Raw genomic sequence first — 144179 nt, 5'->3', positions numbered from 1 at the left:
GCCCCGCCATTAATAGGTTCCTCCATTAAAATTAAATTATCTGCATTTTTGTTTGGTCTAATATTGCTCATAACTTGTCTTTCATCTCATTTTCACCCGCACCTGTACTTCTCCTGATGGGGTAGCGTCAATAAAATCATGCTGTACAGATGTGGGGAGTCTTGATCCCTGGGCACGTCCTTCTGGTATTAATTCTGCTTCTGGAGTTAGCATGTGGTCAGATTTATCTGTGCCTGTCCAGTCCAGTGTACTATCTTTTTCTGCCATGATCAGTTATACTTACTGTTGGGTCCGTTAAGATAGCTTCTTTTATATTGAAACTATCCCACCGCTGCCACCAGAAATGTAACGGGCCGGGGGAGGGGTGTAGAGTATATTTTCTGTCTGTAAATATTACAGATTTCTGATTAGATACTGCTACACTGCTTTTCAGCTGGATAATATAGTTTAATATAACTGGATAGCTGCTATACACTGGAACTACTGTCTAGGATACTGTCAGCAGATGATATCTTGTTTTAGTTTGTGTTCATAATTCGTTTGACAAATATAGATTTGGGAGAGGGGTTGTAAATCTTATCTTTTAACGACTACAGAATAACCCAAGCGAACTCATGAAAACGTAATGCAAATATAGAATTAATAACTCTTTTAATTTAGCAATAAATAATATTGCCAATAACAATCAGATGTAAACAATTATATTAACAAATATATTAATATTTAAAACATCTTTCTACTCCAGCTGCCTATGCCTATATAGAAATAATAGTGATTAAACAAAATACTTCTCTGGAATCTATTGTAGCTAAAACAGGGAAAACGGGGAAAGCTCTGGTTAGGAACAAATAAATATGGACATAAGACACATTCAAATATAATACAGACAATAATATAGACAACTTGAACCTCGAAAATATATACCCAAGAATATTATACTCAATAATTCAGCGGAAACTAAAACTACAACTATTTCTTTATACTTTTCTGACCAAAAGATGAAACAACTCAGCTTTACTAACAACGATATAAAAATCAGGAAAAAGCGTCAAACTGACTGACAACAATAATTATCTCGAATTTCAGCTTTAACTCTGCTTAACTATTTCTCTTTAAAATTAATCAGGAAACGTTTTCAGGAAATTCAGCAAAAATAAACTCTGATTCTAACCTTTCTCTATCTAAATATAAACTTTCCGGAACTTTAATAACTGCTATAGGTCGTGCCCAGATGAAACAAGACTAAACTGGAACACTAGCTGTGCTTGCTTTTATAGTTTTGAAACGACACAATTTTGACTAAAGACACAAAAACGACAACAGTTTTGACGTTTAGACAACAGTTTGAGTGACGTCATGACACAGTTTGCACTTAACGTTCAACATACGGGTATTTGAAATTCCAACGTTATGTAAACAAAAACAACAACATGGCGACGTCCATCTACGGAAAAGACCAGAGCTATATTTTAGCAAGATTACTTTCCTAATTAAAGTTTGTACATTCGGACATATTTAGTAACTACAATAGGATACCAGAGAATCACGTTAAATGTTTTCTCAACTGACATATCATATCAAACAAAGTAAATTTCACAACGTAGTTTTAACAAGAGAAATGGGGGTTCACTTTCACACAAATAAGTTACATTCAGTTACATAATTCTCACTATTCTATCACACAAGTTACAAATTCATTTATCAGCAATCATTCATACTTCTTCAGATACGTTCAAATCATGAAAACCCCATTCCGTAACATTACCCCCTTCTAAAAAAAATATGTTCGTCCTCGAACAAAGTATTTTCATAAAATATCCTATTCTACTTACTTATAATAATTTTATAAATGAATTAGGCAGCTGGTTAGAACATTAAAATATTAAATTTAAAAACAATTAAAAAGCTCTTTCAAAATGTCACATTGGATCCCTGTATCTTCTGTTTGTACATCTGTTTGCGTTTCCTTTGCTTCCGTGGACAACTCTACCAATTCAAACTCTCCTATTTCAGATGCCATGTCTTTATCTGTCTGTATTCCCATATTTCTCCTTTTCACAATTTCTGGATCAGGGATCCATGTTGAAGTAAGTAGATATATGGTCCCATCAGGCAAAATCACTTTCTCTTCTTTCTTTACTCCCAAGTAGCCGTCTGGTACTACTTTTATCTCTGTGTTGAATTCTCTTGCTTTATTCCTTATTTTTCTTACCCATGTTGCATCTTCATTTTTAATGTAGCTAGATGGGGGGCAACTTAGTTGTAGTCTTGGGTCATCTCTGCATTCTTCACTGGGGAGCTGAAGGTGTGACCAGTCATAGGTTCTTCCATACCTGCTATTAAGATCAATTTTTCTGGGTGGGTAGAACGGTATCTCTTCCTTGAAGATTACCTCACGCCTGTCCATCCCTGGTTTCTCTGGATCGTAAGGTTCAACTTTGGGACTAGCAGGTGTGGCTGGTGGATTGATCTTCAAAGGTGACTCATCTAGTACAATGATCTCCGTGCATTTCTTAGGGTTATAGAATTCATCAATTGGAACTACTGTAAAAATTGGTTCAATCGGTGGAGATTTCAGGGGTGTAATTGGAGCTGGTAACTGAGATGAGTTGCTGTGGTTGTAATCATTGAGAAGACTCAACAGAGAGACTGGACTCCCTGTCTGTCTTGGCATCTGAGGAAACAAGTTTGGCTGGTGTGTATTTTCTATTACAAGGTCATCTGGTATCCCTAAGTATATTGGAGTAGGACTGGCAATTGGTGTAAGTTGGAAGTTCTGAACTGCGGGGGTTTCTATTTTGGCTTTTGGATTCTTCTTTTTGTGGTCTACCTCTTTCCTTTTACTGTCATGCATCTTTTCTGGGTGTTTTCCCTCTACATGGCCTTTCATCCTGTATTTAACATTTGTTGGGATTTCATAGGGACAATACCTGCACTTTTCGAATGTGCTACTATGCGCATACCTAGTATGTCTCTTTAAAAGTTCCTCATCTTTATAGTTCTTCAAACATATATCACATGTATGCATCTGAAGAAAAAAATATTAGACTCATAAGTTCTTTATATCAAGATTATAAATTTGGAGATTTGAAACTGCCTAACCAGAGCTATATTGGACGTTACAGGGGTCTGTAACAGTTAGAAAATTGTGTTAATACATCAGTATTCTGGAACAATGCTGTGAAATCTGTAGTGCAAGAAAGGGCCCAACACGTCATCCTAGAGGCCCTATGTTTGTACATTCGGACATATTTAGTAACTACAATAGGATACCAGAGAATCACGTTAAATGTTTTCTCAACTGACATATCATATCAAACAAAGTAAATTTCACAACGTAGTTTTAACAAGAGAAATGGGGGTTCACTTTCACACAAATAAGTTACATTCAGTTACATAATTCTCACTATTCTATCACACAAGTTACAAATTCATTTATCAGCAATCATTCATACTTCTTCAGATACGTTCAAATCATGAAAACCCCATTCCGTAACATTACCCCCTTCTAAAAAAAATATGTTCGTCCTCGAACAAAGTATTTTCATAAAATATCCTATTCTACTTACTTATAATAATTTTATAAATGAATTAGGCAGCTGGTTAGAACATTAAAATATTAAATTTAAAAACAATTAAAAAGCTCTTTCAAAATGTCACATTGGATCCCTGTATCTTCTGTTTGTACATCTGTTTGCGTTTCCTTTGCTTCCGTGGACAACTCTACCAATTCAAACTCTCCTATTTCAGATGCCATGTCTTTATCTGTCTGTATTCCCATATTTCTCCTTTTCACAATTTCTGGATCAGGGATCCATGTTGAAGTAAGTAGATATATGGTCCCATCAGGCAAAATCACTTTCTCTTCTTTCTTTACTCCCAAGTAGCCGTCTGGTACTACTTTTATCTCTGTGTTGAATTCTCTTGCTTTATTCCTTATTTTTCTTACCCATGTTGCATCTTCATTTTTAATGTAGCTAGATGGGGGGCAACTTAGTTGTAGTCTTGGGTCATCTCTGCATTCTTCACTGGGGAGCTGAAGGTGTGACCAGTCATAGGTTCTTCCATACCTGCTATTAAGATCAATTTTTCTGGGTGGGTAGAACGGTATCTCTTCCTTGAAGATTACCTCACGCCTGTCCATCCCTGGTTTCTCTGGATCGTAAGGTTCAACTTTGGGACTAGCAGGTGTGGCTGGTGTATTGATCTTCAAAGGTGACTCATCTAGTACAATGATCTCCGTGCATTTCTTAGGGTTATAGAATTCATCAATTGGAACTACTGTAAAAATTGGTTCAATCGGTGGAGATTTCAGGGGTGTAATTGGAGCTGGTAACTGAGATGAGTTGCTGTGGTTGTAATCATTGAGAAGACTCAACAGAGAGACTGGACTCCCTGTCTGTCTTGGCATCTGAGGAAACAAGTTTGGCTGGTGTGTATTTTCTATTACAAGGTCATCTGGTATCCCTAAGTATATTGGAGTAGGACTGGCAATTGGTGTAAGTTGGAAGTTCTGAACTGCGGGGGTTTCTATTTTGGCTTTTGGATTCTTCTTTTTGTGGTCAACCTCTTTCCTTTTACTGTCATGCATCTTTTCTGGGTGTTTTCTCTCTACATGGCCTTTCATCCTGTATTTAACATTTGTTGGGATTTCATAGGGACAATACCTGCACTTTTCGAATGTGCTACTCTGCGCATACCTAGTATGTCTCTTTAAAAGTTCCTCATCTTTATAGTTCTTCAAACATATATCACATGTATGCATCTGAAGAAAATATTAGACTCATAAGTTCTTTATATCAAGATTATAAATTTGGAGATTTGAAACTGCCTAACCAGAGCTATATTGGACGTTACAGGGGTCTGTAACAGTTAGAAAATTGTGTTAATACATCAGTATTCTGGAACAATACTTAAAATCTGTATATCAGGAAAACAAACAAGTTTATATCACCCATAACTATCAGGTACTGCATACTACAACTGCCTAATAAAGCAATAATATCTATATTATTCTTTCAGCATGAAAGCTAAAATAAAGTATTAATATACATAAAGATATAAATATACAATTTAAGAAAACAATTCAGACAGCTGGCGACTATTTTATACATCTAAAACGGATGGGATTGCTATGAACTAAATCGATCGGGAGGTTTAGAATGCCTATTACTTCTTCGGGGCATTTTGACATGATCTGCATTTTCTTTTTCAGGTTCTTCAGTATAAAGACTTTCATCTGCAGTCTCGAAGATTGAAACTGATGACTTATTATTACTTTTCAGAAGCCAGTTGTCAAAGCTACCAATAAATGGTTTCATCCTATCATGATGTATTATTATTTCTCTTGAAAATTCAGACTTCTGAATTTTGTAGATTAGATCTGTGAACACTGCTATAATCAAATATGGGCCAGTCCATTTGCACTGCAGTTTTGGACTTTTCCCCTTTGCTTTAGATGGATTATAAACCCATACTACATCGCCAACTTTGTATTGATGGGCATATATTTTGTGATCGTACTGCTGTTTTTGTCGGTTACTTGCAGCAGCCATTTTTTCTCGTGCAATATTATGGATTCGCCATAAGTTTGGGATTAATTTGGCAAGGTACTGGTGAGTAATGTTGTCTGAAATTTGAGGGGGTTGCCCATACAACAAATCGACTGGTAACTCTATTTCCCTTCCAAACATCAACATGCTTGGGGAATATCCTGTACTTTCATGTATAGAACTCCTATAAGCCATCATAGCTAATGGTAAGTGCAAATCCCAATCTCGTTGGTCTTTTGCAATAAATTTACTTAATATGTCTTCTATTGTTCTATTCAACCTTTCCACCATGCCGTCACTTTGAGGGTGGAGTGCGGTTGTTCTTGTTTTGTCCATTTTAAATGTTTGACATAATGAACGAAATAGATGAGACTCAAACTGTCTCCCTTGATCTGTGTGTACTTGTCTTGGTAGACCGAAACGGGCTATGAATTCACCAACAAAAATTCTTGTGACAGTTTCTGCTTCTTGGTCGGGCATTGGATACGATTCTGCCCATCGACTGAAATAATCGGTTATAACTAAAATATATTTATTTTTGTTCTTTGTTTCTGGTACTGGACCGAGAATGTCTATGGCAACACGCTCTAGTGGGGCTCCAACTAAATACTGTTTCATAGGGCCTCTAGGATGACGTGTTGGGCCCTTTCTTGCACTACAGATTTCACAGCATTTACACCAAATTTCTATGGTTTCTTTATAACCTGCCCAGTAAAACCTGCTCGAAACTCTCGCTAGCGTCCTATGTATACCAAAATGACCTGCCACAGGATCGTCGTGTAACATTTTTAATACTTGATCATGCAAGCACAAGGGTAAAATTAATTGTTGGACATTTCCATGAACGTTTGAAACCCATTCTCTATATAGGAGACCATTTATAACTTTTAACCTATCCCATTGAGCCCAATATGTTTTAACCTGTTTACTCTCAAAAGAAATGTCTTCCCACTTTGGTTTTGGTTGATTTTCTAATTTCAATTTCAAGATAACTGCAATTGTATCGTCTTGTTGCTGGGCGGCTAATATTTCTTCTGTTGTCTTACTTTGCATCCAATTTGCTCCTTGCTCTGTACTTTCGATTTCAATTTCTTCTCTGATTTTAGAATCAAATTTTGCCGTTTTAACTGCGCGCAAGTAACAACTCGGATCTTCTTCTGCATTAGACTCTTTTGTCTCTTGTCGTGTACAATGGGTGCATTGTGTACATGGACGACGCGAAAGTCCATCTGCATTCCCATGTTGTCTACCTGCCCTATGTTGGATTTCAAAATTATAAGACGACAAAAACTCTAACCATCGGGCAGTTTGGCCTTCTGGATTTTTAAAGTTTAGAAGCCATCGCAGCGCACCGTGGTCTGTTCTAACAAGAAAACTTGTACCATACACATAGTGATGGAAGTGTTTGATTGATGCTACGATAGCTAACAATTCACGTCTTGTCACACAGTATTGCCGTTCTGTTTTACTAAAACTTTTACTGTAATAAGCTACTACCCTTTCGCCATTTTCATGGACCTGGGATAACACAGCTCCTAGACCAAATCCGCTAGCGTCAGTATCTAAAATAAATTTCTTATTCATATCTGGGTAACTAAGTATGGGAGCTGAAATGAGAAATTGTTTTAATTTTTCAAAAGATTCCTGGCAATCACTAGTCCATTTAAATTCTCGACCTTTTTCTGTCAATTTATGCAAGGGCCTAGCTGTATCAGAAAATTTTAAAATAAACTTTCTGTAGTAGGAACAGGTACCCAGGAAACTGCGAATGTCGTGAACAGAAGTAGGTGTTGGCCAGTCTTTTATCGCACTTATTTTTACAGGATCAGTTGCTATTCCTTCTCGAGAGACTATATGACCTAAGAAATGTACTTTTTCTTGAAATAAGGCACACTTTTTAGGAGATATTTTTAGCCCTGCTTCTCTAATTTTAGATATGACCAACTCTAATCTTTCGATGTGATTTTCAAAAGTATCTGAAAATATTATAACATCGTCTAGATAAAGAAGACATATCTGCCAATTTAAACCTGCAAGTACACATTCCATTAATCGCTCAAAGCAAGCCCCAGCATTGCATAGACCAAATGGCATACAACGAAACTGGAATAAGCCTCTTTTGGTAACAAATGCAGTCTTTTCTTTGTCTGCAGGGTCCATCTGAACCTGCCAGTAACCACTCTGAAGGTCAATAGTGGAATAAAATTTCGCGCCTCGTAGCGCATCTAGACAATCTTCTATGCGGGGCAAAGGAAAACAATCTTTTTTCGTCAAATTATTAAGCCTTCTGTAATCTATACAGAATCTAACGGAAGTAGGGTCATTTTTCTTTGGCACGAGTACTATCGGTGATGACCAGGGACTTATAGACGGTTCTATAACTCCAATATCCAACATTCGTTGAACTTCGCGATCTGCAACTTCTTGTTTGGCCAATGGTAGTCTCCTCGGATTCTGCTTAATAGGAGTAGCATCCCCTGTATTTATCTTGTGTTTTATTAGGTCTGTACTACCTAATTCATTCTTGGAGTTTGCAAACGCATCTGCTTGTCTTTTTAAAACTCCTTTCATTTGTAATCCTTGTTCTTCTGTCAAATTAGAAATACTGTTTTCGAATAAGGTAACTAATGTTCTGGAACCTCGTCTGCTTTGCTCTCTTTTATTTTAAAAACTTTACGATTCGTTCGTTCAGTATTTTCCATTTCAAAAATGTAGTCACAAAGATGACATTCTGCTAAACATGTGCTTTTGTATAAGGTTCTCTCGAAACTAGTCAAATTTGCTATACGCAATGGAATACGACCACTACTAGGGTCCACCAAAGCTCTAGCTACTAAAATTTCGTTGTCCTGTTTCATTACAGGTTCTATCATTGCATCCATTAGATGACTAGAATCTCCAAGTACTTTACTCATTATAATAGTTTCTGAGTTAGGGGGGAGTATTACATTCTGTTCTGAAGCTATTTTAAAAATACTAGACATTTGACTTTCTTTTTGACATTCTATTTCAAAATCTTCAATAGTTAACTTACTATGTCTAATATCAAGCTTACAATTTTTAGAATATAGAAAATTATAACCAATTATTGCAGGGGCATCAATTTCGGCGATCACAAACCGCTGTTTCCATATTTTGCCATTAATTTTAATATCGAAATCTGCTTGGCCCATAGTTTTAATAATTTTACCATTAGCAAGTTTTAATTGAATGCCTTCATAAATTTTATCTGGTCTCTGTGATTTTGGGATTGATAAAAATTTTCTTATATGGATCACCGATAAAGTTGATCCTGTATCAATTAAACAATTAACGGACATCCCATTAATTTTTAACTTAAAATATAAACTATCGTTTAAATCATCATTTAATTTGAAAGATTTAAGCGGTCCTTCGTTAAATTCAATATTGGCTAAAGGTAGACCGTCAGCTTTAGCCTCTAAAAGTTTCCCGATTTAGTCTGGCCTCTGGTATCAGTTTGTGTTCCTTGTGACCATTTATTTCCCGTTCTATTATTTGGCACGTATTTGCCACTGTTTCTCATTTCTTGGAACTTTCTGCAATCTCTTTTATAATGTCCTTTAATTCCACAAAAATAACAGGTAGCTTCTGATTTAAAACTGGGTTTCTGTTGGGACTGACTATTTTCAATTTTTGCTAATCTGTCAATTATACTATTCATGTGTATTTCAGGACCCTCTTCATCGTCTGATATACTTGACTGCATTCGTAATGCAGCTCGGCTATTAAACTTCCTCCTATGTCCTGAATTAAACGCTTCAAATTCTAGGCCCATTCTTACACTGTCGTCTATAGAATTTGGCTTACCCTGAAATATTGCCCATTCTAAATCTGCGTCATTCAAAGAATCTATAAAACAGTCTCTGGCTAACTGTTCTCTTACCTCTATCGGAGCAGTTGGATAAGCTAACCTAGTTACTCTCTTAATGTCCTGGGCAAGTTCGGGCAATGACTGATCTTTATTTCTACTTTTACCTTTCATTTGGGCTCTATACAATTCTGCTTGATTGCTCGGTTGAAACCGTGAGGTTAGTGCTGCAACTAAATGTGCGTAGCTTCGTCTTAAATCTGGCCTTAAATCACTCAAAATAGCTTGTGCCGACCCTCTGAGGCATGTAGCCAACTCTAAGGCTTTTGTATTTTCGTCCCACCCATTAATTTCAGCGATCATTTCAAAATGTACAATGTAATCTTGCCAACTACCCAAACCATCGTAAGTTGCCGCTGCTTTCTTATTACCCCGTGCATATGCACTATTACTGTTATGAGCAAAATTAATCAAAGGATGTGTCCTTAAATTATTTTCATATCTATTATTTGTTACATTAGAACCCTGGCTAAACCCTTGATTATCGCGATAACCAAGTACGTCCTCGTACCCTGATACTATCCTGGAAGACTCCCGTGCATGGCCATTGCACTCTATGGGATCTTCCGTACCAGTGCGGACCTTCCATGGATTAACCCGCATGCCTCCGGATGGCATTGCATTGGTCCATTGGGGACCTTGGGAGATACCCTGCAAAATACTTGCACCCTCTACATCCATAGGGACTTGACCCTTAGTGAAAACTGGACTCGAGAAATTTTCACGCTGATGGGAAAAACGCTGATCACCAAAACGACCTTGTACGGATGAGTCAGCAAAATAACCTGAAAATTTATCTCCCCTTCCATGGGATACCTGCTGATTGACAGTGCACTCGCGAGTCACTGAACCAGCGGCGGTTACATCTCCTGAAGCCGCCCCGCCATTAATAGGTTCCTCCATTAAAATTAAATTATCTGCATTTTTGTTTGGTCTAATATTGCTCATAACTTGTCTTTCATCTCTCATTTTCACCCGCACCTGTACTTCTCCTGATGGGGTAGCGTCAATAAAATCATGCTGTACAGATGTGGGGAGTCTTGATCCCTGGGCACGTCCTTCTGGTATTAATTCTGCTTCTGGAGTTAGCATGTGGTCAGATTTATCTGTGCCTGTCCAGTCCAGTGTACTATCTTTTTCTGCCATGATCAGTTATACTTACTGTTGGGTCCGTTAAGATAGCTTCTTTTATATTGAAACTATCCCACCGCTGCCACCAGAAATGTAACGGGCCGGGGGAGGGGTGTAGTGTATATTTTCTGTCTGTAAATATTACAGATTTCTGATTAGATACTGCTACACTGCTTTTCAGCTGGATAATATAGTTTAATATAACTGGATAGCTGCTATACACTGGAACTACTGTCTAGGATACTGTCAGCAGATGATATCTTGTTTTAGTTTGTGTTCATAATTCGTTTGACAAATATAGATTTGGGAGAGGGGTTGTAAATCTTATCTTTTAACGACTACAGAATAACCCAAGCGAACTCATGAAAACGTAATGCAAATATAGAATTAATAACTCTTTTAATTTAGCAATAAATAATATTGCCAATAACAATCAGATGTAAACAATTATATTAACAAATATATTAATATTTAAAACATCTTTCTACTCCAGCTGCCTATGCCTATATAGAAATAATAGTGATTAAACAAAATACTTCTCTGGAATCTATTAGAGCTAAAACAGGGAAAACGGGGAAAGCTCTGGTTAGGAACAAATAAATATGGACATAAGACACATTCAAATATAATACAGACAATAATATAGACAACTTGAACCTCGAAAATATATACCCAAGAATATTATACTCAATAATTCAGCGGAAACTAAAACTACAACTATTTCTTTATACTTTTCTGACCAAAAGATGAAACAACTCAGCTTTACTAACAACGATATAAAAATCAGGAAAAAGCGTCAAACTGACTGACAACAATAATTATCTCGAATTTCAGCTTTAACTCTGCTTAACTATTTCTCTTTAAAATTAATCAGGAAACGTTTTCAGGAAATTCAGCAAAAATAAACTCTGATTCTAACCTTTCTCTATCTAAATATAAACTTTCCGGAACTTTAATAACTGCTACAGGTCGTGCCCAGATGAAACAAGACTAAACTGGAACACTAGCTGTGCTTGCTTTTATAGTTTTGAAACGACACAATTTTGACTAAAGACACAAAAACGACAACAGTTTTGACGTTTAGACAACAGTTTGAGTGACGTCATGACACAGTTTGCACTTAACGTTCAACATACGGGTATTTGAAATTCCAACGTTATGTAAACAAAAACAACAACATGGCGACGTCCATCTACGGAAAAGACCAGAGCTATATTTTAGCAAGATTACTTTCCTAATTAAAGTTTGTACATTCGGACATATTTAGTAACTACAATAGGATACCAGAGAATCACGTTAAATGTTTTCTTAACTGACATATCATATCAAACAAAGTAAATTTCACAACGTAGTTTTAACAAGAGAAATGGGGGTTCACTTTCACACAAATAAGTTACATTCAGTTACATAATTCTCACTATTCTATCACACAAGTTACAAATTCATTTATCAGCAATCATTCATACTTCTTCAGATACGTTCAAATCATGAAAACCCCATTCCGTAACAATACTATCAAGAGCATCGATAGAAAGACAATCCGAAACATGTTTTACTACTTTATGCAAGATCGTCCCTCTGAAAAATACTAAAAAATCAACGTCCGCTGTCTTGCTTTCTAAAATTGTCTTTAATATTTTCCATGCAGTTTCTTTGTATTCCTGCAATTTTTTGTTATACGTGTCATTTATCCGTATAAAATGAACCACTGCATAACATGAAACATGAGCTAAAACCATTGCACGAAATGGCGAAAGCAGGTAAAATTTGTAATCCTTTTCCTTCCTCTTGTTATGATTGTCAATATATGTGTTAACAAAATGCAAAAGTTCATCAAGATATGATACGTTAAACTCTTCGTAGTTTGCATTCAGTTCCGTCAATTTTGTATAGACCTTTCGAAGAATTATATTTGTTATATCGAATGTTTGTCTTTTACAATTTTCAAAATGATCTCTGTCCCAAACTTTGAAAAGTTCATGAATCTGTATAAAATCGTCTGAAATCTTATCAATGGAAATAGTGTCTTCCAGCTTTGTTAGTTTTTCATAGTATTGCTCATCATATACATGATATATAGTTTGTTCGAAAATTGAATCTTTTTCACGAAGCATACATTCTATTTGACATTTTATAGATACATCTTTAGTTGCAATTCTGTCTATAATAAATATCCATTCGATATCGAACATTTGTTTCAAGATTTCTTCTTTTATCATCTTTAGGGATTTACATCGCCATTGCTTTGCTAACTTTCTGACCTTTCTGTTTATTTCTATTTCACGCTCGGTTTGCATAGTGACAGGTACATGCACTTTAAATCTGCTCGGTGTACTAAGCCTAAATGTTTTATGTTTTTTATCCACTTCACCTCTCTTTTTGTTTGGTTTTCCTTGTTATAGAAGCAAAATAATAAGTAAAAACATTGCCACAGCAGTGCTATAAAACAAGCAGTGCTATAAACAGCAATCAGTATACCAAAGTAATGAAGAAAGTTAAATGATCAATTTCGGTTATACGAATGTATCAATTGTAAGTTGATATATAGTACATTGTTTTAAATATGTTAGAACATTTTTAAATTCATGTAAATCAATATCGAAAGCTTCATATTTTTGATTATCATATTATATAATAATTTGTAATAAAACAAAAATACCGAACATCGACGGCAAAAACATCAGTTCAAAATAGATTACAACTGGTCACTGAATATGCTATATGTTAACGATCATTGAGCGTAAATACCATGACTCTAATTATCATACAAGCATCAATATGTTTGTTAAAACTTATATTTATTCGTTGATTTTACAACTTTACGACAGTTTGCAAGGGATAGTTTATTGTATGTTGAAACCCACATCATGAATACTTGTTTAATGTCAGTCGTCATCTTTACTAAAAACCATGCTTTACTTGTATATGAATGTGTTATTTTCACAAAACGTTCAAATCCATGAAATGTGTTTCATTTACGGAAGCGTAACAGGGCCATCATTTCTTCAAATAGTCGACTTTAATCTTCGAATTATCAATATAAATCTTCACCACCTGGATTGATGTTTTCAATGAAAAGAAAATTGCGTCGTCTATTCAGTTTAAACTTAATATACGATATGTTTTACTCTACTTGGTAAATGTTTGACTTTATTGTATTAAAGCTACAAACGTATCAGGTTTCTGGAAGATCAGAATAGCAAGATACAATAAAGGTTTTGCAATTTTTGGCTCGAAACTAGATTATATCATTTATATATTTGATATATCTTGAACTTGTGAATTAGAAATTATCTGGCATTGATATCGTCGTTTAATGAATGACCCATGTCATGGACGTATTATCAATGCTTATATAACTGAATAGCGCACATGAAAAATATCTATACTCACCGAACATGATTATTATGATGAAAATAGGTATTAAGAATGAAACTGTAAAATAAATATTTTCATTTATAAAGGAATATCCAGATTGGTGCTTCATATTCGTAGCAATTCTTCAAGTGCTGTTTTCCAATTTTTATGAGGAAGAAAACAAAAAGAAATTAGAGTATTCAGCTAGAACTACAATGGATTATAAAACACTTTTGTAAAGTATGTCGTCTGTTTCAAAATGTACATTTGAGAAACGGTGTTATCAGTATTGCTATGATGATTACCATTTAACACAATATGAAACCTTACTTTATTCAATTGGCAGTTTATCGTTTTTCCTTTCTTTAGCATGAAATGAAATTGAAACGAGCCAATTTATTTAGAACTGTTATAAAAAGGTGTCGTTCAGCTGTTTATTTCTCTTTGGTCGGTTTGTTTTTGACATATTAACCATTTCCATTCTCAATTTTTGTACTTATAATAATCCAAACCGATACATTATATACTGTTCAAAGTTCGTATGATAATATTTAAAATGCAAAATAAGTATTTAATCTAAACTGCCAAAGCTGTTGCGTCAAAGATTCAATACCGTACGTGAATTACTCGGATTAAAAGATCTTGTCCAGGAGTCGTCAGGAGAGGTCGTCCATTCCGGGGGTGGGGGGGGGGGGGTCCTCAGTACTAAGCATCCTTCGACATGATTGCATCTGAAAATTGTAAATTTAAAAGATCTGCCATTATTATATTCATTTATAAGATGGATTACACAAAGCATTTTGCAAGGAATTAATCCACAATGAGTTATACTTATATAAAACATTTAGCTTGGATAGAGGTATACCACATTTGTTAAGCGAATTGACAATATAATGGCTTAGAATGGAAGGCAAAGTAAATAAACATTCAACAAGATATGAATCAATCAATTTTATGTAATACAAGTAAAAACATTTCAATACGCATCACAAACAATATACTTATAAGCTTACATTTCATATTCATTACATTGACAAAGATAACCACATTTTCTTCCATAGAATCTTTTTCTACATGGTAGACAAGGTTCTCCCATATCCGAGATATACCCAATTTCACATCCTGTTGAAAATTATTAAATATATTCAATTGCATTTTTTTTAAGTTTATTTCAGAACACATATGAAAAAGTACGATTTAATTTTTTTAATTATAACTTGTAAATAGTTATCAAAGATACCAGGATTATAATCTTTAGTTTTTTCGAAAAATTCACAGTTTTGTAAACAGGAAATTTATAAAAATGACCACATTATTGATATTCATGTCAACACCGAAATGTTGACTACCGGGCTGGTGATACCCTCGGGGACGAAACGTCCACCAGCAGTGGCATCGACCCAATGGTGTAAATAGTTATCAAAGATACCAGGATTATAATTTAGTATGCCAGACGCGCGTTTCGTCTACATAAGACTCATAAGTGACGCTCATATCAAAATATTAATAACGCCAAACAAGTACAAAGATGAAGAGCATTGAGGATCCAAAATTCCAAATAGTTGTGCCAAATACGGCTCAGGTAATCTATGCATGTAAAACCAATTAAGTAAATTCAAATGTGATTGGAAAGGCCTGATCTTCGCTGTGTTTAGAAGCAATTATTTTGACTTGCTAGCCGAGGTTCTCCCGAATTCGATATATTTCAAACTGCAAATTATGTTGTAAAGATTATATTATATCATTTATAACATATTGAGTTTTTATTAGATATTTTTACTGCACTTGATGTGTACATACGTTTTTTTTTTTTTGTTTTTTTTTTATTTATTTTTCCCTTAAAAAATCTGAAAACAGTTCTGAACGTATCTTTGGTATCTTAATGCTATGTGCAGCTAAAGATTTACCCAATGGAAATATATAGACAAAATGCTTATCACCACTTCTCCAGGTTAGGGGTAGGTTTGAGCGTTCACAAACATATTTAATCCCGCGACATTTTTCATGTGCCTGTGGTTCAGTGGTTGTCGTTGGTTCATGTTTGTCAAAGTTGTTTGTTCAGCATTAGGCAGTAACCTTTCTCTGTTGAATTTGTTCAAATTTTTAATGCCAGGGCCTTTTTATAGCCGACCATACGGTTTGGATTCTCATTATTGGAAGCTGTACGGTTGCCTATAATTGCTGACATCCACTTCATTTGAACTATAGTGGATAGTTGCCTCATAACCAATCATGCTACATATCATATTTCTACATTAGCTCTACATTCTTCCTTAAGGAAGACCATTAGTACATTTAGAACTGCCAATGTAATGCTTTCGTCATCTACTAGAAATAGGTGCTGAAATGTACAAATCGTTCAAAGGTTTCTCGGACATGAGTATCTTTGTGCTGCCTTATAAGAAAATCCACTGTTGCAGAATTGGCGTTTTGACAACCCTGACAGGACATTACATCATATCATTGATGTTTGTGACAGAACCATTCCTCAGAATGTCTAGTGACCAAAATTCGTGACTATATTGTAGGTTTTCATAAACAATCCAGTCCAAGTAGGTGTCATAATGTATTACTTTATTTGAGTGCTTTGTGGTCCATTGATACAATTAGACATCAAATATGTATTACGTTAGTTGCTTATTACCCAAAATCAATCTATGACAAGTACACGAAAAAAAAACAATTTAAGTGTGTAAAAACAAATGTCAGAAAAATCGAGATGAGAGAGTCAATATACTATTATACTTGTTTTTCTGCTACTATAGGACATATACGCTTATTTTTTTTTAGCAAATGGTCGGCTTTTCGCAGCTTGTTAAATTTGTTAGCAGAACAATACATGTATTACGTTTAAGGACTGTGTTTCTGGCTTGATAAACAAATGTCTGTTATTTAAACTATTTAGTTTGACAATACGTGGATCGTTAGTAGTGCCAATTTGAGTGTGCCAATCTGTAATTACTCTTTTGAAATAGAGCGATAAGAAATGTTATTGATAAAGGCAAGGTAAAGACATAAATTTGTTTTAATTGAAACGGACATCTAAAGAAATGTCCAAGAAGATCATTGAACTGACTATCAATCTTTTGATAATTGAACTATCTGTACATTGAAATATGATCTGATTTACTTTTCGACTAATATGAGATAAACATCGAAAATTTGACTAACAAACTTTGATACGTAAAATTTTTGAAAAAGTGGAATGATTAGGTCATTTGTACTTGTCACTATAAAAAATAATCTGCACCAACCATCATCTTTATGTTTGTTTGCTATACGTTTAATTCTCGTACATTCGTTTTTAAAATGTGTCGCACATTGGCATATCAATACATAACGTTCCAAACTACATGAACTGACAAATTGGCCACAAAAGATGCAGTCGTTATTATGTTAATTAACAGGGAAACGAGAGGTTTTAAAATTGGTCAAGAAATTATACTTCCCAATGGTTTAATTCGAACACAACTTGTAAGTCCTTTTAAGACGAACAACGGATCTAGCTTACTATTATCACTTGGTATATCTGATGAATTTCCATTATTTCGAGGTATTTTTCCATGCGAACATATATATCTGCATTATTTATGCGTATTACGAATTCATTGTTGTAGAAATGATAATACTGATCCTGTTTTATTTATCATGTGTATTAAGGAAAACTAACTGCTGATTTCTTTTTTCGGAAACTTAAGTGTCTTACTTATGATCTGATGAAAAACTCACTATAAGAAGATCCATGAGTTCTGGGAACTCATTTTGTAAACGTTTAAAGAAATACACATTTAAGCGATGAGCTTACGTGGAATATAAAAAATAAGATGTAGTATAATTGCCAATTATAAAAAATGTTGACCACTCTACACAAGAAACCAAATGACACAGAAATAAACAAATATAGGTCACCGTACGGCCTTCAACCATGAGCAAAGCCCATACTGCATAGTGATCTATAAAAAGCCCCAAAATGAAAAATCAAAACAATTTAAACGGCAATACTAACGACCTATTTTATGTAAAAAAAAAAGACAAATATGAAGTCAATTTGCGTTGATTTGAGAAAATTAATTTCGGAATTATTGGTTACTAGAATAACATATATCGACCATAAAAGATTATAGAAAATATAGACTTTGTTGAATTTTAAACACGATTTAACTTTACCAACTTTTAGTCATGTTAAATTGTACTATACTACAACGGTAGATAACATCATTGATTACCCGTTCAAGTTTCGGACGGTTCAAAATTAGTTTCCGACGATTGGTATTTTACATCTGCATTTCATGGGTTTCTGGAAACCATATTCATTTGTATAGGTTAACTTGTCAACAATAGTAACAACTGTAACGCCATTCAAAACAAATTGTAGAAGATATCTTTTTTTTCCTGAGTGATCCTACATAATTTACATAAACGAGAAAATGACAAATAAAAATGTAAAATGAACTGTTATGAATGTCGGTAATATAGAAAAATAAAAGTAATAAGTTTCATCATGTTGACAACAACAAAGCTGTGACTATATTAGATATATTACAATTGATTTAAATGACATGTTATATGTTAATTGCTATCTATATGGGACTTTCCGTTTAGAATTTTCCCTGTTTTTTTTTTTACATTTTAGATTATAAATATTTGGTAATGTAGTACTTTTCTACATTGCATTGAAATATTCCTAACAACTAACTAGAATAAACGTCATTGTTCGGATTGAAATTTACTTGGTAGACACCTTGTACCTTTATGTTGCCTTTAAACAATTAAAGAGTAATAAAGCTCTATTTTTTATAAAGTACACGCGTAATGAAATATAAGGAAACAATTATCGTATTAATGAACATTGCATTCACAAATGAACGAAATTTTTTGTCCACAAAGAGTTTCCCGGAAGTTTTAATTTTCTGTTGGTTTTGATAAATCAAGACAATTCATAATTGTTAAACGTACCTATACATAAACCATTTCTTTCTTCGTGATTATCACAGCAGTGAAGTTTAATCGTTCCATTCCTGAAATGTAAAATTTCTTAAATATATAAGATGTCGATTTGTTTTTCAAAAGACGAATAATTAATCAGATGCCTTCAGAAGACACACGATTTTGAATGACTAAAACAAGAAATATTACCAAAGTTGAGTTTCACATCTTTTGTATGTTGTATTGGTTCCTTTCAGTCGACAAAAAATCACAGATAATGCAATCAGAAACATTAGAAAAGTCCACATTATTTATCATAAAAAAAGCATGCGGAAATAATGTTGAAAGCGTGTTACAGGAAATGTTATCGAAAACAATATAATATATTGGCGGTATTCATTTATTTTTATCCGTTTTGATTTTCTGACCATATTTGGTAAAAAAAAAGATTTATTGTCAATTGATTAATCAAAAAATATATATATATAGTTATAACAGCTGATCAGTATTTTCATTTTATATAAAGCTATCGATATTATAGTAAGTTTTATTATAAAGTAAAAATTTGTTTACTTTTAAACATCTTATGAATGCTTAAATGAGAATTAGCTGACCTTTTTCGATATTTTGTTCATAAAATTTGATTTATTTGATTTTTTACTCGTCTGATACATGTACGAGCATTAATACACGTAAACTTAATAAAAAAAATTCCGACTTTATATTACTATAAAGCTCAATAAAAGATAACACTGTCTCTTATACCGCATATCACAATACTGTATCTTTTGTGTATCTGCAAACTAAGTTAAAATTATTTTCACATTTATCATGTTTATATAAGTCTTTGCATGAAATAAACTAAATGAAAAGTAATTTGTTTTTTCGTGAAATTTTTTATGACACTTAAAGCTAAAATTATTTTTAGTCCATACCCACTGTCAATACGGCTTTGAAAAACGACCAGGTTTATCATTGAGATTCTTGCAAATGAAGTTTTATTTTGATAGACATATTTATTTAACATGAGGAACACGGTTGCACATGTTGAGCAATATCTGCTTATCCTTCCTGAACACCTGAGATCATCCGCATGTTTTGGTAAGGATCGAATTGCTCAGTCTTTTATTTTCCTTGTTGTGTTTGTGTACTGTTGTTTGTCTGTGTGTCTATTTCTTTTTTTAACCCAATACGTTGTCAATTGCTTTTAACTTCCGACTCGATTTGAACGTCCGTTTGGTATCTTTCGCCACTCTTTTGCTATTAAAGATTATTTACCGTAATTATATGTATAGGACTTTTTTCAATTGAAAATATTATCTTAATTGCGGTTAGGGGAGAATGTTTAAAGGATAAGAATACCAACTAAAAAAATTTATTGTAATATTTCGTACATGGGTGATTTAAAAATGTTAGATCGATCGTAATAGGTTCGTGCTGGAAAAGTTCTAAGGAGCTGTTAGTGCGACTTTTCTTTGGCCAAGATGCAAACAGAGTGTGCCCTCTCTGTGACTCGATGGATATGGGTGTAAATACCACTATATTATGTCATGTAGCTACTTTAATAATGCCAGAACAAAGTCTGATTCTTCCTTTTTGTCACGAAAATTTTCACATATAAGTCTGAACAGCTTTATTCTTATACGCTTGTAAATGATAATGTAAATGTGTATGTGCTCACTGTTACAGTTGTTTATTAAGAGAATAAAGTATTCATTCACTATTTTTTTTGTGTCCTATTTACCATGTCTAAATTTTAGTATTGTAAAAAAAAAACAATATCTGAATATCAGTATGAATACAAATTAATGGTTTATCATTAACCTTAGTAGCCAATAACAAACTTTACCTCCATATGGAATAAAATCCCAAACTGATTAAGTATTCAAGAGCTTGTAGCTGCTACCCGGACTTTGTAAAACGTCATCATTGTTATTGCCCAGACAGTTTCTGAACCAGGATTATGTTAAAAAAAAACGTCTCGTCATTTTTCTACGAAAAGGTTCATCGGAGGATACCACAACCATAAACATATATATTGGAGTATAGATTCCTGGTACTGAGGTTGAGTCTTTTCTACCTCAGGCATAGATTACCTTAGCTGAAGTTGGCAACACTTTTAGGAATTTTGGTCCTCAATGCTCTTCAAACTCGTACTTTATTTGACCTTTTCAACTTTTTTGGATTCGAGCGTCACTGATGAGTCTTTAGTAGACGAAACGCGCGTCTGGCGTATATACAAAATTTAGTTCTGGTATATATGATGAGTTTATTGTCATCTTAATAACGTGTTATGTTGTTTTTAATACATTGTTATATGTCTTTGTAAATAATTACTTTTATTGTTTAGTCTATTTTTGGTAGTAATCATTGACATGGTTTGGTCCTTAAACATGCCACCATAATGTTATTGTGCTATGAAACATTCATGTATTATTGTCTTCCGTGTTGGTAAATGTGCTCTAGATCTGTCTATATGATTGTTTTCTCTCTGTTGGTAGATATATTTGATTTTATGATAATAAAGATTATAACACAATGTCGACTACTGTGTCCCTATTTGTAATATTTTTACTTATTATTGGTGTTATACTAAATAGTGCAACGATTTGTGTTCGTTATTTAAACCCACATTCTTTGTTGTTATGCCTCAATACAAAAGTACAATGCATAACCAACATTTTTGTTAGTGAACTTGTAGTGTTAATCAATATAGCCTTAACTTATAAATAACACAAAATGAAATTTGAAGTCAGATGATGTATATCAAATTCTGTAGATTTAGAAGTTATTGCATACAGGAAGATAATCAATTAATGCGATTTCATAAAAATATACATATATAGATATTTGTATTAGATATCAAATTACGTGTTGTTTATGCCCGCGTCACACTGTCCCGATTTTTATATACGATGGACACCCGAATGTTGTAAGTTCGTACGAAGTTGGTCCCGATTTCGTTAAAATACCAAAAAGTGACCGAAGCAAGTACGATGAATAACGAAGTCTATACGATGATGCCGAAATTATATACGATAGCAAAAGATGGACATACGAAGGTTAACCGAAGACGGATATTTACGCTTCATATCTCAGCCGAAGCCTACACAATGGATCACGAAGGATACACGATGGATTACGATGATAGCGCGATGGCCATACGATGTCTGAAAGACGTCGTGTACAGCTTACGATGCATTTAAATCATATGCCGAAGGCATCACGCGTTTTAAATTGTTTGATCAATATTGAATATATATTATATTGTACATGTAATTTCTGGTTTAATCATAAGACGGAAGACCGTGGGCTTGAAGGGTAAAACTTGACTCTGAGTCTCTGCAAATAATGCCACCAACATCAGGGAGAGGGAGAGGAAGAGGACATTTTTACGTTCAAGGCCAAATGTCAAGGTCATGCAGATGGACTTGTTTTTTCTCCTTGAAATAGCATAATACACAGGAAATTAGTTGCTCATTTTTTTACCTGCTGGTTCTAAAGACAATGTTAAAGGTATTTCCAGTCACTGAATGTTTTGGTTGATTTCTAAAAAAAAAATAGTTTATGTATCAAATATGCATATTTAATTTACCATTTTCTGCATGTGTCATATACAAATAAAGTGTCCATATTTGTCCCCAATAAGTTACATACGAGGGGATGCCACGCTCGGCATTGCCTTGTTTGAACTGTAAAATGTGTGCACTAGTCTGAATAATCACCCATAATTATGCCAATGTTAACTGATCTGTCTTAAAGGTAAGGTTATGGGTTCGTTGATCCCTTTTATTCAAAAAGAGCTCTTTCCAGGAGAATATCAAAATAATATAGACAAAAGGAAAGATGTGGGGAAAGCAACAAATGCGGCAAAATATGACATATACAAAACAAAATGGTTATGGATTAAACATTCGTGAGACGATACATAAAAAATCAGAATAATGAAGAAAAAGTTGGTTTCCCTTTATACGTGTACCTGCAGTGTTGGTGTAAGAGGCGCGTTTATGATTTTCATTATGTTACTTGATATGAAAAATTGACAAAAAATAATATTTACTTGTAAAAGTAAATCCTGAGCCTGTAATAGCTGCTCTTCTTGTTCCATTTGAATTAATAGAAACAACGCTGTCGCCTTTCTTGTTCTCATAGAATCATATGATATGAGCTCCATGTTTTGTGAACGTCTTTCTTAACTGTCGTATTAGACTGACTAGTGCATATCGCGCATTGCACTTTAAATGTATTTTAGCGCAAAAATTAACTTACATTTAGCTGGATTTATTGCCGTCGTAGTTCCATCTTGTCGCCTTCGTACTTTTATTCGATGGAAACACGGCGGGGTTACGAGGTCTTCACGAAGTCGTGTTGCCATCGTTAGACCTTCGGGTAGCTTCGTGATTCATTCGTGCAGACATCGTTATGTCAAAACTTCCCGATGGAAACGATGGAAACACGAATGCAATACGATGTTCAAAGATGCATTCCCGGTGACATTACGATGGTGAGGATGGTGATACAAACTCAATACGAACACTAAACATCGGACGCACCTTCGGGGATTTTTTAACATGTTAAAAAAATTAGAAGCCTTCCCGAAGTTGTCCCCGAAGGCTAGAAAAAAATGGCCGATGGTTCTACGATGGTTAAAGATGGCACTACGAATAGCCCGATCTGGATACGATCAGTCCCGATTTTGAACATTTCCATAATCGTGTTGCCATCGGCGTAAAAAATCGGGACAGTGTGACGCGGGCATTATAATATTATCATTACCGAGGAGAAATATTCTTATAAATAAAAACCTCGCAATATTATCTGTATCTACGGTATTATTGATTTTAAGTTTTCGCGACAAAACAGTCAACTAAAACACGCACGCACGATAAAAGCTTTATCCAAGATGTAATGGTCGCCCATTTTTAGGAATTTTAAGACACTGTTGATGTTAGAAAATTAACGCTTTAAATAAATAGATATTTTATCTCTCTTTGTAAAGGTTTTAATGGATGTTATGCTAATACATCTTCAAGATCAATAAATTAAATGGTATCTGCTCTCTGTTCGGGTTGGTGTCTCTTTTACAATTCATCCAATTTTCATCCTCATTTTTATCAACTGAAATCAGATTATTTTATTTTTTTAAGATGGTTAAGAAATATCTCGTATATATAAGATGCATTCATTCTTAATGTAAGTTTCAAATGCTTTACTATATTTTGTTAAAATAACACATAGCTGAGAGGGTTATTATGTAGATTTTAACCCCGTTAAAACATTGTCAACTGAGGCCTGGTTTGCAAATCTGCTTTATCAACCTTTCAGCTATGTTATGTAATTATATATGTCATGTAATTTTAAATGAAATTGTACTGAATGTTTTATCAACATTGGCTTTAGATTAAACAAATAGAAATATAAAATACGTTACGTTAATGCCTAAGTCACACATTCAAGGATTTGACGCCGAAGTTGTAGTATTTGTATATCCATGACAATTTTTCAACATGCTCAAAATTTGACCAAGGATCAACGTACCGTAGTAAATATTACTTAACCGAATAAGAACGTACACATCCGTTTTCGTCCCTATAAAACTCTATTAACCCGATCGTGTTCATAGTCCGGAATGATTTCTACGACTAGTTCCAGAGAACTAAGTAAGAGTACGGTGACATCACGAATTTGTTAAGGATACAATACGAGTTGTTGCGAGTTTGTCACGGAACGGCACGATTTCATTACGTTCAATTTAGATAGTTAGGGATCACCCAGGGTTCTGACAGACTGTTTACTACGTTACAACAGGACATACACATACGGAATATTACGGTTCATAACAAACCTACATATGGCTTCTATATAAATACTCCACACTTATAGGTAAAGGTCCAACGTATTCTGGGTCTTGCCATTGAGGTAAACATAACATTATCCAACATGAATGATCAACAACTGCTGCGTGCAATTGGTAGGCTGGTATAGGATATTGGTATGGCACAAAAGGCCAAATCAGTGGTCGAGCTACGTGATGACAGACGTAGATGTGACCAGAGGAAGGGAGGATGTTGGCTAGAGACTGACTACCTATCCATGGCTAGTAAGAGCCCCTCTTGATTGAATTGCGTGTGGAAAACTCAGTAACTGTTATGAACTTTATAAGAATAGTCCTAAATATGTTTCAAGAATTGCTACATGTCGTTTGTCCGAAGGTTACGAAGACCACAACATTGTACAGACAGACAGATACAAAAATTAATTAACGAAACAAAACAAAAATCTATGATTCACTGCCATAAAGAAATGATAAATCATAAGCTCAATTATAGAAATGATTAATGGATTTTGGAAAATGTGGTGGTTCGTACTATTCCGTTTCAGACCTCGTGCTAACCCTTATTTTACAGTAGCAAACCGCTGTTTATCCGCAGTATATACACCCTGACACGTGTCGTTGCATACTAAACCGTGTCCTTTCTGTATAAAACCGTTTGTCACCGTAAGAAATCTGTATCACTCATATCGCCAAATGATACATGTCCTTCATCATTTGTGGTAGTAAAATCAAACCCCGTAGTAATACCGTTGTGCATCCGTATCTTATCCGTATAGGACTACGAAATCTGCTTTTCTGAGATCATCCGTGAAATTTAATCCATAGAGGATCCGGCAAGTTTTCAAAATATGAAACTTGGTTATTTGTTATATGAGCAAATACATTGTTTGGCGCAATCGTCACCTCTTACAACTTCTCGTTTTCTGACGCCTCTCATTTGTCGTGTTGTGTTGATTCTTCGGATTGTTATAATGTTTTATGAAATACCTGGTTCAAAAGAAAAGACCGAACTCTTTCTACCAGTGAATGTAAACAGTTTTAAATGGGTTATAATTCCATGTGACATAATATGAACGGAATATCCGTTGGCATTTACAACGGGTTTATATTGCATTGTACTTTCGCTCTTTGTCAACACACTGACAATCAAAAGCACTAACATAACAACATGTTAAAAATCATCGCTTTAAATCTCGTCACGTTTAATTCTTGGACTTACCAGAACAATGTATTGAACACATTAGTATAATACAACCGAATTATAAATCAGTTGCAACGAAGTAAATATATAGGTCAAACTTTGATACTGAATAATGCTTAAAGTACAACTAAATAGTATGAAAGTTTTTTCCAAATGAAATAAGTATTGTCCATACGAGGTTTGAATATCTAAAATTGTAAGTCTGGACATCGAGTATTGATCCCGTATTTACAGTTTGTTGACAATTTCCATATAGACTATTTTTTGCCTGATTAAATCAAATATGTAATAAAAAATATACCTTCATGTGCTACTTTTTGAGTTAAATGTAGTCGAAATTTTGTATATTTGCTCAAAATTCGGATTTGTGGTCGTATTTTCCCTTTTGAAAGAAAGCCATAACTTATTAGTTTTAAAAGATAAACAAAAATTATTTTTTGTTAAATAATTTTTAATTCCTTTATTTTATAAGTATCCTAAAAACTTGTGCATTTTTTTATTCAGAAATAACTCATATTTAATTATCAAATGGTCATGAATTAAGAAAATAACGAAATTTTTGGCTGTATATTTATCAACATTAAATAAATTATCAGTTTGAATGATAAAAAAAATCAGTCGAAAAATACATCTTCTACCGGTATTACACAGTTTGACGTCGCGAAAATAACATTTTACGTTAGCAACGTCATTACCTCCCCTGTAACTGTATCGTAAGCCCTTAAATTGTCTTTCTGTTAATATTTAATGAGATAAGGAGAAATGGTGTTTAATTACCACAATTAAAAAAAACAAAAAAAAGGCATCCATCAACAACCAAATGACGATCCTAATGCATAAATAAAGACGAAATCCACTCGATTACAAAATCTTTACTTCGGAAAAAACACAGTAAAGATGTTGCTGTTATACACATGTGTCACAACTCAATACCCCTTTCCTGAGGCAATGTAACACTGCAACAAAAAAGGCTACAAAAATCAGTAACAACTCATTTATAAGCACACATAAAATAATAAATTGACAAAACATACTTTGTTTTTTGGTTGGGTTGTTGTATCTTTGACATATTTCCCATGTTCATTCTCAATTTTATTTGACAAAGGTTTAAGAAATTGAAACAAGCTAACAAAAGTGTTGTCTATTTTATCTAGGACAGAAATATGTGCTTGGAATCTTTCGAAAGAACACTGGTTGTGATATTTTGCGGTATCAACCTTTTAGATTTTGGTCACATAAACTCAGTCAATGCGTGTTTGTTAAATCACGTTGTAATGAACTTGGGCAGATTATGTATGATCACGGTGAGGTGTTTGATGATAGTGTGTGTCGATGTGATCACACCCAAGGATATGCTCATGTATATCCAACTAGAGAAAAGTGTCACTGCAAACCATCAGTGGAAGACTGTACGTGTTATAAAAAGACGTGTCCATCGAATCATATTTTAACTTTAGGTAAGATAGATAGTGATGAAGATAAACGAATAAGCAATACATTCTGTTGATTGAAAAAATTAATTACATTTTTGTAAAACTCCAGATAACGTGCTTGTATTTTTTAATAATTAGTAGCTGACTTCCTTTCCTCAGTCGTTTCGTTAATCGTTAGAATTCATTAAATCTAATATTATCAGCACCTGCATAATATTGCAGAACGATACTATGTTAAAGTTGATGAATCCATTGTTGGATATTTTATTGATTTGTTGATCTGGCATAAGCAAATGTGACGCTATTTGTAAAATACCGGCAAGCGTTTGTAATGACCTTGGCCCGTATGCTTCAAGCTACTTAACGTAAGATTTGTTCCGAACAGACGAATTTTTCTACATGTCCTTCGATAATTAAATGCGATTGAATTGATTAGCTCATGGGGCTTTATGCATACGGGCTCTGGCTATAAAGTTGTGTTAATATCAACTGGGCAATGTGATCAAAATTGGAAATGAATAAAACATTTAAATTAACGCTTTATACATTTGGTGCATTTTCAGACCACATTTTGATTAACTGTCAACAGTAGCCAAAAATAATATTTCGATCTGATCTTTTATAGCATACTAGATCATCTTATACATAGATAGAATATACAAAATTTAGCCATACAAGAAATGCGAAGAGCATTCTCTGACATTACATTAGATCTGGGGATGAGTTCTCTCTCTCTCTCTATCCTTGAAATATACTTATGGAAGTGAATTTGACAGACATTTGAGCTAATGCAGAATGAATACCCACTACTTTCACATAATTTCATAAGCATTGCCTAAGATATAAAATCTGACGTCTTGTTTTTTTCTTGACCTTTTCTTATCGTAAGTATTACTAAGGAAATGAATGATCTGTTTTAATTATTTTTTATCATTTTCAACTCTTCCAGATTATGAATGCAAGACTTCACTATCGCGAAACTCGTCTTGTAACTATATTAAACCCCCTCCGTAAGTATGAATATGCTAACAATTTGTAAAAATTAATGATAAATCGCATGTTACAACTGCAAATAAGACTGAAACAATATCCGAGTAGATTTCCGTCAACCTGGAACGCTCAAAGTCTTTTAAAGCTACGATGTGTAATCTCTTTCAAATGTTATCCAGAAAACTAAGGAAATGATACCACAAGAATATTCCCTTCCTATATTTGTTATGCGCCTGTCCCAAGTCAGGAGCCTCTGGCCTTTGTTAGTCTTGAATGATTTTTAATTTTAGTTTCTTGTGTATAATTCGGAGTTTAGAATGACGTCCATTATCACTGTACTAGTATACATATTTGTTAAGGGGCAAGCTGAAGGACGCCTACGGGTGCGGGAGTTTCTCGCTACATTGAAGACCAATTGGTGGCCCTCGGCTCTATGGTCGGGTTGTTGTCGCTTTCGTTCTCAATTTAATTTAGTTACTTATTTAGTCTGACACTGTAACAAAACTGAATTAAAGACAAGAAAATCCACTGAAAAAGGATTATAATCAATTGACAGAAAATTAATGTTTCCTGATTTACACGAATTTTGTACAATCTGTTCTTTCTTAAGTCTGAATTAATACATGATTTCCACACCAACTCAACAGTCCAGTTTTGATTGCTGATGAAAAAATATGTGGGTTTTTTTTTATTTTGAAAAAAGAATTAATTGCAGCATGATGCGGATCAATTGTATTTTCAACATTTTCTGAGAAAAAAAACCAGTTGTGTCTAGATATACAATGTCATTGCAATATCCTTCCAAAATAACATGCCAACCATTTTTAGAACGTTAAATAAGGTACGTTTTGTTCGAGTGTAGTCTTCCTGTTCTTGGTCTTGAAAGGTAATTTAGTAATTGTCGTCATTTTTGTCTGTCGAATTTTATTTCCAGCTTTGTCATAATTCAAGCCGTTATGTTGGTTTTTTTATTGAATTGTTTTACATTTTGTAAAAGTGGAGCATTGTATAATAGAATATACAGTATTGTGTTCAATATTTATGAAAGCCGTATGGTGACCTATATTTCATTGAATCCATATTCTCATGGTAGTTGTCTCAATGTTAATCATACTGAATATCCATATTTTGTGTACTAAGTATTCTCTATTAAGCTGCCAATTTCTAAGGAAGTTTTGTTTAAGTGGTAAAACATATTCAGAAAACTAAGGAAATGATACCAAAAGGAATATTACCTTCCTATATTTGTTAAATGACATATAATATAATTATGGGTTTTTTTTGTATCCATTACTGAGTTATCTCAGAAACACTCCGACGTTCAGGGTTACTACAACAGATTTTTAGATAAGAACGTCCAATCATGAAAAGAATTAGCATAGGGTTGATATTGAGTTCAAATTGAGTATTGCTTGGTATATATTCGAACTATCCAATTTATATATGATAATAAACAAGTCGTTTGTTATTCTATTAGTTTTAACGAAGTTTAACAACGAAAACTGATATCAAGCGGTATCTTATTATCGAGAGAAATTTAACCTGTCTCTTTCAAAGTAAATTATTTTCGTGTTAAAGAAAATGACTCCGCGTTGCTGTTGCACTTTATGTTTGACGTAAAAGGTCCTATTCCGTTGTCATGCTTTTGATAGGTAACTTAAAAGAACGCATTTTTATCATTAATAATGCATACCACTCCCTATACAGTACGATTTCAGATATAAATAACAGGCTACAGTCATAGAATAACATAAATTGCCATACCATGTTTTAGAACTGAAGCCAACAAAAAACATTGAAAAAAGCATTGACTGTTGCTTATGTTTTCAAAGGAACGATAACAGCATAGAACATCCAGTCGGGATTCTACTTCGTCAAAATTATCTCCCAATTACGCCAGTTCATTTTCACAATCGTAGAAATGTAAAGATGACGCGCTGCCAATTTTGCTCTTGAAAACCGATAGATTTATCCGCATAGCACCATTACAATCCTTATATGTCAGTTGTATTTTAAAAGACAAGTGTTTCTACAAGATGATGAGCATCAGGTAATAATCTTGTGTACATTGATTCAACTTAAAACTATTGTCTGATGTGGAATTTTCGAAAATTCTTCAACATTTAAAGAATTCAAAATAAATATTTCGTGGAAGAGCAGACTAAAAATGTTCAGTGGTTGAAGATTAAAAACCCTAATTATCACACACAAAAAATATATTTTTTTGAAGATTTTCATCATTCAACTTGAAAGACTATCGTCAAGTACTTTTAGTAAACAGATAGCTATTCCAACAAACTTACTCTGTTTTTGTGATTCATTAGAAAGGTATTTCACTTGACCCATATATTTTATCTTTTCGTACTGAGATTTTCTTATGTTATAAAGTCAACCTGTAGCTTTGATATTTAGAAATGATAGATTCTAAAGCGAGATGATAAATCAAATACTCTTGCTTTGTACGTTTTAAAAACAAAATAAACACATCAAACACGCCCTAAAATAAAAAGGTGCACTCGATTTTCTCTTTTCGATACAACTATTACCCATTTTGTGGATTTTTTTCTTGAGTCACGTAATGGAAGGGCATAAACAAAAATTACTGAACTAATATATTGATATGTTCTTTGTCCGTGGTAGTTTATTTTTTAATCGGAGGTTATGCATTTTCTACATCCAACTTGATAGATACCCATGTCGTCGACTTGATATCTAATTGTTCTGCATTACTATGTAAAAGAAAAACTGAAAACTTATGCAAATGGTGTTTTTTAAATAAAACACTTCGTAATTTAGAAGAAAATTGTCGTTTTATTTTTTTCTATTAACTTTTAAAAAAATTTGTTACTATCATAGTAAATATTACAGTTAGCATTTATCGCCGTCTCTAACAAGGAGCTTCGATTCTATTGTTCTATTTCAACGGGGTTTCCGCCTGATCATAGTCTTGTGAATCAACATCTAATTTAACAAAGAACTTCTGAATCGGTGCCCACTATGTTAACACTTCAGAATTTCAAAAATGAAGCATGAATTTGTTTACAAGCAATACAACTAACTTATTAAAAAAAAACGGTTTTGTTTTGATATAAAGTAAGTCAGATAACATGTATTCAAATTTATCAGTAAATGTATTACGAAAATGTAAATAGTCGGAATTTTCTCAGACTCGTTTGAAAAAAACGAGAAAGTGATTCGTTTGTTAAATGTGTATTATGGTAGAAAATAAATGAATAAATAATAATCATTATTATACAATTGATCTTATGCTGTTATTCTTCACAGATACAGAAAGAAATCTACTACTGGATTATTGAATGGAAAAGGTATTTGACAGTATTATAGGTTTTATTTGTAAGGCATATTGTCTTAATTTTATGTGTTATAGTGGGGTCTCGATTTCTAAGTATCTAGTGTATCACAAGCAAGTCAACACAGAGGTTATAAGTCCGAAACAATGCAATCACCTACCGTGCACACCAGCTTCGTCGACCATAAACAAATGTCCGCCACAAAATAGCACTATACTACTGAAAGTTGCGTAAAACACAATTTTATCAACCAATCAATACATCCTCGCTTCTCATATATATATAAAGGATGTATACAGTTTTAACGTAAATATCTTTAAAGACACACATATTTTGCTTCAAAATTTGTAGTAGAAATTACATTAAAAACGGGATATCACTTCATAACTTTTACCGAGTATATTAAGGGTTCATCAAGGAAGATATTATCATTTGTGATATGATTGCTACTTTGAGATTTTTAAAATAAACTTATCGGTGCAAACATTGATTCTATTCTCAATGTTTAATACATTATTACATTCTAAATGTTAAATGATACCTTTAATTTTTTTCAATTAAGTTGATTCTGCAATGTGTTGTTTTCACAAAGATAATTCTATCTCAAACATTGTTTTGAACAATTGAATTATTTTTTGGTTTCTAAAAGAATGATCGGTATTTGATATCAATAGTACGTTTTTAGTTGTTTCGTGCTCTTTATGTCAAACTGGTGAGTTCAGATTTTCAAATTTAAATAAACAGTTCTTACTTTTGTTCCGGCTTTAAACAATTATACAAGGTGTATCTAGTGTTATTTCATAATTCTTCAATATATATATAGATATTTGAACTTAGCTTTAGCTGATTACTTAGTGATCAACCAACGATTTAAAGCGTACTTTAAAGTTCCGCTGTTCCTAAATTGATCCAGCTTCGAGAATTTTGTAACGGCTCAATGATTTGTTTGTAATTGTTTTAAAGCAAGGGGTCTTTAGTCTATTTTGATACGGTCATAGCCGTTAGTTGACGTTTGGCATGCCTGTTTAATAAGGCTTAGAATTGAAGCCATTATTTCCCAAATACTTTTATTTGGAATGAGTCGTGCTCCATGTTAAATTATGTTCATTGATGTGTTTAGATTATTTAGTAGACACTTGTATTGTTGTTTCACCAATGTTCATGCTCCCAGCAATAATGTATAATTGTTGTTTTAAACCAAACATTGCATCAACTAGCCAGTCAACCAAGAATGAGATCACCTTTGCCGAAAAAAAGATTGTTATGTTTACAACAAATAATTGATCAATAGAACTAGTAATATGTGTCACTGATAATCAACTTTCAATATGTATAATATTCTATTACCAAGAACTAGATTTAAACAGATAATTGATTAAATATAACTGAAATAATATATACATTTTACATAATTAACATTGAAAATTAAAACGAACAAAAAAGTCAGATATTTTACCACAGCTAGATTATCGTCCATTGTCGATTGTGTAATTGAACAATTTAATGTCAAATGCCTCTTTATGTTTTAAAAATAATATTTTAATCGTTTGATCAATAATGTTTTCTTTTTCGATTCAGATACGAACCATTTTACAACAACTAGAGCAGCATATAAATTTAAAATTCTGTGTACCATTTTCATTATGTTAGGTAAGAAAGTAGATATCTATATGTTCTATTCTATACAACACTGACATGTTTTATTGTTTCGTCTTTTATCAGATGATTTTTTTCCCTCGAATTATGCTTAAACAGTTCAAATAAGATATGAATATGTGTCTCATATAGTTTACTAGTTAAATTGTTCAATTATTAATAAAGATATTCGCTCAAACGTATTATATTGAAAAGAGAACAGCTAATTCCTTCGATGTTGTTGAATAAAAGTCAATTTAGCTCATTTAAAGTTAGTGCCGTGTACGACCAACTCTCGACCCAAATACTGCTACGCATCTCGTCGGAATGGATTCTATCAATGCCTTTCTGTTGTTGTTTTGATATGATAGTCTGTCCTGTTGCAACATTTGTATGTGCTGATGAAGGGTCTGAGGCGGGGTTGACGCTAGCGCACTCGTTTATGCAATTGGTCCAGTAGTTGCTCAATAGGATTCAAGTTCGGTTATTTGGAAGACCATGGATTCAAAGCACACATTGATGTTATTCTGCTTAAGTTAGTTCAATGTGTAACTCACTGTATAAGGCCTAGCATTTTCCTGCTGGAATAATTTCGTCCATCTGTCATTAGCATGCATAATGTGAGGTTGAGTAATTTCGTCTATGTACATTTAGGCCGTTAAGTTATTCAGAACATGCAGCAACTCCGTTTTACGGTTCACGAGAGATAGCTGCATTATGACACTTCGAAGCTGTCAACTTTTTGGACACTAGAGAAAGCCAAACATACCTGTACGCACCGGTAGACAAGGATTCTTCTATCCCGGTATTGAAGCTTGATACGGGATTCATCACTGAACCAGATTCTGCGCCGGTAGCAAAATGTCCATCCCCTAATCTGTTGCGCAATCGTACTCTATTACGTCTGTGAAGCAGCCGCAGTACGGGTCCAAAAACGACCTCCATGGTTTAATGTCATGCTTTTCCAGTTGACGGACTGTTTGTAAGCTGATTTTTTTTCTCAATACAAAAAAAAAAAATCAGCTTACAAACAGTCCGTCAACTGGAAAAGCATGACATTAAACCATGGAGGTCGTTTTTGGACCCGTACTGCGGCTGCTTCACAGACGTAATAGAGTACGATTGCGCAACAGATTAGGGGATGGACATTTTGCTACCGGCGCAGAATCTGGTTCAGTGATGAATCCCGTATCAAGCTTCAATACCGGGATAGAAGAATCCTTGTCTACCGGTGCGTACAGGTATGTTTGGCTTTCTCTAGTGTCCAAAAAGTTGACAGCTTCGAAGTGTCATAATGCAGCTATCTCTCGTGAACCGTAAAACGGAGTTGCTGCATGTTCTGAATAACTTAACGGCCTAAATGTACATAGACGAAATTACTCAACCTCACATTATGCATGCTAATGACAGATGGACGAAATTATTCCAGCAGGAAAATGCTAGGCCTCATACAGTGAGTTACACATTGAACTAACTTAAGCAGAATAACATCAATGTGTGCTTTGAATCCATGGTCTTCCAAATAACCGAACTTGAATCCTATTGAGCAACTACTGGACCAATTGCATAAACGAGTGCGCTAGCGTCAACCCCGCCTCAGACCCTTCATCAGCACATACAAATGTTGCAACAGGACAGACTAGCATATCAAAACAACAACAGAAAGGCATTGATAGAATCCATTCCGACGAGATGCGTAGCAGTATTTGGGTCGAGAGTTGGTCGTACACGGCACTAACTTTAAATGAGCTAAATTGACTTTTATTCAACAACATCGAAGGAATTAGCTGTTCTTTTTTCAATATAATACGTTTGAGCGAATATCTTTATTAATAATTGAACAATTTAACTAGTAAACTATATGAGACACATATTCATATCTTATTTGAACTGTTTAAGCATAATTCGAGGGAAAAAAATCATCTGATAAAAGACGAAACAATAAAACATGTCAGTGTTGTATAGAATAGAACATATAGATATCTACTTTCTTACCTAACATAATGAAAATGGTACACAGAATTTTAAATTTATATGCTGCTCTAGTTGTTGTAAAATGGTTCGTATCTGAATCGAAAAAGAAAACATTATTGATCAAACGATTAAAATATCATTTTTAAAACATAAAGAGGCATTTGACATTAAATTGTTCAATTACACAATCGACAATGGACGATAATCTAGCTGTGGTAAAATATCTGACTTTTTTGTTCGTTTTAATTTTCAATGTTAATTATGTAAAATGTATATATTATTTCAGTTATATTTAATCAATTATCTGTTTAAATCTAGTTCTTGGTAATAGAATATTATACATATTGAAAGTTGATTATCAGTGACACATATTACTAGTTCTATTGATCAATTATTTGTTGTAAACATAACAATCTTTTTTCGGCAAAGGTGATCTCATTCTTGGTTGACTGGCTAGTTGATGCAATGTTTGGTTTAAAACAACAATTATACATTATTGCTGGGAGCATGAACATTGGTGAGACAACAATACAATTGAATATGGCTTAATTGAACAATTTAAATTTCAATTTTAAATTTTCATGTTTTATTAAGAACCTGAAGATAAAGAAAATGAAAGAACATCATCAAAGGAATCTTCCATAACCGGTAAATATTTTTACTTTCCATATTTTTAGTTTCAAAATAAATCTTATTATAATAATGATAATGTTATGCAATGCTCACTCGTCATGCCAATTATTCGGACAATATCTTAAGGTAGGAAAGATTACACAATTGGTAAATCTTCAGATAAGACGACTTATTGGTATCTTAATATTTCAAATTCGAAAACATGTTCTTTCTTTTTTGAGAATCGTTGTGACGGTCAACCAATTCATGGTGGTGATCTTACTTAAATCTGATGGGAAGTGTACCATAGATTTCAGTCGTTCTTTCTTATAATACTGTTTTTCTTCTTCAAAATTTTATGAAATCTACCTGTATATATATATATAAGTATTCGACAGACCAACTGAACCATTGATCTCTATCTGACATTTGATTTGTTCAAATACAACCTCATAATTATTTTCTATATATTCGAAGCATATTTTTTTGCAGGATCTATGCAAACGGAAACCGTTGTTTACATAATATGTTCAAGTGCCGTTACTTTCGTGCTAACCTTGTGTTTGGTTGCCCTTAATCGGTATAGAAGAAAACATAATAGAAATTTAAATAAACAACACGTTGTGGTAGTAGACAACATCGAAAATATATCAGTAAGCAGCCACCAAGAGCAGGATCAATATGAAAGAGTCTATGACACAATTGATGAATCTAAAATGATTGATTTGCCAGGTCAAGACCAAATCCCAGCTGCAGAAAGTTCAAATGTATCATCAGTTAAAGATGACTGCATTCCTTATGATGGTTATCTCAATCCTTATCAACCCATTGTACCTGATCCTGATATTCATGATTACCTCACAGCAAAATGTTTTGATGAACATGACATGCATGATACACTGAAACATTCCGATCAAAATCAAGATCAAGATAATCTCTGTAGACCACCGAGTACTAACGAACAAGAACTGCACGAAATGTCTACCTCAGAAAAAATATCACCGCCATCACTGTTCCCGGACATGTAAATCAAAATAAAAAGTTTTGATTAAATCAGCAGAATTTTATAAAAACGACCAGTAAAATCAAGTAATTCTTGAGGGGCGGTAAAACGATAAGCAACAAATCTCTACTTTTTGCTTAATTATAACTAGAACACTGTATACTATGAACATACATATACTAAAAATAAAGTGTACTTGCTATTTACTATACTAACTATCCACGGTAGTCACTGACATACTATATAGAGAGACTCTCTATATAATAAATCAGTGACCGCCGTGGATAAACTTGGATCTGATTGTAAATAGCAAATACACTTATGATCAAAGGATACAGAAAAAACGTGAAAATAATTTTCCTGTCCCCAAGTGGTAAGAACATTTTTAAACAGCCCTAAACAGAAGTTGACTTAAAGTTCGTCCAATGACAAACATAATTTTCGGTTTCCCCGAAAATAACCCAAACTGATTAATTATAAGCAGGGATGACAAATGAGACTTTGCATGGTACATATAGGACACAGAGTCATAAGGATTAGTTGATTTTTGGAGGAAGAGAAGCGACACACAAAATGAGGTCTTCTCGTTTTAAAGTATAGATGCATAATGAAATATGAATAATTCAAATTTGCTTACAACCAAGAACTCCGAATAATTTATTACACTAGAAACACTAGTATAAGCATAGCCTGCCGGGTTATATAGATTAAAATTTAATTGAAAGTTTTCAAACTGAAGGACTATGTGTTTAACATGTATAGTGGAATATTTTGCTGTATTTTTCAGAATTGTATTGTTTATATATTCCATTAGGATTAGTTCTGACTTATTTGTTGTTCAATAGTTTTTTTAATCTGTTATATGTTTTCTAAATTTTCTAAAGATCTGATTGCACATGATTTTACTGAATCAATGAACACTACACGTCATAAATTTTCATGCGTCCGAATCTTTGTTTTTCACTTCAGGTAAATTCATGTTATACCGCCATCTTGCATTGCACAATCGCATTACACAATCGGTCTAATTATTTGCCCAAATCTTCAAATTTGGAGGCAGATTTGCAATTTATTGGTTAAACTGATAATTGACATAAAAATAAAAAACAAAGGGATTAATTGCATAATCCTAAATGTTAAAAAAAGATACCAAATATTTTTGTTTTTCAAAATAAATGATTTCAAACTTAGCCATAGGGATAACTCTTTTATTAAAAATGTATACTGGACTGTTAGGGAATTTTTCAAATTTTACAGGTATCAAGAAAAGTTCGGTGACAATGTTTTTTTATTTTAATTTTCTTAAAACATATAAAACCTGTGTATTCATATTTAATTTGATAAAATTCTATCTCATAGATTCTTTTTATGCAAAACAATTTTTTTATGAACAATCTAAGCAAATTTACGCAATTTTTAAGAAATTTTGAGAAATTATATCTGAGGAAATGTATACCGATAATCTACCTTAACCCTCGTCAGGATTTACTTTTTAGCCATGGCGTTGTCAGTTTATTTTCGATTTATGAGTTTGAATGTTCCTCTGGTACCTTTCGTTCCTCTTTTAGATCTGATTTAAAAGAGCCTATGATGTACAAGAACCACAACACTTGAAGAACTAAAATATGACCATAAATTACCTTAAAATAGCTAAATCCATCAAAGATCAACTTGACTGGGGAAGTTGAAATCTTTAATTCGTTATATTTTGAAATTTATCAACGGACTTTTATCGTAGGTAGATATAGGAAGCTGTGGTATGAATGCCAATGAGACAATTCTCCATTCAAGTCACAATTATAAATTCAAGTAAACCATCATAAATCTAGGTACAGTCTTCAACACGGAGCTCACACCAAACTTCAAGCTGTAAAGAGCCTAAGAAAGTACTAGACTTTAGCGTTAATCCATTCAAACGGGAATACCAACAGTCTAATCTATATAAAAAAAACGTTAAACTGACTTAGGACAAGTGCAAACAATTATAGCGGGATTAAACGTTTTAATGGTACCAAACCTTCTCCTTCATCTGAAACAATAGTGTAACATCACAACATAGAAAGACACACTATAAAACATATTATAAATCATGTCAGTACCGAAGTACTGATTACATAAACGTATACTGAACTAATGATACCCTCCGGACTGAAAGTTCAACAGCAAATGTATCGACCCAGCAGTTTAAAAAATGAAAACACCACGCTAGAAAATGCCTGGGTCCGCAGTGCTTAAGTGGTTTCTGTTGGTTAAATCAAATGCAGCTTTGTCAATTTTTAAGAAAATGGCTATTGTTAATTGACAAAGGCTTTTAGACATTATCAAATGCAATTTCATTCATTTCTTAAATAAAAACAAAGAAATAGAATACATACTTTAGTATCAGGGACACTGGTGAAAAGTTTGACATGATCATAAACAGATCATTTATATGTTGAGGAGTTAAGTACGACCTCCATTACACGCCTTCTGGTGCTGGATTTTATCGCTGAGTTGAAGACCTATTGGTGTCATTCGGTTGGTCTTTTTTTTTGCTTTTTGGTCGGGTTGTTGTCTTTTTGGCACATGTCTCATCTCTATTCTCAATTTTTTTTTTATTAAGTTAAATTGGTCAAACAATCTTGATTCTTTTGATTCTTTTCAAACAGAGAGTTATAGTGTGCATCACACTTAGCTATTACTGATTTTACATTGTAATATGTTGTTATATACGCAAACCATGTACATTGCATATAACTCATAGTAGAATTTACGTAGTGTTTACAATATTTTAAGTTACAGTTTAGTTATCTAGCTAATGAAAAAGTAAATTAGCAAAATTAATGATCTTCAAGTCCCTCATCAAATGACAAAAAAGAAAAGCTCAAATACATCCAAAAAAGGAAAACAAATGTGATATTCCTGACTTGGTATTGCCATTTCCTGTACATATAGCTCTTCAAATATACTTCAGTGTTCCTTCTCAGATATATTGGTTGATCGTTCTTTTCTTAACGTCTAAGGGCAAGTATGTCATAAGTATTCAAGACGATGAGAATGAATCAGATCCTGCAATTAGAGGTCGACCGGAATAACGAATAGGAGAGTACGGTATAGACAAATTTAGCCTTGTAACTTACAAATAGGGTTGCTACAATAGTTGTTAACATGATGAGATCATGGTACACTATTTAGAAGAGATGAAATTGAGAATGGAAATGGGGAATGTGTCAGAGACAACGACCCGATCATAGAGCAGACAACGGCCGAAGACCACTAATGGGTCTTCAATGCAGCGTGAAACTCCCACACCTGTAGGAGTCCTTTAGCTGGCCCCTAAACAAATATGTATACTAGTTCAGTGATATCGGACGTCATACTGAACTCCCAATTATACACAATAAACTAAAATAAAAAATCATACAAGGCATTTATTCTTATTCCTAATTATGAACGGACGTTGCAGCTCATCCTGAAATGCTGCAGGCCATAAGAACGCCTTTATCTGGCTAGGGTTTAACTGACGGTCATATTTAAAAAACAAAACGGTCAAACAAATGGTTATTTGTGGCGTTCTTATCAAAACAGATGCAATACCACATCAGAAACTAAGTCTACGGGAGTCAAATGCAGAACAGGGTTTGTTTAAGTTATCGTTAACACTTGATAACAACTAATGTCTTAATGGGTTAGTGTTATTTAATGTTCAGTTTCTATTTAAAGATTCGTTATTAATGTTTTTCCTTTCATCGTTTTCGGAATTGGCTCGTCTTATAAAAACATATATTTTCGATAGTGTCCCTTTTGTACCCTTTTCTTTTTTCTTGACGAGCCCACGTTATTCAAAATCTGGTCAAATAAAGATTCCAACTCATGTTTTATTTAAACGTTTTTTTTTAAAACAAATATTTTATACCATTCTTCATACTATTTTAAAATTTTGTAAAACAAAAGTAATCCCATCACCTTCGAAGATGTCTCAAGAATCCCTTGTAGTCTAATACTTTTCAATCCAATAATTAATAGAGTAAAAGGATATGCGAAAGAATTCCACAGACATTTTCATTTATAAGTCGAAAAATAAAAACCATGACAAATAACAAAAAGAGACAAATCACTGTATACAAAACACAATACGGCAAACTAAAGGCTGAGAAACGTGAATCCCACATAAACCGGAGGTCCTCAGAATTGTAAAAAGATCCTGCTCTTCACAAAGCAACCGTTGTGTTGATTATGTGAGTAGAAATCCCGTCATTAGTTATTTGAGTTAAAAAACGTCCGAGAACAAGTGGACGTTATTAGGATTATGACAATTGGAGCACATGCGTTGTCATCTGGGAAAGTGATATTCCGTTAACAAACATGCGATAGTGTATGCAAAATTTCGGAAAGGATAATTCACTTTCACCACTTGGAACTCTTGTATCACCTACTTTATTCATAGATAAATGTTGTTGTTTAATTATCCTCTGCTAAAGTGTTCATATACCAGAACTGTTGTTTAACATAACATGCATACTGCTGTGATATTTCTTGGTGAGTTTTGCAAGTTGAAAACTAAAGAGAGAATGATAAACTTGTATCTTCCATTATTTAAATACGTTTACGTATATAATTAAAATATCAGGAAAATCAATCGCTGCAAAGTCAGCTTAAAATTGTTAAACATGAAATAAAGTATTTAGAGAAATTAGTTAGTTTACATTTTTTTGGTATATTGGTTGCATCTATTTACAAAAAGCAGATAAACTGTTCTGTTTTATCACAATGTTCACATATCAGGTCTGATTTACATGATTACAAAAGCCCCTGATTTGAACTCAGTACCATTACATTTGCGCGCATTACCATTACCATTATATTTGCGCGCAGCTCTTGGTTACATTTGCGCACATTTATTTGACAGGTACACTCAGGTAGATATATGTAATATTTATTTTTCAATGTATTCATTTATTTAAAAGTACAAGTATATAATTAAATATAGATAATATATAAATTATGAGAATTTAAAATTCAATATGAACATTGCCGATGTGTCATATACAATTCAATTAAAAGATTAAAATTATATATTCATAATCGTTCAATGTATATGTACAATAATAAGAACATATAAAACTGTCACAAATTGCATATATTAGATATATATTATATATAAATCAAAATCATACATTCTAAACAAGTAATAGGTGCAATAATTCCAAGAGTATTGGTACCGTCTTAAGTATCGTTTTATAATTTGTTTAAAAGAAAAACTGTTTTGCACTTTACGCATTTCGTATGGTAGTCCGTTCAATAAAACTGATCCAGAATAAGCAAAAGATTTTGTAAACAGTTCTGATTTCGGCTTAGGAACTATCAAATTACCATCAGTAACAACCTTAAAGCATAAGGATTATTTAAAACTATAAATTTAAACATTTGAAGTGGGTACTGTGGCGCTTCTTTCCGCGTACATTTATATAGCAGTACATATTTATGGTATTTTTTTCTGTTTTCTAGTGTCATTCATCCAAGTTCCTAAAATAAGGGAACTGATTGGGAATAATTTTGAGCTCTTTTTTGAAGTTTTAATATTCTTATCATCCCTTCATTTTTACATTTTCCCTAAACAATACAGCAGTAATCGATTAGCGGCAGAATATACCCATTTTAATATGCTTTACTGGCTTTAATTTTGAACGCATGTATATTCCTGATGAAATTCTAGCACAAATTTGATCAATTTGATTTGTCCAGCTCAGTGTGCTGTCAATTTTAACATCTAATAATTTTTCAAATGATGAATTTTGTAGTTTATCTGAACTTATTTGTAAATTAGGTGGAAAAACCTTCTGACTAGATCCAGACACCAAACATTTTTTTTTCAATATTGATGATCATATTTCTTTTTTTGTACCATTCTTCAACTCTGCATAAATCTTTCTGTACATAAGCATGTAATTTATTATGTTTTCCTCGAATTTTTGAAGAGTAGAATCATCAGCATACAAGTCTGTTTTACAATTTTTAATGCAAAGGGGAAGGCCATTTAAATAAGACAGGTAATAGAGGACCTAGTATGATCATTGGGGGACACCAAATTTCACATTTTTTTTTATCAGAATTAACATTAAAAATCTTTACTTGCTGTGTTCTATTACTTATTGTTTGACTTAAACAATCCTACTGCAGACTCACTGAATCCATATATAGAAAGCTTAAGGTAAATTATGTCATGATCGACAAGATCAAATGTTTTTTAAAAGTCCAACAGTATTGCTAGGTTAAAATTACCATCATGTATGTCTTGCAGTCATTTCTAAATGATATCAGTAAGTTCAGTTGGACAAGAATGATGTGACCTGAAACCTGATTGTGTAGGATGTAAAAGTTTAAATTTAAACAATTACTTGTACATGTTATTTGAGACATGCCTTTTAAATACTTTGAACACAAGTTGCGATTGCAGTCAATTCGTCTCATTTTTCATTCGGTCGACTGAATTTACAGATCCTATCGGACTAAATAGTTTCAAATCTGTTTCTGCATATGCTTTGAATATTCGTCAATGAGCTTTAAACAAACCATCTACAAATTAATTAATCCAAATTGTAACAATAAATACTTGATTGACATCATATGTTTTGTGCATTCTCACACTAGCTTTACAGAAAGCAGAAATGTACTGAACAACAGGAACAGTAAAACAAAATTTCATTATCAAGATGCTATATTTATTACCAAAACTTATAAATCTTAAGGGGGCTCGCTCGATGGCCGAGTGGTCAAAGTAGTTACTACTGTAATGACTAGTCTGTCAACACTCGGTTTGTGAGTTCGAACCCCGCTTATGCGGGTGCAATCGACTCCAAACTTAATTGACTTGATTGTCAGTTTTCCTATCGAAGTGCGGTGGTTTTCTCCCGGCACTACGGCTCCCCCACCAATAAAACTGACCGCCACGCAATAGCACAAATGCGGTGCTTTAAAGTGGCGTTAAAACAAATCAAATCTAAATCTTTAGTATTTTGTTTAAGAAAATTTCAGAATCTGCTGTCTTTTATTTCAATCAATCAAGTGAATAGGATTACTTATTTTCCTATGTAGTGGTTTTGAGGATGTTGGTTTTGTTTGTTCTCTCTTTTTAAGGTTATAAATGTTCTTCCTTCTACAAGTTGGTTTATGAGAACAACTCTATTTTCATTTATGTTCATTTATATAATGTTTTGTCATTTTTACAAGTTTTGTATATTCTCAGTGACAACTAACTTAAGAGTAAATGTTTACATTTTTAAATTGTGATCAAAGCGCTTCAACATCAGCTGTGTGTTTTATTTTCTTTATTTTATGATTATGAGTTTATATCTACGGCAGTTATAAAGCAACTTAATTCTCTGCAGAGGTAATTACACTGTCTGTAACCGAGGACGTCAGAAGTGATTTTCCACCGATTACAGTACTGATATTTTCCGTTTTCCCCATGTAGAGAACTTCAAAAGGTTAGTTATATATGAATTAAAGAAAATCTTTGTCAATAATTATGCAACCTCCCTTTTCATTCATGCATTCTTATCATAGTCCGGCCGATTGGTGAAAAAATTGCTCAAATGATGAGGAAAGCACCAAATTTTGCATGATGGTTCATTTTTATGTACTGAGCAATATTAGCTATGGACCCACTCTCAAAATTCAATATGGCGTCTTTTTTCAAGATGGCCGACATGCGTCCCAAAAAAAAATCCAGTATAGCACAAACCGCAGTATATTTGATGCTGCAAGCACACAATTTAACATATTTGAACTACTTGGAGTACTAAGCAAAAGTGTGTATTGATCTATCTTTGAAATTCAAAATGGCGTCTATTTTCAAAATGGCCGCCTTGAAAAATAGGCAAATATTCATTTTTGAGTTTTTGCTTTTTTTTGTAGGTAAAAAGGCAATACATCATTTAAGTAATAGTTAAATTGTATCAAAAGACTTATTTTTTCTAATTTTAGACCTGTCGTGACTTATTGTTGCTGGTAGTATAAGCCTAATAGAAGATTTAAAATGTCCAAAAGAGTAAAATTTCTAGATCCAGATGCACAATCATCTTCGTCTGAAACAATGAAAGAACTTAATTGGGAAGAATGTATTTTTTGCCAGGAAAAGACCTCTGAATCTTTACAATGTCCAGCAAACATCAAAAGATCTGATATCGAAGTTGGAGCTGGATATAGGACATTGGAGTCCATGTTAAATCGATGTCAAAGTATCAACTGGTTTCCAACACAAATCATGTTTGATCAATTCAATCATGAAAAAGGTATAGCATTTAAGTTACAGCAAATGGAAGCCAAGTGGCACAAGACATGTAGAAACAAGTTTACAGAAATGAAAATAGAAAGGCATGAGAATATAAAGAGAAAACTTGAATCTGGCAGTGAAGAAACTTCAGGAAAGATAACTCGTCAAAGTATTGGTTGCTCAACTGTGACAATGACACATGATTGTTTTTTCTGTGGAGAATCCTCAGGAGAACTTCACAAAGTTGCAACATTTGGTATTGACAGCAACGTTAGGAAATATGCTCTTGAAGTGCAAGACACAGTACTGTTAGCGAAATTGAGTGCAGGAGACATGATTTCACAGGAAGCCATGTACCACAAAAGATGTTACTTTAATCTTTTTAACAAAGCAAGGCCGCAAAAAAATATGCGATGCTGAGGAAGATAATCAGTTTCATGGCATCGTTCTTGCTGAACTTGTGGCATATATAGAGGATTCAAGAATGGACACAGAAGTAGCTACTATATTCAGATTAGCAGACCTTTTGAATATGTACACTAATCGATTAGAACAATTTGGTATTGACACAAGTAAAAGGCTGAATTCAACCCACTTGAAAGACAGAATTCTTGCAGCCATACCAGACTTAGAAGCTCATAAGCAAGGACGAGATGTTCTGCTAATTTTCAATGAAGACATTGGTAAAGCTATTAAACAAGCACTTGCAAGTAACTATGACGATGAGGCAATAATTCTTTCAAAGGCTGCAAAAATTGTTCGAAAAGACATGATGGAAACAAACACTTCCTTCAAAGGATTTTTCGAGACTGACTGTCAGAAAAAGTCAGTTCCACAATCACTAAAAACACTTATAGGAATGATTCTAGGAGGTCCAAATATAGAAACACAGTCAGGTAATTTCATAGAAGCCCAGTGTACTCTGACTATTGCACAATTGCTCCAATTTAATTTTTCTGTTCGAAGAAGAAAGGAATCTAGCATGCAGTCATCACATTCAACTGACCGGGAACCACCCCTACCAAAGTATCTAGGCCTACTTATACATGCTGAGACAAGGAAAAGGGGACTTGTTGACAAACTGTACGATCTTGGTTTATCAATTTCATATGACAGAATAATGCAGTTATCAACAGCACTTGGAAATTCGATCTGTGAATCATTTGATACTGAAAACGTTGTTTGCCCTGCACAACTCAGAAACGGTTTATTCACTACAGCAGCTATTGATAATATCGACCATAATCTAAGTTCAACTACTGCACAAGGATCTTTACATGGTACAGCTATTTCGATATTCCAACATCCGGTAAAAGAAGGTGATGGCTTTGAAAGACTGATTCCACCAATTGCTTTATCCGCTGCGAGATATGAACATTTGAAACCATTGCCTGAGTCCTACACTGTCGTTCCACCAGTTGTGCTACCAAAAGAAAAATCAGAGATACCTTTATTGAATGGATCCTTGGTTGCTGATGGTACCTCCATTTCCAGTGCCTTGAATTTGGAGTATAGGTATTTCTGAATAACCATAGCTTCTTTCTTTGCATGTTTCGTGATAAAACATATATACCAGTATACTATCACTTGGTTGATACCACTCCCGGTGGATTACCACTTGAAGGCATGATTTGTAGTAGACATACCATAATCACTTGTTGGTTCTAATTGTCTGGTGTTTAGTTTTAAACTGATTTTTGAACGATTTGCTTCGAACATCAACGATGACTTCTGAATCGATAAACACACCGGTACAGTGCATCAAATGTATAAAAGTAATATATATACACAAATACATTAAAGCTGCTTATGTTAGTTGGTCTGCTTAACTTATAATACACGAATATACTGACTTTAAGTATAAGTGTCATATTTTTAATACCTACCCGCACATATCTACAATAAATATATTAGCTTATACTTACCTACAATGTAATCTAGCACTAATCTACTCGTTTATATAACATATTGATTATACTCACCTATGCAATCTGGCACTCCAAATGTATATCTACTCGTTTTAATAACATATTGCTTATACTCACCTATACAATATAGCAATATATCCGCATTTTTATATGACAAATTCTACTCTATCACACTGATTTCATGTTTATTTGTACATAGTGCTCATAGTATAATGTCATTTTACAGATGGCTGAAGCATGTTTATGACAATGTTGCTGCAGACGATACAGAAGACATGGAATATTCCTGGGCAGCTTTTCATGCGAACAGACTTGAAGGAGATTCAGATACATTATTAGATATAAGTTCACTGTTACCAATATTTCAAGAGGAGGCAAAGTCGGTTGCAATGATTCGCCATGCTATGAATGTTATTATGAGCAATGTAAACTTTTTGAATCCTGGACAGTTACCTGTGATAACGTGTGATCAACCACTTTATGCTATAGCTAAGTTGGTACAATGGAACTGGTCAGACAGATTTTCTGAAAAACGAATAGTTATCCTGTTTGGGGGCCTCCACATACAAATAGCCGCACTAAGAACCATCGGTGATTGGTTAGATAATAGTGGATGGACTAGCGCACTGTCTCAAGCAAACATAGCAAGCTCGGGTACTGCAGATTCATTCCTGAAAGCATCCCATGTATCACGGACAAGACACGCACATGAAGTGACTGCCAGTGCTTTGTATATCTTGATGAAACGATCTTATAGCATGTTTATGGAAGAAAGAGATTCTGAAGAAGATCAACCTGTTTTTGAAGAATGGATTGAGCGCCGCGAAATTGAGAGTCCCTTGTTTCACTATTGGTCTTTAACAATGAAGTTTGAAATGACGATTCTGATGTTTATCAGATCTTTAAGAGAAGGAAATTTCCAACTGTACAAAGATTCAATAGCACTTCTTATACCTTGGTTCTTTGCACTTGACCATCCAAATTATGCCAGATGGCTGCCTATTCATTTACGTGATATGATGGTCTTGCCTGACGTTGCACCCACTGTTGCTAAGGAATTTGATGATGGCAGATTTGTTGTAAGAAAATCTCACAAAAGATTTTCATCGATAGCTATAGACCAGGCTCACGAGCAAAATAACAAACTTGTGAAAGGCGATGGAGGAGCAATCGGTCTAACTGAGAATATGACACAGCTTCAAAGATGGATGGTGTCAGGACCAGAGATAGCTAGAGTGATAAATGAATTTGAATCAGCACAGGAAAGAATCAAGAAAGATCAAAGCAAAGGACCAGATTTAAGACATCATGAACAGGTAAAAAGTAGACAAGACACATTTGCAAGGCAGGTGAAAGCGTTCTGCTCAGTTCTAGAAGAGATGGGAAATCCTTTTATGGAACAAAGTGATGATTTGTTAATTCTCGACACACGTGACATTGTAGACCCAAGAGTTGCCGAGACAGTCAGAAAAGTAGAAGAAATCGGAAAAGAGCAATTCAACAAGTTCGTCACAGAACGACTACAAAGTAATACAAAGTCCATTTACGAACCAATCAAGCAAAACAAGCTGTTTATGTTCAGTCGCCAACAACCGAAGACAGATTCAAAAGAAAAACAACAGATATCATCTTTAAAACAAAATTGCTCTCTCTTTTCACAGTTATATGTTTCCTGTCAAGTTCGAAATGGTGACCTGGTGGAATTCTTTCGACACGAAAATCAGGCGTACCACCCGTCCCTCTCACAGTTTGGTGAATTACGGCATGGGTCGAAATCTGATCTTCTTGTACAACTTGAGAGAATAACCGAGTCAGTGAATGAAGCTCCAAGAGTTGACGCTTTGGTTATAGATGGTGCAGCTTTAATTAACATGTTGAAGCCTCGAGGATCTAAGACATTTGAAAGCTATTGTAAAGACATTGTTGTACCATATATTCGAAGTCAACTGCTCTCTGTCAGACGAATCGATATGGTATGGGATGAGTATATTCAGGACAGTTTAAAGGCATCTGAAAGATCCAGACGAGGGAAAGGTATTAGAAGGAGAGTTTTGCCTGATTCTAAAGTACCTGGAAATTGGGAAGCTTTTCTACGAGTTGATGAAAACAAGAAGGAATTGTTCGCATATATATCGGAACAGTTGGTATCCAGGGACATTGTGTTTGATGAGGAGAAGCAGATAGTCAGTACGACAGGAAGTAATGTGAACTGTAGGAAAGAGAAAGATGTGAGTAAAATAGCGCCATGCACACAGGAGGAAGCAGATACTCGCATGATGCTACATGTAAATGACGCAGTGGCGGATGGGCACAAGTGTGTGATGATTCGTACTGTTGATACCGACGTTGTGGTCATAGCCATATCTGTATTACAAAAGATAGAATCAATACTTGAGTTATGGATAGCATTCGGCGTTGGCAAGAACTTTAGGTACCTGTCTATTCACGACATTGCTAATGCTCTTGGTCCAGAGAAGTCACACGGCCTTTTATTTTTTCATGCATTTACAGGATGTGACCAAGTTTCTTCATTTGCAAACAAGGGGAAAAAAAGTGCATGGGACACTTGGACAAGTTATGATGAAATTACAGGAACTTTTGACCTTTTGAGCAATGAGGAATTAGCATGTGATGTTTTGTCGGACCTCATGGAAGATATTGAGCGCTTTGTCATACTAATGTACGATAAAACAAGTGAGAGTTTGAAGGTGAACGAAGCTAGAAAAGATCTGTTTACAAGAAAGGGGAGAGCAATTGACAACATTCCACCTACAGAAGCAGCCCTACTGGAACACTCAAAAAGGGCATGTTATATGGCAAGCCAGTGTTGGGATAGGTGTCTTGAACCTTCTCCTTCATTTACTGATCCTGGAGAATGGGGATGGGAAAGGAACAAATCTAAAATGTGGGTACCATTCTGGACGTCATTGCAGGAAGCATCTGCATGTTGTAATGAGCTGATCAAATGCGGTTGTAAGAATGGTTGCAGAGGAAGGTGCAAATGTTTGAAGGCTATGCTTTCCTGTACCGCCCTGTGTAAATGTGGTGGCGAGTGTGACAGGGACTAAGACTCACTTGAGCTCATTTCAAACCCTTAAAACTGAAAGTTATTCAAGAACAATAACAATGACATGTAAAATATAAATAAAATTTAGATTATCAGTATTTGTTTTTGTATAAGCAGCCATACTTATAAATTTATGCGTTCTAAACAAAGCAAACTATTTTATTCATGTTTTAAAACTAATTAATAACAGATTCTAGAAATTGGAGACCATTTTTAAAGAATCTTTACTTTAATTTCCGAAATTATATAAAATATCTTGCGGAAAATTTTGATATTCATCACGTTTTCCGCCATCTTGAAAACGGCAGCCATCTTGGATTTTTCTGAGTGGGTTCATAGCCAAAATCAAAGTATATACAATAAAGAACTACTGTGCAAAGTTTCATGCTTTCCTCATCAAGTGAGCAATTCTGCTCTATTTCTGCACCAATCGGCCGGACTATCATTGACTCTCCATTTTCACAACGAATTTTGATGACCAATCCTAATAATAGAAACTTTTATGAAGCAAGGAAGTCATGAGAAGTGATTTTTTTTTACACACATGGTATTATTTAAATATATATATGTTATTACATTTATTATAATTATTCAAAAGTACCGATAAGTAGACTGATATCTGCAAGTACTTGTTTAAGGCGATAAGGAAAATACTAAAAACAAATATGATATCAATTTCTGACGCAATGTACTAAGGGTCAACAGTAAGTGTCCCTGAGAAGATGAAGTCAACTACAGATTTCCCCGATTTGCCCTACAAGCATCATAAGGAAAACAAAAAAGGTCTTTTAATTGATACTTGCGATATAATGTCAACATGCAAATGATTAAATGCTTTCAAAAGAATTAAGTCTTTGAGGAAATAGTAGCTCACCATCACATGACACATCAGATGAGAACAAACGTGTCATTTGGAGCAGACTTGAAGAGGGCGAAGAAAGAGGTTATACAAGCAGAACATACCATGCATTTATTACAGAACGACTAGATAGAGAAGGAAACATTTTCAAATACAAGATTAGAATATTGTTATATGTGTAACTTATCAACAAATACACCACAAAAGAATATATAAAAAAAGCAAAGCATCACAATCTCCAACCATTTCAGACAATTTATCAAAATCCACATACTATGAAATCAAAAATATACATACACTAAGTTATGAACCCCAAGCAAGATTAAGTCTGTTAAAAGTTTCTGAAACAAGCAATGAAATATCCATGTACAAAAATCTGGAATTCAAATTTCAGTTTTAAGTTGAAAAACAATAGATTTACAGGTTTACAGGATTCCCCAGATATTCCATTCGTTTTTATTACGTGTAGCACATACCTACGTTAAATAAAGATACACATTTTTTTTTTAAATCGGTGACATTCTGTATATGTATCAGGAAAAATTTGTAATGAACACAAACTAATCGGGACAATCTGTACAACAACGCTGTTTTCTATTTAAATGCTTATTATGTGTTACTTTCTACATGCATTTTTCAGATTATTATATTTGAAAAAGATTTCATGAAAACAAAATCTAGTTCAGAATTTCAGTGTTCTTAAAACAGAATAAAACAAAATTTTCTTTTGACTCAACAGCATCAAAACAAAGAATAAGGGAGGTCATGATGTTACATCAAGGCTATCCCACCTCATGTTATCACTAACTCTTGACTGCTGTTGACTGCTGACTAGACAGAATAAATCATCTTTGACAAATTAATTGTGTTCAAGCTACTAAGGTTAAATAACAGAACTAATCAGTACAAAATAAGGAAAAATCAGAACAATAATCGAGGGGGGGGGGTGTACTTTCTGCCGTACTCGATTATAGGAAGTGTAATTATTTCTTGTTAAAGTAGAAATACAGATAATCTATGTGTTAACAAATCAAATATTTGTTTTGTTGAAACTAATCACAGTGCCAAATGGAAATTGATATCCGAGTATAATGTATGACAAAACAAGATCCCAGCTGGATAAGCCTTTTAAACATGTACGACAAGCTCAAAGCTTGAATGAAATTCATATTGACTGCACACATATAATCGGCAGGTAGGACCGTTGAATATTGTGTGCAATAAATATTGATTACCAATTCTCTATGGTAGGATTTTAATAAATACATATAACGAAAGGTGAATGGAAAACCAACACATTAAAACGAAAGTTGATTTTATAGTTAGGTAAGATCATTCGTAATTAAACAATAATACAAAATGTTATGTATCATGTCAAAAACAACGCTGTTTTATCTTTTTATTAATTACTAAGAACATGTTCGTGTGTAGATTATTATTTTGTATGTGCTTTTGAATAAGGGCATGACAATATGATTATGTCGTGTGTGTGTGTGTGTGTGTAGATAAGATGATATTTCGCACATTAATTTCACGAATGAGTTATTTATCAATGTTGTTCGGTCACGAGTTATATATTTTTCGATATTCTATTTCTTTGAATAGTTATAGAAAAATATATATGTAGGAATCAAATCTATGGCAGATTCCTAATCTATGGCAAATGACGTCAAGCAAACCTAATCTTTTCCTAATTTATAGCAGATTTTTTGTTGTTTCAAATCTATGGCAAATTTTGTGTAAATAGAAAACAATACATTATCTATACGACCAACGATTTGTCTTTAAAAAGTGGACATGTAATACAACAGCATGTCTATAAAAACGTTTGAAATAAATATTCCATAATGGTCAACAAAATTGTGATGGCAATCCGGAAACCAAAATTTTAAATGATGATTTCAAATACCTCCATACAGACTTTTTAAAAAAGATAGAAATGATGTGCCCCGTAAAAATAAATATGTTCTCATCTGTGCATATTATAGAGATATAGGAAGATGTGATATGAGTGCCATTCTATAGTATAACTCTTTTTCTGAAATATCCGGTACCAAAAAAAGCGATGCAACTATCCTTGTTCATCGCGGGCTTTGGTCGATACCATACATTTTGTCCCTCTTCCGAAAAATAGGTCACATCATTGTTTAAACCATCCTTAAACTGTTGTCAAGAGGAATACCTTCATCTGGAATGGTGTTCAAATCTATGGGTTTCGCCATTGTGTGCAGTGGGGACGATGGAACATCATGATGGCGTTATTCAATTGTGACGCAATAAAAAGATCTACCATAGATTTGGAGAACACAAAAATCTGCCATAGATTTAATTTGTTTGACATTTGTAACGTCATATTTGTCATAGATTAGGAATATGCCATAGATTTGGAACCAACCATAGATTTGGAACCAACCATAGATTTGAGTCCTACATATATAACCACGTTTATTTCACATGTGACATTATCGGTATTTATAGATATTAATGTAAAATTCATGAAAGGTCACTTTTGTTTCTTCAGTGTTTATGTTGTTTCGTTGTTTTCTTCTTATAGTTGTTGTGTTTACCTCAGTTTAAGTTTGTAACACGGATTTGTTTTCTCTCAATCTATTTATGACTATCAAACAGCGGGATACTTCTGTTGCCTTGATTCCTTTCGAATATTTCTGTTTTAAAACAAATGTATATTCTAAACTCATCAATGAAGAAAGTTATACATCATGCCAGTACCGAAGCATGGTGTATTGAATTTTTCAAATGTGTTATACATTTCATCACAAGTACTTGCGAAGCATAGGGATTCTAAACAAAGCCTTACGTAAATCAATTCAAGACATTTGTTGAGTTTGAAGGGGTTCAGGATGCAGATAAAGATAATCAATGAGATAATGCAGTTTCGTTGCAATATGTGCCCAATATGTGTGCAGATTTACTCAGATGTATCTTTGCAAACCAATTTATCTTCTTATGTTTTCACAAAACACACCCGTCAAGCATTCCACATAAGATATTTGTATCTTTGATGATATTATGGCATACCTTTTATCAAAATATATTTGTGCATTCCCATTTCATTTCAGATATGGACCCCGATTATTCCAATCTAGCTTGGAGAATGAAAGCAATCAGTATAGAAAATTATTCTTGATGAAAAGCAGCAGGAGCATTTACTTATAATGGGAAGTTCAATATCAGTAAGGCATTAAAGACTTTTTGAATTTATCATGTTTATAACATATGTTAATTATATTACAATTGGCTAATAAGTGCACGCCTGGACGTTAAGCAACCAATAATTATTCAGGCTGAAAGTTTGGATACCCACAAAAAAGAACATTCGTTAGCACAACGTCTGTTTAATTTAGATTAGTATTCAAATGCAAAAGGGAAAGAAAAGATAAAAAAAACAGCAGGATATAGTCTTTACCTACTACCTTAATATAACTTTTTGAACAAACACATTGACAAAACTGTTAACACAGTATAAACCAAATAACGTGAAATACTTTAAAAATTAATTAACATCATTATACTTTATTTCGTACTATTTACTTAAGAAATAATTCATGCCAGCCGTAGATTTGTTTTCATTTAACCATGGGTTGGACATTTATATTCGATTACTTTACCCTGAACGTTATCGGGGGAAGGGGGGGGGGTATAATACGAATACAAATGCCCAACCCATGGTTAAATGAAAACAAAGCTACGGCTGTCATGAATTATCTCGATTCTAATGGGACAAGTTCGGTAATTTTGTAACTGTTAAAGCCCTATACATACGATACTGTTTTGGCTGTTCCGTTTTACTCAATTTTGATAATATTAGTAATAGTATATAATTCAATGATTATTTTGCTTAATCGCATTTTTCACTGATATATTGTCTCCCAATGTAATTTTATTCCTTCTGAAGCGTACAAGAAGCTTTAATACACTCGGTATTTACATTTGATATGTTGTTTACGGAAACATACTTGTGACGTCACCTTGTTTTATTGTCATGCCAAGACAATGACATCATTTCGCGGAATTTTCGTTTTATGAAATGTCACCATGAAAAATAAATTGAATGAGACTGATTTGGTTTCTTTTGGCTGTGGAATAGAGATAAATATATTGTATCTGATTCTTGGCCTACGTAAACTGGGGGTTTTGATGTCGAAAATTGAGATTATCTGGTAGTATCAATAAGTTAGTCGTAACGTGGAACAGCCATTTTCGTGTATTACTGCGTTTGCACTAAAGGTAGACATATTATACTGGTTGATGATAACAGGTCATTATATTAGAATTAGATTTTTTTTTTTTCCAAAACAATTGTAACCTTCTCCTTATGTGCTAAACATATCATTAAATATATCACTTGGTACAGCACCCATAACTTGGATTATAACGGCTTCTTGGTTTAATTTGTATCAGGTACGATGCGCATTTTAAACTAAACAAAAGATCATACGTTGTGGGCTTAACACACACAAGCTCGTAATTCAAAGTATCAGAAACGCAAGAAGCAGGATCTTGACTGATAGGTATTAACTAAATATGAAAAATAAACTGTTAAGACGAACATCAAAAAAGCGTGACTAAAAATAAACCACGAAATAAACGTCCATTCAATCTTTTTTTTATACTGTTTTTGTTGGTCTTTTCGCAGTCTTCCCTTTTCTCTCATGGGTTGTCGGTTTGAAATAGACTTACGAGTTTGCATGTCCCTTAGGTTTTCTCAGCCTCTCTTTTGTTTCTGATAGTCCTGAACAAATGCTTGTATATAGCAGACTCATCTCTCACGAATGATTGCAGACGGACTACGTGAGTACAGCATAGCTAAGCTACTAGATTTGGGGTACATCATATTGCCTATCAGTTTCAATTTTTATGCCTTGTCCTGACTATCTTCTGAGATTTTCACATGTGTAACATCAAAACACGATGTACCTGATTACACATTTCATCATGTATTCTTATGTGTCAAAAGGTCGCATTATTTGATCCCAACGAGGATAACTGACAGGTGGTTTCACATTTGGTAGTTATAGTGATCACGTAATCTGCTTGCAATGATTATCACTTTAACTGCTCACATTTCATACTCAACTGATGAATTTGAATTATTATTGCTTATCATTTAAAAATTACATTAAATCTTAACTCTTAAGTTATCACTTACAATTTATTTTTAGAAAAAGACTGATAAAGAAAACAAAAAATTGGAAAAAGACCAACAAAAAGAACAAAAAGTAACGAAACCAGCAGTAAGTACATGAAGTTTTATTATATTCGTATGAATGTTTTGCCACCTGTTCCTATCCCAAGTCTTTTCCTAACAACCATAGAAGAATGCACTAACTTGGTTAAATACGTGCCTTAGTTGTTTCTTAAATTAAAAAAAAAACACGTGTTTAAACTATTGATGTTTATTAATTAAACATAGCGTATTCAACCTGATTGATTATATTAACGATATAATTTTACAATACAATTGATAATTGCCTTTGTTGGTGATTAACACATCCAATGTTGACAAACACAACACAAGAAGTATCGGCATTTAATTTCAAATCGAATCGTATCCATACGACAGCACAGTGTTAATTTTAAAACAATGCACCAATCACAAAGTTTCTTTTAATTCAATGTTTTTTGTGATTTTTTGCTTTTGTTTTTTCTCGTTGCAATAGGATAGTATTTGTTGTCGTACGATTTACAAAGTGAAGGTCCATATTTTGCTGAAAAGCCAGGTTCATGTTGGCATATTGGTCCAAATGTATAACAAAAACATTGAGGGTTAGCTACTTTTATGTGGACATATGCCCCGTCTTGTCTTTTACGATTTATATGTATTTCCCCGAGGGTATCACCAGCCCAGTAGTCAGCACTTCTGTGTTGACTTGTGTTATCTTTGATATGTTCATAATTATAAATTAACTGTTAACAAAACTTTGAATTTTTGAAAAACTGAGGCTTTCTACCTCAGGAATAGATTACCTTAGCTATATTTGGCAAAACTTATAGGAATTTGTGGTCCTCAATGCTCTTCAACTTCGTGCTTTATTTGGCCTTTAAAACATTTTTTGATTCGAGCGTCACTGATGAGTCTTTTGTAGACGAAACGCGCGTCTGGCGTAAATATAAAATTTTAATCCTGGTATCTATGATGAGTTTATTTGGGATAAGTCTCGAATTTGTTGACTTTGTCAGAAGCATGTCGCAGCGATTATCTTTAAGCTGGTCTTCTCTTTCTTGCAACATACGGGTATCTCATATGCCCTTGTTGTCAGAGGGGAACAGATAAAGGACTGGAAATCAGTCTACTATTATTTACTCACTCGTTGTTAGCGTTGTATGCGTCATTACCATTAAGTTGAGGTTTATAGTTCAAATATATTTAAGATCTATCAATTAAGTGTGTGAAAGATAAGTGGAATGCAATGAAATTTGGACTGTAGCTTCGGCATAATCAAAAGACGATATCAAGAATCAAGAAAAAAGAACTACAAAATTGTGTTTGTTTTTGATAAATGAAGCTTATTGAGGTACCATTCATATATATTCTATATTACAGTTTTGTGAATTTTGTCAAGGTTTAGTGGAATTTCATAAAACTTGGACCAGAAGCTTTGTTTCAATAAACAAATAACACCTGAAGCTTTTTTTTTTCTTTTTCTGTTTATTTACAGATGGATGGAAAAATTTCTACAGATAACATTGACACACAGTCTGATGTAACTCTGTTAGACAATATAAAATTTGAAAACTTTTGTAGAATGTACGCAACTTTGAAAAAAAAATTACATGATAAAAATGGCATGTACGTTATATATAAACAGAAAAAAGTAAATTTTGTTTTGTTATTAATTGTAGGAGCAGCCAGACAGTACAAATTTACGAATCGATCCAAAACCGTCAGTGGTAGTTACAAACAAACACCTTCATGAAAAGAAAGGCAATCTTCAGGTAATGTTTTTTATCTTTCAGAAGAAAATATCTCACTATATAATTGACGTAAATTGTATTTTTTAACATGAACCCTTTGCACGACGAATGCATTTATTTAATAAGTGTTATATCATGCTGAGGTATCTGTATAATACAATTCGTACTAGACCGTTGGTTTTCCCGTTTGAATGGTTTTACACTAGTAATTTTGGGGCCCTTTATAGCTTGTTGTTCGGTGTGAGCCAAGGCTCCGTGTTGAAGGCCGTACATTGACCTATAATGGTTTACTTTTTTAAATTGTTATTTGGATGGAGAGTTGTCTCATTGCCACTCATACCACATCTTCCTATATCTATATAGTATATGCAGGTTGGTACTTCAATTCTGAAGTCTATAAAATTAAGAGACGTGAACTGCTGGCAAATTTAATAGCTATCCAAATAACGTTGATTTAAGCAGTTAAAAGACCACCGTACGGCCCACAACTAGAAGTGATAAAGGCGTCTTTACAGAAGTATACCGCTGTTCAAAAGTCATACAACTATAAAAAGAAAACAATTCCGGGTTACAAACTAAAACCTACACCAAATAGTCTACAAATAAAGCCGGGCATACCAGGATGTATAGCAATTAAAAATAAAAACAAAACTAACAACACGATTTAGACATGTTAAGACAAAACAAAAAGGAACTAAATCAAACATTATTGACAGCAACCAACTATGACCACTGAATAACTTGTTGCTGAATTGGGCCAGTATATCAAGTTTGATGACTGACGATTGTCTTTGTTTTATTTAGTCTTTGCAGAAGGAACCACAGCAAGACTGCATAAGATCAATAACTACACCAAATCCGTCAGTGGTATTTACAACTAAAAACCTTCCCCAACAGACAAGCAGTGTGAAGGTATAATTTTACTCGTTAATAGATAGTAAATAGAAACACTGTTCTGAATTTTGCTCAATAATATTTGTTCTTTATGTAATCAACGTAATTCTTGCTGTCCCAGGGAAGTAGCCTAGAGGTTAAAAAATATGTTTGCACACATTCATCATTAATAACCACTTTAAAGTCAACATATAAAGAAAACACCTTTATTTGACAAAAACACGAAATCAACTACATAATAATATCTATTATTTCTAGAATATATACAGGTTGTAAATTTATCGTTTTTTAATATATCATGTATATGAAATAGTGAGATAAACTTTTTTTTAACTGAAAAACAAACCCGAATATTTATTCATCACCAACACCTGTTCCTGTCCATATGAATTTAGATCTAAAGAGCAGTAGTCGTTTTTTGCAAGAACCGTTCGGCTTAGATCTTCCCTGTTAGAACAAAGGAGCTGGGATGTAAGTGTGAGTTACACTAACACAACACCGAGTTTAGGCCAATGTGAACACGGCCTTAGATAACGTAACATTTGAAAAATTTTGTAGAATGTACGCAACTTTTTCATGATAAAAATGGCTTGTTCAGAAAAATGTAAATTGTTTTGGTCATTTTGTTTGTTAATTATAAATTGACTTAGATTTTATAGCATATACAATAAACTTTTACACGACAGCAAAGATCACAGGGTTCATTTAAACCTCTAACAATTTTCATTATTTATTTGCAGGAGCAGCTAGACCGTACAAATTTACGAAACGAACCAAAACCGTCAGTGGTAGTTACAAACAAACACCTTCATGAAAAGAAAGACAATCTTCAGGTAATGTTTATCTTTCAGAAAAATTATCCCACTATATAATTGACGTAAAATGCATTTTGTGTATATGAATACTTTGCACGACGTAGTTGTAAGAATCGAATGCATTTATTTTATAGGTGTAATATCATGGTGAGGTTTCTGTATAATAAAATTCGCATATGCAAGTTGGCAATTAAATTCTTCAGTCTATAAAATAAGAGACGTGATGTGATGGCTTATTTAACAGCTTTTCAAATGACATTGATTTAAGGTGAGAGGTACGTAAATGAACGCCTCTAGCGGAAAACGGGAAAATCGGCGTTTGTTGCTATGGGAGTTATCTCCCGTACACCAGAACAAATATTTTCAAGATAGATATAGGAAGATGTGGTGTGAGTGCCAATGAGACAACTCTCCATACAAATAACAATTTAAAACGTAAACCATTATAGGTTAAAGTAAGATGTCGGAATATATTCCGCTTCGTCTGAATAATGGTCAATTTGTTGGAAGAGTATTAAATGATTTCATCAAAATATAGCTAAATTGAAAAATTGAAAATGAAAAATCTTGTAACATTTAAACAGTGCTTTCCTCCCATGAAAATGAAAGAAACTTGGCATGTCGTGATGGCCGAAGGGTTTCAGTACTGTCCTTTACAAAATAGCTGACCAACTTAAAGCTTGCATAAAAATTATGTTTCTACAAAACTGTTTAAAATACAAAGAATGGATCTCGGAACTGTTTTGTTATAAATACCTTAGGGTAACTGTCCTTACATGCACTTACTGATTCCCTTACTATAATACTCCGGTAATCGGCAAAGATCAGAGACTTAAAAAATCGGGAATGTTGATATGTGACGTGAAAACGAAATGTAGTATATAATGATAAGAATATCATAAACACGTACATGCATTACAAACGTAAACTCCCACAATAACAAATTAAAGCTTACACTATATATTGTCATATTATTTACTGAAATTCCATAGCAAACTTTGTCACGGACTTGCCGCATTCAGTCATTTGCATTCAAAGAAATAAATTTTCCCAAAACAACTGTCAACGTGAGTGAAAACGGCTAGGACGTATTCAATCTTCGACACACAAAAAGAGGTTAATACTAATATTTTTTAATTTGATATTCCTGTTATAACTGTTATATAACCATTTTCTCATATAAATATAAACATAAATCTTTCTTTACAGTGCTTTCTTTCACGTCCGCGATATGGTCTATAAATAGAATTTGAAAATGAAAGTACTAATGCTATTTTAAAACAAATAATTTATAGTAAAAAAATATTAAAAAGCAAAAGAGTTTTATTAATTTAATTGCTTTCTGTGTGACATGAAATTTGTAAAATATTATGTCGGAAATTACTTCAGACGGGTAAGCAAAGAGAAAGTGACAATAAACTTGAACGAGAATCTTAATGACTATACTATTGTGATGGGGCCTTCCGCATGAACAAACGGGAACTCTGAAGTAAAACTGTCTTTCAAAATGAACGAAAATTTAAAAGAAATGAATACACGTTGCTTTTCCGTCAATTTGAATTGAATGGAACATTTTGAATTACAAGCTCCCAGCATGAAAAAGCGGCAGGGAAAAATATAGATCCGCTGATTGAAAATTACGGCTTTACCGCCACTTCAAAAATAAAATAATTAGCAAAGTATATATATATTATACTGAACATATAGAAATGTCTGCCTGCATCAATCAATTCATTTCAAATTGCGCAAAATTTCGGAATTACAGTTATTTCGATTTCAGTTGATACTGTTTATATATTTATACATGTGCAAATGCTGCTATAAAAAATAGAATTAGAGTTTTATTTTTATTTTTGCTTTACGTATTTCTTCTCAATTTTCGCAAAACTACTAACAGGAATATTGTTGGCATAAATTACGAGGTCCTAAAGCTGTTGGCGATTTCCAATCTCTGCAACATCTAATACATACGTTAAAATCCCTCGAAGACGGTTCTTCAAAATCACACGCAGCTTTTCTATTCAGTACATTGTAAGCTTGATCACTACAGCTCACAAAATCTAGACTGGATACATTTATCTGAACGTCATGTAAAGTGTGTTCAAAGTCTATGTTGAACAATTTATAACAACACATAGCTGAGTGGGGGATAGAGCAGATTGGTATCCCGAGAAAACATTGTCAACCGCGGTGAAGCCGAATAACAAAAAGATAAATAAGTTGAAATTTATATACATTTGTTTTTAGATATTCACATCTATGCACAGTCCGCACTATAATAACGGAACAAAACCAACGATGGAGAAAAAAGTAGGGATAATATGCAACAAACTTTGAAATATTCTTTTTGTTGGTCTTTTGCCTACAATTAACATTCATCCCACATCTCCTTTCATGTCATATTAAACACACTACTTAAGTTTGCAAATGACCGGTACTATTTGGATCGAAGTATGTGTTCATGTTTATGTTGTGTTGTCGTGTCATTGAACCATAATTTTATATATTTTATATGCATGACCTCCTGCAACTATCGGAGGATTAAAAGTTAAATGTGGTGATTTTTTATGCACACGCCGCAGGAGAGGGGGCATTACTTTTAACACTTGTCCGTCTGTCCGTCCGTCGTACCGTCCAGAATTGGTTTCAGTTCTCTAACTTTAGTTTGCCTCAGCCAAATGTTAGAAGACTCATACACAATGCTGATTACCAAAAAAAAATCACAGATCTAGTTGAAATTTTGGTGGCTTCACTTTTAAAGTTTTTTTTAGTAATATCACTTTATAACATCATATGCAAGCGGGCGCATCCCATGGACACATTTCCCCATTTATTTGTCCTTTGGTCGTTTTTCGTTTTTTTTTTCACAAGACATTGTCAGTATGTTTTCGGCTTATAAGTTTCAATTTCCCGTTGCGCGGTATATTTCGCCTCCAATATTGTGAAGCAGCAATATTGTGGTCGAATATGTGAACATTAAATGTATCTCTTCATTCGGAGAATCTATATTAATGATAGATATTTTATTGTTTCTGTTCAATAAGTTTATAAACATATGTTCTTAAACATTGTGTTTTTAATCTTTCCAGAAATATGTTATAAATACTTAGGACCTCGTATAATCACTGAAAAAAACAATAATAGGTAATCAATCCTTTTTCCAGGATAATATGCTCTACAGCGCATTTGAATAGCCAAACAAATTAAAATGAGACAGTAGTTGTCTTTACAATTTTGCTGAAATAGCCTTGACTTTGCGTAATCCTTTCGGCGACGTCATGATTTTCCTCTCTTTTCCCATCAACAACACTCTTTCAACGGCTGATATATGAAAAAGGAGTTCGGTAACCCCATGAAAATTATATATCAAAAGAAAGGAAAATAATACCTTAAAAACATTTCATTTTTATAGAAAAATCGTAGGATTGGTTTAAACTACAGAATAAATAAATCTTGGAATTTCTTATTTTTGGTTCAAATTTGACGTTATGTCTATGTACTTTATGTTGTTTCATTACCATTTTCAAATGCCTGGAGGGAACTCGGAAATTAGATCGGTGACCAACTTAAATTTTTCGATTTTTCATTATCTTTCAATAAGTTCTACGTGCATACAATTTCTTTTAAAAATCGCAGGACAAGCCATTTACGTACCTGTTACCTTAAGCAGTTAAAAGACTACCGTACGGCCCACAAATAGGAGCGATAAAGGCATATGTACAGAAGTATACCGCTATAAAGAGAAAACAATTCCGTGTTACAAACTAATACCCTCACCAAATAGTCTACAAATGAAGCCGGGCTTATCATAATGTATAACAATTAAAAATAAAAACAAAACCAACAGCACGATTTAGACATGTTAATACAAAACAAAAAGGAACTAAAACAAACATTATTGCCAGCAACTAACTATATCTTCTGAATAACGTGTTGCTGAATTGGGCCAGTATATCAGTTTTGATGACTAACCATTGTCTTTGTTTAATCTAGTCTTTGCAGAAGGAACCACAGCAAGACCGCACAAGATCATAACTGCACCAAAACCGTCAGTCGTATTTACAACTAAAAACCTTCCTCAACAAACAAGCAGTTTGAAGGTATATTTTACTCGTTAAAACAGATACACTGTTCTGCCTTTTGCTCAACAATATTTGTTCTTTATGTTATCAACGCAATTCTTACTGTTTGTGGGAAGAAGTAGAGATTAAAAAATATGTGCATACATATATTCATCATTAATATCCACTTTTATATGACAAAAACGCAACAGACAACTACATTCACATATCTATAATTTCTAGAATAGTCACAGATTGTAGATTAAACGTTTTTAAATTTATGAAATAATGAGATAAACTATTTTTTTAACTGAAAAACAAAGCCGAGCAGTAATATTAATCCATTACCAACACCAGTTTCTGTCCATATGAATTTAGATCTAAAGAGCAGCGACGTTTGCAAAAATCGGTTACATTATATTCCAGTTGTATTTACTTTATTGGTCAACAGCGGAAGTACAGTATTATAAACATAAGCATACTTATGCACAACATTTAAGGTGGTATCCTGCTACTATTTTTCTAACGAGTTTGAGATTAACATCAGACAGAAAAAACAATTTTGAGAAATAACAATCAGCCAACAGTTTGAATTTTCTCGTATATTGTTGCAATTTTGTATTTTTTTATGTTTTAAATGTTATTGAATAAGCACAACTGATTGTGGCGAGTTAAAACCCAAAACTTTAGAAATCTTTCATTTGCAATACAAAATATTACTTTGAACCAGTTTTTTTATTTACCATTTTACAGACTAAACAAATAACAAAAGAAGTTATTGCTGCAATAGAAATTGGATACACCCATTCAGGATATGTCTTTTGTTTGGGTAATAGGTTTGCTTTGGAGGGAGTAGGTCTATATTGTTCCAACTGGGAAGCAAGAGATAAGGGAGTTATCAGTTTTAAAACCTCCACTGCGATTTTGTTCAGACCTGACACATCTGTTCATAGCATTGGTTACGAAGCAGAGGAACATGTCAGCAGAATTCAAGGCGAATCAGATTCTGGAAAATGGTTCTTTTTCAAAAACGTCATGGTGGAATGTTACAAACTCAAGGTAAAAGAAGAAATCGTTAAATGTTAGTTGAAAAAAAACATCCCACATTGTGAAGGGCAGTATGGTTAACGCTATGTAAATATCTAATTAAAGCCCTGTTAACAGACTTAACTACATAAATACATAATTTACCAATATTGATTCCTACGTCACATATACAAACTTTCGGGTTCAACCCAGATTGTTGATAGGGTTCACAGATTTTATGTGATGTGTTTTATATAAAAAAAAAAGTGAAAGATACCATTTAAACTCAGTTCTCGAAAAAATCAAACACAAAAAAAAATTACAAGACTAACAACAGTAATATCAATGATTATTGTTGTTCGTGTTTTCGTCGTTTTTTTTTTTTATTTTTGGTCATAATGTGTTCTGTTTACCTAAGACTGTTTTTCAATTTGCTTTCTTTGGTATATTTTTCCTGTCTGTTTTGTTAAAGGCTACATCTATTGAAGATTTGAAGATAAAAGATTTTTGGCAAAACAATGTTACAATGAAAGCAGTCGATGTGATATCTAGCTTTATCAATCAAATGAAAGACAAACTGGTGAAAGAATTAATAAGACGACCACTAGGGTACAACGACAATGATATACAGTGGGTGATAACAACACCGGGGAAATTGGAACCTCCAATAAACGAGCTGATGAATATCGCCGTCACAAAGGTATTATTTAAAGGTGAATGTATTACAATTCAATGTTGGTTTTATTACTGTGAAGATTGTGATATTACAAACGCAGTTTATAGTATTGTTCAGCTCAAGTAAAATCACGTCTTAGGAAACTTCTCAAAATTTCATTTATATCTATCTGATCATTAACATAAGAAGTGAGTACACTTAGCGAAACCTGAACATTACTCTATTCCGATCCGAAACTCTTTCTCTCATATACGAGTAATAAAACTTTAGCAAATCAACTATCAGCCCATACAGGACCTGTTACATATTATTATCATAAATAGACAGAAGTAAAAAAAACCAATCATGATAAAACTGATGGTAGTATACATTAAACTACTGCAGTTGTTTTTCTAATTGTAAAAATATTCTTACAAATCAAAGCCGCAGTGTTGCATATTTTTTCATGTTCAAAAGGACGGAGGCTAAATAAATCCATTTTCTGTGTGCAAGTTTTTATGCCGAATCTAGCATTACTTATCGTTATAACGATACTGCTCAATAACGTTTTTTTTCAAGCATTAATCCTCATTTGTGTGAGGTGCTTTCTTATTTTACAAATCTTCACACTATTTAGCACAGTCTCTATTTTGAAAATATCCTTAAATGTAAACTATGTTCATATTTCACTGTAACATTCTGTAAAAGATTTTCGTTTGAAAAGTGCATATACCTCTTAATTAAAACTATTTTCGTCTCATTAACATGTTTATAACTTATATCTACATTCATCTGTTTTGCAGTAGAAACAATAACATGATTGTTAACCATTCTGAACCATGATCGACCAAGTTTGAACCGTAACCAACCTACTCATTACCACCTTTGACATGTTTTTTGTAAATATCTATTGTGGTTTATCAATTAAGATTTGTTATACATACATATAAATACACCTTGAATAAAGTATTGTAACACTTCCTTTAAAACAATGTTAAATAAAGGCAACAGTAGTATACCGCTGTTCAAAACTCATAAATCCATGGACAAAAAACAAAATCGGGATAACAAACTAAAACCGAGGGAAACGCATTAAATATAAGAGGAGAACAACGACATAACACTAAAATGTAACACATATAGACAAAATCACACGAGAATAACAAATATAACATATATATATAACATCAAAACCAAATACATGAATTTGGGATAGACAAGTACCGTGACACGTCTTATCGCAATGTGAATTTACACTAAAAAATAAGAGAAAACAAACGACACAACGTTATAATGTAATACACACAGAAACGAACTATAATATAACAATGACCATATTCCTGACTTGGTACAGGGCATTTTTAAAGGAAAAAATGGTGGGTTGAACCTGGTTTTGTGGCATGCCAAACCTCGCACTTTTATGGCCATGTGAAATATAACATCAAAATGACAACACAGGACTACAATATAAATAAATTGGAGAACACAATAGACAAAGAATCACACGAACAACAGCCAACAAAAGGCAACAAGTTCAAAATTTTAATACGCCAGAAGTGTATTTTGTCCACACAAGACCTATGTGTGACGCACAGATACAAAAGTTTGAAAGCCGAAACGAGTACAAAGTTGAACAGCATCGAGGACCAAAAGATCAAAAAGGTTGTGCCAAAAACGGCAAGGGTTTTCCGTTAAGTTACCAGAAAATCCCTATAATTTAGAGTAATTTATACTTTTGCAAACAGTAAATTTAATAAAATGAATATTCAAAAGATGTGCATGATAAAGCTGAAGTATTAACTAATTACAGGAAACAACTGAAATACATTTACATAACCAGACATTTGAAACACAAAAGTAGACACATCCGAATACGTTTAAACCTCTACGCCAAGTGACGTCCTATTTGAAACTGAAAAATGACGAAAAAATGACGTCATTAGAATTAGTAAAACAGAGCATCAAAAAATGAAAAATGACGAAAAAATGACGTCATTAGAATTAGGATTAATTTAAGATTATATATTTGAACTAAATACTGATATTGCATTTAATAACAAAGCACATTTTAATTCTTATTAATATAAAACTGAGGTAGCAATTAACTATATTATAAAACTATGTCAGGTTTGTTATGAATCTAACTTCAAACGTAAATTATCGTACTGATTACTTTGAACGAAATCAAATCTGATAAATGAAGGCGGTGATTAATTTTCTTTACCATAACACAGAAATATAATAGAAAAGACGTCAACACATTTGACAAAATCCGATGAGAATTACAAATATAACATTAAACATTTAAACTAAATACATGAATATGGGATGTATAAGTACCGTACCACGTCTTATAGTAATGCGAGTTCACACTCGGCAAAACAGTCACAATCGGGAATAAGTCACGTTTGGTAATTAAAAGATTAGACAGACATTAGACAGAGATTAAATGACATGATTATAGAATGTGTATGATTTGCGTTTTACCAAATTCTTTTAATCCACTTATGTTTTAAAATTGAATTCATGGTACTAACTTACTTTTCATTCAATATTAATGCTTCATGGATAAGACATAACAGCCGCATGGAAATAGTTTTTCGCTTTTTTCAAAGAAAATGCAAATTTTGCAGGAATCATTTTTCCAAAACGTTAGTTCTGCAATAAATACAGATTTTTTCATGCATTAAACTCACTCAGAACTGTTTGAAATGCCTTGTTGAACACACGTTTTCTGTATCAAATGTTTAATTTGCTGTAAAAATAACTTTTATAAATGTCGGTATAAAAGACAAGACACAGCTTGAATAACTTTTCAGTACAGCTCTAATGATGCATCTATCTAGTCTTAATTTTTGCCTGAAATGTAAGTTGATAACACAAATTTAATTTTAAACTGTAAAAGGATTAAAAGTATTTAGTAAAACTCAAATTATACACAATCTACAATTATTTCATTTTACATTGTTTTCAATGGAAGTGTTGCAATACTTTTTGTCAGGTGTATATATATACATAATGTATATAACATTTAAACTAAAACAAGATGATCAATGGAAGTAATAATATGTTTGATTAAAAAATGTGTTTAATTTTAAATGTCATGTACCAAGCCCAGAAAGGAGTAGGTCCGATAAGGGCCGATTTCGGCCTCAATTTTCAAGTTCATCTAACGAAAGATTTTAGACACTTTCTAAACACTTAAGTGTCTATTTCAATTGATTCAATTAGTTAATGGGGAAGATTTTAACTAAATAAGTCATTTAAAACGCCCCGATTTAAGCTTAAATATGAAAAATCTATCAAATATGCCACAAATCGTCACTTTTCAGATGATTTTTGTCAAAAATGAAAGTGGCCGCATCCGTGTTCATCCTCAACCTTTATTTATATTATGTATTATCATCAAATACAACTTACATTTCAATAGTATGAATGAACACGATTGCGGCCACTTTCATTTCAGACGGAAACCGTCTAAAATTCAACTAAATTGCTACAATTGTGAAGATTTCAGTAATTTAGCATGATTTAATGATGATAGTACCCGATATATGTGCATTGTTTTGTCAAAAACAGCCCATATTTATGTAGCAGAAGCATTCTACTTTGTAATAAATATCTAAACGATTACACTTTCACAATTTTCTAAAACTGCTATATTTGGAGGCCAAAAAGTGGTTTTACTGAACCTACTCCTTTGCCATTGTTATATTATAGTTCGTTTCTGTGTGTGTTACATTTTAATGTTGTGTTTATGTTGTGTCGTAGTTCTCCGCTTATACTTGATGTGTTACCCTCAGTTTTAGTTTGTAACCCGGATTTGTTTTTTTTTTCTGAATCGATTGATGAATTTCGAATAGCGGTATACTTTCAACCATAAGTCAAATATCTTCAATGTTATTCCAATTTTTTTTTTATCAAAATATATATAAAATAGTATATAAAGGATCTTTATAAATGTTGACACCTTTGTTTTGTTAAACTTACAATTTAATATAATAATAACAATTGATTTTTCATAGCAATCCTTCATAACCTCTTAAAAAATAAAATTTATTCCAAAGCTGCAGTTGAAATTTATTTCATTTAAATCAAAAATAAGCCTTGTCATACAAGAAGCACTTTAATAACCTTAGTACAGGTGTTTGTTTACAGGTAAACAAATCCTATTTTCTTAAACTCATGTATTTCTTATCTAGTGAATTCAAAAGGCATTGTGATTAAAATGTTACAGTATATTGTAATTTGCAATGGATGTTATTTACAATCTATTACTCTCTGACCAGGTGTGATCTTTTTAATCAGTGTGTCCCAAGCAGGATATATAACTTAAAAGTCTATCCCTAATCAGAAAAAAAAAGGTATTCATACTTTAAATTTTAATCAATTTTAATAAACATGTATACATCTCAAATTATAATTAGAATAAATATAGTTTTGACATAAAGTTAAACAATGTCAATGATTTTTTTACTCCATTAAAACCTATGTAGTTTTTATTTGTGAATTTAGGAAAAGCAAGTTTTGTTTAAAACAAAACAACATGGAAATAACGTTTTATTACCCTGAATGAATGTGTGGTGTACAGGTAAAATTTAGTCCAATTCAGACTAGTGATGAAAATAATCAGTTATGTCGAGTATAGATATGGACCATTTCAGACTTTTACTCGTTTGTAGTAATTACACGTCGATCAAAACAGAATCTTCGGCTAATATGAATATATGATTGCATAATACAATTGTCAATCGAGTCTTAAAGTCTATGTATATATTACAGGCTGGAATCAAACCTGATCAGTTGAATATTGTACAGGGACCCGAAGCCGAGCTAAGGTATAATCGGACATTCACTGGTTCACCATCTTCATTTGGAGAAGAACAGATTGCGCCACTGCCAAAATTATACAGGTCTTTATAAGTACATTTAGGAGGTTCGTATGTTGCTAAGCTGTGCTAAAATACATTATACTCATTTTTTTATGCACAAAGACCTAGTTGTAAATATTACTAAATATGTGAAATATAAAAATATATACTATTACATTATGGACTAAGAGAGGAAAAAGATACAAGAGGAAGATTCATGGTCATTTTAATAAATGTTCTGTTACAAAACTTTGAATTTTTCGAAAAACTAAGGATTTTCTTATTCCAGGAAAAAATTACCTTAACCGTATTTGGTACAACTTTTAGAACGTTTTGGTCCTCAATGCTCTTCAACTTGGTTCTTGATTGGCTTTGTAACTAATTTAATCCAAGTGTCACTGATAGGTCTTATGTAGAAACAACGCACGTCTGGTGTATAAGATTATAATCCTGGTGCCTTTGAAAACTATTTACACCACTGGGTCGATGCTTCCGCTGGTGGACGTTTTGTTCCCGAGGGTATCACCAGTCCAGTAGTCAGCACTTCGTGGTTGACATGAATATCAATTATATGATAATTTTAATAAATTTCCTGTTACAAAACTTTCGGTTTTCAAAAAATAAAGGATTTTCTTATTCCAAGAAAAGAACACCTTAGCCGTATTTGGCACAACTTTTGGGAATTTTTGGTCCTTAATGCTCTTCAACTTTTTACCTGAGTCACTGATGGGTCTTATGTAGATTAAACGCGCGTCTGGTGTATTAAATTATAATCCTGGTACCTTTAATAAATATAATCAAACTCATAGGGAAAAAATAAACGTCATGGCTGAAAAATGCAACGACCTCCAGACAAAAAATAGTACACAGAACACAACATAGGAAATTAAGACTGAAAAACACGATCCCGACCAAAAACTGGATTTTGATCTAAGGTGCTGGGGAAGGGCACACCTACCATGCTTTACATGTGGCACCCACCATGTAGCGCAAGGAATAACATAGCCAATCTGTGTTACTTTTTTTATATAAATATAAAGAGTAGATTCGTTTTGATTGTCAGAAAAAGACGAACTTAGTTAACCTGGCAAAATTAATAATGTTGACATTGACATATTTGCACTCGATAGGTTGTAAGCACCTCCTTCTTATTTCAGGTGTAGCTATCAATTTGACTGTGGTAGAAGTAAATGAAAAGAAAACAAATATGCTTGAGACAATTTTCAGTACAGATGAAAGTGCAAAACAAGAGTTTATAAGATTCTTAACCCGCTTATTTGGAGGGGATGTTTTGAAGTCTTTAAGAGATTACCACCCATTGGAGTATTCTGAACTTCTACATAATTTTGAAAAGAAACTGAAATATTTCGAGTCAGATAAGGTAGTAACTGTTCGTGTTCCTCCAAAATGGTACGATGCATATAAAGACTTTACCGGCGACATACTGACTAATGTAATTAACCAAACAACATTCAGAAACGAGGTATCATTTCAGAATGATAAAATAAGGATAAGTCCAGAGTTGTTCCGCAAGTTTTACGAAAATGCTACAGAGTTTACTATTGAAATGGTAGAAAAGACTTTAGCGAAGCAGTCAGCATTAGGAATCGGCGTTGTGTTTATAGCAGGTGATCATGTAGACCAAGTGTTTGTAAAAACATTGAAAGAACGATATCCGGCTCATAGGATTATTGTTTCCAAGAATCCAGAACTTGTTGTTCTAAAAGGAGCAGTTTTAAATGAGATCATGGAATAAAGTGAACCGTTTCAAATAAAAAAATAAAATAAGCTAGGAATTATTAGGTTTATTCGTAATCAAAATAAGAAGTTGCTGTATGGTTGCCAATGAAATAAATATCCATCAGAGACCAAATGCATCGCAACATTAGCAACTTAAGGTACGTCGTCTACGGATTTTAACAATGAGCAAAATCAATTCTGCAAAGCAAATTATACACTAACATAAACAATTTAAAAAGAATCAAATAAGAAAACAAACGGTCTGATTTATGTACGAAACAACAAACGAAAATCAAATATAATATATTATAGTTATAGATGTAAATGACAAGCATTGAATAGCAGTAACATGAGTAAAAATAGTGCCAAAGTTGAGCGTCTGTTAAGCTGAGCGGGTATATAAGTACGCACCTACGTCTGGTCAGAATGGGGATGTTAAATCTGATGCCTCTTGTAGAGAGGCGCCAAACTCTCTGTATGTTAAAAACACTTGCAACAATTTTGAGGGATCTGTAGCAAGCCTGTTACCAAACAAAATGTATGTCCCGATCTTAGTTACCCTCATTTTTAAATGGCAGTCTTAATTTCCCCCACCAACTGACTGTTTCTAGTACATGACCTACCTATTGTATTTATTTTTATTGTGTTCTCGTCCTAAACATGTATGCACTTTTGGCCACTGGACATTAAACAACCAACAATCTATCTATTATTCTTTCAATTTATTACCAATACAGTGCAACAATAACTAAACAAGAAAGAATAAAATAATTGGTACATAAGTTAACATGATATTGTTTGTTACTATAAGTTAATTTTATTTGATATACACGTTGTGGCATTTTTACATTTCTTAACCGGTGTGAAAATATTTCTCCTCGCCAGTTAAAGTTCTGTTCTCTGCAAATGATAGGTCGAAATCTAATTAGTAGGTCAAATTTTCTTGGTTTCTTCTGCATTTTCTATTTTTCTATTGTGATGTGATCAAAATAGGCGACCATGCCTAGTGACGTTTCATACAAAGAACACAACTTTCTGGAAATCTTTGAAAAGCACCTGAGTTCGAATCCCGTCTGGTTCAAACGTATGATGTGAAAATTTGTTTAAATTCTTCTCTGCTCAACACGCAGGAGTAAGGTAAAAAAACTAGTCGATTATGAGTTAAAATAACGAGTCCACTTTGAGTTACTGTGTGTTACAATTGAGAATCCGGTTTGAGTTACCGGTCAGCATGGAGTTAGAATTAAGAGTTCGGTTTGAGTAACTGGTCAGCTCGGTGTTAGAACTAAGAGTCCGGTCTGAGTTATCGCAGTTCGGGTTTAAAGTAAGAAGTCAGGTTTGAGTGACTGGTCAGTTTGGAGTTCGAATTAAGAGTCCGGTTTGAGTGAACAAGCATGATAAAAACCCGACTCAGCCTGTCGGTTTAGTACCTACAGACAAATACCACATCACAATGTTCTAGTCCATGATATGCATACAATTTGCCTCTTTACGTTTAAAAGACATCTCTCATCATCAGTACCATTATGATAATATTTCAATACACTTTCTTAACCTTACACTGCCGTAAAAAGAATAATTTGGAAAAAAAGAAACACGAGTTGTTGAATATTGAATGAATGTAGATATTAAACGACAAAATAATTTTTCTTTGAATTAGGAAGCTAACAATTACTTAGAAAATTATAAGATTATTTTCTAATCGACATTGATTGGATGCGGCAAATATAACACAAATATTACCCATTGAAAAATCAAAAATGTTGTCAGTCTGTTAAATTGCGTTGTATGGAAATCATGGATTTGAATAAAACTTCTATATCCCAGGCTTTATTTTATAGTTAAAGATTTGTGTATAAGTAATTCTCCGACTAAAACCTGATAACATTAACGGAAGAACAGTATGTAGGTTAAGATGTGCCTTATCTCTGAGAAGATAAAACATGTAAATGTTGTAATATCTTATACAATTCGTCATTTTCGCCAGAAATAACATGACGTATGGTATGTAATTTTTTGTCTAGCATATATCATGTATATATTGAATGATTATGTCGATAAAAAAAAAGTTTTAAAAATTTTGACCCAAAAGACAATTTACTGGAGATCACCATTTAACATTCTGACAAAAATACATGTACAGAATAGGCATACTTCGCTGTTGTGTTGGCATCCGTTAGAAAAGTTACATAACAAAAACCCTTAGCGGAGCAACAGTTATTTTGCCGTTCCAGAAACTAATTAATTATGGATATTTTCGTTGTTCGTACCCCAAAATAAAAAATGACGTCAAACCAGTGGTCGAATTATCATAATGGTTGTAAAGGCAAATAAATATATTTGTCTAACAAAATGTATACTTTTGAACATTTGACACACAAAAGTATGTTTAACCAGTTGGTCAACCTACATAAATGCCGGGGTAGTCTTCCGGGTCAACTGTTTAGTCTAAAATCCTTTTTTAATGTGACAGACGAATAAACGTCGACTTACGTCGAAACTATACTGTAGATGTAAGTAAATTCAACAAGCTAAACAATCACAAATCTGCCATCAAATGCTCCCCCCAAAAAATAAATAAATAAAAAATAGAAATAAATAAATCCAGTGACGTTGAATTTTACGACAATGCTGCTAACCAGAAACAGGATTGTGCAAATATGGCAGGTTAATTCTTTTTGAAATATCAACCCTACCATTTTGAATTTCGATCAGAAGTTTGACAAAAGGTACATAGAAGTTCAGAGAATAAAAACTCCATTTAAACACAAAATACCGACAACCCCTGACTAAAAAGTAAAATTATAATTTAATAGAATCATTAATCACAACAACAGAAAATGCTCACAGTTACTAAAACTCGAAGTACTCATTCTGCTGAAATTCCCTTTTCTCACCTTCATCCCTTTTTTCTCTGTCAGGTGTATCAGTACTATTCTCGATTGCCGTTTGTATCTTTGCACAATACGGTAAGTTTTCGCTATGTGGTTATAGTAATTATATTTATGCATCAACAGAAGATGTGTTATAATTGTCAATGAGACAATTCTTCACAATAGACCAACCGACACAACTATAATAGGTCACCGCACGGCCTTCAACAATGAACAAAGCCTATTCCGTCTTGTCAGCAATGAAAGGCATCAAAATGACAAATGTAAAACAATTCAAGCAAGAAAACTAACGGCATAATTAATGTTAAAAAAAAAGGAAAAACAAACCAATTATGTAACACAGTAATAAACGTGAACCACTATATTACTGGCTCCTGACTTTTTACAGGCACATACATACAGAAGGTGGTCTGATTAATCATGTTAGCGGGATCCCAACTCTTTATAAACTGATACAGTGGTGTAATAGTACAACATAATAACGAACTTTAAAAAATCAGTTGAAAAAGACTTATCCAATCAGACGGATACAAATAAAAATACCTCTAACAAAAACACAGTGTAGATGTGGCCGAGTACTTGTACTATCAACAACAGAAGACACTAAATACAGATCGGTACTGCAGCTACAGAGTTGATAGCCAATACCAACTTATACACATAAGACTAAACTAACTGATGTTTTTATTACAGAAAATTGTCTTCAAAAACCATACGCATTAAAACCTCCGATTTATATGACTTGAATACGTAGGTAACACACGTTAAACCAAGTGATCACCATTGGCGTATGCAGTATAATGTACGCTTTTTAGCACGTTATTGGTGGATAACGTTTTCATAAAAAAATAAAATAGTAGGATTTATCTGTAGCAGATATATCTTTTGCATAGTCGGTTATTTTTCTTTGTTTCACACTGATGATCGAAAATCAAGAGCCCAAATTAACTAAAAAAGCAAATAGAAACTAGTTCCCGAATGTATCTTAGTCCCTGGTTCAGGCCTGACTTTATTTGTAATATACCTTTCTTATAATTAACATTGGTAAATCTAGAAAGTAAACATCTATCTACTAGTATTTTGGTCCTCCAGATTTCTAGTACTTACATGACTTATACATGAATTTCGTGTGATATTGAATGTTCGTGTTCTGATAATGATGGTAAAAATATAAAAAAAAAACATTACAAAAGCACACAATCTATGAAGTTTTACTTTTAACTAACTTGTTGTATTTCATATTTTCATAGTTCTCTTTGTACCTGTCGATAATTTATATTTTATTTTTTCTTGTTCGTTGTCAAAGTTCGATCTGGTACCAATGTATTCACTACGAGAGCATATTAAGGTCACACAAAAAATAATATTTATTTCATAATAACGAGAAAACTATCTCGTAATTACGCGAAAATAATATCGTAATTACGCAATAATTATCGCGTAATTACGATATGATTATTGAGTAATTACAAGAAAACTATCACGCAATTGCGAGATCAGATTTTTATCTCGGTATTACGAAAAAAGTTGTGCGTAATTACGAGATAAGAAGCTTTTTATCTCGTAGTTACGCGATGATTATCTTGTAATTAAGAGATAAAACAATGAGTATCTAGTAACAACGCGATAGTTTTCTTGTAATAATGCACATTATCTCGTAATAACACGATAGGTTTCTCGTAATTACGAGATAAACATTATTTTTTTTGTGACCCTAAAAGACTTTCGTAATTCACCATTGTCATATTGCAATTTATTTACAATCAGGATCTAGGGATGTGTCAGTTCGGTAACTCCTTATGATCTTAATTTAATTTAATGATTGTGCTGTTTATCCGTATATATTTTGCCTTTTTGTATTTAACACCATAATGTTACTTGGAATTGTAGAAATGATAATGAACTATCCTTATGTTACTTTTGCCAGAATGTGAAATAATTTGCTTTTCCTGTACTGGTTTATCAGAAGGAGAAAAATGCCACAATGCTATATCATGTGCAGAAAACGAGGTAAATTATAATATTTTGTAAAAATAAAATGTGGTAGGATTTCCATATATGAGAGAACTTTCGAAACGAGACTTAAGGACATATAAGTTACAACTACAGGTTACCAGACGACCTTCAGTAATGAGATAATTCCATACCACACAACAATCTATAAAAGGCCCTTAAAATTACAAAATTAATGTAGGATAATTCATCCGAAAAAAGGGATTTGAACAAATCAATTAACGAGAAACATATCTGATATACAGCAACAAACCACAACTACTAATATACAAGTTGTCGACTTAGAGTAGGCAAATACAGAATGGTGGGTTAAACATGTTTCCGGTCACCCAACCCATTCATAATCTGTGACAATGGTGTAACAGAACAATATGAAACTTCTGTTTAATCTTGTGATTTCAATATGAATTGTAAGATAATGTTTGTAAACTGTGGAAATACAGAAACGACTTCTTTATGATAATCGTTGATTTTCGATTAAATGATAAAATATCTTCAATGTCAGAAAAAGTCATGTAAATTTGATTGTTGCGGAAAATGAAATATCTTAATACAATGTACGAACATTTACTGTAAAGTTTTGACATTATTTAAGCTTCATGCATCATAAATTTCGTTTTAATAAAACAACCATCACACAATTTATTATTACATTCACAAGAAACATACAATTTGAAGTTAAAATAGAGGAATTATAACTCTTTGTTTATTTAACGCAATTTTCCTGTTTAAGCTATACGGCCATGTATTATTTTCAGATTTGTTTTACACAAAAATACAGGACAAAAGATAACATCACTAAATATGACGTTGGCTGTTCCTATCCAGAGGTGACAATTTACTATTTTTTTTAAGTTGTATCTCATTTGTTACATGTAATGATTTACATTGTGTTAAATTCTTCAATACTTTCTTTGTTAAACAACCATAATATGTATTTTTTCTATCAGAAGTACATGGACACGATTGAAATTTTAGAATCTAACCGATATTTTTGGAACAAAAATGGAATGCAAATTTATAAAGCAACTGATACCGAAACATTGATTTTTTCTAAATACTAAGGCATTTCTAGCTCAGCTGGATTTGACAAAACTGCTAGAAATTTATTGTCCTCAATGCTTTGCAACTCCTACCTTATTTATCATTTTTACCTTTTTTAAATTCGAGCGTCACTGATGAGTCGATTGTAGATTAAACGCACGTCTGGCGTAAATTAAAAAAATTCAATCCTGGTATCTATATATGATAAGTTTATTTGCCACAATTTTTTGTCGTCCATAATAGGTGTTCTGCTGAACCACGCAATTTGTAATGATGTGCCTGTATATAAAAAAACAATTGGATCTGATCAGAATAAACTTTTTAATTTACTGACAAATATTAAACAAATAAAAATTATACTTCATAGCTACATGTAGCTGTTTCAGATTGCTTCCATATATAAGATTGAAAGACAGAAACAACAACAAAAACATTTGATCATGTCGTTAGTCATGTTGTATGCCCTAACCGTAGACGTTTTCGGAAACATATCTACACTGATTGTCAAGTGTATGTTTATGATAACAGGACACCGTTTTCGTAATGGGTCATCCCAAGGTGGTCAACGATCAGAAACATTCATACCATTTGTATAATGTATAACATTTATCTAATTTTCAATTGAATTAAAAAATACCAATTTCCAATGATTTATTACTTTGTTTGCTTTGTTTAGCTTCCAAAAATTGAGCGAGCTTCGTATTAAATATTACGTTTTTTTATTTACACAAAACCCATATTTTACGAAGCACACGTTGTTATCAAATTGGTTGTCCCCCGCGCGACCTGTTGTGTCCGAGCGTCTGTCTGACTGGTATTGTAAACGCTCTCACGTTTATAATTTTTGTCAGATGTTTTTTAAGACTGATAAAATAGATGCATATCAGCAATGTCTCGGAAAACCAGAACTGATCATCTACTTTTAAATGCTCATTATAAACTATTTCAGTGGTTGTTATTGCCACTGGGCAGATAAAATATATTCAACGCGGGGACATTGATACTCTGTTCTTTTAGTATATTTCATTTTTTAACGGAAACAAGAACGTGTAAACGAAAAAGTATGATAAATAAATCCAAAACTAATGAGATCACTTGGTGTTTCTATCAATAATTCAATAACAATTTTAGTTATTTTCATACTTCTGCTGAGTCCAACCGCGCTTTACGGGGTTATTCATACAGTATATTTCGATACTTTGATACAGTCCCTCAATTGTTAAGTCAGTGTAGGTATGGGAGTCGGCCATGCACTAGAAATGTTTGGATATTAAAATTAAATATTGATTTAAATTTATTACAGCTTTGCCGTAAAGATAGTACAGGTGTTATATTTGGAAAACTCATGGTCGATCATGGCCATGTAGTGTGTCATCAATGTTGCCAGGACAACGTTTGTAACTCCGTCTTAACATGCAACGACAACTACAAAGGTCGGAAAATTATACAATCAATTACATCTTTTCTTTAATTTTAACTTATATGCTTAGTCTGAATGCAATTGTGTGCTTCTTTGTTACATGTGTGTATGGTTTTTAGTGATTAGGATTATAGCACAATGTCGCTCATCGTTGTCAATATAATGAATGTGATTCAACTGTAATACAAATGAGAGGTTTAACTAGCTATAAAACAAATTTAATCAACCATTTTTTTACATAAGAAAATGCCTGCACCAAGTCAGGAGTATTCCAGTTGTTTTTCATGCGTTTCATGTGTTTGAACTTTTGAATTCGCCATATGATTTTGGACTTTCAGTTTTGAATTTTCCTCGGAGTTCAGTATTTTTGTGATTTTACTTTTTACATATCTACAAGCAAATTTTTTGAATGATTTTACGGTAAAAACAAAATAACACAAGCGCGACGAAAATCTAACGTCATAGTAATGTCTGGCAGACTCATATGATCATTGCTTTCCTTGTTCATGAGTCTCAAATTTATAGTTTTCATGAATTGCGTTCAGCTACTTCTACAATAAATTATGAAGAAAAATAATACCACTTGTCATGAGGAAAAGTATACACACACCGATCAACATAAAACTTGGATAGTGTTTGGATGACATACTAATATTAGTAAAGGCTTTATGTTTTAAAATTTTGACAACAATGCCAGAAATGAATGCAATTAACAGACGATATATCATGATTTGTATATTACATTGTCATTCCTTTGTTATGCAAAAAAAAAAAAGGGAAAGCAACCTTATAATTAAGAAGTATGTTTTTTTTGTGAATTTATCCACTTTTCCCTTAGCTTGTGACAGTTGTTATGAGGTATTCCTCCATTTAAAGGATTATGTTAGACAATTGTTAGTGATATGTAAAATATCTAATTATCATTTTTTTTCATAGTTCCAAGTCTGAGTTGTTTGTCCTGTAGTGGGGTCATGAGTACAGACCAATGCAACAACACCATCGCATGCACCAAAAATGAGGTATTTTAATCCATCAGTCAAAACTGCGTAGACTGTAAATGTAAATGGCTTGACAGAACAGATTATTATTACATTTTAAAAATAATATTTAAATGTTGTTTATTGTTACTGATTTTATTTTGTGCAGAATTTAAATGTTTCGTAAATTTTAAAAAGCCTGATATAAAGCATATGTACCTAATATTTGACACAGCCATTTGATTTCGCGTATAGATTGCTGTTGTTTGCATTATTCTGTTTAAAATTATATTTCATTTATCTTGAATAGGTGTGTTTCACACAAAAATATCGGACAGCTCTGAATCAACAATACTACGACCTCGGGTGTAAAAGTTCAACCGTAAGTTTTTTGACGGGGTATTTACAATATAGATGATATATTTTTGTAAACAATACTACTAAAACCAGTTCGTTGAAGACAAGACATCTATATGATATAGATCAACCAGCAAATTCTAAACAACAAATCGAAGAATTACCAATATGAAAATCCTAAAAATAGTCAATTGTCGAGAGTAACAAGCCAAAGCTTCTCTTATTTTTGGCTTTTGGTGAGATATTCAGAATCGTGTTATTTTCTTCATGAAGTGCAATTATAAATTTTGCCAGCTGACACGTACTTTTCTTTAGACAATTCTGTAAGATAAACATATAGTTTAAAATCAAAACTTTGAAAATTTTATAAATACACTTTCTCGTATGTTTTTGAAAAGGCAAAGGTGCCAATGTTAAATTCAAGAAAAATCTAGATTCATTCAGTTGATTATATCTAAAAAAAACCAACAAAACAAGGAGGCAGACCTGTCATTTCTTCTACTTTTAGATTTTCTAGATTTTTCAACTTTGAACAATCTTTTGAAAAGCTTGTCATCTTAAATTAGAGGAGCGAGCACCAATAAGAGCATATGAAATACTGTATGACTTTCCCTTAAACGCTGATAAAATTGCAGTAAGAACACAATTTAATACACAAAATATAAATTCCAGTGAATGTGTATTTACCGGGTTTCTCTAGCATTATTAACTATATATATACATGAAATAAGTATCCGTTTCAAACGGCTATTTTTAGAGAGAAAAAAATCAATTAAAACTGTAGAATGAACAGTAAAAACACTTTCCTTACTGAATTGTTTTTTCCGCGACGTTGTGTGACCTGATCAAATTTCCAGGCGCAGTTTGCCTGGCCTGAATTAATTTGACGTGTAAATGGGGAAAAAATTACGTTTTAGAAAAAACGTTTGTATCTTTGTTGTTTCTCATCAAATTGGTTTCAAACTCGATATTATTACACTTAAGTATGAAAGGAGTGTTGCAATTTAAATAAAATTACATGACAATACCTACTTTTGATATTTTTCAACCTTTTGTGGAAAGAAAATGACGTTTGATTTGCGAAATCTATTTTTTTTTGTGACCAGCTTATTTTTTTGCCTCCCATCTTCTAAATTAACAATACAAATGGTAATTATCAATTTCGAGTGTTCCTTTATCAAAGTTTTATGGAAAAAATAACTCCAGAGTCAAAATTCTAGCTTATTAGTATGAATAAACACGAATGAAAATGGTATGTCAAATTCAGCGGCAGCCATTTTTTTATCAGTACAATATAGTCACCAGATAGGAAGTTGTGTCCCTGGATAAGTTGGAGTTGTCTTTCTTAGTCCAATGTTTTCTTTGTATTATTGCATTGATATAGATATAAATTGACTATTGGGATCTTTTGTGGATTTTTTAATATTTTAATGGAGATATCTAATGATATTTTTTTCTAGTAAAATCAATACTTTTGAGATTAATATGTTCTTTTTTTTAATGTGCAAATATATTTTTTTCTGTTTTTTTTTTTTGTATCAAACCACTGACTGCATGGAAATATTAATTAAACTAGAACACACCCGTGATATCGCGGGTCCGTGACTGAATTAAAGTATATAACTATGCGCAAGCCTTATTTTAGTATTAGTATTGTCATCTGATAAAGTCATGCCGATTATAAGATACTCAGTTTTCTCTGCTTTCAAATCTTTCTGTTTGAACCCGTCGAACTGGAACTTATCAATTATTGGTAATATTAATTATTTGGAAAACAAAAGGTCCTGGAATGGAGTATTTTTTAATCAACAGCATTGTCCTATATTAGTTATAAATAAAGTTGAATTCTTTGATTCGCTGTTTTACGTCATGCCAGCTTACAAATTGAAAAATGTACCTATACGCCTTGTTTTTAGTCCAGATTTTTAATATTCGTATTGTTATCTTAGAAAGTCTTACTGATTAAAATACTACAATAGGTAACAATTTGACAATTTAGTAGTGTCAACCCTGTGATTATGACCCGTGTATATAGCATATTAATCCTGAATACACCGTTTGTTGGTGCGCCTGTCAGATGCGAAACGTACAGATCAGGTAATAGGTAACAGGTGAATATACTATTGCATGGTATCGGTATCGGACTCGACCTGGAACTTCTTAATTATTGGCAATATTAATTACGTGGAAAACAAAAGGGCCTGGAGTGGTGTAATTTTTAATCTACACCTTTGTACTATTTTAGTTATATATAATGTTGAATTCTTTGATTCGTCGTTTTTACGTGATGACGGCTAACAAATTGGACCTCGTAATCAGGTGAATATACTATTGCATGGTATCGGTATCGGACTCGACCCGGAACTTCTTAATTATTGGCAATATTAATTACGTGGAAAACAAAAGGACCTGGAGTGGTGTAATTTTTAATCTACACCTTTGTACTATTTTAGTTATATATAATGTTGAATTCTTTGATTCGTCGTTTTTACGTGATGACGGCTGACAAATTGGATCTCGTAATTTTAGTATTATAGATGTAAGATGACCTGACACACTAATCCATGTACGTTTAACACTTTAATAATGTCTTGATAAATTAAGTGAGACATAATTAAATCTTGAAAGACAATCATGAACTAAATTACTTTGAAAAAGTCTATGATTTATTTAAAAAATTATCTTCATAAGTGTCCATGGGATGCTAGAATTTCCACTGTCTTTGGTTTTGTATTGTTCAATGATGAAGATAGTTTAATGTTCCTTATTAAAAAAAAATGATAAAAATTAATAAATGAAAATGTCAACTGTAACAACAAATATAAATTATGAATATCATTTCAACAACTTATCTGTGAAAACCTTTTCAACAAATTATGTAATATATAATATCCTCTCAACTTAAAAATTGTAACAAAGTACATTCAACACAACCATATTTGAAACCTTTTTTCCTGTGTACCTTTAATAGCTTCCCTAGCCCAGCATATGTGACACCTTATCTTGTTTCCCAAAGTCTGCTGGAAAGCAGAGTTAACCTACATGTGTTTGATCTGTCTTGACGTGGTAGATTTCACAATATTACATACACAGTGTCAGACGCTGCCAATACCTAAAGTTTGATGGCCCATTTCTTTGTTTTAGGAGGCATGAATTGCTTGAATGCATCCCTCCCTTTGTAAGGTATCATGAATCGTCACCTATCGTTTGGGGACATGTTGGTCTCTCATTTTTGTCTGTTAAGGGGGTCTTTAATTTATCTGAGTTTGTAAGATACATCATAATTAGCCTCCCATGTTTGCTCACCTCGCTGGTTCGTATCAGTGAAGTGTAGATACCTTATTATCTGCATAATTCGTCCATTTCTTTGAAAAATTAGAGACCATGACTTATATTTTTAATAACTATAAACATGATAAAACCTTCAAGTGTTGGGATTAAATTTCAGGATAAAAACAATATATGTACATTGTCAGAAAATATAAAATTGTTGTCCTGTTTCTAATAAAGCGCATACAAATATATTTTATTTTTTCCGTCAATGTACATATATATTGAATATGAGAATAATTGCCTGTTAATATAAAAATATAATTGTTATGGCTTTTTTACTTTAATATGTGTGTGTGGCTCTAATCTGGCTGCGGTTTAACATCTTAGAATTCAGATGATTATATTCACATTTATATATGATTTATAAAAACATTACCGGTTTTATGTCAATTATCAAATCATTGCAATTTTTTTTACTTTGCTCTTCATGGGCCCTTTGATAAGAATAAAAATGTCTTATTTTATCTTATTATAACTATCAATCATTTGGTTGTCAGATAGAAACATTTAGAAAAAATATCCTTCTTTGGGCCTCATATGTTTTGTGGACCAGTATAATACTTCTTGGTTGGGATAAACGAGGAAGACCTCTTTCAAATTTCAATATATAAAATTCTTGGTGCCATCAGTCATTGTTGTTGGGCATCAAGCGCATTATTTACATCTGCCAGCTGTCATTATTTTCGTCTGAAAGTTCGCTGACCCTTTCTCTTTCAACATCACTTCAGGAGTGATCATGAAATCATCACCTATGTCATTTTGAGGTCAGTGCATTTCATACCGTTGACCAGGAAGTTCTACTTCTCCCACCGAAAATCCCTCAAACTCGTCCTCTGAACTATCGGACATTTTTGTGTCTCAGAATGTTACAGACACGATACAGACCATGAAACGACATTTTACTAATATTTACTATAATTTTGCGTCCTTGACATCGGCAAGTGAGAGAGGAAAGTGATTGCATTGTTTTATTTAGAACTTCAATAAAAGGAGTGCGACCTTTTGCACTTGTGGGGAAAATCCAATTACCGCGTCGACGGGTGTCGGATTATTACTTGATTTTATTCTCCGTGCAATTATAAAAATCGTTTTTCGTAATTTTTATTATAATATTAATCAAAATATTCATGAAATTAAATTTAACTTTCCTGCCAAATAACCTTTTCTCGACCAAAAACGTCACATGTTCGCATCACATGTTTTGTACAAAATGGCGGCGGCTTATTTTGTTTGTTGACACTACCGATCTTTTATTGTATTGAAGTATATATAAGGTATCAAATTCAGTCAGAATAGGTATTCTTTAACAGTGATATACAAACTTCCTGAAAATCTATATATTTAATGGTTAAATGTAGCTTTACGGGGGGGGGGGGGGAATGATTTAAAAGACAAAAAATATTATTATCATGTGATTTTCAATGCCTGAAAGCATTGTTCGGCCTGGCTACGGGGATGCCTCAACACATCGTTCGGCCTGGCTACGGGGATGCCTCAACGCATTGTTCGCCTTGAAAGGGTTTTAACATTAATTAATTAATCCGCAGCTGTCATACGTTCAATAAGTTTCAACATTGGTATTTTTGTATTGCTATATAAACGGTTAGTTTGGTTACCCATGAAACCAGATTCAACACATCATTTATCCTAGAATGTCATGTACCAAGTCTCCAATATGGCAGTTGTTATCGTTTCTATGTATGTTGGTGTTTGCTTTTGTTGTAGTTTAGTGTTTCTGTTGATACGTTGTTTTCATCTTATAGTTGTTGTGTTTCCCTCGGGTTTTTTCTCTACCCGGATTTGTTTTTGCTTAATCGAATTATGACTATTGAAAAAGCGGTATACTATTGTTGTCTTGATTAATCAACCACTTAAGGAAACAAAAACTTATATGCCTTCTAAATAAATTTTATACTTCACATATTTTAACACTTTCTGGCCTGGCATTTTCCAGTAAAAAATAATGCACATCAGATAAAACTAACATACAACTACTCTTTTCTCGAGCTGATAGCAGTGCTAACATATAAAAAAATCCCGTAATCTTACGGATTTGGATATTTCAAAGAGAATAAACATACAAATTTATATTATTTATAGATATATTTTTTTTCAGATTTGCATGAATGGATTTTTTTCTAACATATTTGGTAGAAGATCAGACAGTGAGAGACATCTGCTGTGTGAATCTTGCTGTGGGGGAAGCTCTAACTGCAATCGCGACCTCTTATGTAGTCACCATAATCGTAAGTAAAGCGAGTCTGAAACCAGCCTTAAATTTGTGATTTTGGAAACTATTTTACGTGACTTTGTTGTGTGGGCTCTGCTCAATATGTTGACGGCCGTATGATGACCTATAGCTGTTAATGTCTGTGTCACTTGCTCTTTTGTGGAGAGATGTTTACTCAGCAATCATACCACATCTTTTTTTTTATATTCATGAACTCTATCCGTTTGCTTAATATGTATCAAACTTACATTGAAGCTGGTCATTGTTCACAGTGAAGGCAATGTTGTCGTTGAATGACAACTTTGTTGACAATTGTAACACGAAACCAGATTGAACAAACTTTATCATTGTTTATATAATGTTGATCCTTAATTTGTCCTCTTATCAGTTCTTTTACGAATTTCACAGGTCACCAGAAATAGCTGACATATTTTTTATAGGCTTTACATGTAATAATTTATTGCATTTACTTTTGAATTGATACATTGATTACTTCTGCCAAAGCAAAGTACAACAATGTTGTTTCTTTCAAACAAAAATACATTGCATAAATTAGAACTGAAATCAGACGCAAACATACAGATGTCAAACAATCGACGAAATGAAGCTACACATATGAATGCATGTTAGCCGTCAAACATCTCGGAAATAAAGTGCAAAATAGTGAAAGCCTATCTGTTTTGCATAAAAAAGTATATTTCATTAAGATATATGTAATTATCAAGACAATGATAAGGTTATATCATATATCTTGATAACCCAGATCGAAAATGTCGTGTATTTTCGTTAAAATTATAAGTTTTGTACATAAACAGTAATAGATAAATAGAGTTAGTGCTGTGTGGAATGTCAAACCACAATTCTAAGTTACATTTTTCATGATGAAAAGTGTTTAAATTAAGTTGATCTTTGAACATGTAAGAAATAAAAATAACACTTTTTGAAAAAAGAAATGATCACCTTTTTGCGTCTTAAACGTTTTCTAGGTTTACCTTAAACAAGTACACTGAATGCAAAGTACTTAAGATTGTCCAAATGTTCTCGTTAAACATTCATGTTAAAAATATTGGCAATTAATATTGTTGTGAAAATGTTCAAACCTACAGGCCTAGGCATAGTCAAAATAATTATTGATGTCAGAATAAATTTTGTTTAAAACATAATACTAATTCTTTTTTCATAGAGACATAACGAAACGTCTTAAATAGAACGTATTGACAAAATACAATCTTCTCTCATAACCGTTTGTTTATTTTTATTTTGTTGTATTGTGAGATTGATCAATGAGTCTGTATTTTAAATTTGTATAAAGGTTTCTTAGTCTGATACTTTATAATAATTGCAATCTCCTTTTATTTTATAGAAACATCTATTAACGGCTCATGCACATCAACAAGTGGATGCACTAGTAATTTGATTTGCCTCTCTGGAAAATGCACGTGCCCGACTAATGATTATTACTGGTCAACAAATACTTGTACCTTACGTACGTATGTTTATGGATATGTTTTTAATTGATATTTTCACTTTTATTCCAGGCTTCATATATTTTCCTTGGAATCTTAAAAGTTATTTTTGTAGAATCTGGGACAAAATTTAACACATTCAAAGCATAATATACATATCAATAGACAGTTTTCAGTAAAGTTACCGAGGAATATTCATTTTTTTTTATCCATTTGGAATATACAAAACAAAGTATACAATAACAGAAACATATGAGAGAATCATGTAAAATCTTACATCATTAAGACAGGTCGCGTCGACAGAATAAAGTTTCTTTTTACATGTTTTATGCATGCATTTCATCCAAAATCAGTTAAAAATGCAGACTATGGGCAAAGCCCTGGTCACAAGGAACCCACAACACATCTATACAGTGCCACAACATGAAATTTTGTCAAATCGCGGGTCATCTATGATCGTCATACGACAGTTGCACGACAGACGCACGATATTTGAGCATCATTGCACGCAATAAATCAAGCCTTCTTTATATACTCGTAGTTGGGATTCAAACGCGCGAGTGACCCACGACTGTTGCGACAGTCGTACGACAACGGCACAACAGTGACACGACAGTAACTCGAGCATCTGTTGACATGAAAACCTGAAAAAGGCCCAAACAACTCACAATTGTCGTACGACCGCTCGACTGTCGCACGACTGACTTTCGACAAACCAACGACCGTACATTTACAATTATTTTTTTTCTGTCGTGTACCCATCGTGGAACCATCGTGGATATGTCGTAGCTGATGTGACCACTCGAAATATTTTGTTTGATATTTTGCACGACAGTGCCACGATAACTATTTTATAGATCTTCCACGACAAAAAAATCGTACGATCTGTTGTGACCGGGGCTTTATGAAGCAATCGAAACATTAACAAATCAAACGACAATCCTGGCATTACGAGAAATGAGTCTGCTACAACATTTTACTGGTGAGCCTAAACATCGTATTTATCAACCTAGGTTGTGTTGGTTGCAATCGGTTCTTTTCTCTTAACTGTGTTGGAGCAGGTTTGGTTTAAGTAAAAGATCCTTCCAACGAAGTTTACATAATATGAAAATGCATGAGCGTAATTCTGTCTTATGAGGTAGATAGTGTGTTACTGAGAACTTGGCAAAGGGAACGCAGTATAGATCACGTTAGTTACATAATATAATCTAAAAACGTCTATCTGTGTCAATATAATGGAAAATGTCAAGATGTGAGGCACAATGTATTTTCAGTAGTATATACTCAATGGGATATTTCAGATACATTAACCATTGAAATTTGGGCTATTTACTAGAGACAGAACCGTTCATTATATTTGATAGCGAGCTGACATAATTTGGGATGCTTTATAAGAGTTTAACTCAAATCGCCCATTTGGACCAATTGGAACACCGACTGTATCATTTTAATTATTATTAGGCTGCCAAACATATTCTTTTTAAGATCAATAAACATCTAGCATTTTGATTACAAAATCTCTGATTATTTTGTTGGCATAAATATATTCCTTACAAGAAGTAAAATGTTTTGAACAAACATGGACACGCAAGGGCTGACGAAGCGTAAACAGGAATCAAATCCAAAGTTTTAATTTCATTGCAATCTTTTTATGGTTGTTACTGAGAATTTTGGAGTAGATGCTTTTAAATTCCTAAGAAACCCACAGCTGATTGAACAGATGGCATATATTTTGGAAACCAAGGGCAACATTGTATCAACTAATGATGTTGTTGAGTAGCCTTACACATAACAATCGTGTAAAAAAAAAAAAAATGTGATGCACCCTAAAAGTAAACATTGGTAAAGGCAACATATTAAACCAAATATTTCACAAACACTTTTGTGTATATATACACCATGAAGTCAATAATTGTATTTCCATACTGCCAGATATGATATCACTAATTGACTTGATATTTATATTTAAATGTTAGAGAAGATGTTGTCAAGTTAGCTTTCGTTAATCGCGAAACTTTCTTATGGAAGGTGAAAAAGACTGCTTATATAACGATAAACAGATAACCATGTTTTCTGTGTATAGATACCGTAAAATATCGACCGCTCGACACAATGTAAACCTTTTTACGGCTCTCACTCGCCAACAAAGTTCACATTGTGGCTCGCGGCTGATTTTGTACGATATCAATGCGAAGGAAACCCGATAACCTATACAAGAATGCACCTCGCATTATGGAGTTATATACCTTTTAATTATGTGTTAGTGCATTTTAAACCACATACACATAGTTATTATAATGACTGAGGGTAAAGTACGGCATTACAGATATTTTTTAAATATTTTTTTTAATTATAAACCAAATATCAAAATTGAAAGTTAAGAAGCTTTTCATTCCTGAATCTCCATATGAATAATTCCTAAACTTAAATATTTTACAGTTAAAGGAAACAACCATGCCTGTGCAACCTCAAATGAATGCAGAAAACCATTTCATTGCTTGAATAATTCATGTAAATGTCCTGCAAATCAATACTGGGATGGATCACTTTGCAATTCAAGTAAGGTTTTCTGTAATCTGTTGATATATTCATATCAAATGATGATTGCTTTTTACCGATATTGATATCTGTAGGATGATTTAAATTAGACGCAATTAATTGTTTGTTGATAACTTTACAATGATGACATGTATTCTTTTTTGCATTCGGTATGTTAATGTTAAAATATATGTCCAGTTACGATGACTGTTAGAAATGAGAAAACAAAACAACGTCGAACAAAACATTAAAAACTTCTTCAAACTGTTTAAGAACACATTTTTAAACAAACAAATTATAATATAAAAAGTTGTTAAGAAAAATGGTGTAAATTAGAAGAAAATGCTACTATCGTAAAAGGAAGAGTTTACTTAGTTGAACGTTTGCTTATTCATCGATTCGTTAATCTGTCTGCACTTTTGAAGGAAAAACACCAAAAAAAGACCCCGGATATTGAATATTGTATATGAAGAAAAACAAATAAAGGATAACAACCGAAATATGGTCATTAAAAGATACAAACATTTCGATTCATTGCCAATGATTTCAAAAGCAACCGGGAAACAAATACGGAATCATTCTTTGATACCTCGAATAATATTTAAAGTCATAGTCATATACAACTTCAAATTGAACAAAAATGTTGCTTGAATGGCAAAATTTTACCATACAGCAAGTGTATGTGAACATTCTTGGGGGAAAAATCATCTATATGTTGAAAATATTAATACATGCACTGAAATTTAGTTATTGTCTTCACGTACACCAATTCGCCGACTTTTTTTCCGTATACAACTTGATAACGAAAACTCTCGTTAGGGCTTATACCATCACATAGCACAAGTGAGTAAGGAAAATTATGATGAAACATATTGCACTGGAAGGTAAACAGTAATAACTTATTCTCAAAGAACAAATTTAATACAACAAATCATTTAACCACTTTTAAGATACAGTTAGGTAAACAAATTCGAACCCATTGAAAAAAACATGATCATAGCTTTATTAACTTAAATATTTGTCACGTACTGGACCCAGCTGTTAATAAGTGCATGTTTATCAATGTATGGATTCTGTTACCTCCGGTAAGTATCTCGAAAGTAATAAGGTTGTAAAAATCTCGCACTGAATATAATATCATTGGTTCAAATATTATTTGTTGAAATTATATGAATGAATGATTTATTATAGTGCAACCTGTATATATACAATAAATACATATTAATACAATGTTACATTACAGTCAGCCAGATAGGCTTACGATGCACCGACAAATTTTAAAAAGCTCAAATTTTGAAAAATAGATAATACATAGTTTTGGAAGAATGTCTAAATTATCAGAAAATTCAACAGTTGAAGTAAAATAGTTCGATAATTTCTCTTTTGATACGATCACAGTCCAAGATAAAGTTCGCTATACATTTGATGTTGTTAGATAACAGTTCATTTAAGGCAACATTTGGAGGAAGTTCATTTATGCATAGAGGATAAGTAGGATCTGGTGATATTGCAGTAAATAGTTTATTTCTCAAAACTGAGTAACGATCACAGTATAAGATGAAGTGTTGCTCATCTTCAATAGATCCAGAATTGCACAGTTTACATAATCGTTGTTCGATGGGAATGTCCCTATATCGTCCTCGTTTGACCTCTAGTGGGAAAGTACCACAGCGAAATCTGGCGATTGCATATCTTTGTGTCCTTGTTAAATGCTTTTGTACGTACGGCTGGAGATAAAATTCGGTTTTTAAATGTTTATAGGTCCTCAACTTTGGCATATTGTTTATTTCGTTAAACAGCTTGTCTTTGAAGTCTGCTACAAGTTTACTTTTAAAAGAGTCTAGTATGAATCTTGTTGAGATAGCGTGTCGTTGTCAGTTATGTTTGAAAGATTGCATCTGTCTACAAGCTGTTAAACCACGTGTTTCGGTAACGTCTGGACATTTCACGATCCCAAAAAAACACTTTTTGGCCAATTCTGTGACCAGGCATGTTCATAAGACGACGCCATAAGCGGACAACGTTACACTGGTTGTGAATAAAAACAGGATGCCATCCCATGTCTGCTAATATCGCTGGAATTGGTGTTGTTTTGCCGACACCAAGAAAAGTTCTCATAGCTCTATAATATGAGCGTTCGAAATTGTCATATTGCTTTGCTCCCCATACCCCGGATGCATAATCAAGTACAGGAATAACAGTGTTTTCATAAATTGTCGTGAATATGTCGTAGTCCATATTACCCATATTAAATTTGGATAACATATGTATTATATATTTGTGATTATCATAAATAACCCTTACACAGAACTCAATTAGTCTATATAGTATATAGTGCATCGGTTCAATTATTTCGATAACATTTAAATAAGAAAACTGCATTATACATAATATAGATTTACTGAACAATACAGCTTGGTTAGTGAGTGAAGTCAATCAGAGAACACAAATCCCGTCATATATCAATATATCTCGTCCTATTTTTCTTAAGTATTTGCATCTACATATTTTGAAGAAATTGAATTATGTGATGGGATTTTGTTTACTAGTATCTATATATAGAACATTTATTCATTTCGTTGCCAGGAAAGACGCATAACTCAACTTGTACGATGTCAGATGAGTGTATAGAAACATTGTTTTGTATTCATGGAGCCTGTAAATGCGATAGGATAGATTATTGGATGGGAAACAAATGTAGTGCGAGTAAGAAATTTGATAGAAATCCTCTTATTTTTGTTTCTTTTGTTTAATGTTTTCTTTAGGAATATATATCCTTACCGCCATGTTTGTTGATGTTCCCTAATAACAGACTTAACATTCTCTGTGATTCATCTGTAGATAGTTTTTTAGCAAATGGTAGGAATTCATAGTTGTTAACAAATATTTATTGAACAATTTCAAATTTTATTCGAATTTAATATAAGAAAATAATTAATTTGAAATGAATTATAATGGATTTAAGTTTATTTGGTCTCTGATGGAAAGTTGTCTCATTTTCAGTTCTACCAAACCTACTTTTTGTTTTGTTTTCTCTACATCTTGTAATCAACTTAGACATGTATAATTCAACTTATCATCTTTCCATTTTATTATATCCATCATACACTCAGTATTCGACAGTGTTTATTGAAGACTGTTATTTGATTTTTTGGTACCATATTTTGAAGGAAAAGAAGCAAAATTAAATTGTACAGAGACAAAAGAATGCAAGGATACTTTACAGTGTGTGGATGATAAATGTGTATGCAATGAAGGAGATGATTGGTTTTGGAATGGACGCATATGCCGTCATAGTAAGAAACAAGGCGTTATTTGCAGTTCCAAATTATTGAACAAGTTAACTCATTTCTTTCTTTTAGCTTGTCCCTTGAAAAAATGTAAACTTGTTCTGAGAAAATGGACGTCACACGTAACTCCAAAAAATATAAATGAACCAAAATTAGAAAAAAACAAGACAAGAGTAACAAAGGCCAGATATTTTTGACTAAGACAGGCGCCAAAAATATGGCGGAGTCAAACATATTTTGTGAAATCTCAATCCATCCCCTATACCTCTAGTTAATGTGGAATAAAAAACCACAAACAGCAATGCGCAAAGTAATACTCAGTTGAAAAAAGTCCAAGCCCGATATCAAATAAGCTTAAGGAAACAGTGGAAACTAAGAACAAAAAGACAACGATGAACATAAATTGACAAAGAACTACTTGCAGTAACTATCATATCAGCTTCTGACCTCATAAAATATACTAGACAAATATAACCCGAATCATGCCAATAACTGGTTTTAGATTATATGTGTTTTTTTAGGACACAAAGATATAAATGGGAATCATTATTTATTCTAAAAAATGCAATCTTTAATGACTTGACAACAGTCTCGTTTCTATGTGACTTCTGAATAAGTCTGTTTAAAGGTTTGGTTGACATTTGAGGTGAATGACGACATTAGTGTCTTTCTATAGAATATATATTACCATAACAGATGAGATGTGAAATACCTAATTGTAAAAGATGTCTGCACGTTGATTTATATTAATGAATACCGATGATAACATTACGGGGGTACCCAACACTATACCCCAACAAATATTTGTCGTTTAATTTTTCTTGATAAATAAGGCCTAGCTAATCAATCATCTTTTGAAAAATTCAAAAGATTTGAACAATAGGTTTAACAAATTTGGCAACTCGAAATGGCATCTTTTATATGCTAATATCGGCCAAATTTGGGTAGATATGTTATTTTTATCTATTTAATCCTAAATTGACAATAGCATATATAGTTTATGTTGATAACTGAGGCAAATTTTAGTTCACCGATAAACTTTACTTGTAGGTTTTTCTTTCATTCTAGATTTTGATTTGTGTCTGAACTAAAAAAGGGGGTATTAGAGTCAGCCCCCAAAATTGAATATGATTGGTGGGTATTTAAAATCATTTTTTTCTGAAAAAAAAAATGTGTCGTTTAATTTATTCCAAAAACTTGCCATTCCTACTTATCATGCTTATATATCAGTCTGTTGTTATTTCAAAATTAAAAAAAAAATACCAACCAGATTTTTTTCTATTAAAGTTTAAAATGTGGCCTCCACCCTGCAATTGGCTCAATAAATAAGGGCAAAGGCAATTTTGAAAGTTAATAATGTTCATAACTTTTTTCTTTGATCTAGGCCTCAGCTTTTTGGCATGTTGATGTATCATCATGATGTTATGCGTCTTGTATCATGATGACCTTCATATGACCTTAAAATTTTACCTCAAGGTCAACTAAATGTTTTTTTGCAAGAAACACAATTACTTCGTCGTCTTTGTTACTAGTCTAAGACATTACATCTTTGGCATGTGGATATAGTATCATGAGGTGGTGTACCCCTTTGCAACTTTAATCTTTGTGTGACCTTGAACTTGGACCAAGGACGATCACTGTATTTTTGGCAGGAAACAATTGAACAGATAATGACTTGTCTTTTGAACAAGGCCTGAAAATGTGGCTTGTTAATTCAATTCAATTGAGTTCTAAGTTTTATTTAGAGTCAATATTTAGACCCCGGATATTGAATATTGTGTATGAAGAAAAACAAATAAAGGATAACAACCGAAATATGGTCATTAAAAGATACAAACATTTCGATTCATTGCCAATGATTTCAAAAGCAACCGGGAAACAAATACGGAATCATTCTTTGATACCTCGAATAATATTTAAAGTCATAGTCATATACAACTTCAAATTGAACAAAAATGTTGCTTGAATGGCAAAATTTTACCATACAGCAAGTGTATGTGAACATTCTTGGGGGAAAAATCATCTATATGTTGAAAATATTAATACATGCACTGAAATTTAGTTATTGTCTTCACGTACACCAATTCGCCGACTTTTTTTCCGTATACAACTTGATAACGAAAACTCTCGTTAGGGCTTATACCATCACATAGCACAAGTGAGTAAGGAAAATTATGATGAAACATATTGCACTGGAAGGTAAACAGTAATAACTTATTCTCAAAGAACAAATTTAATACAACAAATCATTTAACCACTTTTAAGATACAGTTAGGTAAACAAATTCGAACCCATTGAAAAAAACATGATCATAGCTTTATTAACTTAAATATTTGTCACGTACTGGACCCAGCTGTTAATAAGTGCATGTTTATCAATGTATGGATTCTGTTACCTCCGGTAAGTATCTCGAAAGTAATAAGGTTGTAAAAATCTCGCACTGAATATAATATCATTGGTTCAAATATTATTTGTTGAAATTATATGAATGAATGATTTATTATAGTGCAACCTGTATATATACAATAAATACATATTAATACAATGTTACATTACAGTCAGCCAGATAGGCTTACGATGCACCGACAAATTTTAAAAAGCTCAAATTTTGAAAAATAGATAATACATAGTTTTGGAAGAATGTCTAAATTATCAGAAAATTCAACAGTTGAAGTAAAATAGTTCGATAATTTCTCTTTTGATACGATCACAGTCCAAGATAAAGTTCGCTATACATTTGATGTTGTTAGATAACAGTTCATTTAAGGCAACATTTGGAGGAAGTTCATTTATGCATAGAGGATAAGTAGGATCTGGTGATATTGCAGTAAATAGTTTATTTCTCAAAACTGAGTAACGATCACAGTATAAGATGAAGTGTTGCTCATCTTCAATAGATCCAGAATTGCACAGTTTACATAATCGTTGTTCGATGGGAATGTCCCTATATCGTCCTCGTTTGACCTCTAGTGGGAAAGTACCACAGCGAAATCTGGCGATTGCATATCTTTGTGTCCTTGTTAAATGCTTTTGTACGTACGGCTGGAGATAAAATTCGGTTTTTAAATGTTTATAGGTCCTCAACTTTGGCATATTGTTTATTTCGTTAAACAGCTTGTCTTTGAAGTCTGCTACAAGTTTACTTTTAAAAGAGTCTAGTATGAATCTTGTTGAGATAGCGTGTCGTTGTCAGTTATGTTTGAAAGATTGCATCTGTCTACAAGCTGTTAAACCACGTGTTTCGGTAACGTCTGGACATTTCACGATCCCAAAAAAACACTTTTTGGCCAATTCTGTGACCAGGCATGTTCATAAGACGACGCCATAAGCGGACAACGTTACACTGGTTGTGAATAAAAACAGGATGCCATCCCATGTCTGCTAATATCGCTGGAATTGGTGTTGTTTTGCCGACACCAAGAAAAGTTCTCATAGCTCTATAATATGAGCGTTCGAAATTGTCATATTGCTTTGCTCCCCATACCCCGGATGCATAATCAAGTACAGGAATAACAGTGTTTTCATAAATTGTCGTGAATATGTCGTAGTCCATATTACCCATATTAAATTTGGATAACATATGTATTATATATTTGTGATTATCATAAATAACCCTTACACAGAACTCAATTAGTCTATATAGTATATAGTGCATCGGTTCAATTATTTCGATAACATTTAAATAAGAAAACTGCATTATACATAATATAGATTTACTGAACAATACAGCTTGGTTAGTGAGTGAAGTCAATCAGAGAACACAAATCCCGTCATATATCAATATATCTCGTCCTATTTTTCTTAAGTATTTGCATCTACATATTTTGAAGAAATTGAATTATGTGATGGGATTTTGTTTACTAGTATCTATATATAGAACATTTATTCATTTCGTTGCCAGGAAAGACGCATAACTCAACTTGTACGATGTCAGATGAGTGTATAGAAACATTGTTTTGTATTCATGGAGCCTGTAAATGCGATAGGATAGATTATTGGATGGGAAACAAATGTAGTGCGAGTAAGAAATTTGATAGAAATCCTCTTATTTTTGTTTCTTTTGTTTAATGTTTTCTTTAGGAATATATATCCTTACCGCCATGTTTGTTGATGTTCCCTAATAACAGACTTAACATTCTCTGTGATTCATCTGTAGATAGTTTTTTAGCAAATGGTAGGAATTCATAGTTGTTAACAAATATTTATTGAACAATTTCAAATTTTATTCGAATTTAATATAAGAAAATAATTAATTTGAAATGAATTATAATGGATTTAAGTTTATTTGGTCTCTGATGGAAAGTTGTCTCATTTTCAGTTCTACCAAACCTACTTTTTGTTTTGTTTTCTCTACATCTTGTAATCAACTTAGACATGTATAATTCAACTTATCATCTTTCCATTTTATTATATCCATCATACACTCAGTATTCGACAGTGTTTATTGAAGACTGTTATTTGATTTTTTGGTACCATATTTTGAAGGAAAAGAAGCAAAATTAAATTGTACAGAGACAAAAGAATGCAAGGATACTTTACAGTGTGTGGATGATAAATGTGTATGCAATGAAGGAGATGATTGGTTTTGGAATGGACGCATATGCCGTCATAGTAAGAAACAAGGCGTTATTTGCAGTTCCAAATTATTGAACAAGTTAACTCATTTCTTTCTTTTAGCTTGTCCCTTGAAAAAATGTAAACTTGTTCTGAGAAAATGGACGTCACACGTAACTCCAAAAAATATAAATGAACCAAAATTAGAAAAAAACAAGACAAGAGTAACAAAGGCCAGATATTTTTGACTAAGACAGGCGCCAAAAATATGGCGGAGTCAAACATATTTTGTGAAATCTCAATCCATCCCCTATACCTCTAGTTAATGTGGAATAAAAAACCACAAACAGCAATGCGCAAAGTAATACTCAGTTGAAAAAAGTCCAAGCCCGATATCAAATAAGCTTAAGGAAACAGTGGAAACTAAGAACAAAAAGACAACGATGAACATAAATTGACAAAGAACTACTTGCAGTAACTATCATATCAGCTTCTGACCTCATAAAATATACTAGACAAATATAACCCGAATCATGCCAATAACTGGTTTTAGATTATATGTGTTTTTTTAGGACACAAAGATATAAATGGGAATCATTATTTATTCTAAAAAATGCAATCTTTAATGACTTGACAACAGTCTCGTTTCTATGTGACTTCTGAATAAGTCTGTTTAAAGGTTTGGTTGACATTTGAGGTGAATGACGACATTAGTGTCTTTCTATAGAATATATATTACCATAACAGATGAGATGTGAAATACCTAATTGTAAAAGATGTCTGCACGTTGATTTATATTAATGAATACCGATGATAACATTACGGGGGTACCCAACACTATACCCCAACAAATATTTGTCGTTTAATTTTTCTTGATAAATAAGGCCTAGCTAATCAATCATCTTTTGAAAAATTCAAAAGATTTGAACAATAGGTTTAACAAATTTGGCAACTCGAAATGGCATCTTTTATATGCTAATATCGGCCAAATTTGGGTAGATATGTTATTTTTATCTATTTAATCCTAAATTGACAATAGCATATATAGTTTATGTTGATAACTGAGGCAAATTTTAGTTCACCGATAAACTTTACTTGTAGGTTTTTCTTTCATTCTAGATTTTGATTTGTGTCTGAACTAAAAAAGGGGGTATTAGAGTCAGCCCCCAAAATTGAATATGATTGGTGGGTATTTAAAATCATTTTTTTCTGAAAAAAAAAATGTGTCGTTTAATTTATTCCAAAAACTTGCCATTCCTACTTATCATGCTTATATATCAGTCTGTTGTTATTTCAAAATTAAAAAAAAAATACCAACCAGATTTTTTTCTATTAAAGTTTAAAATGTGGCCTCCACCCTGCAATTGGCTCAATAAATAAGGGCAAAGGCAATTTTGAAAGTTAATAATGTTCATAACTTTTTTCTTTGATCTAGGCCTCAGCTTTTTGGCATGTTGATGTATCATCATGATGTTATGCGTCTTGTATCATGATGACCTTCATATGACCTTAAAATTTTACCTCAAGGTCAACTAAATGTTTTTTTGCAAGAAACACAATTACTTCGTCGTCTTTGTTACTAGTCTAAGACATTACATCTTTGGCATGTGGATATAGTATCATGAGGTGGTGTACCCCTTTGCAACTTTAATCTTTGTGTGACCTTGAACTTGGACCAAGGACGATCACTGTATTTTTGGCAGGAAACAATTGAACAGATAATGACTTGTCTTTTGAACAAGGCCTGAAAATGTGGCTTGTTAATTCAATTCAATTGAGTTCTAAGTTTTATTTAGAGTCAATATTTAATTAACAAATACAAATTACACATGCTCTTATCGACCATACAAGAATATAGACAAACATGTTGACATATCAACAAATTACATAAAGTACATGCAGTTATCTTAAAAAAACAACTCAAAAGACCGAGTGTCTATTGAAGAGAAAATTATGTACGTAACTATGCCACAGAATGTTGTTAAATTTCACATGCGGATTCTGATTGTAAAAGTACACGAGATAATAAAATGAAGCACAGAGTAATTGTTGTTGTTTTTGAGATATGAGCTGATGAAATTCAAAGCATGAGACACCAAAAATGCATAAAGGATACATAGGGAAAATCTTTAAAATCTGCTGATATTTTACATGATTAAGATTTTCAATTTTGTTGGTCTGCAGATAAGAAAAAAATATGTACGATTCAAAATAAACTACGGATCCATTGGTGTAAAGAACCACGGCTCCTGAAAGTCTGAACTAGATGATAGAAAAGAGATGACCGTGCTAAATCCTTATTTATAATCAAGATCGTTAAAGATAGAATTTTATGGTATTTTTGCAAAAGTTATGACATTTAGATGCAACTGGTGTTTAGATTAAAGCAAACTAGTCTTTAAAATGCTATCAAAATGTTAAAGTCTTTACTCACTTCATCTCTCATACCACCAAATATCAAACTGCAGTTACAGGTATATATTTGTTTGGCACCCTTAATATATAAAATCAGTCATAACCTTGTATTGAGACTTGAGAAGAAAAACTTTACAACATTGCATTCACTATTTCGGAGAGACACACACATTCCGTACGAAAATATAATTTGATAAAGCAAAAAACATATTCTATTTTTATCTTACATGTTTAGTTTCAGTTTCAACCATGGTTTTTCATTTAGATTTTACTTTTCCCAAAAAAAAATGCGGACGGCGAAGACACTTGTTTATCATATAGTTTCTACACCTGCCAGGATAAAGGGTGAAAACTGAGAGTTCAAAAATAACATCCTACAATTTTTTCACCACAGAATACACATATCATATATGATTGATTCAATTCTGATATGCGGTTTTTAAAATAAAGATGAACATGTTGTTTCTCCTGTGTTGCAATGCTCACAAAGAAACAACGGTAAGGTTTTCGTTATAATGATAAAGCAATGTCATAATAACGATATAGGAATGTTGTTATAACGACATGATGATGTCGTTATTACCTCATACATGTACCCTACAATTTTACTCATACCTACAATTTAAATCTAAAATACAGTTTTTACGTATCGTTGAGTCAAATCTAGTTTGATTTAAATCAATTTGGAACGAAAAGAAGCAGGTTTGTCCTTGGTTTATTAATTTTTATTTGGTTGTAATTTTTATTGTCAGCTTCTTACTTTTTGTACTTTATTATATTGTATGTAATGCCTAGGCCAAAAAAAAAAGAAAAAAAAGTTATCATGTCTTTTCTGTTTCCCTTCATTTGCCACTTTAAAAACTTTCTGACCTCCTGGTTTTCTTTTGTTAATTTCTTTTACTTTGAAACTTACCGATTTTGTCTCTTCAATGATTCATTTATCAAAGACTATTATGTAATTATTAATCAGTTAAAATATTAAATGAATGACAATAAGTGTGCATCTGCTCGTAGCAACAGTGTAAACATTATAATCCTTCTTGCATATTGCATGAGATTTTATAACGTTACAATGAAACATACTAAGAGTTATATTTTCATAGGTATTCCGTACCACTTTAAGTAAATGTTTCGACAAGTTTGTGATATTGAAAATATTATTGTAATTATTTTTCAGTAATACAGAGAATTCTTCTGTTAAAAATGAAAAACATCATAAAATACAGTGAAAATTGGATTTTGTAAACACCATAAGACGTCAACAGTAAGACGTCATCATCTAAATCAATAATTAACAAAAAGAAACTTAAAACCATCTCGTTTATTGTAAATTTGAGTAGTAAACTTCAAACTTGAGCCATCATTATTGAGAGACAATTTATCATCCAAGTATTTATAAGTGTTTTTAAATTGATATCAGATTTTGTTTTCATTGATCTTTGCTGATTTAAGTCGTTTATTGTAACAGAAAGAATGTACGCAATAAAAGAAAAACGAAAGATACCAGAGGGACAGTCAAACTCATAAATCGAAAATAAACTGACAACGCCATGGCTAAAAACGAAAAGACAAACAGACAAACAATAGTACACATGACACAACATAGAAAATTAAAGAATAAACAACACGAACCCCACCAAACACTAGAAGTGATCTCAGGTGCTCCGGAAGGGTAAGCAGATCCTGCTGTACATGTTGCACCCGTCGTGTTGCTTATGTTATAACAAATCCGGTAAATAGTCTAATTCGGTAGGTCAGATTCATGAAAGGGAAGGGGATTGCAGTTACGACTTAAGGAACATATCAATAAGTGGTGCACTGTTAGTTCCTATTAAAATTCGGATAACTTGGTTATAACAAAAATGTTATCTAGCTAACATTCAAATGCAGTTATCGTATCAAACCAGTTGACATAATTCTTTTGTCTGTTGTTACTAAAATTACATAATATAATTTGAACATACATATTCGCACTGCGACATTTTAAAAACCATTTCAATAAGTATGTGAATTTGTTATAAAAGAGGGACGAAAGATACCAAAGGGACTTTCAAACTCATAAATCTAAAACAAACTGACAACGCCATGGCTAAAAATAAAAAGGACAAACAAACAACAGCACACACGACACAACAAAGAAAACTAAAGAATAAACAACACGAACCCCACCAAAAAACTAGGGGTGATCTCAGGTGCTCCGGAAGGGTAGGCAGATCCTGCTCCACATGTGGCACCCGTCGTATTGCTTATGTGATTACAAATCCGGTAAATAGTCTAATTCGGTAGGTCACATTCATGAAAGGGAAGGGGATTGTAAGGAACATATCCGATATCATTTGTGAAACGGTTATTCCTGAGCAGCAACCCTCTATCAAGAAAATCATGATAGGAAATGCAAGCACGGGAATATCGTATCAGTTGGGAGATATACACCCCGTATGCAGGTGCTGCTGGAATGTTGCTACTTAGAAATGGACAGTTCACAATTGGAAAGCTGAAATCATCTCTTATAAATGAGACGAGGAAATCATCTCTTATAAATGAGACGAGGAAATCATCTCTTATAAATGAAACGAGGAGATGAGACAAGGTGGTACATAGGGTAAAACAAACTTTGAACAGATTCAAAACCACCAATATATGCATGTAATTTATCAAGTACTTCCAACGATATTCAAACACTACAAAAGTAATTAATTACACTGTTTTCAAAGGCCATATTTGAACAATGTGTTACCTGTTGTTTTATTGTGAATAATAAGTAGAACAGACAGTTTGGTTGTTGAATATTGGCACAACTTTTTGGAATTTTGGGTCCTCAATGCCCTTCAACATTGTACTTGTTTGGCTTTATAACTATTTTGATCTGACCGTCACTGGTAAGTCTTATGTAGACGAAACGCTCGCCTGGCGTACTAACTTATAATCCTAGTACATTTGATAACTATTGAAAACGAAATAAATCTCTGATTAGTTTTTGTATTATAAAACTATTTATTTTGGTAAAACAACTGAAAAGTTTAATATTTTTATCATCCGTTAATTAAGACTGTTAATTTTATTTGACAGGAAACACTTTAGGTCATTTTTGTCTTTCTCACAATGATTGTAAAGCATCACTTATATGTAATGATAATACATGTACTTGCAATAATACTGAATTATGGAATGGAGTAAGCTGTTCTGTTTCACGTAAGTAAGTTTAAGTGTATTTAATTATTTGAATGTTAAAGATTCGAACAAAATTAAAATATCTCTCTCTCAAGCAAACCAATAGTACACTCGTTATGAATGTGTTAAGTTGTTCTAGTCTAAATAAAAAAAAAGCAACAAAATTTAATCTCACTATGTGACAGATTAAAACATTATAGAAACAACTTACGATATTGATACATTTTTTTAATAAAATAAATGCAACGTTTGATTTTGTTTGCGTGTCACTTTTTGTGACTTCGAAGGATCAGTTAATCCTTCGCGTTGCTCAGTCTTTAATTTAATCCTTCGCGTTGTTCAGTCATTAATTTACTTAAAAGGACTTTGTTTATCTTTTAGCCGATTTTCCTTTGCTGGCATGGCATTGCCGTTTTCGTTTTGATTAATGCCCTGTTATCTTGTGTCTCTGTTTGATACGTACACAAGGGATAGAAGCATCTGTAAGTGCTGTTTTAATACAATTAAACACATATATACAACTTCTTCTATAGGACCAATGGAGTGCTATGACATCCCATTTAAAGCAAATGGCGTCTATGTAATATATCCAACTGACAGAATTCATCCAAAGCCTGTCTATTGTGTTTTACAAGACGGAATAAAATGGACGGTACGTGAAGTGTACAGATAATTTGGTTCAATATTTGTTCCGTACGTATCACAACAACTTAAGTCTGACAGAAATCCAGTCATATAATCAAATGTTTTAGAATGAAAAAGCTCTTAAAAAGTGCATACAGAAACAAATTGCAAGAACAAAAACCCACTAGATTGAAGCATATGAATACAATGGAATAATACCAGTAAAATTGGCAGCACTAGAAAATTTATTTCAAAATAACACCGTGAATAAAATTATTTGCCAACAGGACATTTTCTTTTTTGCATACCAGATTGAATCATACGTTTACGAACATTTATGGAATACAACAGCTGTCTTATGTAGTACTCTGATATAACCTTATGTTGTTTTATCATTACTTGATGGTATTTTGTATTTACATATTTTGGTTTTGACATGACGTAATAATGTTCTGATGTTACTCAATATGAAATAGTCATTACTTATTTATATTTCGATATTGCATGATATGGTTTCGCATGGACTTGATAAAGTTTTGTCATTACTTAATATGGTATTGTCATAACTCTATGTCGTTTAATCCTTATATGTGTTATTAGGCAGTCTGGTTTTAATATTAATTGATGTTGATGTGGATTAACGTTATGTTCTGTTATTAATTACGATAGTTCCTCATATGGCTTTAAAAGTACATTACGGTGTTTAAATTTCACACAACATGATATGTTTGTTCCAGTTTTTGATGTGGTCCTCTCACTCTTTGCTGTGGTTATCACATTAATTGATGAGGTAAAAAAACACTATTTTGGAAAATTTAGCTCTATTTTCAAAACCGTTTTCATGTTATATTTGCCTTAGATGAGTGTTACCGTCAATCGAGTTAGAGTTAATGTTAATAAAGTTAGAGTTACTTTTTGAAATAAACTTCTAGTTACAAAATGTAGCCCTCGATTTAAACTTAGAATTCAGGACATCATCACAATCAAAGTTCAAGTAAGCAAGGAAAATATAACTCTTATTAATAGTATGTTTCAAGAAGTGTGTTGAAATTCGAGTTTGGGTTACCTTTGAAGTGGTGTTCGAGTAAGAGTTGAGTCTCATTCAGATTAAGATTTTGAGTTAGAATAACAGTTATCTAACAAGAGTTCGTTTTATTTTCTATCACGTATATAAAGAGCTTTTGTCAGACTTTCGAAAAAAGAGTTATGTGGTATGCGTACAAACGATAAACAAGGTTACAGTATACAAAATACCACATAAAAATTGAAATCAAGTTGGACGTGGTGTGATTGACAATAAGTAAAAAAAAACTACGTGTATGCAACAGCGTTTAAATGCAGTTGTTGTATGCTATTATAGGCACCCAAAACTAATAACTAAACAATTAACGAAAAATACATATGACACACTTGAAACAACGACAACCATTACATTTGCGGGATCGTGACTTTCGGCAGGCACATAAGGAAAAAGCACGTGGCGGAGTCAAACCTATCTTTGGGCGCTATACCGTAAACCTTAATTATTAACTTAGTGCTTGGTTTAACAGATAATGGAATTAATTTAAATGTATGTTAAAAGATTGATATTCATATATGTTTAAAATATAATACAAGTTTAGAAAACACAACTTTAAATTGATGCTTTGCCGCTTAATCCAATATCTCCCTTTGTCCAGTAACTTTAGTGTGAGTTGATTCAAAGGGTTTCATTTGTTGACATTAAAGTACAAGTCATTTGATGAATGTCTAGCCTGTGATGTGAACGTCGCGAAAGTGAGACAAACAGAACTATATACCATTTGTTTCTTATTTTTGCCTGCCGTTCACCTTTTTTATACCAAATAACTCGAACTTTATTTTGAATTTCAACTCAATTACAAGCACATTAACAAGCAGAATGACAGGATTACAACATGTTGTGTAAAATCGTCAAATTTATAACCACAATTATTGAATGTTAAAGCAATCTGAAGAATTGGTTAATTGTCATTACGAAAAATAACAAAATCACATCATATAATGAAACAAAAACATTAATTTAAGCCATATACATAGCACAATACAATGTTATATGTTTTGCCAGTGTATGCTTTCTATATCATTATATTGAATGTAACATTATGTGAGTGCTTATGTACAATACTTACCAAACTAGTGCATTAATCGAGACTGAATTTCGTTGTATCCTCCCAAATTATATGTGTGATAACTTTTGTGTACAAGTACATATATATGCCATAATAATAATAATAAGCCATATTAAGCCTCCAGCCCCTTACTACAACGCGCACAAATACATCCACATCTTTTAACGACAATATGTTTTGTACTAATTCATTTTGTTTCATCAAACTGAAAGGTGATCATGCCTACGGCATTATATTAATATTTACAACTTATCTCGTTATATATATGTATTTATAGATTATCGTTGATCATTTCAACGAGATAGATTTTCTCGCGTGAGCCGGATTGGCGAAACCGAGAAAGCAATCGAGTTGAGATGACCAATGCTAATCTGTTTATCGCTGTTTTACCTATGACGACGTTATCAATTTCATTAGCAACGTCACATGCCTTTTTAGTTTCTAGCGATAATTTTCTATCTCAAGCGAGTAGCATGATATGAAAAATTAGCACAAAAAAGATCAAAGGAAAATTGCACAAAATAGCGATAAAACTGTTTATAGATCTAATGTAAACTAATGAATGTATTATGTGAGATGTGTTTAACTTTTGTGTTAACTCACAAAATGATATTCAATAAGTAAAGTGGATATTTGGCAGACCTGTTTTCTCCGAATAGGAGCGAGAACGTAACACAAGGGCACAAAGTATGCTGTTCACGGCTATATCTGCTAAAAACAGAATTTGAACAGAACTTGTCTAGTTGCTCTGACTTTTGTTTTATTTTGCATTGCCTTTTCAACATACACTTTTAAAATTACTGCGAAGATAAGTATATTGATAACCATTTATTTTATTCAATATACTGTCCTAGGTAATTCAAAGAAGGTTTAACGGATCAGTTAACTTTACTAGAAATTGGACAAGCTATAAAAGTGGATTTGGTAACGTAAATGGCGAATATTGGCTAGGTAAGTTTAAGTACTTACAGTGTAGTTAAGAAGTTATTATCTTTTGGAGAAGAAAATAAAACAATACATGATGCTTAAATTTTACTCGAGTGATATATGTTGCCTTTGATACTCTAAAAAATATATCACATGAAATTGTGCTCATATACATTAATTTTGTTTGGTAATTTTCGTATATTCTGAAAAACCGGGGTATCAATTCCTTAACATCATTCCAAATCTACAACACTTCGAATCATGCATGATGACTGTGCATTTATTGTTATAAATGTAAAACAAGATAACATTGTAGTCTTTTTTCTGTTATTTATCTACAAAGTTAAAAATTGTGCACATTTTTTTTTAAACTTTACGGCAGTTTTATATCAATATTCAAAACTTAATCGAAAAAAAACCACGAGGTCCATTAAAGTTTTAAATTTGAACTTTATGTTACAGACCTATGAGCTTTGAATTACATATATTTTAATCATTGTTTGCCTTTCATAGTTGATGTGTTTCCCTCGGTTTTAGTGTGTAATCCGGACTCAATCGATTTATGACTTTCGAACAGCAGTATACTACTCTTGCCTTTATTTACAGCTAAAACGTATGTCGACATATAATACGTACACTATTGGGTGTCTACTGTAACAGCAGCACACTATGTCCGTAATTTTTACGTACGTCATGTAGTAAATGATTATATTCACCACTTTTTGCTTCAATAGGAAATGAATATATTCATCTTATTTCGTCTAATGGTCGACACAAAATCCGCTTCCAGCTATGGAAGGCTAATGGTACCAACAAGTATGCAGATTACTCAACTTTTAGCATTGGAAATGAGGCTAACAAATATTTACTCACAGTAAATGGCTACAGTGGAACAGCCGGTAATAATTATTCTATGATTAACAAGTGCTGATGAAAAAAATGTTTTTTAAAGCATGATGTCTTGTGTTATTTAAATGACCGTCTACTCTGTTAACTAATTGCAGTTTTTCAACACGTATCACTTTTTGTTTCAAAGTTTTCAAAGATAAACCCATTTTCGCCGGATATAATATCAGCATCTAGGTCATTTGTCTTTTATATATATATTTGAAAGGCATTGGTTTCCTTGATCTTGAATAGTATCAAACACCATTCCCGAGAAATTATTACTAAGGTTTGAAAATATTGTACCCAATTGAAACGAAAGAACGAAAATCAGACCGTTGTAAGAATCATCAAAAGTTGAAAAAAAACTCTCTGGTTTTGCTTTTTCATGATGATAAGATGACAAATCAATATCTTTTAAGAGAAATAAAACAGACAAAAGGCAAATGGTAAGTTTAAAACTAAGCAAGTCAAGGATAAATGTTAAAGTTAAAGTAATCGATACAAAATTATTTGTTTATCCATCATTTATTTGACCGTAACTACTGAAATGTTTTGCTAATATCATGATGATTTACGTCAAATATAATAGTGATATACAGGTTTGAATCAGACATGCAACTATCAATACGATATTCAAAACAGATAACATGCTAACGCTTAGCAGGTGATATTAGGAGTACCTGTCATTACGTTGTTTGGTGAACTAGTTTTAGGATTTCAGAAAATGTAAAAAAAATAATCCGAAAATAAATAGATACACGTAGTAACATTATTTGCTATTAATATATATTTACAGAAAGAGGACAAAACGAACACAACCAGATTATAAAAATACACAAACTACGCCTAAATTATGTTAATGTAAAAATGTAGGTTTAATGCAGATTGAACAGAAAAGTATAGTGTAAAAATACAGCATGCAAATAGGAAAATATAAGAATTACATTTTCCCATATCACTCTATAGTGTGACCTTAAAGGGATTCAAACACACAGACAGCATCTTCGCTTTCACTTTGTGAAGCAAATTCGACGATTCAGAATTTATTTGCATAACACTGACAAATTTTGCCACGTAAATTTTACATGAATCTAACCTGAAACAAGCTCATTTGTGAAACTCACGTAAATACAGTTTAACTCTACAACATATTTGATAATTGTTTTGATTAGATCAACAATAGCACACAGCACAATGTTTCTGACAGACAAGTATATTGTATAAATTAATATATCAAAAACCTTTCATAATAAATAAGTGTGTTCGACATTATCTATACATGTAATAGAACATGCACATTTTTTTTTTATTTGAACTTAGACCATTTACAACTTATTTGTAACCACTAAAACACCTTGACATTTTTTGTTTTTTTAACCTAATGTTACCTTGGGTGTAGTGATATGTTCAAATTAGTTTTATACAACCCACAGTACAACCAAAAGTTGAACATCTGCTTGGTCAAAAATTGATGAACAACTACTAGTATTCAGCAAGTTCCGGCAAGAATAATGAGATAATGACAGATGTTTCGTATGACAAAACTGCATCGGTCTTTGCAAGAACTATTTGAGGGGTATGTTGAAGGCCTGCTGTAAGACAATTTTTTTTCGTTTCCGACAAATTCTTATTTTCAAGTGTCAGTCAAATTTCCATCTTAAATTGCGGACTCTTAATTTTTTGAAGCTATCTTTTATATATCATATTCATGTTCATTTATTTCGTCCTGAACATATTTGAAATATGTACCACTGAACGAAAAACAAACCTTGAATACTCTGAAAAATAGTCACATTTTTTAGAGGTATGAAAGTTCAATACTTGAAATATAATATGTATAAGCGAAGGGAAAAAGTTTACTATTGAGACTACAATTAAATAAATTAATTATTTTTTTCTGATTGGCTGCTATAAACTGTTTATCAGCTCATAGACGTAACTTTGGCATGTGACCATGATGTCACAAACGTTTTTTTTTAATGGTGTACTCCATAAAAATGGAATTTATATTTAAATTACAAGGAAAGATTGTATTTTTTTCTGTCTATTAGTATGGTGACAAATAACATGAATAAGGTAAATTTGAAAATTTAATGGACCGAAATACCTCACGGCTAATGTTGGTCCTATTTTGTAGATACATATAATATCCTTGATTAAGGCATGTCGTAGAGTGCCAAAGTGGTGCAGATTTTTGAAAACTGCAGTCACAGGTCAAAAGGGGGGATTTTTTAGAAAATCGCAAATTTTAGACATTGTGGACAATTTCTGAGTAGTCTCCCGTGCTATCCGAGAATTTTTTTCAATGGAAGCATGCGCTAGGAATGCTCCAAAAGTATAGCTAAACATATTTATGTCTGATTATCAGAGACTAGTGATACATACCCTCGCTTGCAACATGTAAGAAAATGAAACAAATATCTTTATCTACGGAAATTATCGACAAAAATATTCATAATTAAGATTTAGCTATGTAATAATATATGGCCAGATATAAAGATATTTTTGGGAACGTTGAGTTAAAATGTCATTAAGAACGTTAACAGAGGAGAAATAAAAACTGTGAAGTTAACACACGGTCCATGGTGTTATGAAAAAAAGATGAAACTTTTGGCTGATTATTTTAACTTAAAAAGATGTTAGAACTATAAAAATTAGTCTTAATGTTCATGAGACTATAGTATATTAAGTTTTTTTATGTTAATAAATAAATCAGTACTAGACCAATACTACATTGAGATGATGTGTCCCCCTTTTTTGTTATTAAACATCCGACATACATGGTTGTCGTTTGTTGATGTGGTTCATAAATGTTTATAGTTTTTTATATAGATTAAACCGTTGCAATGGTTTTATATTAGTCATTTTTGGAGCTCTAACTGTTCAGGTGTGAGCCAAGGCTCCGTTTTGAAGACCGTACTTTGACCTATAATGGTGAACTTTGACAAATTAGGACCTGAATTGAGAGTTATCTCATTGGAACTCATACTATATCTTCTTATATCTATGAACAATGGAATATACAACAGACATGAAAGCCCGATATATGTATGTGAACTACAAACAAACACGATTCACAGTAGTATTATGCCTCAAAAGTTGCTGTCTATGTATACTCATAATACAATAACACTAGACATCAAGATGCACATCGATTTGATGAAGTGATGGAATACTAGAAAAAAAGTGGATGTCATTGTATGGCGCCGACAATACTTATAAGTTTATTCAGTTCACCATGTACAGATTGACCATTTCTTCTAGGGTCATTTTAATTCCCGGTGAATCGATTTTCACTGCAACATATTTGTCAATATGAAAACCAGCTTGATTGACAAATTTTGATACAGGCATTTTTTCCCGACCCCTTGTATCGTCTTCCTTTTTCAATTTCGCTAAGAGAAGACGTGTCGAATCCTGTTAGAGCGCGAGCTGCTGTAAGTGTGCCAGACATCAGGGGGTCCAATAACTTTTAACAAAGTGCATATGGTGAATAGGTAAACACTGTCTTGGTTGAAGATACGCCTCCAGTCTAAAATCACAATTCATCATGTTTGACATCTAAGAGACGACCTTATTAGAAATACGACGTAACTGTCATGATTTTAATATGAAGCAACCCCTGGAATAACTTTTCAATTTTTGTTTATTGGAAAAAAGAGGCACATAATAATTCGTATATCTGCCTCTTCAGTCCCTTACATATCCTAAATAAAACTGCATCACAGTCTATAGATTTTGAAAAGATCTCGCTAGAAATATTTCATCATGTTCTTGCAAATCAAAATCATTGTAGTGCGATATTGCACAATTACAACGTACAAACAAATCTTATCAACCCATGTTTATTTTCAGGTGCACAAAGAAATTTCTTACAATCTCTAATTGATCTGCATTCAATGACTTGAAGAACAATTTGGATCTACCACCATTTGAAATAAACCTGATTGTCCCTTTGACGCCTTTAATAGCTGACTGTGGTATGGGATTTGCTCATTGTTGAACGTCGTGCGGTAATCTATAGTTGTACATATCTGTGTCATTTGGTCTCTTATAAAGAGTTGTTCCATTAATTGGCAATCATACCACATCTTCTTTTATATACACCAATGTCCGATATAAGGGGCGGGTTTGGCGCCCGCTGACATGTTTAACCTCGTCACATTCTGTATGTGGCTGTCCCAAGTCAGGAGCCTGTTATTTGTTGCTGTTACATTTTTTTATTCGTTTATAATTTTGTACATTCATTAGGCCGTTTTGATTTCGTTTGAATTGTTTTACATTTGTAAATTCGGTCTCTTTATTGCTGACTATGCGATAAGGGCTTTGCTTCTTGTTAAAGGCCGTACTGTGATCTATAATTGTAAATGTATGTGTAATTTCTGGAGATTTGTCTAATTGGCAATCATACCACATTTTTATTTTTATTGTTTTAAAGAAGTCATTAGCCAAATCTCAATAACTGTTGTACCATTTTACATAAAGATTTTGGACAATACCAATACCATCTATCTGATCAAGGGTGTACTGGTTTTTCAAAAAGGAACATCACACACTCAGCTAAAGTATACATTTCCGTTTAGTATTAAATGATAATGCATTGTAATCATTATTCATTTGAAAATAATTATCAACTTCTAACCAGTCAAAATATTTATCAGAGAGGTTGGAATACATTGTAAAGATAGAAATAATTTGAAATTTCAAAACAGCTTTTCAAATTTGTAAAATGTAATATCTGTAATATCTGTAAACAAATGTAACTGGCAAACTATACGACAACGAACATAATTTGTCTTTCTTTCGCAAGCATTTCGTCATGTAGACTTTCTATTAGTATTTGAAAAGCAACGTCATGCCCCGATTAATTTGAAGCATCAGAAGCAAATTAATTTTTAATTTCATCAAGTTGTTAACAGTGCATGCTGAATGTTGAAGCGGCTTTTCCTTTAAGTTATTTATGAAGAGTAACTCACCACTGGATGCACTGCATGATAATTTGCGTCATTTGAAACAATATCGGCACGCTCAAATGACTCGACATGTATGGATTGCTTAGCTTGTTGTCTGATTTTTTCTCCAGAATAGAGATTTTATACCAGTCATTGAAATGCCATTAAGCGTGTTATAACGAAAGTTGATTCATCGTCACACACATGTTTTTGTTTCACTAATTCAAATGCATGATAATAAAATCTTCTTGGACATGTAAAGGCTTAATAACACGATCTAAGGCTAAGCTACTTTACTTGTTCTTATTTAATGGAGTTAACACTTACAATAATGTTCCGGAATTTTTCGGATGTGTTCCAATGTGGTTTAAAATTAGCCTTTTTATTCAAGCACAAAGCCAAAACTATTGATATAAATACATATTCTTTTTTAAATCAATAGTTTTGAAAGAGCATATTAAATTCATTGCATTTCATATGACAGGAGAAAATAGGAAAGGGGAACGTTACATTACTTATTGAGGTGAAAATTAAGTAGTAAGACTGCTATACGATAAGTTTTATAAAATGCTTGTCATGCTTGTAAAAGTTGATTTATATGTTCTATCAAATTTTATATATCCAAACTTTATAAGTATTGGTTGTTCCACTATTTTTGTGAAAATTAACTATTGATGATATATAAATAAGAAAAGTAATATACTTTGACAGACGGTAAGAGTAAAAAAAATGTTACATACATTTGAAATCGTCCAATTCACTCAATTCATATGTTCATATATTAAAATTTGATGGAAAAAAAACCTGATACATCACTTTTTCATCTGATACGAATTTGTTTAAGATATCTTCATTCGGGAATTTATAATAGGCGTTCCTGTGTTTGAAAATGGAAAAGAAAAAAATCAGAAAATCACACTTTAACGCGATTTTACAAAACACAGCACCGCAAAAATCCCTACGACAGGGCTAAAATGAAAGTATAAAGTTTTCATGTTGCCTTTATTCATGTGAATTTTCAGCCGTGAGATATTTGGGTCCACTAAACGCCTTAAATAAGGTACTTTTCCCGATATGCCACTCCACTATTTGGAATGACATACAAATGTGTTTCACACTGCTAATATATCCGCTACACGCATTATTCAATGTGGACCACATTGTTTTTGTTATTTCTTCATAGAATTATTACAGTCATTCCTTAACTATCATTTGTGGTTTTTCAGGGGATAGCCTGATAAATGTAGGAAGTCAGGGAAAAGCGGCCGGAAAAAGATTCTCAACATTTGATTCTGATAATGATCCAGATTCAAGGAACTGTGCAGCCCTTGTGCATGGTGGTTGGTGGTACAGTATGTGTGAATACGCTGACCTTAATCAGCTTTACAGAAGAATGTTTTGGGTTTATAATATTGGACACGTAAACAAATCAATAATGATGATTTCAAGAGAAACATGATAGTACAATTCAATAAACAAGTTCCTTTAATTCATTAGTTGGAGTATATGAATTTATAAATCTGATTAAAATAAAATATGAATACATTCTTTTGTTCTGCATCAGCTCTTACGATTTGAAATATATGTCGCCATGTCTTCCGTAATATAATTTGACGTGATCATACAGGACTTATCTCTGAATTCTTACTTGAAATGGGCATCACATCGGATGTGACTGGTGGTTATTTTCTTACCTTTTAGTGTTCTGTGTACACCTTTTGTTTTGCTTCATCGTCAATTTTAATGTTTATCGGTTCTTTGTCATTTATATCTTATTGCCTTCTTCGTCAATTATTCCCAACCTAACGACCTGACGATGTATTGTAGATATGTAATATCTCATTTTTATTTTAAATTATGGCTTATAAAAAGCAACCTTCGTAAGTCCTTATCTCATGGTTCATAAAAGGCAGATAGCAACTTTTTTTAAAGAAGAGAAGACAGTCACGCAGCTGACTGGACTTAATGCATTAACAGTTTTTGAATACATGTAAGTTAAATTGTGTGAATTTATTTATTTTACAGTAATGAAATGAATATTTCGCTCATCATAAAATCTGAAACCAATAGACATCATGAAGCCTTATTCATCTTGGTAATGACCAAATCAACAAATATATCAATTACGTAATTGTTGAAATGTCTGCTTCTCGATGTGTGTGTTTACATTACTTACTTGATTTCACACGTTTTGTATTTGTGTGTACGTTTATCAGGTTTAAACTCATGGGTCAGGGTTTGCCCATATACCTCTAGTTTTACACATGTATTTTAAGACTTTAACACATCAAAAGCTAAGAAGATATACAACATATATATATATACTTCGACAACTGCCACATATATTTATCTTTTTTTCACATGCATAGGAGTGACTGCCAGTATGAACATATATAATATATATGTATGTATATATGTATGTGTGTTTCTATAACCGAAAATTGCATCACATATGGTTTTAACTTGTATTGTCAAGTTACTGTTGTGATAAAACCGTTGAACCTATGTTTCGCACTCATTTGAAATCACTAGTGTGTGCTCCTTCTTGGTGTTTTAAATGATAGTTGATAGAAACTTTTTTCACAAACATTACCTCATAAGGGCTTTTAACAGAAGCTAACTCTCTTGTCGTTTCTCTGTTGGTCGTACAGAAAAAAAGCTGTACTAAATGTATGATCATAATACATCACACTTGCACAATAAGTAGAAAATACATATAGGCCAATAAAAAACACAACTTTGAGAAATCAGACTCATATGGTTGTTCATTATTATTTTGTCATGCAAGTCTTAAATCCGTTTTTAAATGACCCACGTAATCATTTCCATCAGGGTTATCCCAAATGCTCCGGAACAATATAGCAGTCTTTGTTCGTCTGCGTGTGTTTATGCAATATTTGTTATATGTATGATATAATCTACCACAAAACATTCCAAAGTTCATTTCCATAATCGAATCTGATTTTAAGCATTATTGAAGATAAAATTAAGTTACTTGTAATAGTTTCTATATTTATATTAACCCACTAAATTCATTCTTTATGGATAGACAACTGCTAATCGTTCATTTTGGATTCATTGATGAGATGGATTTCTACTGCCTGACTAGGACAGTGTAGGAACAGAGATTGCCTTTGATTGTAATTTCAGTTTACATCATGTTAACGAAAATTAGTTTCTTGAAAGCTTTAGATAGATTTTCTGGATATTTTTATTACCATATTTAAATCTCTGTTCAAAGTAAGGCCTCTATTTGTTCATGAGAAAAGAATTACATACTATAAGCAATTGAAAACAAATTTTGAATGTCCATAGTTGGTTGCAAGGTTAACTTTTTTAATTTATCAAACATTTCATGATTTCTATTGACATCCAGATTTTTAGTTTGAGTGTAAATATATATTAATATAGATTAAATGTTTCCTAATGAACTCTTTGCAAGCCACAACTAATCAACCCCCAAAAAACGCTGAAAGTTTATAAATAGTATATGGAAATAGTATATAAATAAATAATCCACTGTCAATTTCGGAACAGTTTTTTTCCGAATGGTGTTGTCCCTCTGGCATTAAACTTGGCTCATCATATCACCATTAGAGGAGAAGCAGGTATTTTTCAAGCTTGTGACAGAACACGCGTCTCACCATAATACAAGAACGACATGTAATAGGTGGGTTTTTTTTCTTCCGTTTTTTTTACTGTTATAATTTCAGATCAATGAATAACGCCAATAATGAAACACAATGACTACAAAGTTTTGTCAGCATCGATTCACCGTGCCAGCAGCATGTAATCCTTTTATTAGCTCACCTGACCCGAAGGACTAAGTGAGCTTTTCTCACCACTTTGCGTCCGTCGTCGTCGTTGTCGTCGTCGTCCGTCGTCGTTAACTTTTACAAAAATCTTCTTTTCTGAAACTACTGGGCAAAATTTCACCAAATTTGGCCACAATCATCATTTGGGTATCTAGTATAAAAAATGTGTCCGGTGAGTGTGACCCGGCCAACTAAACAAGATGGCCGCCATGTCTAAAAAGAAAATAGTGGTAAAATGCAGTTTTTGGCTTATATCTCAAAAACCAAAGCATTTAGAGCAAATCTGACATGGGGTTTAATTGTTTATCAGGTCAAGATCTATCTGCCCTGACATTTTTAGACCAATCGGGCAACAATTATTAGGTTGCTGTCCCTGAATTGGTAATTTTAAGGAAATTTTGACTTTTTTGGTTATTATCTTGAATATTACTATAGATAGAGATCAGCTGTAAACTGCAATAATGTACAGCAAAGTAAGACATAAAAATAAGTCAACATGACCAAAATGTTCAATTGACCCCTTAAGGAGTAATGGCCTTTATAGTGAATTTTTAACAATTTTCATAAATTTGTAAATTTTTACTATCATTTTCCTCTGTAACTACTGGGCCAAGTTCATTATAGATAGAGATAATTGTAAGCAGCAAGTTTGTTCGGTTAAGTAAGATCTATAAACACATCACCATCACCAAAACACAATTTTGTCTTGAATCTATCTGTGTCCTTTGTTTAATATTCACATAGACCAAGGTGAGCGACACAGGCTCTTTAGAGCCTCTAGTTCCAAATACAAAATTATTTGACCGTATCAACCAAAACTTATCTTAGTTGCACTGCATTATGCAAATATATATAGCTGCATAATAATTCATTATATTTTATGTCAAAATGTATTGTATAATGGATATGACAGCAATTCAAAACACATTGTGAATACAAAATTTTATCTTCCTACATTTAGATAGTCAGCATTTTCTCTTTTTTTGTTCAAATTATTGCCGTCTTGCAACAAAATTTCAGTACTTTTGAAAACCTCAGGCTGACTCCTATTAAAAGAAAAATTGACCGCATCAACCAAAGCTGACCATAATTGCATTGTTTTTTATATTTATTTTGCGACATAGTTAAAAATTTAGCGACGTCAGAGCCAGAGTCAACCGTAGGCGTAATGAACGATTTTCTGATTTGTGCGTACAGGAAACAGTTAGGTTTGGTGGTGGCGGAATAATGGTACGGAGCGGAATAACCAGGAACGCACCGAGTCTAAAATCATCGTTGGTATCATAAATGCAACAAGGTAAAGGGACGACATTCTGGCTCCCGTTTCTCCAAAGACATCGTTTTTACCATGTTTTTCTGCAGGACAACGCCGTTGTTTCGAGGGCTCACATTTCATTGATCTTTCTGGAGAATAACCGTATTCGTTTGTTGCCATAGACAACATTCATTTCAGATTTATCGCCGATTGTAAATATTTTGAACTAACTGGGACGACGTATTAGAAATATTCAAAATCCACCGGAAACACTCGCCCAGCTCCAAACAGCACATTTAAGGGAAAGGAACCATATCCTAAGAATTTATTCGACGTCTTATTGATTCAGTGGGACGAAGATGTCATGCAGTCATAAATGCAAGAGGTGTTCATAAAAAGTAACCTGAATTATGTACTGGTCCTGTTAAAATTGTCCGAAAATGTACAATATTGTTTTTAATAGAGAAAACTAGTTCTCTTCAAAATGATGTTAGCAAACTATTCCATTAACTGATTGTAATCAATTTTGTGTTATAAAAAAATAAATGATCTTACAAGCATGTAATGTTTCTGTTTTTCCCCGGTATATTATAAAATAAAAAAACCTTTTTTTATCATTATGTGGGTGCTCGGAAGTTGTCTTTTTTTTACAATCTGCTGTACCTCATTTCTCTTTTTAAATTTATGTTTAAATACTTTACATGACTGTCAATTTAATTTGGTTTTTTTTAAAGAATAATCCTCTTTGATGTAGCTCTGTAAAAAGGGGGAGGTTGGGGGGCGAAATATACCAGAGTGACAGTCAAACTCATAAATCGAAAATAAACAGACAAATAATAGTACACAAGACACAACATAGAAAACTGAAGACTAAACACAAACCCTAACAAAAACTTGGGGTGGTCGCAGGTGCTCCGGAGGGTAGGCAGATTCTGCTCCACGTGTGACACCCGTCGTGTTGCTCATGTTATTCAAAACCAGGTAAATAGTGTAATTCGGTAGATCAAATTCGTGGTAAAAAGGGAAGTAGATTGTACTTACGACATAAGTCACTTATCCGATATCATCTGTGAAACGATTATTTCATAACGGTCAACCAACTCGTGATGGCGTCGATAAAATGTATGAAGTGATGATTGCAATTATTGGTGGTTTAAAGCTTCCGTGTGAGCAGCAACCCTTTATCAAGGAAATCATGAAAGAAAATACAAGCCCAGACATATCGTATCAATTTGAATACATATACATGTACTCCGTTTGCAAGCGCTGCTGGAAATGGAAAGTTCATAATTGGGAAGCTGACATCATATCTTTTGTCGAAAAGTTTTGTTTTCAACCGACCCTCATTGTCAATTTCTAGATGTAATTCAATATATGAGGCAGACTTAATTGTATCTTTTGTATCCTTTATCTCCAGCTCGATTTGATAGATGCGTTCAACAAAATCACCAAATGTTGAATTATGTACAAAGCACTTCATTATGAGAGAACATCATGTATATAGCGGAAAAAAAGTTAACGGATATTGGTTACTTCTTATCCTTCTTTCTATTAAGTTCCTCATAATATTATATACACATGGAAAAAAGTATTGCAACACCAAATTAGAATTGAAATTAAAAAAACACTCTTTATTTTTTTGTGATATAATTTGGTAAAATAGAACTAGTTAAACACTATTTAAGTATCACATGAGTTTAATCAATAGATATCGACTCGATAAGTTTTTATCTGCACATGCAGCTACTGTACCCGTAAACAGCAAAACAGATGTTTTCATCCTCATTGTTTTCAACACTTTAAATAACCAAGTTTTTATGCCCCACCTACGATAGTAGATGGGCATTATGTTTTCTGGTCTGTGCCTCCGTTCGTCCTAGCGTCCGTTCGTCCGTCTGTGCGTCCGTCCGTTCGCTTCAGGTTAAAGTTTTTGGTCAAAGTAGTTTTTGAAGAAGTCCAATCAACTTGAAACTTAGTACAAATGTTCCCCATGATATGATCTTTCTAATTTTAATGCCAAATTATAGTTTTGACCCCAATTTCATGGTCCACTGAACATAGAAAATGATAGTGCGAAGTTCAGGTTAAAGTTTTTGGTCAAGGTAGTTTTTGATGAAGTTAAAGTTACATGAACTTGAAACTTAGTACACATAGATATAGGAAGATGTGGTGTGAGTGCCAATGAGACAACTCTCCATACAAATAACAATTTAAAAAGTAAACCATTATAGGTTAAAGTACGGCCTTCAACACGGAGCCTTGGCTCACACCGAACAACAAGCTATAAAGGGCCCCAAAATTACTAGTGTAAAACCATTCAAACGGGAAAACCAACGGTCTAATCTATATAAACAAAACGAGAAACGAGAAACACGTATATATTACATAAACAAACGACAACAACTGTACATCAGATTCCTGACTTAGGACATGAAAATGATAGTGCGAGTGGGGCATCCGTGTACTATGGACACATTCATGTAAAAGTTATGTGATTGACACCTTGTAATGGGTCCTTGAAAACTCTTAATTGCAGCAAGATGGCAGATTATCAGCACAAGAGAAGCAGGGATGTCGCTGTAACAACTGCACGTATTGTTGGTCATCACCATTCCACTATAAGTCGTTTTGAGAATAAAAATCAGGCAATGAACGCTGTTAAAGACCTTCCAAGATAATGAAGACCCCCTATACCATTTGCTAGGGAAAATCAAGCATTATGAAGGTTGGTCTGAAGGAAACCCATTGCATACAAGATAAACCTAAAAAGAGAGTGGTGGCCATACAGGAGCCTTTTAACAAGAACTGTTCGAGATCGACTCATCGCTACTGGTTATCGTGCGACAAGACCATTTCGGAGACCTTTGCTAACGAACAGACATACAGTTTTCCGTATCACACGTAGTACAGAGCTCGCCAAAGTTAGCATCGTGGAGGAAGATCTTATGTTCAAATGGAATTTGGTTCATCTTCCTTGGCCCGATCGTAGCCCGGATTTGAACCATATCGAGCATATTTAGGACACTATTGGGCGGAAAGTGCGCGAAAGGACACCTCAGTTCAAACCCATCATGAAATAAACAATGCCCTTCATTAGAAATGGTTGCTGCTACCTTAACAACAAATTAGTCGATTTATGGCAGGAATCAGAAGACGTTAAGATGCGGTTATCTGTTTGAATGGAGGCTGCGCACAAAGTACTAATTCTTTGGCGTATAACGAACAACCATGATGTTAACAGTCATCTGAACATTAATTTTGAAATGTCTGACACTGTAAAGTTCGACTACAGTAAAAGTTGTAAAATGCACTTTTTTGTACAAAAAACACTTCATTTTGTTATTAAAATTGTAGTTATATAAATCATTTTTTTTTTCAAACATTTTTTGTTCGTTTCAATGCCAATGTTATCATAAACTATGTTTCAATAATATTATACATATATTTATTATATTTCATCCAAAAAAAGAGGCTGATTTTTCAAGTTTAAAAAAAATGGGATGCCGACAGTCTGTTGAAAAACACGTTCTTTAAACGTAACAAACATGTTGTCAATCAAGAAATCAAGCATCTTGATAATACCAGTTTTAGAGAATTGTTTGTTTGAATCAGAGTAATTCTGTACAAAATAGGATTTTATCCCTCCCCAACACAAGCTACTTGTATCTTCGTTCGCCATTCTTTTATTATGAGACTAAGCAATACCAACTCTTTCAATTTGTCTTTTTGTTTGAAATAGGAATACTTGTGTAAAGTGTAGCAAAGTCAAATGTTTTAATACAATTGCAAGATGACATATTCTTAGATCGTAGGTACTCTAAAAGATCTTTTGATTTTTTTGGTATCCACACATCTGATTCACACCTCTAGAAAAGGCAGTTTCACAAAAGGTTTGAACCCCGGCTTTGATTTCTGATAAAAAAAAATGTTGATAATTAAGAAAGAGGTTTCGTGGTGCACTTGGAAGACTCAGCCATATTCAATTGTTTGTAAGGACACGTATGTAGTTTAGGTATCAAATACAGTGATTGAAGTTCCAGTTCTTCATCTTTGGTTGAAATTCAAAAAGTTTAAGTTTTATGTAAAATGCAGTGATAATAAACAAGGTAAAGATGCATCTAAACTGCATTTAATTGAAAATTTAACAACACTTACTGTCATTCTGATGACTAAATGTTTTGGAAAATATGAAGAATTATCTAACTATACTGCCGAAATTGATCTAAAGGAATTTGCTAAAACAAAAAAATAATTAAAACGGTAAAAATTGTCATATTCTAGATAAAGATATTTCGTTTTCTTAAACGGTGGACGAATTGTGTTTCCTATTGTTATTTTTCTTGTTTTTGTTGGCGATTAATCTTTGGCACAACCTTACGATGTTAATATATTTCAACTCGCTCGCTGTGTGCTATGTGCATGATGTGTGTTTATTGTTACATTTTGGATATTAATGATAACCTTTATATTTTTTACTGGTTGATTTTTAGAAGTCAGTGATTTTGTTACCAGAACTTACGTAAAAGACCTTTACTAAACTTGTCCATTGATATAAAGATTTAGTTCTTAAGTTTGGTTGTTTCTGTAGAACACTTTTTTTCGAGCTGTTCGGGATAGGATAATCTCATTTTTACAGAGATTTTTTGTTTGGAGACGATCCAGGTAAGCTAATCGATGCTTTAGAATATCGTTTTATCGAAATTAATATTATTTTTGTAACAGGTTAATTAAATCAAACTAAGTTTTATTGTTATATGCATCAGCATATTCCATGTATTTATGGTTTTCAAATATGTCGTTAGTCGGGTTGTTGTCTCTTTGACACAATCTCCATTTCCATTCTTTTTTTTTGTTCATTAAATTTTACAAATCGGATATTACATGTAGGTATACTTTGGGTACCATGACGTTACTTTAGCACACACTGCTGATATACATAATCTCTTTTCTGTCAATCAGGTCGACGACATGTTACAAATTCCACAGCAACACTGTGTTTTGTATTCATGCCTTACTCGGCAGTTGATGTTTTTTTAAACTCAGTCAAAATCTTATCGCCATTTACTTCTAGTGGGATTGTTACTGCAAAAAATCTCAACAGAAGGTTATATTGACCTGTTCAATAGATCAATAGTTCACGAAGTAATTATGCAATTACATTGTTGATATCGTCATTTACAGGATGTTGTAATATTTTGAAGACTTAATCCATGCTTACTCCAAGCAAAAGATGATCGGCTGGTGTCTGAGTACTATTCAACACAGAATCAATGTTTTTTTTTTGCTATCACGATTTTCTTGAAAGAGTGTTGGTGTTCACAAGGAATATATTGAAAAAAATGTCCAAGTGGTGAAGTTGAACTCATCACGAGTTTGCTGACTGTAAGGGTATATCCGTGTCACAGATGATCGCCATATCCTTCCTGCATATATCTAGTTTTTAGTTTTACAATTGGTGATTAGTTTACTGTTTTTTGTCTGTTAGTACTTTTTTTTGCATTGGCGTTGTCAGTTTTTTCTTTCGACTTATGAGTTTGAATGTTCGTTTGGCATTTTTTGTCTCTCTGTTTGTTGTGATGAGAGACTGTGCTGTGACGAGATATATGATCACATCTACAAGTAAGACCAAAATTCTATCCTTGCAGTTGTCTGTTATTTACATCTTAGTAAGTCTTAAAAAAAATTATCTTTCTGCAGATATTATCCTTTCTTGCTGATGAACTGTTAAAGAAAATCAAATATTTGTTCAACATTTAACGTGTTTGGCTTGATAGCTATTTTGATCTGAGCGTCACTGATGAGTCTTATTTAGACGACACGCGCTTCTGGTGTATTATAATCTTGGTACCTTTGATAATAATTTATTGTATTTGATTTGGATAATTAATGGATTGACGATATTTTTCCACTTACAATTTGTTTCATTTCAAAGATAAACATAATGTGAAACATGTCAAGGGAAAGAAAAAAAAGGACGATCATTCTTTTTACTTTCGCTTCAGATTTATTTATAAAATCTTTAATATGAATAGATTTCGATTTCCAGAAATTTTATTGATATTTTATAAATGTGTCAATATATACCGAAAAGATTTGTTTTCCCCTTCTCGGGATATTAAACAGAAATGAGTGTGTATGACGTAATTACGAAAGTAAACAATCACCGGATTTGGACCCAAAGTATCATGGCGAAGCTTTGTGTTTTTTTGTGTAAAATATAAAACTTACTGTTTTGTCCAACTTTTATCTTTCATGAACAGCTTTTATTTTTTATAGAAATAATATGATGCCAGCGCTAGCTGTTGAGCTTGATGAAAACAAAAGTCCACAGGCAGAAAATCGATTGACAGGTATATACAATGTATAATATAATTAAGAGTGACAAACGTGTTTTTTGTCTTTCTATTTTCTTATGGCTATATCGTATAATACTGTCTTTCATACACATTTTGACTGCAAGTCCTTCTTCTATTGTTGTTTGACATTTTATTTTATCCTTTGCCAAATTAAATTGCTGTCATGTGTTTTTTGACAAATGAAATTGCTGACATGCATCCTTTGACAAATTAAATTGCTAGCGTCTTAAAAGAAGATTAAAAGTGCTAAGCTTGTCGTGTATATTATGTGGATATATAATAAAAGATTTATTGTATAAATAAGTAATGATTTTTACAGCACAAGATTGAATCTGCTTTTGCTAACATGTGTTTGTTCTCCAAACCATGCGTGTAATTACGTTGTAAAGTTTTTTAATTGTTACAAATCATATTTTTAAATCACAATACAGTGGAAAAATCGATTAACATTCTAGTCTAGTTGGCTTTTTGAAAAGCTGAAATTTAAATGAAGTTCAAATCAACTAAACAAATATACAGGTGTAACTGTTAAATGTTATGTACGTTAAATATTTCATGATATGTATGGATAACGAATAATTCTATTATGTTCAGGAGTATATAAATCGCTAATATGTGACGTATATTAAAAAATCACAAATTGAAATGAAAGAAGATAGGATTATATAGCGAGGTAAGTATACATGTATTATGTGAACAATGTAGTAACAAACTTATTTCTATCGTCTTTTAAAAAGGATGTGTAATTTAATTTACATTTGAAAACATTTTTTTTTTCAAATGATAAGAAAATCGACAATGACAATTGTGTATGTGCTCTCGGTGTGGTTTATAAAAATCCGGTTTATATCTCGGTATAGGTTATTTTTATGTTTGAAACTGAAAGTAAAAATTAAAAATGTGTTGTGTTAAAGCTCTATTATAAATTAATTTCAAGCATCTCGAACGCTCGGTATTTTTACAAACAATCAACATAATGATTAAATAATTAAGGAGCTCTATGTTTATATGCCACAAGAGGAATAGTCTAACTAATGCACACTGATTCCCTTTTCTTTCTTTCTTTTGCTATGACAGATGACATCCCGAGTCACTTCTATACTCGTATGTTGCAAGGTAGAGAATCAGCCTTCCATTATATTAACTCTGATAGAGTATTTTTCCAATTAATTTGATCCTTAGTTTGTAACCACCGTTCCAATTTATCAACAGTATCGTTGCACTTTCTATTGAACTTCTATCCTTTAAAGGTTTTTTCCACATGGTGCCATCTAAACTTCAAAACATGACGTTTTTCTCAGAGAAATCACTATCCTAAAATTAAAGTTATGTGTACTACCATATTTTGTATGAAAGTAAAATGACAAAAATACTGAACTCCGAGGAAAATTTAAAATGTTAAAGTCCCTAATCAATTTATAGAATAGCTAATCGAAGATTTGAAATACAAAAACAAATTCTCGAATGACTGAACAACACATTAATTCACAATTGAACGAAGCGCATAACTTAATTATTAGTGTTATGTATTCACTAGTAAAATAATTTTCGATATGTGAACGTTTTGATTAGTTATACTAACTTTATATTTCATGTGCAATAGTTTTTTTTTAAATCAAAGACAAAATGGGAGAAATTATATCTTATTCTACGCATTCACAAATCGTGTTGGAAAACCTGTCTTACTGTTTTGTCTTTTATTTTTTTCAGTTTTCAATATAAACGAAGACAAGTAATAAACAAATATGTGACCCGCCATGACATTTGCAGGCTTATGGAGGTAGAACGTCATTGTTAGAAAAATTATAAACATGATAAATATCGAGATTCAATGAAATACGTATTTGTGAAGAAGAGATAAACACTTTCCTTTGCTTCTCTTTTGCGGACGCCGAAATATACATCATACATAAGTTTTTAAGAAGTTTTACTTTAACGTTTGAAGTGAAAAATATTTGAATCTACATTTTAAACTGATACAAAAAAAAATCAAATTTCTGCTCTATAGATTTCCTTTCATAAATGAAGTCTGAAATATATCCATAATACATGTACCGTATCAAATGCATATAAGAAAACACCTACTTATAAACTGTTACGCGTCGCATACTATGTATAGAGACATCTTTTGCATAATAAATTTAAATTAAAAAAAAAAAGAATTCTTAAAGCTTACTTTGACAAATTTTAAACTAATTTTATTTCAACAAGTTTAAATTACATGTTCTAAAATAGAGCTACAAACAAACAAATAATGCTCTGCTGTATATATTTTCTTTCATAAATGAAGTCTGAAATATATTTATAATAAATGCACCGTATCAAATTAATATATGAGAACACTTACTTATAAACTGTTACGCGTCGCATACTATGTTTAGAGACATGCATAATAAATCTAAATTAAAAAAAGGAATTCTTAAAGCTTACTTTGACAAATTTTAAACTACTTTTATTTCAACAAGTTTAAATTACATGTTCTAAAATAGAGATAAGAATTGTTTACATTGCAGTAAATTTAAGTCTTTGAAATTTTATTCAAAAACGCTATTAAACATCACTAAGAGCCAATAGTACAATAATTTTGTGTTTTATAAATTAGTGCCTTCGATAAGTAAAAGTCTTCATAGAACAGTCTCATTTTCATACCGGTATTCGAAATGTCTCGTTTCGTTGCTATTACAACAAATATGTCATAATAACATGACAGAGAGTTTTGTTTCGGAATATTCTAGATAAATATACAAAAATCAAATTTTAGACAATGTACCCTCCTAAGACTGGAAATGGCTATTCACATATAGTTAACGGCGTTTTTCTCACAATGACGTCCTACCTCCATAAGCCTGGATATGTCGTGGCTGGTCACATATGTGTAAATTTAGATGCGTTTTATTATGAAATTCAATATTCATATAAAAAAAGAAGATGTGGTATGATTGCCAATGAGACAAATGTCCACAAGATACCAAAATGACACAGACATTAACAACTAAAGGTCACCGACAATGAGCAAAGCCCATACCGCATAGTCAGCTATAAATGCCTCGATAAGACAATGTAAAACAATTCAAACGAGAAAACTAACGGCCTTATTTATATAAAAAAAAAATGAACGAAAAACAAATATGTAACACTTAAACAAACGACGACCACTGAATTACAGGTTCCTGACTTGGAACATACTTAAATAATGTGGCGGGGTTAAACATGGTAGCGGGATACCCCATAACCTAGGACAGTGGTATAACAGTACAACATAAGAACGAACTATAAAAATCAGTTGAAAAAGGCTTAACTCATCAGATGGACAACTTCCCTTTTAGCAGGATATCTAATGATTGTGATTTTTTTTTTTATTTGTAGGAAAAAAAAATGAAAACAATCATTGTGATAAATAATCCATGAGCAAAAGGAATTGAAGCATTACTTCAAAATGGGAACTTCAAATTCAGTAAGGCATTAACTACTTTTTGATTATAATAACTGGAACTCAGAGAAGCCAAGAGTATCAACTGAAACAAACGGAATTCTAGGCCTTCAATGCTTTTCAACTCAGAAAATCATTTAAACTTTTTTTTATTTGAGCGTCACTGATGGGGCTTTTGTAGACGAAATGACGAAAAAGATAGGTTTTAACGACCATGACTACCCATGATGGTATTACACGGTCGGAAGACGAAATGCTTTATAATGTACACAATTTAAATTGATGTATATAAGATGAGTTTTATTGCTTTTTCTGTACTTTTTTTTCTAGTATAATGTCTATCTGAAGATGCTTGGTTAAATATTTGTTAATCTTCCTTTTTGTGTCAACCAATTAAAACATATAAACGATTTCCAGTGGTACATTGTTGAGTTATAGTGGTGACACGGTCAGTATATGCAGATGACATCCTTTCCTTTATATGAATACTGAATCGCTTTGTTTTAAATTGAAGAATCAGAAATATATATTAAGTGAGTAACATCTTAAAAAAGTATTTCAAAGCATTATGCAATCTCTGTTAATTTCAATAATGTTGAAAAAATGTTTTTGAATATTCAAAATGATTGATTTGATTAAAATTTTCAGAAAAAAACCAATGACGCAAATACAACTGTGATACCAGACGTGAGTATTCAAAAATAAGTTTATGTAATTGTTCTGCTATGTGTAAATATACCAGTCAGCAATCAATTAAAATTGAGAATGGAAATGGGGAATGTGTTTGTCTTTTCCAATTTCTACTCCACCGAAACCATATATTGTCTAGCCGCTGAAATCGTATTACAAAGTTAAAGAGATAAAAAAAAAAAAGAATTTAAAATATTGATAATAAATACAATAAATATTGAAATCGATTGTCAAGTTTTCCATATACTATGTTTGACAATTCTAATTAGGATAAATATTTATGGAAGTCAATCTCTACTGAATAATCTTATCAAAAGTCATGTGATGGTGGTATATTGTTTCGACTTGCTTTTCCAATTTACGAATAAAAACAAAGTCATTTGAATCAGGTGGAATACTTTTGTTTTAATTAAGGGTGCACTCTGTTTATAATTAAAAATGAATGTATCCATTACTCTGGCAGATTTAGAAATGTTTTGATTTGATTTACAGAATATTTCGACAAGGTACGAATTGTCATATTGTCATAAACGTTTATTTACCTAACGATAAACACTTTGATACGCCATGATGTACAGCAGGTTTCTTAGAGCATATATACATTATATTGATGGTTTTAATGATATTTTGGTACATTCATTTTGATTGTCACGTAAGTTTGCTTATTTCATCTTAAAGCACCATGAACAGCAGCAAAAAGACAACGCACAATTAAAAAAGGAATCAAGACAGCCGGTGAAAGTTACAAATCAAACCCACCATCAAACGACAGGCACTTTACAGGTATATAGTCTTCAAGAATTTTATTTCACATTAATTTATCGTAAATTCAATTTCATTATGTAATTCTCTCTCTCATTGATGTTTTCTCTCTCTCAAAAAGTTGAAAAGTAATGTTATGGTACATGAAACATTCAATTACTTCGTCGATGTTAATCATGCTAATGCTAAAAGGTGATTTAATTACTCAATACATAGAATATACATCTTTAATCAAATTATAACTTTTTCTTAATCAGTCTTTGCAGAAGCAACAGCAAGACCGCACCTCATTAAATAATGCACCAAAACCGTCAGTGGTATATACAAGTGGACATCGTCCTGGAAAAGCAAGCAGTCTGAAGGTAAGTTGTTAATAGAGACATACACAGAGTACAAAGCGTTGTCCTTACGTTGCTCTTCGAATGTAGTAGATGAGATTATCAACAAGTGTTGAGCATGACATTTAATTAGTCAGATTTGTGCTACCTTAATATATGATGTACATCTATATACATGTATCTTCGAACATGTTGACCATTAACAATTCCCGACAGCTCAGCAAGTGGATAACACCTATCGCTTAACCCTTTCGGAAAATCTTACTTTCATGAAAGACAGACGAGATATAGCTGGACCTAACGTATGCAAAGTAATTTGAACATGTGTATTTGGACTTATTCCAATGTTTTCATAATATATTTTTCTGAATAGTGTGTTTACTAGTTTCATTTCAAACACTAAAAAATGTATATTAATACAACAATAATATCACTTTGAACGCCTATACATTAAATCATAAACATAAATTGAAAATAGCTGATTTTCGCAAGTACACTTATGTGTGCCTTCCTTTGATCAACAGATGCCGTAATACATATAACAAGCTACATGTATTGCCATGAGGAATTCGCCATATAAACCAGTTTATACATATCTAAGGTTTCATTAACCTCTTAATATCGCGAAACAGTTATCGGAATATTCTGCAGTTACGAAATAAAGATACGTTAAAACCAATAAATAAGACGGAAAATCGTACAGGCTTTTGTATATGTTTTTTTTTATCGTTGATGGACCTTCTTTGCAGACAAAACAATTAAAGAGAGAAGTTATTGTTGCCATTGAAATTGGATACTCCCATTCAGGATATGTCTTTTGTTTGGGTGAAAAGTATGCGTTAGAGGGCGTAGGTCTATATTGCCCGAACTGGGAAGCAAAAGACAAAAGGGGAGTTAATTTCAAAACATCCACGGCGATTTTATTCCGACCTAACAAATCTATCCATAGTATAGGTTACGAAGCAGAGGAACATGTCAGCAGAATTCAAGGTGAACCAGATGCTGGAAAATGGTTCTTTTTCAAAAACTTCATGGTTGAGTTTAACAATCTGAAGGTAAATAAGTATATCGATATAGGAAGATATGGTCTGCGTGCCAATAAGACAACTCTCCATCCAAGCCACAGTTTATAAAGGTAAACCATTACAGGTCAATGTACGGTCTGCAAAACTGAACCTAGACTCACATCGAACAGCAAGTTAAAGAGCCCAAAAAATTACTAGTGTAAAACCATTCAGACGGGAAAACCACATGACCATTGATCTATTCCATATAAAAAACGAGAAACGAGAAACACTTCTGAACCACATAAACAGATGACAACCACTGAACATCAGATTGGTTTGTGAATAGAAATACAAGTTAAAGCTTATTGAATGTATGCTTTAGAAAAAACAGTTTCTTTGGTAGTCATTCTAGTAAGTCAACTCAGAATGTACTCATAGTTTTTTTTACTCTATTCAATTGGCGTTGGAATCATGTGATACTTACAAAGCCGTGTCTATCTTACATGGAGACATAACTATCGATGACTCTTGCTATGCTTTATATATAACTAAGAAATGTAGGTTTATTTGAAGGAAAAACATTGATGGCATCAACACATACTCATAACCAGCGGTAGTTACAGTATCAACTCCTTTCAATTTTTAGTTGCTCCATTGATATTTTCTCTCTCTGTGAAGGGCAAAGCTGTTGAAGATTTCAAGATAAAAGATTTCTGCCAAAATAAAGTTACAATGAAAGCGGTCGATGTAATATCCAGCTTTATTAGTCAAATGAAAGACGAACTGAGGAATGAATTATCAAGACATCAATTGGGGTATAACGACAATGATATACAATGGATGTTAACAACACCAGGGAAATTGGAACCCTCACAGCTGCAACTTATGAACACCGCTGCTATAAAGGTAATTATTGGATGTATTGAGTCTTTGAAATTACAAAAAGCTCTTTCATCTTGAAGTTGATGTTGTGGAATGATTCATAGATTTAACTACTACGACATAAATATTAGTATTCCTTACCGCTGGTATTCTAGACTATGTTCAATCTATATAGGAAGATATAGTATGAGTGCCAATGAGACAACATTCCATATAAGTCCCAATTTATAAAAGTAAACCATTACAGGTCAATGTACGGTCTGCAACACGGAATCTAGACTCACATCAAAGAGCAACTTTTAACGAGCCCCATATTCTGACTATATTATTTATCGTGTCTGTTTAGTTAACGCATCAATGTAAATGTAACGGAAATTGATGAGACTGTCAACAAAGTGAGAGGGTTAGCGCTATAAAACCAGGTTTAATCCACCATTTTTTACATTTGAAACTGCCTGTACCAAGTTAGGAATATGACAGTTCTTGTCCATTCGTTTTTGATGCGTTTTGTTTTTTGCTTTTGCCATATGATTATGGACTTTCCGAAATTGATTTTCCTCTAAGTTCAGTATTTTTGTGATTTTACTTTTTCCCATACAAATTTCTTAAATTTAAAAAAAAAATGTGACAATTTATGACAAAATTAGCAAAGACCCATCGAAAAAACATCTGATAAACAAGTTTGATAATACTTTTAGATATTTGGATGATATTTTGGCTCTGAATAATGACGACTTCAGTATGTATACTAAAGAAATCCTGTTGAACTTACTTTAAATAAAGCTAATATTAACAATGACCACTGCCCTTTCCTCGATCTTGATATCTATATCACCAACGAAAAGCTCAATACTACAATTTATGATAAATGAGATATTTTAACATTTCCTATAGTTAATTGACCATTTTTAGATGGTGACTTCCCTTGTCACCATCTTACGGTGTTTATATATCTCAACTTGTACGATTCGCTCGTGTATGTAACAATGTTTCAGATTTTAACGAGAGAAATTTATGTATTACTATAAAAATTATTACACCAGGGTTTTCGATATCACAAACTAGTCAAAACATTTACTAAATTTTATCATCGGTATAAGTACATCATTCATAAATATAGCTCAACATGCAGACATCTTATACGTTCAGGTATTTTACATCCAATTTTTTATGGAAATATTCTTTATAAAGCACAAAAATGTCATTATTCACCTCAGAAACTAATAAAACCTTTCAATAGACTTATTAAGAAGGGATATAGTTCCGATACTGTTGTCAGGTCATTAAAGATTGCATATTTTGGCGTTAATATTGATTCACTCATAGGGTCTTTGCATCGGAACTAAACACATTTATTCAAAAACCAGTTGTTGGGATGACACGGGCTATGTTCTGTTCATATATATTATGATGGTATGATACTAAACCCCTAATGGGAAGGATTGTGCCTGATATTCATATGATGAAGACATAATCTTTCAATCAGTTTAATTGAAGTCTGGAGCTGGCATGTCAGTTAACTGCTAGTAGTCTGTTGTTATTTGTGTATTATTGTCATTTTGTTTATTTTCTTTGGTTACATCTTCTGACATCAGACTCGGACTTCTTTTGAACTGAATTTTAAGTGTGCGTATTGTTATGCGTTTACTTTTCTACATTGGCTAAAGGTATAGGGGAGGGTTGAGATTTCATAAACATGTCAAACCTCGCCGCATTTTTGCGCCTGTCCCAAGTCAGGAGCCTCTTGTCTTTGTGAGTCTTGTATTTTTTCAATTTTAGTTTCTTGTGTACAATTTGGAAATTAGTTTGGCGTTCATTATCACTGAACTAGTATATATTTGTTTAGGGGCCAGCTGAAGGACGCCTCCGGGTGCGGGAATTTCTGGCTACATTGAAGTCCTGTTGGTGACCTTTTGCTGTTGTTTTTTCTATGGTCGGGTTGTTGTCTCTTTGACACATTCCCCATTTCCATTCTCAATTTTATGAGAACAATTACATATAAGTTAGGTAATCTTTTTTTTATTATCTGGCGGTATACATATTCCATAGAAAAAGAAATACACCTAAACAAAAATACGACATGCGTGCATCAATATTATTTTAAAAATCTTGTTGAGAGTGTTTCATATATTTATTTGGTGTTCAAATTCGTTGAGATTTTTCTTTTATTAAAAATACTCCGAATATATGATTCTATATTATTCCTGATTTGTGTAGAATGGCGTTTGGATAACAATTTGAATTTCGTGTAGTTTGTATAATACGTGCCAATGGAATTTTAAAGATGATGATTATATTACAGGCTGGTATCAAAAATGATCAGTTAACTCTTGTACAAGGACCCGAAGCCGAACTAATGTATAATCGGACATTTACAAGATCCCCATCTACATTTGGTGAATATGAGATATCGCCACTTCCAAAAAACTACAGATCGATATTAGTACATCTAGGAGGTCAGTACGATGTTATCCTATTCTTAGCATTATTTGTTCACATTTCGAATATTGCGACTTCAAATATATACCATGTATACAAAAGATGTTTCCTAATCACTTTTCAACAAACATCTCTTTATGTTGCTTAGCGTTGATAAAAAGTATTTTGTATTCAATTGCAGGGGTTGCACCTATATTTCTATGTTGTTTGCACATAATTACATCTATTTAAAGACTTGTATAACTTGTTGATAAACCTAGACTGTATAACTTTTATAATATTTATATGACATGTATGAAGAGTAGTTGCAAATTGATTGTAAAACGATTAAAGTAGTTATCCTGACAACATCAATGATGCACATTTGCACACACATATGTGTACTTGAAAGGTTGTTAATAAGCGTAATTTCACGTTTGTTTAAACACTGAAAAAACGAATTGTGCATCATTAAGTGAGTATCACCCATTAGACAATTTTGAACTTCTTTACAATTTTGAAAAGAAACCTAGTTATTTTGAGTCAATATGTAGTCACGGGAGGAGTTTAGTTCATATTAGTACTTCTTATTTCAGGTGTCGCTATGAGTTTGACTGTTGTAGATGTTAACGAAACGAAAACAAAAATTCTTGAGACAATTTTCAATACAAATGAAAGCGCAAAAGACGAGTTCTTAAAATTCTTAACGCGCTTATTTGGAGGGGACGTTTTGACGTTTTTAAGAGAGTATCATCCATTGGACTATTCGGAACTTCTATATAATTTTGAAAAGAAAATGAGATATTTTCAGTCAGATAAAGTAGTAACAGTTCGAGTTCCTCCTGGATGGTATGATGCATACAAAGAATTTACGGGTGACACACTGACTAATACAATTAACCAAACAACATTCAGCGAAGCAGTTACATTTCAGAATGATAAAATCAGGATAAGTCCAGAGTTTTTCCGCAAGTTTTACGAAAATGCTACACAATGCATTATGGAAGAGGTAGAAACAACTTTAGAAAAACAACCAGCATTAGAAATCGGCATTGTATTTGTAGCAGGTGATCATGTAGACCGGGTGTTTGTAAATACATTGCAAGAACGATATCCGGCTCTTAGGGTTATTGTTTCAATTAATCCAGAACTTGTTGTACTGAAGGGATCTGTTTTATATGAGATCATGGAATAACAAAAATCTAAATAAATACGATAAAAAAAATATTACTTTAATTCATTTTAAAAGTAAGGCACATACAGAATGTTGCAGGGGGTAAACATGTTTGCGGAAGCTGATACTTTATCCTTAATTAAAATTTATTAAATACAAACAGGCCGTTAACAGAGAAAAACTTAATATTGTGCAACGCCTGAGTTTAAGTATAGACATAGTGTTGGACTGTATGCATAGATGTAAAGTAATACTGTTTAGTTCTGTTATGATAAATTTATGTTTGTGTTGATAAGATCAATAGTAACATGAATCTGAAAATAATATCACCGAGAAAAAAAAGGAAATGCTAGCCCGTATGAAGGCAAATAGGTTTTGTATGATACAACTATCTACTCGATTTCAAATGACGTGGATGTAAACAATTTTATGCAACCGTTCAGACTGCAACATCAAAAAAATCATATACCACATAATCGGCTACATGATATAAAGGCTCCGACATTAAATCTTGAAAAAAAAATATAAGAAAACCAACGGCCCAATCTATTACAAATCAATTTACGAAAAACCAAGAACAGAAGACATATACCAACACGAACCACTGAACTACATACACCCTATATGACACCGACAGTAGTTTACTCGCACAACCTAAGATAAGAACAAACTCGAAAAAGAGCTACAACGCTCAACCTATTAAATCGATATAAAGCAGGAAAACATCAAAATGAAACACAGACCGAACATTGCAGGGTATTAATCCATCACTCATCCCTAACACTTACTGTGATTTCATATATATTTGTTGGATACCAATTTTCATGGATTTCGTGTGAATTACAAATTTAGATGTTCACCGAATAACACATTTTATAAAGTAATGAATGCAGACTTTTCCAAAACCACGCAATGAAATATCCGCGAATATGCGAAGTTTTCCTCAAACCACTAAAACTTGTATTCAGGAAAAAAATGTATCCACCGCAAGACAGACCTGAGAGCACTCCCAGTTACTGACAGCAACTAATGAAAAGAAACCATGCACATTGTATGTAATACTAAAATGTCAACTTACATCCAATAGTTTTAGTGTAAAAAGGTCATTAACAATCAGAGTAAAACATGATATTATCCTATGCTAAATATAAAATATGGGTTTCCACAGAATGTATCACCGTGAAAGTACTATTTAGTATGATTTAGTTTACTGATAACATAATCAATATGTTTAATGAATGGCTATTATTTATTTTGAATTTATTGAACCTTAAAATTATTGTTTTACTTCTCACATTGAATAATCCGCAAAGCGGATTATGTAAAATGTGAAGAGTCAAAGAATAATTTTATGGTTCAATAAATTCAAAATAAATTACTGCCATTCATTATAAATAAATTTCTATCAAAAATAAGACTCAAAGAACTTTTTAATATTATTTATATTAACAATACGACGTACATATGCAACAGATTGGTCCGGTAGTAAAATCTGTCCGCCAGAGTTTTTTTCCTAGGAAATCAAGTCCATGATCATTATTTTACTAGGAACGTAAGTCCCAGGACAAATTTTCCAAGGAAAATAAGTCCATAGGTAGTAAAATATGTCTCGAACTTATTTTCCAAGGTAAAATTGTCCTAAGACGTTATACTAGTAATTTATATCATGTTAATACAATTATTGAAAATAAAAACAGATCATATTTTTAGTTAAGATTTAAAAGTTTCATTTTTTTTCCATTTTAAAATAAAGGAAAGTGGCGTTTTAACCTAGGAATGTTAATGACATGGACATGATGTCCTAGGAAAATAAGTCTAGGGACATAGATTTTAATAAAATATTAATACACAACTTTATAAACCGAATATTGAAACATAACATTTATATTATCTTTTAAAATAAAGCTCATGGACGATTTTACCTAGGAAAATTATTGACATGGACATGATTTGTCTAAGAAAATTAGTCTGAGGACATCAATTGTATTGATATATTATAACACAACTCTAAAACTGAATATTGAAACATAACATTTATATTTATCTTTTAAAATAAAGGTCTGACATTTTACTTAACAATATTATTGACATGGACATGATTTCCTAGGAAAATTAGTCTGGGGACATACATTTTATTAAATTTTGTTGCCCGAGCTCTTGATCCGAACAATTTTTTAAAACATAAAAATTGCATTTCCATGTAAATATTTTTTTTCATTAAAACATTCCTTTTAGAATAGAGGACATGGACGAATTTACCTAGGAATATTAATGACATGGAAAAAATTTCCTGGGAAATGTAGTCTGGGAACATAAACTTTATTAAAAGAATTTATATACAACTCTTTTTAACAATATTAAAATTTAACATTTTTATTCACTTTTAAAAACAAAAGGGCATGGACGATTGACATAACATGATTTCCTAGGAAAATTAGTCTGGGGACATACATTTTATTAAAAATATAAATACAAAACATAAGTTTTCATTGTTTAAACGTAAATGATTTGATTCATTAATATTTTTCCTATAAAGAGCACATGGACGTTTTTACTTAGGAATATTAATGACATGGACTAGAATTCCTAGGAAAACTAGTCTGAGGACATAAATTACTAACATCGGACAAAAAATACTAGTAAATTTTGTAACCATGGACTCTTTCTACTACTTATATGTGTCCGCCCAGCCATATTTTACAATGACAAATGTATCTCTTACACATACATGTTGGGATATGAATACACAACGTCAGAGTGGGCGTGTCGCCATAAAAAATTGACAACATTGAAAATGAAAGTATTACTTTTAACCAATTAGACAAATACACAAAATTTATTTATTTACAAATAAAACAAACTGTTCAATGATTTGATAAGAGTGGTGAAGTGTTAAGAATAAGATTATTCAACGGATTGATAAATGTTCTCTGATTGTATCTAAATTTTAAGGCTCGTTTAACAACATCAACATAACATTTCGGATGTTCTCTTTCGTTTGAAAAACTTGGAAACAAAATGTTTGTTATCATGGAGAACTCGATTAATGGTAACGGAATTCTCTACTACTTAATTAATCAGTGACAATGAAATATATAACCATAAATTTAATTACGTATTAATCCTTGATCGAACATTTTTTATGTATAAGCTGAGTTTGAATACACAGTACTGGGTTGTGCGTCAGTCAAAACCCGTTATCATACAACAGCCATCTTATACAGTAAATTTCAGTTATACAAACAAAGACAAACAAAAACAAACAGTTCAATTTTCAGATATCCTGACTTGGTTCAGGAAAATATATTGGATTATTCCGTATTTTTTGTCTCATTATTTGTGAACTTTACAAGTTCTTATTTCTATGTAAACGGAAGCTTTCGCGACCAGAGAGTGAACATCTTTATATTATAAACATTATTCACAGATAGCAACAAGAACTAACTGAAGATGCTTCACACGTGCAAATTACATGTACTCTTAGAATAAGGTTATGTTATTCAACTTAGTGTGTTGCAAAAACACATCAATAAATGAACTGTGTACAAATGGTTTAGACTAGAAATTAGTATGGTGTCTTTTGATTTTGAACCTGCCGCAGAGTGCATTTTTGACTGTCGAGATTTCTATATTCGAAAAACGTTGACCTACATTACACTACGTACATAATATGAATTATCATGTCATCCCCATTTGCGTAAATTGATTTATACGCAGAAACTACTGAATGATGAGTTTTACAGAGAAACCTCGATAAGAATTTTTATGCACTTCATGTAAGGCTGAGTAAGCATTTGTGTATTACGTGTTTATATTCGTAGTTGAAGATGTGTACGTATCATAGATTAAACATGTTCATATGTCGATAAAGTAACACAAAGTTCATAGATCATTATATGTCTTATATTCAAAAAGATCTGACGTGTGAATCATGTATTATCTTACCTCCTATACATTTCCAGGAATATGATTGGTTAAAAGCGTCCGCGTGCAAACCGTGTATATTTGATATTAGGTTAGTAGGGAGACGGGGCTTATCTCATACACGGTTAGTAGTGGAGTTACGTCCCTTTATATTCCATATTAGGTAAGAAGGGGGCGGGGCTTATTTCATACACGGTTATTAATGGTGTTATGTCCCTTTATAAAAACAAAACGGTACTGATAAAAAATCTTAAAGGTTCAAACAGTCGAAGAAATTGATGATTAAGATTGACATAAATTCATAAAACACATTTAAACCTTACAAGTCGTTTTTGTTGGCATCTGTTTTTGTAGGATCAATGGAAGTATTTTCTTAATGCTAACAGTATTCAAGACTTGCTCTTTTTGAGAATCACCATTCTTAATTTCACATGTTAAGATAGTCGGTAAGATTAATTCGTTACATAGTGTGCTAGTGACGTAATACGGTATATATGGGGTCAGTAAATTCCATATGAGGATTCGAGCTTCGCTCTCACCTCATATGGAATTTACTAACCCCATATATACCGTATTAGGTCACTAGCACACTATGTAACTAATAATAGGTGATACATATCCTTACGTACACAAGACAAAAAGACAAAAATTATAGATTTCGACTAGGGGGCTTAATATCGCTACTTTGGGACTCACATTATCCGAGCATATTGATTCTGTCAGTAAACTCGTAAGTGCAGGTAGTAGATCAATGGGATCATTGATATCTAAATTCTGTAATATGGGTAATATGGACTACGACATATTCACGAAAATTTAGGAAATCACTTTTATTCCTGTACTTGATTCTGCATCCGGTGTATGAAGAGCAAAGCAATATGACAATATCGAACGCTTACATTATAGATCTAGAGCTATCAGAACTTTTCTTGGCGTTGCCAAAACAACACTAATTCCAGCATTATTTGCAGACATGGGATGGCATCCAGTTTTTATTCACAACTAGTGTAACGTTGTCCGCTTATGGTGTCGTCTTATGAACATGCGTGGTGACAAAATTTGCCGAAAAGTGTTTGTTTGGGATCGTGAAATGTCGAGACTTTACCGAAACACGTGGTTTAGCAGCGCGAAAACTCTTCTGGACAAATGCAATCTTTCACACCTTACTGACAACGATCCCGATGTCTAAACAAGATTCGTCCTAGACTCTGTAAAAAGTAAACATTTAGCTGGCTTTAAAGACAAGTGGTTTAACGAAATGAAAAATATGCCAAAGTTGAGGACATATAAACATTTAAAAACCGATTTATTTGCCGAGCCGTACGTATAAAGTCATTTAACAAGGACGCAATGATCTGCACGCTAAAATTTGCTGTTGACGCTATAGAAACATTCCAATCGAACAACGAGTATGTAAAATGTGCAATTCTGGATCTATTGAAAATGAGCAACACTTCATTGTATACTGTGATCGTTACTTGGTTCTGAGAAATAAACTATTTACTGCAATATCACCAGATCCCGCGTATCCTCTACGCATAAATACACTTCCTCAAAATGTTGCCTTGAATTACCTGTTATCTAACAACAACAGATGTATAGCGAACTTTATCTTGAACCGTGATCGTATCAGAAGAGAAATTCTCTAATTGTTTTACTTTAAGGTAGCACAATACAAAGATTTTTAACTCCCTATTAGACATCTTTAAACTGTTTTAATTCCACTCATCTTTCTTTAAATTTTATAAATGAGGTACCAAAAGAAAGAAGAAGAATTAATCTTTCAAATTGTGATAATTTCATTATGACATAATTATTACATAATTAATTGTTATGTAATTAGTTGCCATTTTGTGATGTCCATACTTGAATGAATTTAGCTTCTTTGTTGTTCATAGCATCCAAAAATATTTTATAGATTCTTACACAACACAGTTTGACCTCCAAAACTGTGTCTCAGATTTTTCCTATTGTATTTCATTCTCTCATAAATCTTCAATGAAGTTTGCAACATCAATTCATAAGAGACCACTAAATTCAATTGGGTATAAAATTTGTTCTATTGATGTTTTTGGAAATCTGAGACACAGTTTTGGAGGTCAAGCTGTGTTGTACAAGAATCTATAAAATATTTTGGGATGCTATGAAGAACAAAGACGCTAAATTCATTCAAGTGTGGACATCAAAATTTAACAACTAATTACATAATAATTAATTATGTAATTATTATATCATAATGATATTATCACAATTTGAAAGATTAATCTTTCTTCTTTCTTTTGGTACCTCATTTATAAAATATAAAGAAGGATGAAATGAATTACATCAGTTTAAAGTTGTCTGATTGGGAGTGAAAAAATCTTTGTATTGTGCTACCTTAACTGTTGAATTTTCTAATAACTTTAGACATTCGTCCATAACTATGTGTTATCTATTTTTCAAAAATTCTAGCTTTAATTTGTCAGTCCATCGTAAGCCTATCTTGCTGGCTGTAATGTTATCTTTTGTATATATACAGGTTGCACTATAATAAATTAAAGCATTCATTCATTCGTTCATAGATTAAATATGTTCATATGAAGATAATAGAACACAAAGTTCATAGATCATTATATGTCTTATCTTCAAAAAGATCTGACTTGTGAATCATGTAATATATGATACATATCCTTACGTACACAAGGGTGAACATGACTTCTGGTAGGTAATTTAAATTTGATGTCACAAACTATATATACTTATAGTTGTCATTTTGATCTAACGATCTATGTTACAGGATGAAAAACGGTTTGAATCTTCTGTGGTTAAAAGTACTCGGCCACGGGAACATACAATGAATCGAACAGTTATTAGATTCAAAAACATGTATTTATTCATACCTCCTTTAACTACTGTTCCTCAAGACATTACAAGGCGTATACAAAATGGTGAAACATCAGTTGTTGCGTCAATAATACTGCCGTCTGCCTATGGTATCTTTCGTTATGCTTTTGGAATTTGAAGTATTTAATCTGACTTATTTTCTGTTTGTCTATATATATATATAGGAAGATGTGGTGTGCGTGCCAATGAGACAACTCTCTATCCAAGTCACAATTTATAAAAGTAAACCATTACAGGTCAATGTACGGTCTGCAACACGGAATCTAGACTCACATCGAACAGCAACTTTTAACGAGCCCCATATTCTGACTATATTATTTATTGTGTCTGTTTAGTTAACGCATCAATGTAAATATAACGGAAATTGATGAGACTGTCATCAAAGTGAGAGGGTTAGCGCTATAAAACCAGGTTTAATCCACCATTTTTACATTTGAAAATGCCTGTACCAAGTCAGGAATATGACCGTTCTTGTCCATTCGTTTTTGATGCGTTTTGTTTTTTGATTTTGCCATATGATTATGGACTTTCCGAAATTGATTTTCCTCTAAGTTCAGTATTTTTGTGATTTTACTTTTTTCCATACAAATTTCTTAAATTTTTAAAAACGTCTTAAAAATGTTACAATTGATGACAAAAATCAGCATAGACCCATCGAACCAACATCTGATAAACAAGTTTGATAATACTTTTAGATATTTGGATGATATTTTGGCTCTCAATAATGACGACTTCAGTATGTTTACTAAAAAAAGCCTGTTGAACTAACTTTAAATAAAGCTAATAGTAACAATGACCACTGCCCTTTCCTCGATCTTGATATCTTTATCACTAACGAAAATCTCAATACTAAAATTTATGATAAATGAGATAATTTTTCATTTCCTATCGTTAATTATCCATTTTTAGATGGTGACGTTTCCTTGTCACCATCTTACGGTGTTTATATATCTCAACTTGTACGATTCGCTCGTTTATGTAACAATGTTTTAGATTTTAACGAGAGAAATTTATGTATTACTATAAAAATTATTACACCAGGGTTTTCGATATCACAAACTAGTTAAAACATTTACTAAATTTTATCATCGGTATAAGTACATCATTCATAAATATAGCTCAACATGCAGACATCTTATACGTTCAGGTATTTTACATCCAATTTTTTATGGAAATATTCTTTATAAAGCACAACCATTATAGGTAAATGTGCGGCCTTCAACACGGAGCCTTGGCTCACACCGAACAATAAGCTATAAAGAGCCCCAAAATTACTAGTGTAAAACCATATGTACTTTTTATGGTAGGTAAACCATTAATAACATAATCCCAACCACATCCTTCCACGGATATCAGCAATATACACTATCATGATATGTGTAATATGTCAAAATATGTTATAAGTGTGTTTTGGTTATCTTTTCTATGTATTAATTTTGATAAGAAAAACGGCTATTACATAATTCTTTCATTTATCTAAATGTGATCAATAACTTAAGTGTGGGATGCTTTTGTCTGCACTTGGGTTTCCTGGAATATGTTTTAATTTCTATGTTTTACATGAAAAAATTACTGCACTAAGTAATATATTTTTTAATCTATTCATTTGCTTATACTTTTATGATTCTTTGTTTACTTTTTGATATGCCAAAGAGTTGAGATTTGCTTGTTTCTATACTTGCATTTAGATGAGTAAAGCATGTACATTAAATAACCATTCAAATATGACGTGCTTTATTTTCGATCAGGTATACCAGCACTATTATTGGTTTTACTTTGTAATTTTGCACAGTTGGGTAAGTTATATCTCCCTATCTATTACAATAATATGTACTTAGAGACATATTTAAAAAAAAATGTACTAATAACATTTACATGTACACATAACAACAAACGACGATTTATTTTTGATTTGTCTTTTTTGGTTTTTGTTTTACATGTAAGTGGAAAGACGTTTGGAAACTAGGAGAAGAAAAATGCATTTTACGACTAAGCGTGGGAAAGTGATATACCATAAAAAATGTATACTCCCCAATAGAGAATACG

General features: G+C 32.7%; 5 protein-coding genes and 2 long non-coding RNA genes across 8 annotated transcripts; 6 read left to right on the top strand and 1 right to left on the bottom strand.

The window, feature by feature from the left end:
- Nucleotides 1-14875: 14875 nt before the first annotated feature.
- On the bottom strand, nucleotides 14876-19151 carry LOC143042436 (uncharacterized). The gene is made up of 3 exons (XR_012967988.1): nucleotides 19066-19151; nucleotides 18886-18947; nucleotides 14876-15051 (listed from the first exon to the last, which is right to left on the bottom strand). It is a non-coding gene; the product is annotated as an uncharacterized LOC143042436 (long non-coding RNA).
- Nucleotides 19152-27050: 7899 nt separating this feature from the next.
- On the top strand, nucleotides 27051-36900 carry LOC143042431 (uncharacterized). The gene is made up of 5 exons (XM_076214716.1): nucleotides 27051-27349; nucleotides 28275-28335; nucleotides 31601-31641; nucleotides 35830-35883; nucleotides 36340-36900. Exons 1-5 carry the CDS (start codon nucleotides 27184-27186, stop codon nucleotides 36873-36875), a joined length of 858 nt encoding a protein of 285 aa, XP_076070831.1. The 5' UTR covers nucleotides 27051-27183; the 3' UTR covers nucleotides 36876-36900.
- A 15229-nt stretch (nucleotides 36901-52129) lies between these two features.
- On the top strand, nucleotides 52130-64813 carry LOC143042432 (uncharacterized). Of its 2 annotated transcripts, XM_076214717.1 has the most exons (8): nucleotides 52130-52284; nucleotides 54039-54152; nucleotides 56142-56213; nucleotides 57823-57915; nucleotides 58699-58806; nucleotides 59529-59621; nucleotides 63597-63703; nucleotides 64418-64810. In XM_076214717.1, the coding sequence occupies exons 2-7, from the start codon at nucleotides 54135-54137 to the stop codon at nucleotides 63636-63638; spliced, it is 426 nt and encodes a 141-aa protein (XP_076070832.1). In that variant the 5' UTR covers nucleotides 52130-52284; nucleotides 54039-54134; the 3' UTR covers nucleotides 63639-63703; nucleotides 64418-64810. The 2 variants fall into 2 exon arrangements, with proteins under 2 accessions (XP_076070832.1, XP_076070833.1); XM_076214718.1 differs by lacking the exon at nucleotides 58699-58806 and having other exon boundaries at nucleotides 64418-64813.
- Nucleotides 64814-65161: 348 nt separating this feature from the next.
- On the top strand, nucleotides 65162-72004 carry LOC143042434 (uncharacterized). The gene is made up of 3 exons (XR_012967986.1): nucleotides 65162-65390; nucleotides 70128-70281; nucleotides 71374-72004. It is a non-coding gene; the product is annotated as an uncharacterized LOC143042434 (long non-coding RNA).
- Nucleotides 72005-73893: 1889 nt separating this feature from the next.
- Nucleotides 73894-93952, top strand: LOC143042426 (uncharacterized). Its single transcript, XM_076214710.1, has 12 exons — nucleotides 73894-73960; nucleotides 74878-74925; nucleotides 76778-76860; nucleotides 77622-77693; nucleotides 79211-79340; nucleotides 80264-80346; nucleotides 80615-80686; nucleotides 86111-86240; nucleotides 87588-87710; nucleotides 90130-90249; nucleotides 92815-92934; nucleotides 93399-93952. The coding sequence occupies exons 1-12, from the start codon at nucleotides 73951-73953 to the stop codon at nucleotides 93713-93715; spliced, it is 1308 nt and encodes a 435-aa protein (XP_076070825.1). The 5' UTR covers nucleotides 73894-73950; the 3' UTR covers nucleotides 93716-93952.
- Nucleotides 93953-97377: 3425 nt separating this feature from the next.
- On the top strand, nucleotides 97378-114696 carry LOC143042430 (microfibril-associated glycoprotein 4-like). The gene is made up of 7 exons (XM_076214715.1): nucleotides 97378-97539; nucleotides 98004-98129; nucleotides 103557-103679; nucleotides 104192-104310; nucleotides 107287-107383; nucleotides 108094-108258; nucleotides 114426-114696. The coding sequence occupies exons 1-7, from the start codon at nucleotides 97446-97448 to the stop codon at nucleotides 114656-114658; spliced, it is 957 nt and encodes a 318-aa protein (XP_076070830.1). The 5' UTR covers nucleotides 97378-97445; the 3' UTR covers nucleotides 114659-114696.
- Nucleotides 114697-127953: 13257 nt separating this feature from the next.
- Nucleotides 127954-135377, top strand: LOC143042424 (heat shock 70 kDa protein 12A-like). Its single transcript, XM_076214708.1, has 8 exons — nucleotides 127954-128079; nucleotides 128704-128742; nucleotides 129424-129528; nucleotides 129765-129869; nucleotides 130595-130900; nucleotides 131531-131758; nucleotides 134037-134190; nucleotides 134749-135377. The coding sequence occupies exons 1-8, from the start codon at nucleotides 128062-128064 to the stop codon at nucleotides 135345-135347; spliced, it is 1554 nt and encodes a 517-aa protein (XP_076070823.1). The 5' UTR covers nucleotides 127954-128061; the 3' UTR covers nucleotides 135348-135377.
- The last annotated feature ends 8802 nt before the right edge of the window (nucleotides 135378-144179 follow it).

Source organism: Mytilus galloprovincialis, chromosome 8, assembly GCF_965363235.1.
Source record: "Mytilus galloprovincialis chromosome 8, xbMytGall1.hap1.1, whole genome shotgun sequence".
Lineage (NCBI taxonomy): Eukaryota > Metazoa > Mollusca > Bivalvia > Mytilida > Mytilidae > Mytilus > Mytilus galloprovincialis.
Note: the sequence above shows the minus strand (reverse complement) of the source record. Positions and strands in the feature narration are given on the sequence as shown.

Excerpts from the sequence above, each read along its gene's own strand:
- LOC143042431 (XM_076214716.1), top strand. The coding sequence starts at position 27,184 with ATGTATGATCACGGTGAGGTGTTTGATGATAGTGTGTGTCGATGTGAT. Across the intron at positions 27,350-28,274 it reads GAATCATATTTTAACTTTAG|ATTATGAATGCAAGACTTCA; the intron begins GTAAGATAGATA and ends CAACTCTTCCAG. Across the intron at positions 31,642-35,829 it reads TGGATTATTGAATGGAAAAG|AACCTGAAGATAAAGAAAAT; the intron begins GTATTTGACAGT and ends TGTTTTATTAAG.
- LOC143042432 (XM_076214717.1), top strand. Across the intron at positions 58,807-59,528 it reads AACAGACAAGCAGTGTGAAG|GAGCAGCTAGACCGTACAAA; the intron begins GTATAATTTTAC and ends ATTTATTTGCAG. Across the intron at positions 59,622-63,596 it reads AAAAGAAAGACAATCTTCAG|TCTTTGCAGAAGGAACCACA; the intron begins GTAATGTTTATC and ends TGTTTAATCTAG.
- LOC143042426 (XM_076214710.1), top strand. Across the intron at positions 79,341-80,263 it reads ATGCAACGACAACTACAAAG|TTCCAAGTCTGAGTTGTTTG; the intron begins GTCGGAAAATTA and ends TTTTTTTCATAG. Across the intron at positions 92,935-93,398 it reads GGGAAACAAATGTAGTGCGA|GAAAAGAAGCAAAATTAAAT; the intron begins GTAAGAAATTTG and ends CATATTTTGAAG.
- LOC143042430 (XM_076214715.1), top strand. The coding sequence starts at position 97,446 with ATGTCAGATGAGTGTATAGAAACATTGTTTTGTATTCATGGAGCCTGT. Across the intron at positions 97,540-98,003 it reads GGGAAACAAATGTAGTGCGA|GAAAAGAAGCAAAATTAAAT; the intron begins GTAAGAAATTTG and ends CATATTTTGAAG. Across the intron at positions 107,384-108,093 it reads AAATGGCGAATATTGGCTAG|GAAATGAATATATTCATCTT; the intron begins GTAAGTTTAAGT and ends TTGCTTCAATAG.
- LOC143042424 (XM_076214708.1), top strand. Across the intron at positions 130,901-131,530 it reads TTGAGTTTAACAATCTGAAG|GGCAAAGCTGTTGAAGATTT; the intron begins GTAAATAAGTAT and ends CTCTCTGTGAAG. Across the intron at positions 134,191-134,748 it reads GATATTAGTACATCTAGGAG|GTGTCGCTATGAGTTTGACT; the intron begins GTCAGTACGATG and ends TTCTTATTTCAG.